Source organism: Gymnoscopelus braueri, assembly GCF_963280865.1.
Source record: "Gymnoscopelus braueri genome assembly, chromosome: 6".
Taxonomy (NCBI): Eukaryota; Metazoa; Chordata; class Actinopteri; order Myctophiformes; family Myctophidae; genus Gymnoscopelus; species Gymnoscopelus braueri.
Window position 1 is genome coordinate 1,698,386 of NC_137607.1, and position 136,324 is coordinate 1,834,709.

The window sequence follows — 136,324 nt, forward strand, 5'->3', positions numbered from 1 at the left end:
GTTTTTAACGCCCTCATTTACTTAAACCATTTGATAACCTTGTATCCTTGTTGTTATGTTTACTGTAGACATGGAGACGAGAAACTAGAAGAGAAAGACCAACAGCTGACAGAGAGAGACAATAAACTAGAAGCGAGAGACAAGGACCTGCAGGGCCTTAACAGCCAAGTAGAGAAGCTTACAGTTCAACTGAAGAGAGGAGTGGACGAGATCAGCCAGAGACTGACAGAGAGAGACAAGAAACTAGGAGATAAAGACAGACTACTGACAGAGAGAGACAAGAAACTAGGAGAGAAAGACAGCCAAGTAGAGAAGCTCACAGTTCAGCTGAAGCGAAGAGAGAGTGAACTGGAGGAGATCATTCAGAGACTGACAGAGAGAGATGAGAAACTAGGAGAGACAGACCAACTATTGATAGAGAGAGACCAGAAACTAGAAGAGAAAGACCAATTATTGAAGGAAAGTAATAAACTAGTGACAGAAACAGACAAACAACTCAAGGAAAGAAAGAGTGAACTGGAGAAGATACACCAGACACTGATAGAGAGGGACAAGAAACTAGAAGAGAGAGAGAAGGACCTGCAGGGCCTTAACAGTCAAGTAGAGAAGCTCACAGTTCAACTGAAGCAAAGAGAGAGTGAACTGGAAGAGATCAGCCAGAGACTGATAGAGAGAGACAAGAAACTAGGAGAGAAAGTCCAACTATTGATAGAGAGAGACAATAAACTAGAAGAGAGAGACAAGGACCTGCAGGGCCTTAACAGCCAAGTAGAGAAGCTCACAGTTCAACTGAAGCAAAAAGATGGTAAACTGGAAGAGATCAGCCAGAGACTGACAGAGAGAGATGAGAAACTAGGAGAGAAAGACCAAGCATTGAAGGAAAGTAATAAACTAGTGGCAGAAAGAGACAAACAACTGAAGGAAAGAGAGAGTGAACTGGAGAAGATCAACCAGACACTGATAGAGAGAGACGAGAAACTAGAACAGAAAGACCAACTATTGAAGGAAAGTAATAAACTAGTGAGAGAAACAGACATACAAGTGAAGCAGAAAGATGAAGAGCTGAAGAAGATGAAGAAGGAGTGGGATGATGTCATCAGTGATAAGAGTCATGCTGGTGAGATTCTACTTTCTACTTTTTATACTCACACTAAAACAAATGGTGCTCTATGACACCTAAAGTGGGTCTGGTGTTTGGTGTTACTGTATAAAGCACCTTAACCATCCGAAATAACCAATAATGACCACTGAGGTGCTTTATAGCACCAACCATCCCAAAGAACCACTGAAGAACCGTTAAAGCACCAATTATTTTTAGAGTGTAATATTTCTATTGGGTAAGCATGTACAATTTCATTTGTCAGACATTTCAATTACATTCTGATTATTTAAACAAATCAGATGTATTAAGTAACTCAGTAGTATTTTCAGTAGATACGTTTTCTTTCTTACTTGGATTACTACTTTTACTTTACTCATTATTTTAAAGTAACAATACTTTTACCTGTGTACAGTTTTTAGCTACTCAAACTTTTTTGGCCCAGGGCACCCCTATAAATATTTTTTTCATCCGAGGCACCCCTACTTTATTTTCATAATTTTCACTCCCAGCACCTTATGCCATTTACTTACAGCCTATATTACATTACATTTAGCATAACAGTATGATCTAACAATTCAAGTTTTATGTTAATTATTATAAGATGATGACAACATCTGAATGAATAGTGTTGTATTGAGTAAATCAGATTGGGTTGTACATTCAAATTATTTCAAGTAATTACATATTACCCACATATATTCATCAAATGTAAACACATGTCATCAGATGTAAACACATTTCAAGTGCAAATTCACTTACATTCAAAAAAGTCCATATTTCCTTGTTTGATCAAAAATCGTTGCGTAAGTCGTTACTCTCTTTTCTACACTCTGGGGGAAACAGGCAGTAGGCGCATTTGCTATTTATTCTAACACAGATATGTTGCGAGGTAAACTTGAGATAATAGCCATTTTGGTTAGAACCGACTGAAAATAACTTTGTACTTCACTCTTTAAATGATATGAAAACAATATATAGAATATTAAAAAAAAAAAAAAAAAATATATATATAATTTTTTTTCAAATATCATAACATTTTCGGGGCACCCCTGGACTGCCGTCGCGGCACCCTCACCCACTTTGAGAACCCCTGCTCTACCCACCTCTGCCTACAGTGAATATGTCATACATCAGTCAGTGAAATTACATTAATGAAATGTATTGATGTAAAAAAGAGAGAGAAATGTTTGTTGTTGAGTGAGTGGTGGATAAAGACAGCACAGAATCATCCACACATATTAAACTTGTACTTAAAGTTTCACTAGACGTTTGTTATGGCTCTGGTTTTTCTTACACATACCTTGTACCTGTTGTTGACAAAGAGAGAAAACGGGATGATCTGAACCAACTGATGAGAGACAAAGAGAGAGAACTGCAGAGCAGCCATGAAGAAACGGAAAAGAAAGATGAAGAACTGGAGACGACAAAGCAAGAATACACACAGCTTGGTGAGAAGTGATCATTAAAAACTCTTATTAAAAAGTCTGTCTACAACGCTGCATGATGATGGTTTATCAAAATGTAAATCTTCATCCTGTCATTACAGCTCAGCAGATATGGGTAGCACTTTAAACGTCATATTAACAAACATTAATTAACAGTTAATAAACAACTTATTAAGTACTTATTAACAGTTAATAAACTACTTATAAGATAGTTATTAACCATATTATGTGTTTATAAAAGTTTAGAAAGCATTGAATGTGCTATTAACAAACATTAATTAACAGTTAAAACAACTGATTAAATACTTATTAACAGTTAATAAACTACTTAGTTAGTAACCCTTACTTAACCTTACTCTGTGTTTATAAACGTTTATAAACAAAGATTAAGGTTTATAAACATCTTATGAGTTGTTTACTTATTGTTAATAAGTGTTGTGTTAATAGTATTTATAATGCTTTATAAACGTTTATAAACACAGAATAAGGTTAATAACTATCTCATGAGTTGTTTATTAACTGTTAATAAGTATTTAATAAGTTGTCTATTATTTGTTAATTAATGTTTGTTAATAGGACGTTCAATGCTTTATAAACACAGAATAAGGTTAATAACTATCTTATAAGTAGTTTATTAACTGTTAATAAGTACTTAAAGGTAGGGTAAGTGATTTGCATTGGTTAAAATAAGTGTTAAATAGCTCTATATTCTGAGAGTACTCATTGCTATAGAGTGTTTGTTCAGTATTAGGAGTCTCCTTGTCTCTCCACCTCTTTATTAAACATAAAATGCATTTTCGTTTCAGTTTCAGTTTCATTTCAAATTTTATCCAACCAGGACAGATAACTCAATCAGGATACAGATTAAACAAGTGAATTTGGAAGTGATGACACTAAGAAATGAGCAGGCAGAATTGGAACTGGAACACTATACAAATTTAGCTTAAAAAATTGTTCTTTCTCCTGATTGGCTGAGATTTTGACACCTACCGAAAAATGTATTTTCTGTTTATTAAAGAGCTGGAGAGACAGGGAGACATCTGTTACTGAACAAACACTCTGTAGCAATGATTACTATCAGAATATAGTATTTTAACCTTTTAACAAAATACTTTTGTTTTAACCAAAAAATATCACTTACCCTACCTTTAATAAGTTGTTTATTAACTGTTAATTAATGTTTGTTAATATGACGTTCGTTTAAAGTGCTACCAATATTTTCTTTATCTGTGTTTTACACATTATTTTGTTGATACATGTCTTGTGTTTTAGAAAGTGAATATACCTCTACATCAGGTGACAAGCTACTACTAGGAGGAGATTCTACTAGGAGGAGATGTTCCTCTAGGAAGGTGTCTGGGTGATGCAGGGTTATTATTAGCTAAGTACACATGTGTATTAAGTATGTACACATGTGTAGATGAAATTTGGAATTGGCATAATGACTCAACTGTGAGAAAAATAAACCGATTTCTCCAGGATGTTAATAATCCACATTGATTCAAACAGTACAAAGTATTCCCTTTCTTTGTCTCTATTGTCAATACATCCACTGTTTATGATGTTACAGAGGATGACCAGAACACTGATGTTACAGAGGATGACCAGAACACAGACTCCACTCTTCCACTGAGGGAGACAGACAGAACTATGGACTCACCTCCACACAGTGAGTCCATGTTACTCTTTAAACAGGTTGTCATTTTTGACTATGCTTGCACCTCCTGGTACTCCAACACCTCAGTGTCACTGAAGACTAAGCTTCAAACCTCCCAAAACAAACTGATTCGGCTACTCCTCGGATTGGGGCCCATGACCCACCTTTCTCCCACCCATTTTGCCAGCCTAGGCTGGCTCAGGGTGGAAGACAGGGTTAAACAACTAAAAATGGGACTGGCCTTCAAAATTGTAAATGCAAATTTGCCCGATATGCCCCCTATTCCCGCATATCTGAGTAAATACCTCCAAAAGGTTAGCGACACCCACAGTCACAATACCAGAGGTAGCGTTAACAACAATTTGGTACCACCCACCCATAAAACAAACATGGGCAAATTCTCCTTCTACAGCACTGCCACCCAGGATTGGAATAGTCTAACTCCATCCCTCAAAAAATGCAGTTCGCTGGGCTCATTTAAAAGAGCCTTAAAAAATCACCTTTCAGGAGGCCAAAGGAGGAGGTAGAACCATTTTCCCATTAGACAGCAGACCCTTCCCCCCCTGTTCTTGTACATATATTTTTTTCCCCCTCTTTTTAATGTTTTTGTTGTACATAGTGTTATTTTTTTTGCTGTTTATTTTGTAATGATATTTGAACTGTGGTGCCACTATATATGCCTATGAATTAAATACCAAGGCCCTCATTGGAAACAAGTCCGCAAGGACTTTTATGAACGGACCTGTTAGACAAAGTATTTTAAATGTAACTGTGCTGTTTTACTTTTTTTTTTGCCTAATAAAATATTCAATCAATCAATCAATCAATCAATCAATCAATCAATTCAATCAATCAATCCTGATGTTACTACCTCTAATTATGCTGATGTGACTTAACACAGCGTGTCTAAGCGGTCAGCCCGACTGTCTTTGCTCAGGAACCTCTCAGAAGGTTCCCTTCCATGACTTGCCCTAAATATTCAATCCAAATGATCTTGTTTATGTTTCTCCATCTGAAACATTTTCTAAATATGAAATTAGGCACCTTGATACCATCCCGGATGTAAATTTTCGGCTAGATTGACTACTCTCACCCTCTCTCACCCAAGCAGGTCAGGTATTCACACCTCAGACCGCCTGGAGATGCGTCATTGTTATAGTTAATGGGATCCTTTGCATCCATGGTGCGTGGATGTGTGTAAAGTGGTGTAGTGTTTCCCTTGTGCTCGAATGCTACTGAAAGAACAGTTTATCCCGTTTTTCAGATGACAGCCAAATCAAATTTCATGCTTGTATCCAGGTTGCGCACTGTGTTTAAATTAACTCCTCATAAGCTATCTCTGTTTGGTGTGTCCGCCACTGTCTCACCTCTGCGCACGCCACACTGCACACTAAAACCCGCAGGGCCCTATTATGCACGTCTTAACTCTCTCAGTGCCAAGCCCCGAGTTATCCCGAAAATAACAACAACAAAAAACACGAAAATCGCTGGCACTGGGGGAGTACTTTATGAAAATACTCTGGCAGTCAAAGAGTTAAGTGGTGAGATGTTTGTGCAGCATTTTTGAAAAAAAGTGAAAACAAACGCACTCACTTTTAGGCTACGAGAAACTGCTGTAAAAACCTTTATTTTGTTTATTTAGATTAATGAAGGAATAAGTCTTTGAAATGCCACCTAAATTGGGAGTGAAATATGAGTCTTTAAGATCGGATGGATTGATATGGGGTGAGTAGGGCTTTCTGTCTATCAGGCATGTGTTCGCAATGTGCGCCCGCCACCGGCCGACACTTGCTTTTCGCTTGATCTCGTTTGATAGAGGGATAATAAAAACGCGATCGAATGAACAAAATGTTGCAGCAACAATGTTTTCACCCTCTTACTCAAAGGACCAACCTGTCTCCTGCACATTAAGAGGAGCTCCATGTATTCAAATACAATGAATTGTGGAATCAGGATCTGAGATACTGATCATGACACTGAACCATGGTTACACGCCGGCACCTCGGCGTGTAACCATTGATTGATTGATTGATTGATTGAATACTTAGCAGTTTGCAAAAAAAAGCACAGGAAAGTACTGTTCAATACATGGTCTGCTAAGAGGATTTAAAACCCAAGAAAGCCTATGGCTTGTTTCCATTGGGGTCTTTTGTACACAATTCATCGAAACATTTAATGACAAAAACTAAAATATGTACAGTAAACAGTTCGGGGTGGGGGAGGTCTAGGCTTTCACTTTTACAGAAGCTCTGAACATTCTGACGTTCATGAACCTGTTGGTGCTGCTCTTGATACTGCGGTAGGCCCCCATGAGCTGGGCTTTGACTACACTGTATGTCGTGTCGTCCGCATACTTTATGATGGTGTTGGAGTCCTGTGTGGCTATGCAGTCATATCTGTACAGGGAGTAGTAGGGCAGAGAGCTCAGCACGCATCCCTGGGGTGCTCCAGTGTTGAGGGTCAGGGGGTCGGGTGTGATGCTGCCCATCTTGTATCCAGTTGCACATGCCTGGGTGTAGCCCTAGGTCTCTGAGCTTTTTATCAGGTTTTGCTGGGATAATGGTGTTGAATGCTGAGCTGTAGTCCACGAACAGCATACTTGGTAGGACAACTTGCCAACTTTACTCACAATTGCCCTCTCGTTTGAAAGTGTGTGTGACATATTGTAACTTGTAATGATACAACTTGTTTTGACTGTTCAATACTCAACTTTATAACCGGAACTGGCACATTTCGACTGCAGAAAACTCAAAACTCAACTTCGCAGCAACAACAACTCTCTTGCTGTCTTACCTTCACCCGAGAGCGTCAAAGCGCAATGCTTGGTTGCTCGGAAACGCTCCAGCGCGTCTTTAAAAAAAAATGCATGGCACTGCATGGCACTGAAAAACCCTTTGTGTGGACACGATCCCTTAGTCTGTCTGTTAGCTTGTCAGTCAGACAGTTGTATATACATTTTAACTGATATCATATTTTTCCCCCAGGTGCTGGCCCAAGTCATCCAAATGTGTCGATGCCATCAGAGAAGCTGCAGGTTGGTTGTGTGTGTGTGTGTGTGTGTGTGTGTGTGTGTGTGTGTGTGTGTGTGTGTGTGTGTGTGTGTGTGTGTGTGTGTGTGTGTGTGTGTGTGTGTGTGTGTGTGTGTGTGTGTGTGTCTGTGTCTGTGTCTGTGTGTGTGTGTGTGTGTGTGTGTGTGTGTCTGTGTCTGTGTCTGTGTGTGTGTGTCTGTGTGGAGCCCTCGTTCCATGTCATTTTGATGATGCTTGAATCTCTTGGGTCTTGTCACTAAAAACTAAGCTTCAGACCTCCCAAAAGCTAATTCAGGGTAGAAGACAGGGTTAAGTTTATAGTTTGGGACGGATCAGGGTAGAAGACTTGATTGATTGATTGAATACTTTATCAATCAGAAAGGTATACAGGAGGTACAGTCAGACATTAAGGCTAAAAGGATAACACAAACTAGAAAAAGTGCTCCTCGGAGCACAGGTCTCCGCCAGGTCAGGTAAGTTATTGTGGCCTCCTGGTGGCGCTATAATAGGCCAATGTGAAAAGGGTGGCATTTCTTCCTCGGCCTAGTGGGAATGTGCGTGCAAATTTTCACGGAAATCGCACGCCGCGTTCATGATTTCAGACATTTTGTTCAAGACGGACCAATCCTGCAAACTTTGGAAGTCAACCTTAGTCAATCAGGATGGAATATGAAATATTGGACAGATGCGTCTTGATCACATGACTATAGAGATACTGTGTACCAATTTGCGTGATGTTTGGATAAAATCTGAAGGATTAATATCCAAAAATGTATTTGACATAAGTCGGCCTCCTGGTGGCGCTGTAAAAAGTAGATGTGAAAAATGCAGTGCAGATGTTTTTCCTTGGCCTCTAGGGAGTAGGCGTGTAAAGTTTCACGCAGATCGGTGCAGTTATAGTTAAAAATGCAAATCGGCCTGTTATAGCGCCACCATGAGGCTGATGTGAAAAGTTTTAAGTGCCATTTCTTCCTCGGCCTAGTGGGAATGTGCGTGTGCAATTTTATGGAAATGGCAAGCTGCGTTCATGATTTGAGGCAGTTTGTTCAAAACGGACCAATCCTTCAAACTTTGGATGGTAACCTTAGCCAATGAGGATGGAATATGGGAAATCGGACAGATCAGGGTTGATCACATGACTATAGAGATACTGTGTACCGATTTGCATGAGGTTTGGTTAAAAACTGTAGGAGTAATGGGAAAAAATGGGTTTTGCACAAATCGGCCTCCTGGTGGCGCTATAACAGGCCCATGTGAAAAATTTGAGGCAGAGGTTCTGAATTGGCATCCAAGGAGTGTGTGTGCACAGTTTCGCAGCGACCGGGCCAACGGTGCCGGAGATTTGGTGCTAACACACAGACAGGACACACGGACACACGGACGGACGGACGGACACACGGACGGACGGACAGGGGCGAAAACATACTCTCTCGCCATGCCTTTCGGCCTGGCGGAGACAATAAGTCTTGGACTTGTTTCCATTGTGGTCCTATGTATTCAATTCATCAACATAGCATAAAAATGACACAATAATAATATTGTAAAACCAGCTCCATACAGAATAATAACACTGACTGAACATCAGGAAATTCAATGATTGTTTGTTTCCTGCTTTGTGTCTTTCAGACCAGTTTTTCCCCCATCGTGCACACAGAACACACAACCAATGAATACAGGTAGGTCATCCTCAACAGAAGTAGAAGTTGTGTCTTTGAGAACATCAGCTGATCATTCACCAATTCAATTCAATTCAATTTTATTAAAGTGTCAAATCACAACAAGTTGTCTCAAGACACTTTACATGTAGAGTAGAGACCCGACATCCCACCCTGAGCAAGCAATTTTGCGACAGTGGCAACGAAAAACTCCCTCTTAACTGGAAGAAACGTCAGGCAGACCCTAGGCTCTAGGGGTCACCACAGCTGAGTCTTCCTGTTTCCACTAACATGTTGTTTCTATTCAACCAACCACTGTGATGGTAAATGAACTGGATGCAACATGAGGCAACATGACACCTACTGAAGTCAATAGATGATATCAATAAATACTGGTTTTGGGGTGGCGGTTGTCAAGTGGTTAAGGCGTGTACCACATAGACTTTGATGCCTGACATTGTGTCTCGGGTTCGATTCCAGAGCCAGACGGCGGATTTCCTGTATGTCATTAATTCCATGACTCTCTCCCTGTTTCTGTCCACTGTACTAACTAAATAAAGGCAGAAAGGCCCCCAAATTATCTTAATACAAATAAATGCTTGTTTTGTGTCACAGTTTCAAGTTCCCCGAGGCGGGGCTGTTCCAGTGCAGAAAGACAGGGTTGGCGTTTGGAACGACCGGGGAAGGAGAAGTCCTCTACAGGACTGTTCAGTGGGATGAGGACCAGCTCCAGTCAAAAGGAGGGACTCCTGCAGGTCCTCTGTTTGACATCCAGTGTCCTCAGCAGTCTGTCTGCCAGCTACACCTGCCACACTGTGACATCACACCTGGTGAGGCATCCAATCACTTTCAAGTTTCTTGTTTAAAGTCACACTGTATAACAAATCTGTTGAAATCCAACACTTCTCAATGCCTTCTGTGTTCTGAGAATGAAACTTAGTGTGTCTGACACACAGCGAGGAAGAGGCGGATCGAAGTTTAAAGCCCACAAGGGTGAGTCTGTTGACCAAATGGTGAAAAACAAAGGATAGATGAGGGGCGTGGCTCCACTGGTTCCCACAGCTCAGCTCTGATCCAGGGTAGTGGAGAGGAGAAGTTGAGTCAGCCATAATAATCACGATGATAAACAAATGAAGGAAGCACACTGCAACTGCATGAAGGTTAAGCAGACTGTAAGCACTACAACACTAGAAAGCTAAATGTAGAGTAGCTAAACTTTACCATATGTAAAGATTGGATAAGACCTGGTTGGTGTGCAGACCAGGTTCTTGTGGAGTGTGGAGGTGATTAGAGACGAAGGGGAAGTGTGATGATTGTAGATGAGAGGCAGGTGGAGCTGTCAACACCGGCTGACTGATGATGGCCGAGTCGTAACACACAGCCAGCTAATGTAAAACTATGTGGATGTAGAGGTGAGTCGTAATGTAAAACTATGTGGATGTAGAGGTGAGTCGTAATGTAAAACTATGTGGATGTAGAGGTGAGTCGTAATGTAAAACTATGTAGATGTAGAGAGTCGTAACACACAGCCAACTAATGTAAAACTATGTAGGCGAGCTCTCAGCACACAGAACACATTGGGAAGTGTTGTGTCTGCTTTTCACATCCTCCTCACAATGAAATCATAGGATTTATGTAAAATATCTGTAAAATGTGCAAAACCTTTCACAGGTGATGACCTTTGTGTGGCCAACATCACAGATGAGGGGATACAACTCTTAAAACCTCTGAAAGTGACCCAGACTCACATGATTGTAAATGTGACCCACCTGTCTCTCTGGGGTCTGGTGTGGATTCACAACTACTTGAACCCGAAACCTAAACAAATTGTTGGTCAAGTTCTGCTGTTCCTTCGACTGCCAAGCGAAAGACATGAGATGAATGTATTCCTGCTGCCATGCAATGTGCCTCCCGAAGAGGTAAAATGTAATGTAGTAATGCTAAGTAGCTTCATCCCTTAAAGTTTGATTATCTTCAAACGTATTGTACTTCAACATAAAATGGATTGTGATGCTAGTCTGTAGGTTTGAGCACATTGACAGCCAATATCAGGCCAAAGTCCATAAAGAGCCATGTCAAAATAGACAAAATAGTTTATCAACAGTGACAAATAATGGTCTAGAGTTAGTCTATACCAGGCATTATGATGGAACCATGTGGTAAAGTGTGTGTCATTGCAGGTGAAAGTACAATATCAGCAGGATGTACGGATCATGAATGCACCTACATGTCGGCTCACCGCAGACACATCGTACAGTCTGCACTGTCCTACACATGAAGCACAACCAAAGGTATCACACACGTGTTGGTATAGTCCTACTACTACTACTGCTGCTGCTGCTGCTGCTACTACTACTACTACTACTACTACTACTACTACTACTACTACTACTACTACTACTACTACTACTACTACTACTACTGCACACAGGCAGTGCACACAGAGACGCGCACACACAACCCGAGCACGGTTTCATAGTAAGCTCCACTTGGGCTCCTTCCGCGTTCGCAACTACTGCTATTACTTCTACTGCTACTGCTACTATTACTACTACTACTGTAAAACGACTGCCACTACTACAGTAATCCAATGTAATAGTAATACATGTATGTGTGTCTTCAGGCTGGGCTTTATCATCTGGAGTTTGGGAAGAATTACCAGCCAACATTTGAGGTGTTCATGGATCTGAAGACAGAATACTTCTCATTGGCGGTACGAGGACCTGAGGATGAGCCGGTGTGGGAGGGACACAAGCTGAGAGTTAAAGGTACAGTTCTTAAGCCAAGTAGATTTGCACATACCTGTAATTGTCTCCGCCAGGCCGAAAGGCATGGCGAGAGAGTATGTTTTACCCCCCCCGTCCGTCCGTGTGTGTGTGTGTGTCCTGTCCGTGTGTTACCAGCGAATCTCCGGCACCGTTGGCCCGCTCGCTGCGAAACTGTGCACACACACTCCCTGGATGCCAATTCAGAACCACTTTTTCACATGGGCCTGTTATAGCGCCACCAGGAGGCCGATTTGTGCAAAACAAATTCTTTGACATTACTCCTACAGATTTTATCCAAACGTCATGCAAATTGGTACACAGTATTTCTAAAGTCATTTGATCAACTCCGATCTGTCCGATTTCCCATATTCCATCCTGATTGGCTAAGGTTGGCTTCCAAAGTTTGTAGGATTGGTCCGTTTCGAACAAAATGCCTCAAATCATGAACGCAGCTTGCAATTTCCGTGAAATTTCACATGCACATTCCCACTAGGCCTGTTGTAGCGCCACCAGCAGGTCTAATTTAGCAAAACACATTTTTGGAACAAAATGCCTCAAATCATGAATGCAGTGTCCGATTGCCGTGAAAGGCCTAGGAAGAAATGGCACCTTTTTCACATTGGCCTGTTATAGCGCCACCAGGAGGCAGTGGGGCGGCAGTGGCTCAGGGGTTGAGTGGCCGGGTAGAGTGAACTGGAAAACCCCAAGGTTCCCAGTTCGATCCCGGGCTGGGGCGCTCCCCTAGAGTTAGTGTCGAAGTGTCCTTGAGCAAGACGCTGAACCCCTAATTGCTCCCGATGAGCAGGTTGGTGCCTTGCATCGTTTCCTCCACCATCGGTGTATGAATGTGTGTGTGAATGGGTTAATGGCACAATCAATGTAAAGCGCTTCGGATAGAAGCGCTATATAAATGCACCATTTACAATAACGTACCTGACCTGGCGGAGACCTGTGCTCCGAGGAGCACTTTTTCTAGTTGTGTCTGGGTTTCTCCTGTGTATTTAGGAGCATCTACTGAACAGCACACAGTGATCAGTTAGTAGTTCAGTGTCATGGTCAGTGTCTCAGATCCTGATTCCACAATGAATTGTATTTGAATACATGGAGCTCCTCTTAATGTGCAGGAGACAGGTTGGTCCTTTGAGTAAGAGGTGAAAACATTGTTGCTGCAACATTTAAATATCTACCTATAGAAGTCGGACAATATGAAATGTGAAATGCACACATTTGGTTTGACGATGAATGAATCCTCTTTTAGGTACTCTGTGGGAGCAAGTTACTTTTCCCCTACCAATAGTGGCCTTCCGAATCCCCCCATCTTTTACCTTTAAATGCACTAAATCTCTGTCTGTGAGTTATGCAGTTTCCACTGCAAAACTCCAGAACTGTATCAGCATTATGATAGTGGGTATGGAGGGTGATCAGCTGTTTCTAGAAGGGCAGCAGCAGCATGTGATAACAAAGCAACAAAGCTAAAGTTAACCTTTTAAATGGGTCACTGTATAAGTGAAGTGTGTATGTGATTGGTTGAGAATAGAAGCGTGAAGATGAGACAGACCAATGGTCAGCCACCAGAACCTGCACTGAGTTTCCTGACTGAACTTGCTCTACACATTAAATGAACTGCACTCCATCTCCCATATCCTCACACAACTCAACTTTTAGACATCGATAAAAACACCATTTCAAAGACCCAACTGACTTTAACTTGATTTAATGGTTAATTTATTTACATTTATACATGACATAAAAAGTGATTTTTTGAAAGATGTTATATTTATGGTTTATTTTTGTATTTTCAAGCATATTTGATTATGTGTGACTGGTGGGTAAAAAGTAAACTAACACTACAGTGAAATATCCCTCACTCTTTAACATGTGCTCAGCCCCCGGCCATGTGCTCATGAACGCATTAAAAGAGCTTTCATTGAATACTTTTTGGTGAACGGTGAGCTGTACACATCTTTTTGCAACTAATGAACGCAAACATGAGCATCATGTTTCAGTCAACAGTTGTACATCTGAGTTCAGTATTCAGGATTATCATCTTATCCATAATAGTGCATTCAGCTACTACTTTGATGACTAAAATAATGTTGTATAATTAGAGGATATTATTCAGATTAATATAATATTAATCATGTGTGTAAACCCTGCAGTAAAGGCTTTCACTTCATGTCATCCACAGGACAAACCAAACCAACGAGAATGAACCCCATCAGCCGTTCTGTTTCAGGTACACACCCATTATCTTCATATGTGTTTTTCTTTCTTTCAACTTAACAATCTTTTTCACAGTATGTTATCCATTGATTTGCATAAAGGCAAACAGGATTTCTTGAGGGAAAATCGGGAGGCTTTAGTCAGTAAAGTGAAGAATGTGGGTCCCATCGTTGATTAACTGAAATAAAAATAGAGACCAGGCATAAAACAATAATGGGACGCGCGTTTGCGTGTGCTCCAAACAAATTCAGAGAACAAACTAAGATAAACGGAGACAAACAAATCGAAATGACATATAAGTGTTATCAAATTGAAGAGTATTAAATATGAGTGAAGGAGGTGATAAGATATCGCTCAGAAGTGCTAAAAAAGACACGGCTCTAAACGATATGTCGGTCATGGAAGAGCTGAAGAAACTAAATGAGAAAATGGACGAGACACGCTGCTCGCTGGAGAAGACATTTAAAGACAAAATTGAACAAATGGGCTCCTCTCTGGAGAAACAACTTGATGGTAAAATCAACAGTCTGCGTGACTCGATGGTTACACTGGTAAAGCAGAACCAAGTCGACATGAGAGCAGAACTGCAAAAAAAACAAAGCGAGATTCAAGCCAATGTGGATATGGAAATCGGGCACGTAATTGCGAGAATCGACCAGGTGGAAGTCAACTTTAACAAGAAAGTTAAACGTGCAGAATTCGACCCCGATGTTTCCATCGTTATCTCGGGCCTGCTGTTTGAAGATGGTGAGGATCTTATGCAGAGAATGAACGCGCTGCTGGCTGAGGGGCTGCGGTGCGACCCGGTACCGGTGATTGTTGCCGTGGAACGGCTGGTACCGAGAGGACGGGGCCCGGGGCTGATTAAGATGGAACTGAACACAACTGGAGATAAAGTGGCAGTGCTGAGACAAAAAAGGGAGCTTAAGGACAACACGACATTTGGCAAGGTCTATATTAGATCAGCCAAATCACACACTGAACGTCTGATCGATCTCAACTTCAGAACTATCCTTGAAGAGATGCCATCGGGAAAGGACTTCTTCATCACCGGGAATGGCCGAGTAATGAGACGGGACACTGAACGTGGACGTGAACCTGACCGCTCCGGAGTTGGCAGGGTCGTGACGTCAGAGAAAAAAGGAGAGAAGTGAGCCGCGTCTACAACCACACAGATTGATGCCAAAAATCTCTCTTTAATCCACTGGAATGTAAACGGATGGACAGACAAGAACCGTGAGTTAAGAACTGTGATTTTAAATCACCTACGACCAGACATAATCTCATTAAATGAAACTCATCTAACGGGAGAGGCTTCTATTGACTTGGATGGGTATGTCTGGTATGGGAATAATAGAGAAAAGCATGTTAAGGCACCAAGGGGTTCAGGGGGGGTTGGTATTTGTGTTAAATGTGACTTATTAAGTTCATATAAAATTAAAGTGATCAGTAAAGAGGTGGATGGAATTCTTGGTTTACATTTTATTAGCTTGAGCTCACAATATTGTTTTGTTGTTTTTTCATGCTACCTTCCCCCTGAGACATCCCCATGGGGAAGAGATGCATCCGGTTTTTTTGGTCATTTACTGAGTCACATGTATTTATATTCCGATGTGGATGCCATTTATGTTTGTGGTGATGTAAATGGTAGAACTGGTAACCTAGAGGACTATGTGAGGGAAATTGATGATGTGCCAATGAGAGTTGTTCTAGATGAGGGGGTAAATAAACACGGAGAATCATTGATAGAATTTCTTAAAGACTCCAAAATGTGTATTGTAAATGGCAGAATATGTCCACTAAATGACAACTACACCTCAATATCTATAAAAGGAAAAGCAGTTGTAGATTATATAGTAACTCCTTATGAGTGTTTGAAAACATGTACACTGTTCAAAGTGATAACTTCTAATCAAATGGTAGAATTAACTGGTTGCATGCATCTCATTGGAGAACGTAGTAAAGTGCCTGATCATTCCCTGTTAGTAATGGATTTTACAGTAGGTTATGGAACTAAGATAGATGTAGATTTAGCGAGGGAAAGTGACCAACAATTTAAACCTTATAAAAGAAGTGTAAGCAGAAAACTACCAAATGATTTTTTGTGTTCTAATATGAGATGCAAAGCATTGATAGACCTGGTGGATAGACAGCAGGCTTGTTTTACTACACAGGAGATGTTAGATAGTTGGTATGGTGATCTATGTAAATTAGTCCATGATGAAATGGGAAAATACTCTCAGGACAAGCCATATACTACTAAAACAAAGAGAATTAAGCAAAGCAAACCATACTGGAATAAAGAGTTGCAGGATCTGTGGTACTCTATGCATAGTTCAGAACGATTGTTTTTAAGATGTAAAGGAGCTATAGGGGACAGGCAGCAACTGTTAGATAATTTCAGACAATGTCAGCATGCATTTGATAAGAGATACCGTTTCTTTAAACGGAGATACCAAAGAGGTCAGCTATTGTATCTGGAAGAAATCCAATCATCAAGCCCTCAGCACTTCTGGAGTGAAATTAATAAGTTAGGACCAAGACGTAAAAAATTAATTCCAATGGAAGTATGGGGAGAAGGGGGAAATCTGATAAGAGAGACTTCACAAGTGTTGTCTAAATGGGAAAAAGATTTTGCCACTCTATTTGAAAATGATGCAATAGGCTTTGATGATGATTTCTTTCAGGAAATGTGTCGATTAAAAAACAACTGGGAAAAAGAAATGCAAGAAGCAACATTTCAAAGTAATGGGGACCTTAATAGGGAGATTTCTATGGGGGAAGTGCAAAAGGTTATTGACAAAGCTAAAATAGGAAAAGCTACAGGTATAGAAGACCTACCAAATGAAATTCTAAAATCACCTAAGCTTGCCCAAATTTTGTTTAATTTGTTTTACAATTGTTTTGAACACAGTAGAATACCATCAATATGGTCTAAGTCCATCATAAGCCCCATACCAAAATCACAGAAAAATGATCCTAGAGTTCCCCTTAATTATAGGGGAATTAGTTTGATGAGCACAGTTTATAAATTATATTCATCTTTACTTAATGAGAGATTGATGGAATTTTTAGAGAAAGAACAGCTTCTGGTAGAGGAGCAGAATGGCTTTCGTAAAGCCAGGGCTTGTATTGACCACATTTATACAGTATGTGCCATAGTAAGAAATAGACTGAAGGTAAACAAATCAACATACGCGTGCTTTATTGACTTCCAAAAAGCCTTTGATTTTGTCAATAGAGACCTTCTTGCCTATAGATTGATTAAGACTGGTGTAGATGGAAAGTTTTATCAGGCAATTAGCTCACTTTATAGTGCACCACAAGCATGTGTAAAGGTAAATGATGCTTGTACCAACTGGTTTCCCACACCATCAGGAGTGAAACAGGGGGACGCTTTGTCCCCTACCTTGTTCGCTGTATTTATTAATGATTTAGCTAATCAAATCAAACCACTAAATTGTGGAGTCAAATATGGAAGTGAATATGTCAGCATTTTAATGTATGCTGATGATATTATCTTAATAGCAGAGACAGAAGTTGACTTACAAAGAATGCTAACATGTGCAAGTAACTGGTGTAAAAAATGGAGACTTTTGATAAATGAAAAGAAAACTGAAATCATGCATTTTAAAAACCCTGCCATGCGCACAAGTGACTTCCAATTCCAATTTGGGGGATCAAAGTTGAATTATACAAAGTTCTATAAATATCTGGGCTTTTATTTGGATGAGCATATGCATTTTATAAAAGGAACCACTTTATTGACAGAATCAGCAAATAGAGCACTAGGAGGAGTCATAGCTAAAACAAAGATCCTGAGGGATATGGGTTTCTCAACCTACTCCAAACTATACCAGGCTTGTGTGTGTCCAGTGTTGGATTACGTAGCAGGAGTGTGGGGATTTAAACAATATCCTAAAAGTGAGGCTGTCCACAATAGAGCTATGCGGTACTTCTTGGGAGTACACAAATTTACGCCAACCCTGGCCATCATGGGAGATATGGGGTGGGAACCCAATGAGGTTCGGTGGAGTGAGCACATGTTACGTTTGTGGAATAGAATACTGGGGCTGAACACCAATAGAATTGTAAGAAAGGTCTTCGAGTGGGACATTTTGATCAAAGGCGCTTGGGCTACGGACATGTATGATATTCTTTTGAGATCAGGGTATGAAGACCATTTTTATAATAAAGAAAAAGTAGAGACTATGGTAATAAAAGAAACTATTTTTCAACAAATAAAGGACAGATGGGCTCTGGATATATGGTGTAAACCAAAGCTCCGTACTTATTGTGAGATAAAGCATGTCTATTGTCCAGAAAATTATGTATTGTATCATTTGTCAAAAAAGAAACGAAGCCTATGTGCTCAAATCAGGGCTGGCATACTTGGTCTTCATATTGAGACGGGTAGATATGTAGGCACGGTGGAGGAGGATAGATTATGTGGTTTGTGTGATCTTAATGAAATTGAAAATGAAATGCATTTTGTTTTGTATTGTCCATTCTACAACTCTATCAGGCAGAGACTTTTTAAAAAGGTAGATCCTAAATATGAACTTGTGTGGTTGGAGGATTCAGAGAAACTGAAATGTCTCTTTCAACATGATATTTTTTCATTTGCTTCATTTCTTGACAAGGCCTGGTCAATGAGGAGGAGGGCCATTTATATGTAAAATGGGATTTTCTTTTTTTTGTTCTTATTTTGTTCATATAAGTACTATACGCATGTTTTATTTAAGTGGTATGTTATAATGAAGGACGTAATATGAACAGGAAGGACTGTTAATGGACTGTTAATGTCTTGTTTTCTTTTTGTGTAATGTGTCATATAATCCCATATGGGATGGGCCAAAAAGGTGGCATGACACGAAAATAAAAATTTCATTCATTCATTCATTCATTCATTCATTCATTCATTCATTCATTCGGTACTAATAACTAACTGTAACTGTATTGTGTCCTGTTGTTGTTTTTGTCAATGAACTGAAAATACATGTTCAGGTGGGTTGCCAATTTCATACAATTGGGGGCTGAGTACCCATTTATCAGCTTAAATGTTACAGTGTTCAACAGTTGCAATTTTGTCTGCTCATTTTAGTCAGATTGCTTGGTTAGAACGACCTTGTATAATTAGTGATATGTTGTTGAACCGGCTGGCTCTCTCACTGATCCACTCCTTCCTGTAACCTCTTTGCCTAAAGCGGTCTTTGTTCATCAAAGTCCTGCCTCATCAGAGCTACAAATCAAAGCTGCATAATTTATATCATGTTTATCATGTGACATATTAGAAATACGGCCACCTGCATATATGTCTCTACATACATGTACATATGTACACATATATGTGGCATATATGTGTACATATATAAGCTATATATGAGACATATATTTTCTATATATCCACATACATGCACATATATGAACCTGAATATGGCATTATTATGTATATTATATACAATATATGTATATAATATACATCCATATACACCTAATATATAAACACCTAACTGGACCTCCATATACAATATATATTATTATGGCATTATTATGTAATATGTACTGACCTCTATGTGTCTCTATGTGAATCAGTTTAATATACATGTTATGTTTTTTTTTTTCGTTCTTTTTTTACCAGACTTGGAGCGTATCAATACAATTCTGGATGATCTGGAAGACGATGATTTCAAGAAGTTCCAGAGGCTCCTGCGAGAACCTGCTAACCTTGACGGCCAAGACCCGATTGGAAGAGCCCTTCTGCAGAACAAAAACAGGATGGAAACGGCTGATGTGATTCTGAAGACATACCCCGATAATGTACATCAGATCATGGTTAAAGTTCTGGGGAAGGTTGGCAGGAATGATCTACAGAAGCAGTTTTAGGCAGGTGAAGAGAGGGTAGATGTGTTCACAAGTTGATGCAAAAACTATAGATTGCATCCATATAATCCATCAACGATCCTTGACAGTGTGACCACGCTGAAGCAGCAGAGACCTTGATCAAAGCTCTTGCCATAAATGAGAAGTTGGTCATGATGGAGTTACTGGGTCTGGAATAATACCAGGGAGGGATCCACGGTGGGTGGACCTGCATGGAGAGGCACAGGCCCACCCAGATTGACTCTGCATGGGCCTACCCAGAGTTACACATTTGTCCTAATGTCAATCAAATGAACTGAAGCATACATAATGTGATAATGTACAATGTTGTTGGAACATAAACACAGACAGGGTGACGCTGAGCCTTTCTCACATTTGTTTATATGTTTCATGTGAAGAACCTTTAAACTGTTTACCAATATCTAGGTAGGTTTATATGGGAAGATATTTTGTAATAAATAAAACTAACCCTTGGATAAGACTTATTTTTTAAATGAAATGATTTAGTCTACAGTTCAGACATGTACATTGTAACCTATTCATTATGCCAGGATCAATTAGACTGTAAAAAAGAAACTAAACAAAGAGTAATATCCTACAAAATATTATTGTTTATGTTTACCAATATCTGCTGTGTTTCATTATTCATCAGGCTGTAGGTTTATATGGGAAAACATCATCAGGCTGTAGGTTTATATGGGAAAACATGTAATAAATGAAACTAACTCTTGGATAAGATGTGACTTCTGTTTGTAATGAAATGATTTGGTCTACAAACTATAACTGTAACCTATTCATTATGCCAGGATCAATTAGACTGTAAAAAAAATAACTAAACAAAAAGTAATATCCTACTAAATATTATTCGGCGTCTATCCTACTGAACGTTTTACCAGAGAAAGAAAGGCAGGGGTTAAAGTAGGCTTAATTTGGCCAATATTAAGATTGTTCAGTAGGCTTGAAGGGAACTCTGAAATGTAATTGTTTTTTAGTAATGTACACGTTTTGATTAGAAGCTAATTAATTAAGTGCATAGAATTCGTTGTTGACCAGGTATGTGAAATATGTGAAAAATAAATCCAAAGATACAACACAACTGTCCTTAGACTAGAGTATGTACTTTTTAACGAATAATAATACAATTTCATGTTTAGTTTTTGTAGAAATAGTAGAATGGATGTCTACCAAAATGTGATTTGTACTCATAGTATCTTCATTTTAAGGTTGTTTTATCAACCTTAAAATCATCAACACTGATGATACGTCCCAGGTGCATCCATGTGATGTTTTTTCGTTATAGTTATTCTATTTATAGTGGCTCATAGGAATTTATAGACTACGTGACAACCAGGAATAGATTGGTGACCACCGGAGAGACGGGTGACAGCCGGAATGTAGATGGCATCCGGGAGCAGTTTGGGTTGGCGCCCCCAGTCTGTGTCTTCCGTGAGGAAGGAGCCCAACAAATCCACGGTGAGGCCTTTAGGAGGGCCATTCAAGCAAGACGCAAAGGGAGCCTGCAGTACCACCACGGGCCAAGACACCATCACACCAGAATGAAATGTTTGGAGCGGGGGAGTCTGGTGCAACGCTCAGGTCCTGGACCTGGTGAGACGGAGGAGGAGCGCAGCCAGGAGGCCATCCACAGAGCCTAGTCCCTCCACGTGCCAGAGCCTCTCCTCTCCCCCCATTCCTGGCAGAGTAGTTTTGGACAAGCGTATTGAGTGGCCCTGTCTTTCCCTATTTAGGACTGACCGTGGGTAGCTACCTGGGACGTAAGTCGGGGCTTGATCAACCCTGGCTGGGTCACCTGGGCGAGGGTGTATGTTGCGAGACCCGAAACATCCTATGACCCCAGGCTACAACACTGATGATACGTCCCAGGTGCATCTCGCATCCATGTGATGTTTTTTCGTTATATCATAGAGTCATATTCCCACAAAATCTGTCTTTCATGTCTTTCAACTCCATAGAGAAGGTTAACATCACAGGTTGAATCTCCTCACTGGCCTTCTGGCATGTGCACTAAAACCTCTCCAAATGGTCCAGAATGCAGCAGCATGCCAAAATATTCACATATCCCCCCTTCTCCGCTCCCTCCATTGGCTCCCAGTTACTGCCCTCACAGAGTACAAAACACTGATGTTGTCCTACAAAGCAACCAAAGCTATGACACCCCCATGTCTTCAAAGCCTGATAAAACCCTACAACCCATCCCACTCACTCAGATCATCTAACACAGGGAAGCTGTCAGACCATTTTGTTTAATGAATCCAGAACACAAGCAGATTGCTGTACTTTAAAGTTCTCTATAAGCAGCAATGTGTGAGTGATCATTCTGTGTATCAAATATAATTGTATTCCAAGACAACGTTGCTCTTCCATGGGCAGAGAGAGAGAGAGAGAGCATAAGATTGCATTGTGGATAATGGCTTGTGCTGTCTTCTCTTAACCCATTAAGACCGGGAACGCATCTCTGTCATTTTTAGATTTCTTTGGGCTTTTCAAAAATAGCAGATCTACAAGCAACAAGCTGTAGATCTGCTATTTTTGAAAAATCGTGAACATTTGTACAAGTCTTTGAATATATATATTTTTTAAAGCCACCGTTTTTAACTCAAATCTTTGCTTCTGGGGGGTCCCTGAAACTAAATATTTTGAGATGGGAGTCTGCAGTCAAATACATTTTGGGGGTCCTAGACATGAAAAAGAATCTCTGATTATAGCAACATAAGTTTTTTTTCTCCAAAAACTGTTAGGATTTAGAAGACATTTGTAGAATCCCCCAGAAGCAAAGATTTGAGTTACAAATGTTGAAAAAAATAACAGATCTGCAAGCTCATATGAGCTTGTAGATCTGATCGGTTTAATTATTGTAACGCTCAAACCACACCTATGCATAATGTAACGGGTAGTGCAGGTATTTAAGGGATAAGGATGGTGTCCCACACGAGCCGCCATAGTCTGCTAAACAGACCAATGGCGTATATACAGCTGTTATGTGTTTTGCTAAGTCCTGGAAAAGACGTGTCGTATCTGAGCCCGTTTGAAAGACGGAAGAAGAGATGTTCTCTTGGTGGAAATAATCACAAGCTTTCGAGTCCGGAGGAGTCGTTTCGACAAACACTTTATTGTCAAAAAGGCGAACAAATACAGGATTCAAATGTTGTACTGCGCCCTGAACTGAGCAGGGCTATTGCATATATACCGTTTCACATGTTACTGTATCCGGGGTTGATCTCAACACCCGCCTCCTAGTGACATAACTTTCGGCCAATCACAGAGGCTCTGTCTTTCTGTAGCAGCGGTTGTGTGATGAATTAGTATGCAAATGCAACTGTATTTAGTCCTTAGCATGTATCATGATCAGTACATTTGTTCCTTGATTTCATTAGTTAAACATATCTTCATTCAATTATCTACATTCAATATCTCACACACATTAAAATGAGACCAAAAGTTATTTCATTAAATCATTGCAAACCAAAGTTACACTCATACAGTCCTATTTAAAATACAGGTTCATTTCAGAGTTTTCGTGTGCTGGCATGTAGTTGCTATGAAAAGGAACTTAAAGAGAGTTAGGTGGTTACTATTTAGTATGTGAACTTCATTGATTATTTGATCTGTGAATCTTTAATCCAGTTTTATTAAAGCAGTATGAGTAGAAATCCTTGGTACAATGTATCCTGTGTGTATTTGTCGTATTATTTGCTATATTTTATATGACAGTGTGCAAGTAAAAGCAGATTATTAGTAGAACAAATATGCTAAAGTCAGAAGAGCAATCATGAGTGTGTGTGACTGAATGCCTGGTGAATGTGTGAATGGGCTAGTTCTAATGCAGCAACAGCTGTCAATCTAAAACAGCTGAGCCAAATGGTCATTGTGTTGCTCTTATTTTAGTACATACCTTATATGGCTATTTAGAATGGCATCTGTGGTAAAATGGTCTACTGACTCTACTATAAGAACGGTGTAAGATGTTTGTTTGGGATGATGGTTGTGCCCAGAGGGGGCTGCTGCAGGAGGGCTCTCTGCCCTGGGTTCTATGATGCTGTACTTGGATGAATCTGAATAAATGACCATGGAAACCTGGAAACCCTGACGTCTTCTCTTCTATTCTCCTCCATATTATTACCACCAACAAGCCTGCTAACCTGCAGTTAATGCCTCAAATACACGACATATTTGGCGAACCAGCGGCTATTGTTGCTTTCCTTTCCGAAGGCGCTTTAGAGAAGAACCTGTGTATTTTGAGGTGGCCGCAGCTGCGGGCCTGTGCGGAGGATCGGGGCCGTGGATGTCTTCCTACGGCGAGGAGGACCACCGCGGGGCAACCATGGAGGCGTCAGCGCGACCTGGGTTTCTACTATGATGACGACCTCGCAGCGGCGGCGACGCTGTGATGACTACCGCTCGTGACCGGATCTCGGATGGCTGCGGGTGACATCTACTCTTCTCATGGTGGTTGCGAGCGGAGCGCCTGGCTGTGTGGACGGCGGGGCGAAGAACTTGCTGGTCGAAGTTCTCCGTGGGGGGATGAGTTGGTGAGGAGCGGCTATCTTTTTGGCTGGAACAATGATACCATCTGGCCCTGCGCTCAGCTATTCTGTTGACGTGCGTGGACATTGAGTTAGAGGCGACGAAAGCAGCATTATCAGAGGGAACACTGAACAATGCAGGAGAGAGGTTGTATTTTAGTGATAAAATGGTTTAAACTACGGAGTGTTATTTTTGTTGCCGTGCGTAAGAGTGTTATGCGAGGACTTTGTTTCACTTTCTGGTCGCTGGGGTTTAATGTGGAGTTTTTTTATTTTCGTTGTATGCGCTGAAAGACTGAGATTGATGATGATCGATGCGCTGATGCTAGTCCGGAAAGCACAGGGTTGCATCCGGCACCTGAAAAGTGTGAACTCACATTCAGTGTATAGATATAGGTAACATTTTATCCTAGGGTTTAAAAACAACAGAGAAACCTGCGCACTGATTAGGGAATGAGAATGCATTTTGACTGGTGTTTTTATTTTCGAGATGCGAAATGAGAAAGTTCAGCACCGTATTGATGTATTTTCTTTTTATTTTGAAATTTAAGGTGAATCACTGTATGACTATTGTGTAATTCCTATTCCTGTATCTGAGTTGTTCTGTCTGAGGTGATGTTTGATGTTAATTCTTCCTAAATGTCCTTTGTTTAGGTTTCAGCCATTGATTGGTCATGGGCGGTGTAGGTGGGAGAATGTTGTTTTTTTATGTTTTTCTTGCAAACTGTTTTATTTAATATACGTGGTTGCGAAAGACGTTAAAGTCTTTCGTGGGGGGAATGTCGTATTATTTGCTATATTTTATATGACAGTGTGCAAGTAAAAGCAGATTATTAGTAGAACAAATATGCTAAAGTCAGAAGAGCAATCATGAGTGTGTGTGACTGAATGCCTGGTGAATGTGTGAATGGGCTAGTTCTAATGCAGCAACAGCTGTCAATCTAAAACAGCTGAGCCAAATGGTCATTGTGTTGCTCTTATTTTAGTACATACCTTATATGGCTATTTAGAATGGCATCTGTGGTAAAATGGTCTACTGACTCTACTATAAGAACGGTGTAAGATGTTTGTTTGGGATGATGGTTGTGCCCAGAGGGGGCTGCTGCAGGAGGGCTCTCTGCCCTGGGTTCTATGATGCTGTACTTGGATGAATCTGAATAAATGACCATGGAAACCTGGAAACCCTGACGTCTTCTCTTCTATTCTCCTCCATATTATTACCACCAACAAGCCTGCTAACCTGCAGTTAATGCCTCAAATACACGACATATTCAACAGGTTCTAGGTTTCATATCAGAATATCATTGTATTTTCACATTAGGTTCAATTATTGGTACTGTATAACTTTAGCAAATTAGCTGGAGGCTTAAAATACTTTGAACAGGTGAGCTTCATGTCAAATGGTTCTGCTCCCCCACCTCAGCTGTCTACTGATTCTGGAGATTCAGACAAAGGACTTTATCTGCCTTACATTCCAGAGCCGATAATTGCCGTCAGTGGTCCCTGCGAAGGGGTCTCTCACTGGGACATCTGTTCACAACAAAAGGCCTCACTATCTCTATTTCCATATATTTAAATTGATTCTAGCTGTCTTTTATTGTCTTACCATAGAAAGTGTAAAACCGGGTGGGTGTCCCACCCAAACCGGGTGGGTGTCCCACCCGGTCATTGATGTAGCAGGCTACGTAACTCCAGTATCTTCCCGGCCTGCACATTATTTTAGTAAAACAATGTACTTAAATCATAATTTCATATTTCTTGTAGCCTTCAGTCTTGAATTACACCACAGACGCGCTTTGATTGGCCAGTAGTCTCTTTGATTGGCAGTTGTGCCGAAACGCTCACCCCAAAACATGATTTATGACACTGTGGCGGCTCGTGTGGGACGACCAAGGCATGATGTAATGACACAGATTCATGAAAAAAAGCCTCAGTCTCTGCTAACTACTTATCTGGATGAGTCGTTAAAACGTCACATAGTTTAAATGGCAATATATTAACAATAGATTAATATACAGGCAGTATTGAAATGGACAGTTGAGGGGAAAAAACGGATGGCAAATCAACAGAGCAAAGCCAACACCTTCACCTGTTTCCCGTTCAAATCTTCTGCCCAGCCAATCAAACCAAAGTGATGCGATGTGAGTATACGTTCTAGCTAATACCACTCCTGAATCTCTGTCCTCCAGTGCCCTGCCAGCCTTATCCTTCTGTCTCTGACTTTGTCTATGACCCATGGTCAGAGATGGATTATAGCATGTGCACATTGTGAACGTGCACTGGGGCGCTGGACCCAAGGGGGCCCTGGACTCAAAGGGGGTGTTATGACCCGTGTGTGTGTGACCCAAACGCACAGCAAGGAGGAGGCAATAAAGGGTTAAAGCCCACCCGGGCGAGTTTATTAACAGGAGGTTAAAGAACAAGGTGGGGGGAAGAGGGGTGTGGGCTCCGTAGGTTGGCACGACTCAGCTAAGAATCCCAGACACATAGACTGGTGAAGATCTGGCACCGAGCTGCATGCAAGCCAGGCTTTTGTAGCCTCTGGAGGTGATTGCAGATGACGACCAGGTGAGGAGATTGGGAACGGGACACAGGTGTGCTGAGGTGTGCTGTGGTGTGCTATGGAGCCCTCAGGTGGTGCTGCCGGGTACAGAGAGACCACAGCACCAGGATGTGGAGGCGAGGAAGACGTAACAGGGGGCCTGGCACTCCCACCTGAAAATCAACATTTCCATTAGTCAGTGGGAGACTTGTGCTCAGAACTACTGAACTCAATCTGCACACAGTCTGTTGCATTGTCGTCAATTAGAACAAATTGTTTGCTGTTGTGTACTTGTCTTCATGGATGATACTGATTTTAAATGCTCAAGCAATATTCATATGCACTTGACAATGCAATGTGAAATCCTTGCACATGTAGGCTATATTTTGTCATAGAGACAAGACATTGAAATCCCAAATCTGATTCGACCTATTACATTCTGACTGGGGTACAGCACTAACTAGGGTTGATTTTGACAGCAAATTTTGATTTAGTTTTAGTCATAGTGTTTTGAATCAAATTCCATTTAGTTTTTGTCATATTTTAGTCAACTGAAATGTTTTACTGTTAAGTCTAGTTTTAGTCGACTAATATCATAAGATTATAGTCGGCTAAATCTACAGTTGATTTAGTCGACTAAAATGGCGGTGCCTTGATGGCGTCGTAATGGCTGATTTTACACTAGCGCGACGCGTTGTGAGCTTGTCAATCCAGGAGATTGTCAGGAGACATGGTTGAAATCCAGGAGACTCCTGCAGGATCCAGGAGTCTTGGCAGCTCTGTGTGAGTATCCTCCAACATTTATTTTATTGCTGCCAGATGAACATAATCAACATGATCAGAGATGTGCCGCAGACCCTTTGATTCTGGTGCCTCTGTTTTAATTCTATGGTCTGTGTCGCCCTCAAGTGGACAGACTCTACATAGCAGGCTGACAACATTTTCAAAAGGAATTGTTCTGCATCCACCTTGGTCTCTAGCCTGGTAGACTGGAGGAGCCAGCCCTATCGAAGGTCTTGAAGGGCGGATCCAAAGCCTTGTGCTCGGTACCAGCGCCGCTTCCTATTGCTTCACCAATCTATGTCCCCGCCTCTCCTCCCCCTCCCCAAAAAAAGGCATGGGTTTCCGAGGCTACTAGCCTGGTAAACCCCTCCCTCCGAAAATCTCATTTGTATTCGATTTCAGTAGTGAGTATGGCTGCATGCCATACTCACTACTTTTTGCCTTTTTTTCTGTGGCCGGCAGCTGGGTGGGATTTGTACCGTTGACTGACAACCCCTAAAGCCAATCAGCAGCTGGTTCCTCTTCAGCCAATCACAGTTTGTTCCACCACCACCAGAGCAAAGTGACACAAGGGGACTTTTGAAAGGGCCATGCCGAAAAATAGGTTGCTTTATTCGGATACATGCGTGTCACTACCCGCCCCTGCCGGTTCTCTGAATTTGTATTTTTAAATAGGCTCTGTCATGATTAATTGACCACATATATGAAGTTAAACAACTTAATGCTATCCGAACGATATCTTAAAAGTAAATTCTGTGCCACAAAAAATACGTTTGAGAGGTTTTTTAAAACCAAAACCAAAACAGCGGACACAATTTCAATCGCCACCGTAACATTTTGGTCGGCTGAACTCGGCTCCATTCGGGTTCACTCGGGTTCCAACTGATTGGCCAACCTCCGCTGTCAATCACAGAACAATGAGCGAGGACGGTGATAGGCCAGTCCATTTTGTGGACGACGGAGAAACGCCCAAACAGGCCAGACTCCTTCCTGAAATCAAATACAAAGGAGATATCTGGAGGGAGGGGTTTACTAGACTACTTGATCTCTGGTGCAGGAGGACAAGACACATCAGGGGTCTTCAACGTTTTTTCAGGTCAAGGACCCCTTATCTGAGAGAGAGAGATGAAGCAGGGACCCCTTATCTGAGAGAGAGAGATGAAGCAGGGACCCCTTATCTGAGAGAGAGAGATGAAGCAGGGACCCCTTAGCTGAGAGAGAGAGATGAAGCAGGGACCCCTTAGCTGAGAGAGAGATGAAGCAGGGACCCCTTAGCTGAGAGAGAGATGATGAAGCAGGCACAAGAAACATTCAGGATACGTTTTCTCTGCCTTAAAAGTATCTTTAAATAACAACTTCAACCCAGTGAGCAGTAAGGGCAGGTACACACTGTAGGACTTTTAAAGTGGTCGGGGGTCGTCTGATCGTTAAGCATTTCACACTACAGGAGTCTATAGGACTACTAGGATGCTATCCAGACCCGATACATACATTTGTTTTTATTCCAATTCATTTTAACCGACGTCTCATGAAAACGTGCACAGCTCCCGTGATATGCGCGAGACCGAGACAGGACGCTATTGATTGTTGAAATCAAATCATTAATTCTCTATTTCTCTGTATGTATCTCTCTCTCTCTCTCTCTCTCTCTCTCTGAAACAAGTCAACCAGCTTAAAAGTGCGCAATGAAACTCAGTAACAGCGTTGCCATGTCCGCTTATTATAAGCGACTTTGGGCTTGTTTTTCTGTAGAGTTGCTTGTAAATATTGGTTGTTGCGGGGTGCGTTTTTGGGGCTTATTTGTGTAGTTGCTTATTTGGCCTTGTTTCCCAATGTTGTTTAAACCAGTTGTTTAAACAACACGTAATATGTATTTGTCCACAGACCCCCCCGTCTGAAAATATGTTGTGCCATCATAGACCCCCATACAAGATTTGTGTGGATTTGGAAAATATTCCACAATTTTCTCAAGATTTTTCTTTGAAAATAGCTGCGACGTGTTGTGAGCTTGTAGATCGGCTATTTTCAAATATCCAATGTATTTGTAAATAGGTTTAAAGTGCTTAAGTGGCCTTTTCTTGGGCTTGTTTTCATAGACCTGGTTGCTTATTTCTCTCGCAACATCTGGCAACGCTGTTCAGACACAGCGCATGCTGCACTCACACTCTCACACACACACACACACACACACACACACACACACACACACACACACACACACACACACACACACACACACACACACACACACACACACACACACACAGAGCTCGCTCTCGCTCTCTGTCTCTCTCTCTCTCTCTCTCTCTCGCTCTCTGTCTCTGTGTCTCTCTCTCTCTCTGTACAATTCCTCTAAAAGCCCACCAGGCTCGCTCACTCTCTCATTTTGTTTTATAATGTTAACTTAATACAGGACTGGACGGTAATATTGCGGTAGGGACTGTTTGTTGTGGTCAGATCCAGCGACGCTCCCCTAGCCACGGTGGCTGTAATGTGCTCTCATTGGCTGTAGCGTGCATCTCCTCGCAGACCCTTTCATACTGTATGATACTGTCCGATCTCCTGTCTGCGACAGGGCCGAATAACTAACCAGATAGATATTTGAAAACGGTCGCAAAGCCATCCCAGAGCGGATGATCTTGGCCAGATCGCCTCGCTGAGCCTTTCACACACAGCGAGCATTATCTCGCCGATCACAGGCCGATCTGCGTCAGATCGGGAGGTTTTGTCGGCGAGCGCCAAAAAAGGTTGCAGACAGCATTATCGGACCAAATATCCTGCAGTGTGTACCTGCCTTTAGTCTCTGTACAGAGCTCTTAATGTTCAGGTTTTGTTCCCAGGTGCTGAAGAGGCATAATTCTCTGCACCGTTTGCTTCAGTATAAAAAGCATCCTTCGTATTAAAGTGTTCATGAATATTCCTTCAACGGTATGTGAACCTGTTGTTTGTTGTGTAGAAATCTTACAGCTCAGTTGAACAATGGTGAGATAATATTTAATCTGAGTCATATTCACAAGTTAATCATTAATCACGTCACTGTCATTATAGTACCTCACAGAAGCATTGTATTATATTGTGATATTGTGACTTATTTATGTACATTATAGTTGTATATACATTTTTGTTAGGTAAGATCTATGTATTTTTGTTAAAGGTAGGCATAGATTTGTCTTTCTTGATTAGTATTTTATGTCCAGGGGCCCACCCTGAGGTAATTTATCTAGGTCTGTTCAAAGTAGACAATCAGCCACGGTATTTTGGATTTTAAACTGGTGTTGGTTGTGTTTGGGGACTGGGAAGGAGGGAGTCCATTTTTATGTTGCACCTGGTGATCCCTAGGCCGGATCGTAACAGACACCTGGAATCATCTTTAAGAGTAAAGTTCAAAGTGTTCCACCTAGCTATAAAGACATTAAAAGGAGCACTTCACCCATTTTCAACCCTATATTTTCATATAATTGGTCCTCACTAATGCTCATGATTAGATTCTGTCTACTCACTCTGTTGGAGGGTTCAGAAACCCGCCTACCAGTGACATCATCGGTAGGCAGGTTTGGCCATTTCAAGGCAAGGCAGTTTTATTTGTACAGCACATTTCAACAACAAGGCAATTCAATGTGCTTTACACAGCACATCAAGCAAAGGAAACACAATTATAAAATGACATTAGGATGCATAAAACAAAATAACTGATACAGTTACAGTGCAGAAGAGAAAATAAAAGAGAACAAATAAAAGTAACTAGATCAAAGGCAGCATCAAACAGAAAGGTCTTTAGTTGTGTTTTAAAATAAATAAGAGTGTCAGCAGAACCTAGAGTTTTCTGGGACTTTGTTCCAGATATGTGGAGCATACAAACTACATGCTGCTTCCTCACGTTTATGTGTGGTTTTAGGGACAGAAAGCAGATCCTTCACCAAATGAGCTGAAAGATCTGGATGATTCATGATATCCTACAAGATCAGAAATGTATTTTGGCCCCTAAACAATTTGAAGCTTTATAGACCAACAGTAGTATTTTTGATAAATTCTTTGACACACAGAGAGCCAGTGTAAGGATTTAAGAACTGCAGTGATATGCTCCACTTTCTTGGTATTAGTAAGGAGTGGAGCAGCAGTGTTCTGGATCAACTGCAATCGTCTGATTTTTTTAGGGAGACCTTTAAATATGAATGTATAGATATATGTAAAGACACCGTTACAGTAGTCAAGTCTACTGATGAATATATAATTACATGTAAAGACATTGTTACAGTAGTCTACTGAAGATGAATGCATGGACAGGTTTTTCTAGATCCTGCTGAGACATTATACATGTACATGTCTATGAAATTAATTCAAGGACTCCAACGGAAACAAGTCTGCAAGGACTTTTTTGGTCGGACCTTTTAGACAAAAGTATTATAAATGTAACTGTGTTGTTTTACATTCTTTTGCCTGATAACATTTTCAATCAATCAATCAATCAACCAAACATAAGTCCTTCAACCAGTGCTAGATTTTGAGGTGATAGTAGGCTGACTTTGTGATTGTGTTTACATTGAGGTCTGGTTTTATTTTGTATTGATGCAAAAACAATGGCTTCTATTTATAGCATGCTAACTTTCTAGGAATAGAAAGCCTGTGATTTGTATTAGCTAGCAATCCCCATTGATGATGTCACTGGTAGGCAGGTTTCTAAACTGTCCACAGCCCTCCTCTGAGACACAGAGTGAGTAACAGACATGATGTCATATTATAATGAGCATTAGATATAATATAATATATAATGAGCATTAGTGAGGACCAATGATATGAAGATAATAAGAGTTCAATTTTTTTTTTTATCTGGAAATGTAGGACCACTAATTATGTATTTGGCAGCAGACTTAATTCAGAGACCCCTGTACAAGTTTTGTGTTGTTAAATGTTTCAAACAATATCAAGATATTTTGAAAATAGCTGATCTACAAGCTCACAAGTGATCTTGTAGATCGGCTACTTTCAAATGGCCAATGTAGAGGGTGAAAGTGGTTTAACTGATTTTGTTGCTATTTTAATTCATTTTGCTGGGGACCCCCTGGAACCCCCTCAAGGTCCCCTGGGGTCCCCGAACCACACTTTGAGAACCACTGATATAGTCAATTTAATGTTTAGAAACTATAGATGCCTAAAACTAATTGTTTCACTTGTGGCCGGGTGGGTGTATTGTGGGTGTGGCTCTGGCATCAGCGTGTATTTCAGCCTGACCGGGTGGCGGCTGGAGCAAACACTTCCTAGTACTAGGGAGCGGGCGACGGCAGCAGCAAACATTTCCCCACGCAGTTCCCCTGTTACACGACGAGAGAGAGCGTGTAGATACTCAGTGACAAAGGGTCCTGGTGAGTAACTTAACTGTAGTATAAAGCGGAGCTTGCTTGTATTATCATGTCGCTAGATTTATGTGCACTGTTTAGTTGTTTATACCGTGTATGGTCTTCCCTAGGGAACGACAGGCAGTGAACACTGAACAGTGAAGAGGCGAGGTGTTGTGCCTACGTCTGGCGATACAAAGGTATCGCTCGCTTCTTTTGTTGATGGTTTACACACATGCATACACACAGACTGTTTAGTATAAGTAGTAATACAGACGACCTGTCCTGATTTCCTTCAGGTTGGGGAAATAGACGTACCATTGCGGTCCGGGTGTGTGCTGTGTGTGTGGCGTTTGCTACGCCGGGTGTTTCATTAATTCATTTAAAGTGTAAGTCTAGCTCTCTCTCGTTCGTTGTTATTACCGTGCATTCCTTTGTATCATGTGACTGTGTGTGAGTGTTTATAATAGATATCGTGAAGCTAAATGATAACTGTAAATGTTTGTCTTATAGCAACAGTCAGCATTGTGTGTGGGGACTCACGTCTGTCCAGAGAATAGGGGCAAACAGTCTGGTGTCTGCGGTGAGTCTTAGAGCTCATATATATATATATATATATATAGGCTATGCACTTTGATGATATAATAAGGTTCATGAAATACTGTTATGCCTTGATATTCATTATGTTTCATTTCCATGTCATCATAACAGGTGGTGATCAACAGGTGGTCACTGCTTTAGCCTACCTTGTATGATAGGGGTTCAGTTGGTTAGGGTGAGCTGTTATATGAACTTCAGTAACTTCAGTCTGTCTCTCTTTTTAGTAGATCAATTGTTATTCATGTATTTGTAATCAAGACAATCTCTTTTTATTAGATCAAATGTTATCCATGTATTTGTAATAAAGACAATCTATTTTTATATTGCAATAATAAATAAAGATTATATATTTTAAATATAATTCTTTTGTCCGTCTATTATGTACCCCAAGCCTCCTGGTTACACACTGATGTGTGTTCACTGACAAAATATATAAAATGAATCCCTTTGCTAACTGCAACACTACTTTTGTGGTCTATCGTCTTCCATGTCCATGTGGTTGTTTCTATAGGTAGAACAAAAAGACGGTTTAGAGACCGATTGGGTGAGCACAAAACTGCCATCCGAGTAAATAACCCAGATTACCCTATGGCTGTTCACTATAATGGAGAAGGACATGGGAGCCCCTCCTCTCTCAAAGCTGTTGTCTTAGAAGTGATCCCTAATGATATTAGAGGTGGTGACAGACTAAAGAAACTGCTTTAAAGGGAGACTTTCTGGATTGTCACTCTACCAGCCTCTATATTTCCAGGCCTAAATGATGAAGTTGGCTTTTTGCCGTTATTATAGCTGATTTCTCCCCAGTTAACCTTTAACTTTTGGTGTTGGTTTTGTCACTTATGGTGTGCATAAGTATTATGTATGTTTTTGCATATTATGTATTATCATTTATTTTGCATATGATGACGTCATCTGTATGTGTAATGCTTCATTGGTCGGAGTCACTTGCTTGCCACCCACAACCTGTACTTAAAGAGTGACTAATCACCCTGATCGTTAAGACCCTGTTGAAGACCTAAGTGTCGAAACGCGTCGGTCAGCTGTTGCCTTGCTCATCTGCTAAAATAAATCCATATTTTTTTCCCTTGAAGACGGAAGTATGTTTTCCTTAGTCTGCCTCACCACAAGCAGAACTTTAGTTTCCTTTGCTTCTATTCCTACACCTGTTCCACTGAAGAACACCTGTTTTGAGCCACTGTGATTGAACCCAGGCAGCGCTTCCTTTTCTTTTGTGTTAGAAACTATAGATGTTCCATTTATTTGAATCTAATCTGCTTTGTCCATACTATTACTACTAGTATAATACTACAGTATTTGTGGAAAAACTGTTCTCAATCTTTCTAAAATCTTAATCATGTCATTTTCTACGGTTCATTTGGTGTTTGTCTGTTGGTCATGTTTTTACAACTGTTTTTACAACTGTCTGAGAGCAAAGTACACATCTACACTAATAGATAACTATATTACTTCTAATCTGTGGTGGACCATAACAGAGTACATTTATTGAGTATTGCACTTTACTTGAGTATTATTACAGACTATTTTTTTTCTCTTTAATTCTTTCTTTCTCTCTTTCTTTCTTTTATTATTATTATTATTATTATTATTACCTTTGCTGCTGCATTGTCTGAAGTAAGACAACTTTTTACTCGTTTGTACCAACTGTACACAATAAAGAGCAAACTTGAACCTTGCACCTTGAAAGGCTGTTATAGCTGTTATAAAATAGGGTCAAAAGCACGTCAGATGTTTTTCCACAGTTAGTAATTGAGTTTGAGGAAGTGTGGCCGTTTCTTTCAACGTCTCCTCTGCACATGACGGTAAAATGTCTCTGATTCTATCTGGATGGTAATTCAGCAGGTTCCTAGCAGGATATATTACAAATGATTGAGTCATTTATGTGACTGTTGACATTTCTGAGATAACGGTTTTATTCTTTTAAAATGCATATTTAATATTTACAAACCAGATTAACAAGTTAAATTAAAGTAGCTTACATTCAGTCCTGCATGTGCCACATGGGTTGTGCATGTGTGTTGCTGTATTAGGTGTGTAAGTTTTGTGATGTGTGTGTGTGTGTGTCTGTTTGATTTCCCCCTGCCCCATCCATCCCCGTAACAAATGCAGAAATAATGTAACAAGAGTCGGGGGCAGAAAAGAAGCGTATTTGTACGAAGATAATCATATTATAGTGCTCAGAGGGGGAGCAGTTAGGGGTTAAGTGCTTTGCTCAGGGATACTTCAACGCATATCCAGGGCTAGGATGTGAACCAGGGACCTTCTGTTTACCAGACAGCCTCTCTACCACATTCAGATATTAATCTTTCTCATTAATTGGCTGTTTTTGGTGTTATTTCAAGCACATTCCTTATTTGTTTAATGTTAAAGAATATTAAATATTGCACTTAACTTGTATCCATTACATGGCCTTGTTGAACTCTGAAACATTACATGTGGAGTTACCTGATTTTGCCCCCTAAAAGGTATTCATTTATTTAGTTGTGAAGGTAAGGGGGTGTAGGGTTGGACCATGTTGTGAAGGTAAGGGGGTGTAGGGTTGGACCATGTTGTGAAGGTAAGGGGTGTAGGGTTGGACCATGTTGTGAAGGTAAGGGGGTGTAGGGTTGGACCATGTTGTGAAGGTAAGGGGGTGTAGGGTTGGACCATGTTGTGAAGGTAAGGGGGTGTAGGGTTGGACCATGTTGTGAAGGTAAGGGGGTGTAGGGTTGGACCATGTTGTGAAGGTAAGGGGGTGTAGGGTTGGACCATGTTGTGAAGGTAAGGGGGTGTAGGGTTGGACCATGTTGTGAAGGTAAGGGGGTGTAGGGTTGGACCATGTTGTGAAGGTAAGGGGGTGTAGGGTTGGACCATGTAAAGGTAAGGGGTGTCATGCCCCTGTTTGCCTTGCAGGTCACCAGTGTTTAGGGAAAAAAACATGGACTCCCTTGCACTTCAGTCAGGGTATTTTATCTTAATTCCTCACCTCAAAATGTATTTGCAAGTCAACTGAAATCTCAGGAATGAAAATTGGATTATAAATTCATATGGCTTTTTGACAATAATTGGTGGACATCTTGGATTGATGCCAATGTGACCCACCCATAATGTGTCACATTTTTGTGTTGATTTATTTATTTTATTTAGTGATTTGAAAATCGTTTTGGAAGCTGTCATTGTTAATTTATCAGTATTCAGCTTGGTCAGTAGGGGGCAGTATCAGAGCGTTTTCTTCCTCATGGAATGCTATTACCTGCAGACAGGAAGCTACTGTCATTCTGATGAGAGCAACCAGTCTGAAAACAACTAAAACATTCTGTGTGCTTTTCTTTCTCCATTATTATCTGCATGCTTGTCCTGGCTACCTGGGACCTGCAACACCAATTAAAAATAATTCCGCTACTAGGATTTCTTTGGACTTGTATATGTATGTTTATTATGTATATTGTTCTGGACACCTCATAGAAATGATGTATGGTGGAAAACATTCTGTTACAATTACTTTGATGTGAAACGCTAGTTTGCTAGACTTTGGTAATAACATCCTGTAGTTCTGCTGTATTGGTTCAAAAATGTCTAAAAAGTTTTTCTGATATCTTATCTGAATTCCTCACTAAAAACATTATTTGGAAGTAAATTGAAATCTCAGATGAATGAAAGTTGGACTCACCATCATTGTATATGGCTTTTTGACAATAATTGGTGGCCATTTGGATTGATCCCAATTACACATATTTCCGCAACTAGGATTTCTTAGGACTTTTAGTATGTTGTTCAGGTGACTTCATAGAAATGGTCCGTGAAGAAAAACATTCCGTTACAATTACTTTGATTTTGACGTCCAAAATGAGCTGGTTTGCCTGGGCCCTATTCCTCGAAAGGTGAATTAAATAAGCCTGGCCTTAAGTCAAATCCAGGCTTGACAAAGTCGGGTCCGTATAGCCTGGTTTATTCGGTTCCTGGAACGCCAAGCCAGGCTGAAAAGGAGCGACTTTGTCGAGCTAGACCTTGTCAAGCCAGGCTGTGTCGAGCCAGGATAATGAAGCCAGGCTTCACGTATTTCTATAAAAGACCATGAAAGTCGATAGCAGAATCCTTGAACTTGACCAATCATGGAGTCCAAAACCAGAGCGGTGTTCTTCTCTGTGGCTGAACAGCAGCACTGCAGCGGCTCATTGAATCATACAAGGAAGTAAAATGTATTTAAGCAAGAAAGGAAACGCGACCGCAATAAATAGATCCAGGGAGAAAGCGTGGCAAAGTATTGCAAGCACACACAGGTGGACAAGAAATAAAAAATAATTTCTCCATTCACTAGAAATTGATAATTTAAAATATGCTCCTTATTGACTTACAAAGAGGCTCCTTTAAACCTGTAACTAATAATTTATATATATATATATATATATATATATATATATATATATATATATATATATATATGTGTGTATGTATGTGTGTGTATATATATATATATATATATGTGTGTGTGTGTGTGTGTGTGTGTGTGTGTGTGTGTGTGTGTGTGTGTGTGTGTGTGTGTGTGTGTGTGTGTGTGTGTGTGTGTGTGTGTGTGTGTGTGTGTGTGTGTGTGTGTGTGTGTGTGTGTGTGTGTGTGTGTGTATATATATGTATGTGTGTGTATGTGTGTGTGTATATATATATATACACACACAGGGGTGCACATAACTGGTGCGCAGGTGCGCATGCGCACCCAAAATAAATAATGCGCACCACATCAGACGACGCGAGGCGCTTTTGCGTACCAACAGCTGGGACAGGAATTTCCAAGCTTTTATTTTTTAGCAAAACTAAAAAATAAAAGCTTGGAGATCGAGGCTAGGAATTTACTTCCTGAAGCCACACTCACACAATCACGCTAAAGCACGCGTCGGCCCCATGTACAGCCATAGGCGCAGGGGGACGCATGCTGTGATTGTGTGAGCCTCGCATCCTGACACACAGACAGGCTGCGACTCGCAGCTCGCTGCTCGCTGCACGCAGCGGCTGTTAGAGGCACTCGTCACCGATGATGAACGCACCGTAATGGTGCAAAATATGCCTATTAACTCATTAAAACCAGGAAAGCATCTGTGTCATTTCAGAGTTTTGCGTTGGCTTTTCAAAAATTTCTTTTTTAAATCTTGAAAGTGTGAAAACTAGTGATTTAGAAGACATTTTTAGAATTGGCCTCAGGTCTTAATGTGTTAAATATGTGAAATATTCATGTTAATTCATGATTGATTGATTGATTGAATACTTTATTAGAAGTGTGCAGAAAAAAGCACATACAGTACAGTTCAATACAAGGTCTGCTAATAGGAATTAAAACCCAAGAAAGCAATTAGCTTGTTTCCATTGGGGTCCTTTGTACTCAATTCATAGAGGAACATGACATTTAAGCACTCAAACCCTCTATACTTAGTAAACTTGACCAGTGGCTCTGTACTTTCCCTTTTGACATTGTAGTTTTTCCCCTCTACACCAAACCTCTTATAAAAAAATAGCCGATCTACAAGTTACAAGCATTTAGATTGTTTCTTTCTTTCTCCCAGAATAGGGGATGCTAGGATTAAAGTAGGTGGCGCCCCCCCTGTAGTAACTCTGTGGACCCCCTAGGGGTACCAGACCCCCTGTTTCCAGACCCCCTGCTATAGAACCTCAGTGCTTGGAGTCAGTGAACCACTTGTCTGTTTCTGGATGCTATCTGCTATTCAGGGACCAGCCCCCTCGCTTTTGTATGTAGGCCTACAATTAAACTTGTGAAGCTGCCATTTCACCAACTATAAGTCTTATCTCTCACAATTCAATTCAATCTCACACTGCTATACTTTACGTGTGTGTGTGTGTGTGTGTGTGTGTGTGTGTGTTGAATTCTTTGAGGTGTTCTTTTGCTGTGTACACACACACACACACACACACACACACACACAGGTGTCAGACAAAAGAACACTTGAAGAATCGTGTTTTCATGGAGTATATTGACAACAGTGGATGTTTATGAATCAGTAAGTCTGTAGAGGTGCAGTTTGGACATTTCTATCTGATGAAGAGAACTGTGAATGAGATGAATTGTAATTTAGAGGTAATCTCTGAGTTACAGTGTTATAGGTCATAAGGTTATTATACAGAATATACAGAGGCTTTTCAGAGGACAGGAGGAGATTACCTGCTAAACTAGTTTATTGTTTGTCATGGTAGCTTCCTTGTGGTTTCATTCATGTGAATTCTATGATGATGAGAAAGTCTTAAGTCATGCGTAGGTGTGATGGATGGTGTGTCAGTAGAACAATAGAAACAGATGCATATCTGATGACAGATTAATGAAGGTATGTACGACATTTAAAGGAATGCAGAGTCACTAGGTTGATGCCAGGACTCCTAACCTTTGATCAGAGGTGAATACATATTTACCCTCTGTGAGTTTTCTCCTGTTTATTGTTTATTGTTTTAGTCTTAGTATTTTTAGTATATATTTGTTTACTGGGTGTACAGCACTTTGGTTCAACATTAGAGTTGAAAGGTCAGGGAGGCCCCACTAGACAATTATGTCAACTGAGAAGAATTTCAGAGGCTGAACCTAAGTAACCAAAAAATAATCAGTTGTATTTGTTTCATCAGTCTTTATGAACAGGCAAAGTAGACAACTACCTGTCCAGGGACCCAGAACAATCAGAATCCTCTCAGGGCCCATGGAAGAATCACCTCTGCTCATCAAAGGTTAAATATTTAGTTTTCTGGTTGACCCCAGACCCTCTGTATGCTGTACAACAGTGCTTATCCCTGCTGACCCCTACTTATGTCTGACAAGAGGTGAGACCCCCCTACACACACACACACACACACACACACACACACAATTGTGACGCACCGTGGGTGGAGAAGTATAAATCAAATTGAGCGTTGCTGCTCACTAACCACGCAGCTATGACCGCCCCCGTTGTTGAAGCACTCCTGAGCAAGACACTAACCCCTAACTAACCCCCCCCCCCCACTCTGAGCGCAAGCCATAACCATCTGAGCAGCCATCAGCTGGGTGAAGCTTTCCGTCATAAACATTAAGATCATATCTTTGAAAATCCTGGCAGATAAAAAAACACCTGAGCAGGTCTGAACCTGTGATTTTGCTTGTGAGGCAAGTTAGAGCCCTGCCACACACACAACCAAGCACACACACACACACACACACACACACACACACACACACACACACGTTTACATTTTACAAAGTTATTATTGTACTTTACAATAACGTTATATATGGTTGTTAACTATGTATGTTAAAGTTACACAGTGCACATGTTTAGAAATGATCAGGAAGATTACATGTGATTTAATGGCATCAAAGTATGATATTCTGAGGTATTTCTTGTCATAAGGTCAGCAGCATCATGTGTGTTTTAATATTATTATGAGTGACGGCCGATCTACGCCAGACGTGCTGGCCACTGGGAAATTTGGGACAATTCCAGAACGGCCGTGACATTCCAGGTCGACCAGGCCGGCCGTTAAAAAAACTAAACATATATATATATATATATATATATTTAAAAAAATCTCATCTGAAATGGCCAATCCTTGAGTAGCACCGGCTCACATTACCTCCAGTATTTTATCATTATTGTAAATTTTTCATTGTATATTTTTATTATAATTAATACAATTGTTTATTTTTATTATATAAATACAAATATACTGCTCATCGGTTAGTAGTATTTGGGACCTCGCGCTGCGCGCGCGTGTGTGTGTGTGTGTGTGTGTGTGTGTGTGTGTGTGTGTGTGCGCGCACACTTGTGTGGTTGTGTCTAGGTCTGAGATTAATTCATATTTTGCCGTTTCCAAAGAATTGAATGTGAACTCAAATTATTTCAGACTTTATGATGAACAAAGTGTAAAGTAACTAAGTACGCTACATCTCAGAGGCAAATATTGTACTTTTACTCCACTAAAATGATTTGAAAACTTTTGTTACTAATTACTTTGCAGATATAGATTATTACATTATGAAACATACATTAACCAATTTAGCCCAATTTTATACATAGGATATTTTCAAACATTTTAGTACTTTTACTTTTGGTACTTTAAGTACATTTTGATACCAATACTTTTGTACTTTAACTCAAGTACATTTTGAATTCCAGACTTTTACTTTTACTAGAGTACTTCTACATTGCAGTATTGATACTTTTACTTAAGTAAAACATTTGAGTACTTTTTCCACCACTGGTTAGGGCAGATTAGCCGACACCACCTCAGGACCGCTGGATAAGAGGGTCTGAATCTATGTGATCTAACAGAGATCTAGAACCACGTTGGTGTCGGCTGAAAAATTAACTCCTCTAATCTTGTTAGAAATACAAACTTTGGCTTTGTGGAGCGTCTACTATACGAACACAATGGGCCCGTGTTGGTGGGAGGGAAGCCGTGCGGGGAGGAGGGGGATATCTGTCACCATAGACATATATAAAGGTAGACGCTTCCTCTGGCTCTGAGGCGTCTGTCTGTATCTCGGGCGCCACATTGGAGGGGGCAAGCTTCCGCGTGCGTCACAGAAGGGGACGTTCGATAGGCCAATCAGAGGCAGGTGGGGGCGGGTCTTTTTTTAAGAGGCAGCCACGCAGCAATTACTGAGTTAGACGCGCTGTGATTGGCCAGTAGTCAACGCGTTGTGATTGGCCAGTATAGTCACTTTGAGTGGCAGCGTGCCCGCTCTAAAATGGCAGCCGCGATACAGGTCGCTCCAAAGAACTGCAGCGGCCAATGAGGTGTCTAGGTTTCTATATCTATGTCTGTCACTGTATGTACCTACGCAACAGTATGGTTACAATTCTTGTGACGCTATGTTAACTTAATTATTCAAATCATGAACTGGAATCATGTGTTTTGTTTTGTTTAAGCCAACAGGATAAAATATTCATATCTGTATAAAGTCATACATTGTACAAAACAAAACCGTTACTACTAAAGGGCTAATGAACACAAATGGACATTTGAGACAATTAGGCCTACATAAGACACAATGTAGTAACACAGAGGTTCTCACAGTGTGGTCCAGGGACCCTCAGGGTTCCATGAAGGTGGTCTAAATGGACCCTTACTGGTCTGTAACTCTGACAGGTACAGACTCATTTCACTGTGTATGCAAATATACAGAGACAAATACCACTAAGGAGTGTGAACAATTAAAAAAAAAATATTGATATATAAATATATATATAGATGTCTTCTAATTGTATATATATGTACTATTATTATATCTCCAACCAACCAACCAACCAACCAACCAACCAACCAACCAACCAACCTACCTACCTACCACAATCATGGGGTAAAAACACAACATTGATGTAAATCATTAAACTAATACAGTGATAAATGTTTACAGACTGTCAACATGTATGGTTAACAGCGTGTTATCTGACTCCGTTCATCTGTTTGTATTGAACAGCCTTTGTCGCCCTCATGTGGACAAAATGAATCACTACACGTGGAAGTTAATAAATCTACTTTTCACTCTGTTCATAAAATAACGAGATGACGCAATATGGAGCTACTTTCTACTATATAAGATGTTAAGATCTACAAGCTCTCAATCAATGAGACGCGTTGTGAGCTTGTAGATCTGCTATTTTCGGTGAGGGACACCGTCATAGAACAGAGCATTGATTGATTGATGTAGTTTATTTAGTAAGACATGAGAATAGTACATGACAGTACATAACAGTACATGGAAGTACAAATTCACAATACAAGGTCTACTAAACTGGAACTTTCATTAAGCACTAAGCTTGTTTAAGATGAGAACCCCATGCACACAAATCATGATGAAATATAAGAGGCAGATAGATATACACACTACTATACAGAATGTCATACAATCAGCTTTCAGGTTACTGGTATGAAGAGAGAAAAAAGAAAAGAAGAGAGAAAAAAAGAGGAAAATGAAGGAGGGGGGGGGGGGTAGGGGGGGTAGGTTAAGACTTAGACAGGGGCCATTTTCGAATTGCAGCCTCCTGAAGGTGTATCTTTAGGGCAGTTTTGAAAGTGAGTAGGGTTTTACACTCCTTTACTCCTTTTGGTAGGGCATTCCACATTTTTGATGAATAGCATGAGAACGAGTTCATTCCCTTAGTTGAGCCAAATCTGGGTTGAACATGATTTGTGGAGCTGCCTCTGGTGTTATGATCATGGACTGCATTAACATTTTGGAAGTATTTTGACAAATACAGGGGGATCCCAATGTTGTGGTGTATCTTGAAGACCAGGCCCATAGCAAGTTGCTGTACTCTGTCCTCAACCCTAAGCCGTCCAATCCTAGCAAAATGAGCAGGGGTTAGATGGGTTTTGTGATTGAGGCCAAGAAGTAGCCTTACAAGTTTGTTTTGGGATGTTTGGAGCCTTGTTTTTAAGGCCTTGGAGGTGTTGTGATACCATGAAGTGCATGCATAATCATAATGACCTTGAATGAGGGCCCCTGCAAGAATTTTCAGAGTATTCTTACTGACTAGACGATCAATCCTCCACAAATAGCGTGTTGTTTGGTTGACATTTTTGATCACTTTTTCGGCGTTTTTGTTACCAGAGAGGTTTGCCTCCAAGATGAAGCCCAGGTAGGTAATTTCATCCTTTCTTTTGATGACATCATCACCCACTTTGATCGTGAAACTCTCTGCCTTGCTAAGGTTAGGACTGGACCCAAAGAGGATGGATTCAGTTTTACCCAGCATCATGTTGACACGCTGACTGGCTGCGTCATGTCACATGTTAGCAACCACGTGACCACTTCCGTTTTCTCTTCAAAATAAAATGGTTTAGTGTCAAGCTTCACATGGAACGCTACGTGAGCACTTCTGCTTTTTCTTCAAAACAAAGCAGTGTCTCTCTAGAAGAACTACATTTCAAGGACTACATTTCCCATACACCATGGTAACGTAGGTGTTCTGGTAAGGATCATAGATATAGAAACCACTATGGCTTGTTTCCATTAACCCTGTAAGACCCGGATATATTTGTACTTGCAAATTGTCTTTTTTTAACCTCTCAGATGGTCTTGTAGGAGTACTTAGGAGAGGAAAATATTATGTTTTTTTATTTTTTATGTTTTGGTAAGTTTTTATGCAAATGTTTCCATATGGCAACGTTGGGTCCGTCAGGTAGCAAAATTTCCTATAGGCCATTTTTATGGATAACATGGCAAATGTGTAATTACTTCACTAAAACAACTTAAGGATTCATTTATATGGTTTATTATTTGGCCTCAGATCAATTATGAATAATATTTGGCCTCAGAACAGTATACATTATGAATAATAACACCAATAAGCCATATCTTTAAATCAATTTTATTAAAAGAACAACAAAATAAAAATCAGTACAATATATGTAGTAAAGAAACCTAATAACCTAAACCATTGTCAGTGGTCACACAATACTGTCTGGCCAACTCACTGATTTGCATTGATAACAGGATGCAAACGGATCTCCACCCAATATGACCCTGCACATTCCTGACAATTCACACCTGCTCTGCAAAATGACACAGGCACACCCAATCACTTTCTTTTCAGTTGTGATAGTCCCAGAAACAGTTTTTCTCTCCTGCAATGCACAGGCGGACATCACACTTGTTGCAGCTCATACTGGTGTAACTTGAACAACCAGTATTCCTGCAGCGCCCTTTCTGTGTCTTCATTGGGAAGTGTCCAACTTGGTCTTTGCAAACATCTGATGGCTGATGCGGTCGTGCCACCTTGTATGGAGTGTGGCTCGGACTCTCTTCCAGTTGTCTCTTCTGAGCTGAAGATGGCCGTCCCCTCTTTGGCGTTCTGACAGTGTCCACCTGATTAGAACAGAATAAATTAATATACACATCAAAGATTCATCAGGATACAAGTCTGAGATAATGCAAACAGTGAAATATTAAAATGACAGATGGTAAACAGAACTTGATTCTTACCAGAATGAGAGAGGATGCAAGTTGTGCCTGGAAGAGTTTGAGTTTCAGGACGTCTTTCCGTGGGACCTTGAGAGCTTGGCACTCCCGTTCGTAGATCAGCCAGGCGTTGACCACAGCAAGGTAGATGGTGTGCCAGAAGATGTACATGTACCAGCGACGGGCTTTCAGAGGGAACTTGTACAAGGCTGTGAGGGAGTCCAGCAAATCCACACCGCCCATGTTCTTGTTGTAGAGTCCCACGATGTATGGCCTTTGAACATCGATGTAGGTCTTTCTGGCCTTGTCCCAGCGTAACATCCACGGGTTTTTGTGAACAAAGGAACCAGTTGAGGACTCCTAACATAAAATTGTATGGTTCTGACTGTTAAAACAATGGTTACAAATATCATTGGAAATTAGAAATTAAAGTAAAAATGCACATATAGCCTACTCTCTCTCACTGTTTCTCTCTCTCATATATATATATATATATATATATATATATATATATATATATATATATATATATATATATATATATATATATATATATATATATAGTAATGCAAAGTGGGGGAAATACACATATAACTGTTTAAATCTATTGTGAAAACTATATATAAGGCTGAACAGTAGCAGGTGAACATTAGGCCTGCCCTTGTATTTTTTGCAACCAAGAGGGCCCAACGTTTCCAAAAAGTATGAATCATGCTCTAATTTAAATTTGGGACATATATTTCACAATAATAACATATGTACATGTTCTAGACATTGTAATGTTCACCAAAACAAATATTACAGCATATTACTTACGTTTTTGTGAGGAATATCTTCCAGAGAAAAAATAGATGCTGTTCCAACAGAGATTGTCCTTTAAACAATCAAACAATCATCAGAAACAGCATCAGGTGTTGTATCTGCAGCTGAAAGCAGGATTGTAATCATAGACAGAAAGACATCCTGTCTTCATTCACTGTGACTCCACATGGAAGTGATTTTACATCTGATCTGTATATTAGGATACAGTTTATCCTACATGAATCATAACAACTTTACCTTTTAATTTAGATAGTTTATGAGGATGATGATGATGAAGATCAGCTGAAAGAAGCATTCTAATATTTATACATATGGATACATGGACTCTACAACAACTTTAATATAATCATATTTAAAATAGTTTATGAGGAGAAAGAAAGACTGAACAACATCAACGTCATCATGACGTCACCATGACGTCATCAGGACGTCACCACCATACTGTGAGTATCCTCCTACATCAGAGACTTATTTTATTGCTGTCAGATGAACATAATCAACATGATCAGAGATTCAGGAGAATTGTGTGTAAATGATTGTGTACACAGAACACCATCCTATCACAGGACAGTTTGTTTAATGCTGCAATGTCTGAGTGGACAAAATAATAAATAATATAATAATAAGTTTTAGCTGCTGCTTTGAATAAAGGCCAACAAATCACCTGAGGAAGGCCCAAACGTTGTGTTTACACATTAAACTGTATTTTATCTGTAATTATAACATAATGATCATGTTTGTCCTCCTGCAGCAGAGACCAAGGTGGATGTTATCAGCCTGCTATGTAGAGTCTGTCCACATGAGGGCGACACAGAGACTCCTGAATCTCTGATCATGTTGATTATGTTCATCTGGCAGCAATAAAATAAGTGTGTTGTCTATATGGTTATGTGTTGTTTTGTGCTATATGGGTATGTGTTGTTTTGTGCTATATGGTTATGTGTTGTTTTGTGCTATATGGTTATGTGTTGTTTTGTGCTATATGGTTATGTGTTGTTTTGTGCTATATGGTTATGTGTTGTTTTTTGTTGTTGTTTTTAAACAGACTTGTGAAGTCCTTCAGGGACAATAAATTATTGTCATCACTGGACGTGTAACATAATGCAGTCTGAAGTTTCTCTAAGTGGAAAATCTGCAAGAGCAAGTCTGTTGCCTGTTTATAATGATATATATATATATAGTATATATATATATATATATATATATATATATATATATATATATATATATATATATATATATATATCTTTTTTTTTTTTTTTTTAAAGTGAAAATAGCTGATCTACAAGCTCACAGTACATTGTGAGCTTGTAGATCTGCTATTTTCACTACTTTTTTGCAACGCTCTTTCTTGTAAGATGAATTAGGGCTTTAATTTAGCGATACATGTCATCCTATAGGGTGTCATGATGCCAGTCCAGGGGTTCCATGAATACCTTGATAATATATGAAATGGATCAATATGAGTTTAAACATCAAACACAAACTTATATTCTATAACATCTCTCAGCCAACCAGGATACAAGTACAGAGAGACAGTGTGAATATTAAATATGAAGTGATTTAAATCAGGAAAAGAAATACATTCATTAGAACTCACCATCAGCATGTAATAATAATAATTATTATAATTATAATTATAATAATCATCATAATGATACAAATAGTTATGTGTAGGACCTATCACAGCTGTTATGTAACATTATATTCATAATAAATGTAAGGTTCTAGAGTGAAAGGTAATAATGTCATTTAGGGCAATGGTTCTCAAACTTTTTCATGTCAAGGACCCCCAAATTGACACTTATTAGCCCACGGACCCCCATTTGAAAAGATATGCCAAGGACCCCCATAAGATAAGATTTTTACGGCTCTATAGCAGTGATTTTCAACCATTTTAATTTCAAGGACCCCCAGTTTGACATGCATTAGTCCGTAGCCCTAACATGCTTTAGGCTACGGACCCCTTCTAATGGCATTTCTATCTCTTGGACCCCAATTTATATCGTAAAATCAATGTTAATTTAACTCTGAGAGCTCCATTTGGTTCCTAACTACCATTTAGCTGGGGATCCCCTGGAACTCCCTCAAGGACCCCTGGGGGTCCCCGGACCCCACTTTGAGAACCAATGATTTAGGGTTACAGTAGCCATGGATGAAAATAGTGTGTATATTGTTATAGAGCCCTGAGCTCTGTAACAATTTATGATCCACTGATAGAGATCAGGGGTCTTCAGTGTTTCTCATTCCAAGGACCCCTTAGCTGATAGAGAGATGAAACAGGGACCCCTTAGCTGAGAGAGAGATGAAACAGGGACCCCCTAGCTGAGAGAGAGATGAAGCAGGGACCCCTTAGCTGAGAGAAAGATGCAGGGACCCCTTAGCTGAGCGAGAGATGAAACAGGGACCCCTTAGCTGAGAGAGAGATGAAACAGGGACCCCTTAGCTGATAGAGAGATGAAGCAGGGACCCCTTAGCTGAGAGAGAGATGAAGCAGGGACCCCTTAGCTGAGAGAAAGATGCAGGGACCCCTTAGCTGAGCGAGAGATGAAACAGGGACCCCTTAGCTGAGAGAGAGATGAAACAGGGACCCCTTAGCTGATAGAGAGATGAAGCAGGGACCCCTTAGCTGAGAGAGAGATGAAGCAGGGACCCCTTAGCTGAGAGAGAGATGAAACAGGGACCCCTTAGCTGAGAGAGAGATGAAGCAGGGACCCCTTAGCTGAGAGAGAGATGAAGCAGGGACCCTTAGCTGAGAGACAGATGAAGCAGGGACCCCTTAGCTGATAGAGAGATGAAGCAGGGACTTCTTACTGAGAGAGAAATGAAGCAGGGACCCCTTAGCTGACAGAGAGATGAAGCAGGGACCCCTTACTGAGAGACAGATTAAGCAGGGACCCCTTAGCTGACAGAGAGGTGAAGCAGGGACCCCTTACTGACAGAGAGGTGAAGCAGGGACCCCTTACTGACAGAGAGACGAAGCAGGGACCCCTTACTGAGAGAGAGATGAAGCAGGGACCCCTTAGCTGACAGAGAAATTAAGCAGGGACCCCTTAGCTGAGAGAGAGAGATGAAGCAGGGACCCCTTAGCTGAGAGAGAGATGAAGCAGGGACCCCTTAGCTGAGAGAGAGATGAAGCAGGGACCCCTTAGCTGAGAGAGAGATGAAGCAGGGACCCCTTAGCTGAGAGAGAGATGAAGCAGGGACCCCTTAGCTGAGAGAGAGATGAAGCAGGGACCCCTTAGCTGAGAGAGAGATGAAGCAGGGAACCCTTAGCTGAGAGAGAGAGATGAAGCAGGGACCCCTTAGCTGAGAGACAGATGAAGCAGGGACCCCTTAGCTGAGAGACAGATGAAGCAGGGACCCCTTAGCTGAGAGACAGATGAAGCAGGGACCCCTTAGCTGAGAGACAGATGAAGCAGGGACCCCTTAGCTGAGAGACAGATGAAGCAGGGACCCCTTAGCTGACAGAGAGATGAAGCAGGGACTTCTTACTGAGAGAGAGATGAAGCAGGGACCCCTTACTGAGAGAGAGATGAAGCAGGGACCCCTTAGCTGAGAGAGAGATGAAGCAGGGACCCCTTAGCTGAGAGAGAGATGAAGCAGGGACCCCTTAGCTGAGAGAGAGATGAAGCAGGGACCCCTTAGCTGAGAGAGAGATGAAGCAGGGAACCCTTAGCTGAGAGAGAGAGATGAAGCAGGGACCCCTTAGCTGAGAGACAGATGAAGCAGGGACCCCTTAGCTGAGAGACAGATGAAGCAGGGACCCCTTAGCTGAGAGACAGATGAAGCAGGGACCCCTTAGCTGAGAGACAGATGAAGCAGGGACCCCTTAGCTGACAGAGAGATGAAGCAGGGACTTCTTACTGAGAGAGAGATGAAGCAGGGACCCCTTACTGAGAGACAGATGATGCAGGGACCCCTTAGCTGACAGAGAAGGCAGAGTAAGGCTAGGCTTGTGGTGCGAAGACAAGGATTTAACTTTATTTTGTGAGTGTGAGTGTGAGATCTGGTCGATCGACACGGTCACGACTTTTTTCTGTTCTGGCCCCACAGTGGTGGAATGAACTTCCCACTGATGTTAGGACAGCAGAGTCACTGCCCATCTTTCGCCGCAGGCTGAAAACCCACCTCTTCAGGAAACACTACCCATCCTCTTTGCCTGGCCTACTTGTTGTTAACTAGTTGTACGAACTCTTGTTTTATTTTTGTATTGTTTTATTGGATCTTGTTTAGTCTATACACTTATTTGTTTTAGCTCATGCTCATTTGATTTTGCTATTTTGTCTCATCTGTTTAAGAAAGTAGGTAGCTGATATATTGCACTTTTACCTTAGCGCTAGGTATACTCTTGGTTGCTTGTTTTTGCAGGAAATGCACTTCAGACTTCTGGTGATTAGTAGTTTCGTTCCCTACCTATGTTGAATACACTTACTGTAAGTCGCTTTGGATAAAAGCGTCTGCTAAATGACTGTTTGTGTGTGTGTGTGTGTGTGTGTGTGTGTGTGTGTCCTGTACATCACCTGCTTCAACACTGTCTGCAGCAGGACGTTCAGTGATTTGAAACCACTACACACACACACACACACACACACACACACACACACAGGCAGAAAAAAGAACACTTGAAGAATCATGTTTTCATGGAGCTTATTGACAACAGTGGATGTTTATGAATCAAAGTCTGTAGAGGTGCAGTTTGGACATTTCTATCTCATGAAGAGAACTGTGAATGAAATGAATTGTAACTTATAGAGATAATCTCTGAGTTACAGTATTATAGGTCATGAGGTTATTATACAGATTATACAGAGGCTTTTCAGAGGACAGGAGGAGATTACCTGATAAACTAGTTTATTGTTTGTCACGGTAGCTTCCATAGCTGTGGTTTCATTCATGTGAACATGTATTCTATGATGATGAGAAAGTCTTAAGTCATGCGTAGGTGTGATGGATGATGTGTCAGTAGAACAATAGAAACAGATGCGTATCTGATGACAGATTAATGAAGGTATGTACAGCATTTAAAGGAATGCAGAGTCACTAGGTTGATGCCAGGACTCCCTAACCTTTGATCAGAGGTGAATACATTTTTACCCTCTGTGTGTTTTCCCCTGTTTATTGTTTTACTCTTATTTTTATTTGTTTACTGGTTGTACAGTACAGCACTTTGGTTCAACATTAGAGTCGAAAGGTCTAGAGGGGAGACCCCTCTAGAAAATTATGTCAACTGAGAAGAAGAGGCTGAACCTAAGTAAGTAGTAACCGAAAATAATCAGTTGTATTTGTATCAGTCTTACAGGTGTAAAGCAGTATGTGAGTTTAGTTGTGTAGTTTTCCATGAGAAGAGAGAGGATGGTAGAGAGAGAACACAGATATATACTGTATAGGGCTCGGGCAAAAGGCGTGGCTTAGGTTAGGCTGACGTAGGTCCGGTGGCCATCTTGGGTGGGCTCCATAACAACAGCTCGTATTAACAACATTGACAGTTACTCATGACGTATCCTGACTCAACACAACACACCACACATTTTCATGAAAAGATTTGAGAACCACTGGTTTAAATGTATTCTTATTTTTTTGGAAGCAAGCCTAAATAAGCAAGTAGCCTACACTTTATAAATAAGCCACACACAAAAAACGCAACCCGCAGCTACCAATTTTACAAGCAACTTTACAGAAGAAGAAGAAGCCCAAAGTCGCTTATAATAAGCCGACATGGCAACGCTGATGCTCGCCTCGGCGAGACTCCGTCTGAGGAACACAACAGATGTTTATATTTTTGATTTTGTGCTGTCATGCTCGTTTGAGCTTATATGTGTTTGGGAATGTTGTTGAAGGTGATGTTATTTCGTCAGATGCACTTGTTTAGAAATTATCAGGAAGATTACATGTGATTTAATAGGCAGACAGCTTGGCATGAAAGTATGATATTCTGAGGTATTTCTTAAATATAGATTCATGTGTCATAAGGTCAGCAGCATCAGGTGTGTTTTAATGTTCTTATGAGTTACTGTGTAAGAGTTATGTGAGATGGCAATGAGATCAAGAACTATGTTGATCCTTGGGGGGGAGGGGTGGGGGGGGTGTGTGTGTGTGTGTGTGTGTGTGTGTGTGTGTGTGTGTGTGTGTGTGTGTGTGTGTGTGTGTGTGTGTGTGTGTGTGTGTGTGTGTGTGTGTGTGTGTGTGGTCATTAGCTGAGAGAGAGATGAAGCAGGGACCCCTTACTGAGAGACAGATGAAGCAGGGACCCCTTACTGAGAGACAGATGAAGCAGGGACCCCTTACTGAGAGACAGATGATGCAGGGACCCCTTTGCTGAGAGAGAGATGAAACAGGGACCCCTTACTGAGAGACAGATGAAGCAGGGACCCCTTAGCTGAGAGACAGATGAAGCAGGGACCCCTTAGCTGAGAGACAGATGAAGCAGGGACCCCTTAGCTGAGAGACAGATGAAGCAGGGACCCCTTTGCTGAGAGAGAGATGAAGCAGGGACCCCTTTGCTGAGAGAGAGATGAAGCAGGGACCCCTTACTGAGAGACAGATGAAGCAGGGACCCCTTAGCTGAGAGACAGATGAAGCAGGGACCCCTTAGCTGAGAGACAGATGAAGCAGGGACCCCTTACTGAGAGACAGATGAAGCAGGGACCCCTTACTGAGAGACAGATGAAGCAGGGACCCCTTACTGAGAGACAGATGAAGCAGGGACCCCTTAGCTGAGAGACAGATGAGGCAGGGACCCCTTACTGAGAGACAGATGAAGCAGGGACCCCTTAGCTGAGAGACAGATGAAGCAGGGACCCCTTTGCTGAGAGACAGATGAAGCAGGGACCCGTTACTGAGAGACAGATGAAGCAGGGACCCCTTACTGAGAGACAGATGAAGCAGGGACCCCTTACTGAGAGACAGATGAAGCAGGGACCCCTTACTGAGAGACAGATGAAGCAGGGACCCCTTACTGAGAGACAGATGAAGCAGGGACCCCTTACTGACAGAGAGATGAAGCAGGGACCCCTTAGCTGACAGAGAAGGCAGAGAGCAGATTATGTGAATTTCATCTCATATGATGATAGAGCATATAAAAAAATAAAATAAAGAAAATAGCAAAAAAAAAGCAGGATTCCAATTCAAAAATAGCAGAAATAGCAGATCTAGATTGGCTATTTTTGCTACTTTTGTGTGACATAGAATGGCGAAGTACGGCATTAATTTACGAAAAGAGTTAAACTACGGAGATAAGAGGTGTCTGTACAGTATATGTGTTCCTCTGGAGTGAGAGTGGAAATATAATGGTCCTCTACATCATCAAAGTTGCATCACCCCTGTTCCACACCATCCTCTCACACCTAGAGAGACTGTGAGAATGTTGTTCATAGACTTTATTCAGCATTCAACACCATTATCCCCACAAGCTCAAGAGCCTTAAGTTCTCAACCTGATATAAAACAGCATTAAAAGCAGCCACGCACATCCAAATATACAGTGTAACCTGACACCAGACTTACAGGTTAGACCAGAGTGACGTCAGATGTTTTTCAGATGGTATAGTGGAGTTGGAGGAAGTTAAACCACATCCTCACATGAACTCAGTTCATTGTTGAAGGCGGATCAGCTGCATCGTTTCTTTCAACGTCTGTTCTGAACATGAAGGTAAAATGTCTTTACTTTATATCTGCATGTAGATTCAATACGATACTAGTATGAGATAATATCTCCTGACATGTCCTGAGTCACATACATGAAATATTTGTAATAGTATTATATATATTTTGAGTCATTTTATAAATACCTAAACAGTTATATTCTTATACAATTTTCCAATTCTCCATGATGATCTGTACAAGCACAGGTTCAGGTGCTCAGGTGTTTTTTTTATCTGCCAGGATTTTCCAAGATGTGATCTTAATGTTTATGACAGAAAGGGTGGTGTGGTATTAGTGAGGGGTTAGTGTCTTGCTCAGGGACACTTCGCCTTTGGCAGTGACGTCACTGACACATCCTTGGTATTTTAGCAGCGACGTCACAGACTAATCCTTGGTATCTTTATCCCAGCGGCAGCGCTCGCTACACATGTGTTTTTTGTTTGTTTTTTCACGGCTCGTGCTACTCAAACACTAATGGGATTATTATTATTATTATCAACATTCAAGTAGAACTATAACCCAGCTAAAATAATGTGTCATTATAAAAATATATAAATGATATATGACTAACAGTTCACTTCCTTCTGTTGGTACGGATGGCTTCACTTTGCTGCGTTCCGAGTCAGTTGTGTAAAGTAACTAAGTACATTTACTCAAGTACTGTACTTAATTACAATTTTGAGGTACTTTTACTTTACTGGAGTATTTCCAATTGTCTATACTTTTACTTCTACTCCACTACATCTCAGAGGCAAATATAGTACTTTTACTCCACCACAATTATTTGAAAACTTTAGTTACTAGTTACTTTGCAGATATAAATGATTACATTATGAAACATACATTAACCACTTTAGCCCTATTTTATACCTAGGCTATTTGAAAATAGCAGATCTACAAGCTCACAACGCATCGCATTGTGAGCTTGTAGATCTGTGGATTTAAAACATTTTAGTACTTTTACTGTTTGGTACATTTTGATACCAATGCTTTTGTACTTTTACTCAAGTACATTTTTAATTCCGGACTTTTACTTGTAACGAGTACTTCTACATTGTAGTATTGATACTTTTACTTAAGTAAAACATTTGAGTACTTTTCCCACCACTGACCAGAGTACCCATCAACCCCAGACCACCTCCCCATGCGGTCCCGGGTGGGCCTACGGTACGGTGATCTATTCAGGGGAACGGTACGCAGCGTTCACACACCGTAGTTCGCACCCGAGACCATGGTCTGAATCCGCCCTATGTTTCCCAGACATACCACACAACATGTCATTCTCCTGATTACCTTGCAGATCACCAGTGTTTTTAAGGGCAGGTACACACTGTAGGACTTTTAAAGTGGTCGGGGGTCGTCTGATCGTTGAGCATTTCACACTACAGGAGTTTATTTCTTGAAATGGGCTGTCATATATCGTTGTGGTTTTCACCCTATAGATTGATCCCCGACCAGGGATTACACACTGTAGGATAGTTCACTAGGATGCTGTCCAGAGTCAGACCCAATACATACATTTGTTTTTATTCCAAGTCATTTTAATCGACGTCTCCCGTGATAAATCTCCCTCTCCCTCTCTCTCTCTCTCTCGTCAGAAGCAGTCAGTGTTGCCATGTCCGCTTATTATAAGCGACTTTGGGATTGTTTTTCTGTTGCTTGAAAGCAGGGCCGGATACAGAAATTATTAACTGGGGGGGCATTAATAAATGCTGGGGGGGCGGCGAAAAATGTTTGCGTTTTTTTTCCCATTTTTTTCGGCTGTTTGTGTATTACTGCTTCCTATTGTTCTTTTGGGCTTGTTTTCCTAGGCTTCTTTCTCTCGCAATATCTGGCAACACTGCCCATGGAAAATCAAGGCAGAGGATTATTTGAATTGTGCAATGATACATGATGGAATATGATTAAGGATTATTTTGATTATTATGGTAAGCTCACATTTCATATCATGACATAAATGTAACTTTTTTTTTTTTTTTTTAAAGATTGTTTTGGGGGGGCAGTCAGGGCATTTGGGGGGGCATTGCCCCCCCTTGCCCATGCCTAGATCCGGCCCTGACTTGAAAGTGTAGTTGCTTATTTGGTCTTGTTTCCATGTTGTTTGAGCCAGTTGTTCTTAAACATTTTCATGGCAAGGACCCCCAATTTAATATTTGTCCGCAGACCTCCCCCCTTCTGAAGATATGTTGTGCCATAGACCCCCATACAAGATCTGTGTGGATTTGGAAAATATTCCACAATTTTCTCAAGATTTTTCTTTGAAAATAGCTGCGATGCTTGTGAGCTTGTAGATCGGCTATTTTAAAATATGCAATGTATTTGTATATAGGGTGCTGATGTGGCCTGCCCTATAGTCGCTTTTGTTGGGCTTGTTTTCATAGATCTGGTTGCTTATTTCTCTTGCAAAATCTGGCAACGACAAACCAAAAAGGCATGTGAGGCTAGGCAGACACGCTGCTCACGCAGACACACACACACACACACACACACACACACACACACACACACACACACACACACACACACACACACACACACACACACACACACAGCTCACGTTCTCTCTCATTCAGTTTTATAATGTTTAACTTAAAACAGGACTGGACGGTAATATTGCGGGGGAGGGTCTGTTTGTTGCTGTTTGGTCAGGTCCAGTGATCCTCTCCTAGCCACGGTGGCTGCTGTAATGTGCTCTCATTGGCTGTGGCGCTGATCTGCTCGCAGACTTATCTCAGACCCTTTCACATTGTAAGATTTTCAGTCTGGGACACACAGCTGAATATCTAACGAGATAGATATTTGAAAACGGTCGGAAAGCCATCGCAGAGCGGATGATCGCGGCCAGATCGTCTCGCAGAGCCTTTCACACACAGCGAGCATTATCTCGCCGATCAAAGGCCGATCTGCGTCAGATCGGGAGGTTTTGTCGGCGAGCGCCAAAAAAAACGCGGACAGCATAATCGGACCAAATATCCTGCAGTGTGTACCTCCTGCTTTTAGTTGATTTTTTTTTTAAATAAATCTCTGTTATTCATGTCTTCACTGTTTTCCTTGATTCACTGCATTAAGGCCATATCCCAAGCCTCCATACACACACACACACACACACACACACACACACACACACGTAACATAACCTGCACCACACGCCTTCGCGTCCCTGCTCCTCTCCCCCCTCCCCCCCTCCCCCCCTCCCCCCCCTGGGCTCCTTTTTTTTTCGCTCCTCCCACGCTCTGCCCCCCTCTGGGGGCAGAGCGTGAGAGTAGTGCTTTTTTTGCCCGTTCCATTCCATTCCATCCCACCCGCCCCCCCCCCCCACCCAATTCTTGATATGAGGGATCGTTTAGCGCCGTATGTATGGCTGCTGTGGTGTTGTTTTTTTAAGCTGCACTAAAATGAATTTCACCCACTTTTTTACCTTGTAAACCTGTGATGTGACAATAAAACTGATTCTGATTCTGATTTTTGTTTTGGCCATTATTTTAATGCCATTATTTTAAATGATATGTTGTTTTAGCTTTTGCTGCGTTATTGTTAAAGGACGACTTCACCACTTTTCAACATATCTTCATATAATAGGTCCTCACTAATGCTCATGATAAAATGGTAAAAAAAATAATCTAATCAGTCTGTGTCTCAGAGGAGGGCTGTGGACAGTTCAGAAACCCGTCTACCAGTGACATCATCGATGGGGAATCCAAGCTAATAGAAACTGCAGGCTTTGTATTCCTGGAAAGTTGCAATGCAATAATAGATCCCATTGTTCTCGCCTTAATACAAATCTGAATAAAAAAAAAATCTTTTTGGGGGAAGAAATCCTGCCTAACGATGATGTCACTGGTAGACGGGTTTCTGGACTGTCCACAGCCCTCTATGAGACACAGACCAAGTAGAAAAAAATGGTATCATTTTATCATGAGCATTAGTGAGGACCTATTATATGAAGATATGTTGAAAAGTGGTGAAGTCGTACTTACATTTACATCATTAAGAGAACTAAACATCTGTTTGTAGTGTGTGTTTCTTATTTAATGTGGTGAATGTGCACCACCTAGTGGACTCATCGTAAAACTACACCTGATCTCTGATTTGTGACAAACAGCATCCCAATAAAGACAGTGAATTAATTAGTAATATTTTATAACCAGATAAGATTATAACCTGTAAAATGTATCTTTCTTTTTTGTATTATGGTTACTTTAATGATCAATCATTGTAATGTAAATGTGACTCAACAGGTGACAGAGTGAAGGTGTGAGCAGGAGGGAGCTGTGTAGGAGGACTGGGTAAGGAAGACAACATTATTATTACCAGCAGCTCAGATTATGAATTATCATTTACAGTGTATTGTTGAGCAGAAGAGGATTAGTATGTTTATAACAGGGACAGTGAGTGACCACACACCACTACCAAACACATGATTGTGTCAAATTGATACATTGGATATTCATAAATTATTCTGTATTATAAACAGAAAAGCAACAACAGAAGCTCATCTTGTTGATTGATACATGAATAGACTAGTGACAACAATGTGACATAAACCTCCTGGAGGTAGGAGTAAACATATAGTTTTACCTCATCTCTAAGGTCTTTCATACATGAAATGGATTCTTGTATTAAAATATCATGTCTTCCTCACCTCAAAGTAAACGTTGGATTATTTCTTTAAATGACTGGCGCACAGGCAGCGGGCAGTACGAGGTGACATGGGCGATAAAAATATATATTTAATAGTATAACCGAATATCATTTTGAAAATGGTTAGTCAGCCCTGTTTAACTGAATATCCACGCACACCCCTACCTAATTGTATATATTTATAAATAGACTAGGCAGGATTTCAGAAAATGTGCTTATTTAAAGTGCTGAAGGCAAATCGTGTTAATTTATGACACACATGTTTTTTAGGGGTATTAAGGTGTGCTGAATCCAAATCTGCTGTGTGTCAAGCTCAAAAATGTCCGCTAAGCCCTCAAGATGGACCATTTAAAGATGGCGGCCGCCACTATGCTGTAATATATTACAAAGCATCTTTTTGACTAAACAAGGTAGAAACTTATTTTTTTTAATCTATTTTTAAATGGGGAATCCAATTAAATATTTTGATTTGAAATCAATTGTGAGGAAACTGCTTAAAACTCATATATATTGTGAAAATTGTCATTTATTGGTGAATATTGTTCCAACCAACTTTATCCGCTCCAAAGAGAAACGACTGTTCACAATACAATTGTACACACACACACACACACACACACACACACACACACACACACACACACACACACACACACACACACGTTTGGTGGTGTGATGGCAGCTGACTGCTTCACACAATCACCTGAAGAATGTCCTGCAGCACAGAAAGCACATGCTGCTGACATGGCCTTCATCGTATCTAGGACATCTCACGAACCTATGCCATCCTGGACATTTTACAACCAACAGGCAAGCACAGTTAACCCTGAGAAAACTACTGTTGGGTACCTACCTATCATACAGGCTCCTGCATCTGAACTCGATACACTGAACACAGTCGTAAAGCGAGTGATCCATGTTGCCAACAGCAGCATGTTGTTCTGACTGTGGATGAGGCACTGTATTCAAAATTGATGGAGCTGAAGTGGTCAGTAGAGGAATACAAGGAGGTGCTTATACCTTGCCTTGGAGGCCTTCATATTGCCATGAACTTTCTTGGTATAATAGAACGACACATGGCTGATTCTGGCCTGAGTGAGCTATGGGTAGGGTGTGATCTCTTGGGAGCTAATGCTGCACATCATGTCATGGCAGGAAAGGGGTATGCACGTGTATATACTTATCTGGATGAGATTGATGTTACACTGAGAGCCGAACTGTCAGATGTCTGTACATCCATAGATGCCGACCACATTGCACAGATGATCGACAAACTGAATAGCAACAGATTTCAGCAGCCCTTGAAAGATTTTGTTGCAGCTCTTGTAGTTGATGACCCAAATGCTGAGTTCTGGTAGAACTATATGACTATGGTCAGCATCCTACTCTGCTTCATAAGAGCACAACATGATGGATTATGGGATCTCCACCTACTGTATATGCATTCAAACGTATGCTGCCATTCTTCTTCAGGTATGGTCATGTTAACTATGCCAGATGGGGTACTGTATACCTGGCTGAGATGTCAGTTCTTCCACCAGAGGTCCTCCTTGAGTTCCAGGAAGGCAACTTTGTGGTAAAACGCACTGATCGACACTTCAATCAGGTATCAGCGGACCAAAGTACAGAATGGCTAAATGCTACAGGAAAGAAGAGTGGAGGCTTAGTAGGTATTACCAGAATAGCGTCTGCACGGAGTAGATGGACATTGTCATATAATCTGAGGACAAACTAGGAATGACATCAGGCAATGAAGATTCTGATGAAGGCAGAATAGTTGTGTCATTGAAACAGCATGGTGTGTTTCTAGATGGTGGAGACACATTGAAAAACATGATCAACAAGGATGTAGTCACATCTGAGATTCAGGAATCTCTGCTTAATGCAGAAGAACTTGGACAAGCACAAATGAAAGTCTTTGTCGAGAAACGTCTATGTGAGCCTCCAGATAGTGACCAGCACCTGGCTCTGAAATCACCTATTCGAAAAAATAAGGCCAAGACATTTGCCTCTTTATATGAAGTTGAGAAACTTTCCAAGGGCAAGCAAAACACTATCAAAGTGTATAGGAACATACTACAAAGGCTCATTACAGCTTACTGAGCAGGGCGCCAGGTAAACCTTGAAAACATCCTTACACATGAACTCATGACATCCCACTATCTTTGGCGACAACTAATGGTAGTCTACATTCCACAAACAAATCTGTGCTAGTAAACATACTGACAGAACAAGTCCAAACCCCTGCAAAAGTTACACTTGATGATTCCAGCTGCCTGCTCATTGATGGCCAAGCACTCGTGATGGCACTAGGAAAGCAACCTGGCATTAAAACATTTGGCAACATGTTTGCTGGAGCTGTTTTTAAAATGGGAGAAAACTGCCAGCGGATTGATGTAGTCTTTGACAGGTATCAAGAGCTAACGATCAAAGCAGGCACAAGGATTAAACGCAAGCAGCGCCACCGACCAATACGTCGTAAAATAGAGAACGAGTCCGTTCCTCTTCCACCAGACTGGTCTAGCTTCATGGCATTTGAGGAAAATAAAGCAGACCTTGCTCTATTGCTTTCAAACCATCTGATTAAACACAGCCCAAATAATCTAACCATCATTGTATCAGGGGGGTTTGCCGAAGTGACCACTGTCAAGTCATCGGATCCAGATCTTGAAGTCTCTTCTCTAAGTGCTGACCACAAGGAAGCTGACACACGTCTGATTTTGCATTGCATCCATGCTCAAATGGAAACACTAGTTGTGTCAGCACGAGATACAGATGTGCTTCTTCTACTTCTGGCACACTATGACAGAATGCAATGTAAGCGTCTACATGAAAGCTGGGACATCAAAGGCTCCGAAGTATCTTCCAGTACATGAAATTCGCATGTTGCTTTCTGCTGATCAAGTTGACACACTACTTGCCTTCCATGCTGTCACTGGCTGTGACAGCGTGTCTCAGTTCAGTGGCCACAGTAAGAAAACAGCCTGGCAGGTGTTCCAGCAACATCACACAGATCTCATTGGGCTTGGAAAAGGCCCTCTCACAGTAGACATAGCGAGGTCAACAGAGAAATTCATCTGTAAGATATACAGTGTGCCTGAAGTTGATACATGCAATGAAGCAAGAGTCAAGTTGTTTTGTATAGATCGTGCAGAAGAGACTCTGCCACCAACCTCAGATGCCCACTATCAAGCTCTTGTCTGGAACCAAGCTCACTTGCCACATCCTGATCTTCCTCCAGTGACCGAAATGGGATGGATGCACCTGAATGGTCAGTTGGTGCCACGGCTGCTTTCTCTGCCACCTATGCCAAAAGCAAGCAGGGAGATCACGTCATGCAGTTGCACAAAGGGATGTCTCAGCCAACGCTGTGGAGGAAAATACGTATGGAGTGCATTGAAGCGTGTAATTGCAAGAAACTTGGCAACACCTGCCAGAACACTGAGGATGACTGGGACTAAGTCCTGTGTCTGCTGCCTGCAAATACAAGTCAGAAACACAAATTAAGGCAATTATACATCTTAAAGAAATTATTAATTAACAACCCAAAAAAAAAGGAAAAGAAAAAAACATTATTCATTACCAAAGAGGCCAATTTTCACAATATAAATTATATAAAAGTGGTTCCTTCACAATTGATCTTATATCAGAATATTTCATTGTATTCCCCATATATGTAAACATAAAAAAGGACATTTCAGTCTATTTTCTACCTTGTTTAATCAAACATACAGTGTTTTATTATGTTTCAGCATAGTGGTGGCCGCCATCTTTAAATTGTCCATTTTGAGGGCTTAGCGGCAATTTTTGAGCTTGACACACAGCAGATTTGGATTCAGCACACCTTAATACCCCTAAAAAACATGTGTGTCATAAATTAACACGATTTGCCTTCGGGGTTAAGATTTTTGGAAAACTGACCTAGTCTAAAAGCCCTATTTGCTTTTTTTAAAATATAGACAGTTGGAAAAGGGTAGAATGACTCCTGTTCTTAACGTATTACCAAGATTTAATGAGAAAAAAGGCTGCATGCAGCAATACTTGTTTAGAAAAATGATGGGTTTGGGGCTGGGCTGGGCCCAATTTGTCAATTATGTATCGGGCTTTGGGTCGGGCTGGGCTTGACGTTCTGTCAGGCTGGGTTGAGCCGGGCTCAAATATTTAGGCCCGATTAAAGCTCTTAAAACGCTGGTGATGTTTGCTTTAATGCAATATTACAAACGTTACTTAGACAGGCAAGCCCATTTCGAAAGTATAAAGGAATCCATTTTGCTTTCAGCTCGTTGTCTACACAGAACCAGGTTGAGACGAAGGAGCAGAAATCATGGCGGATCACGGTGTCTCACATCGTTCCTTCTCAGTCAGTGTTTGTGCTGTAAAATCAACCATGTGTATTTATTTATACATGTTCCTGGTGATGATGTGGAGCAACTACACAGCTGTGACAGGTAACGGTCACTTTTTGTTATAATAATACGACTTATTAAATTTATTTACAGTGGATTCACGGACAAGGAGGGGCTGATAAAGTTTTGTAACACATGAAGAAAACATGAACACATAATTATTACCGCATAAGAACAAAGTGGGGCTCGCAACTCACTTGTTGAATGCTCCAATTTCTTTTTCATTTGTGACTGCATAGTACATGGAAAATAACGAAAATCACAAAAAAATATATATGTTCCGCTACTCTGTGTTTAAAGGACTCTGGTTAGCAATACTCGGTGTTTAAAGGACTCTGGTTAACAGTACTCTGTGTTTAAAGGACTCTGGTTAACAGTACTCTGTGTTTAAAGGACTCTGGTTAACAGTACTCTGTGTTTAAAGGACTCTGGTTAACAGTACTCTGTGTTTAAAGGACTCTGGTTAGCAGGACAGTACTCTGTGTTTAAAGGACTCTGGTTAGCAGGACAGTACTCTGTGTTTAAAGGACTCTGGTTAACAGTACTCTGTGTTTAAAGGACTCTGGTTAACAGTACTCTGTGTTTAAAGGACTCTGGTTAGCAGTACTCTGTGTTTAAAGGACTCTGGTTAACAGTACTCTGTGTTTAAAGGACTCTGGTTAACAGTACTCTGTGTTTAAAGGACTCTGGTTAGCAGTACTCTGTGTTTAAAGGACTCTGGTTAGCAGGACAGTACTCTGTGTTTAAAGGACTCTGGTTAACAGTACTCTGTGTTTAAAGGACTCTGGTTAGCAGTACTCTGTGTTTAAAGGACTCTGGTTAACAGTACTCTGTGTTTAAAGGACTCTGGTTAGCAGTACTCTGTGTTTAAAGGACTCTGGTTAGCAGTACTCTGTGTTTAAAGGACTCTGGTTAGCAGGACAGTACTCTGTGTTTAAAGGACTCTGGTTAACAGTACTCTGTGTTTAAAGGACTCTGGTTAGCAGTACTCTGTGTTTAAAGGACTCTGGTTAACAGTACTCTGTGTTTAAAGGACTCTGGTTAGCAGTACTCTGTGTTTAAAGGACTCTGGTTAGCAGTACTCTGTGTTTAAAGGACTCTGGTTAGCAGGACAGTACTCTGTGTTTAAAGGACTCTGGTTAGCAGTACTCTGTGTTTAAAGGACTCTGGTTAGCAGGACAGTACTCTGTGTTTAAAGGACTCTGGTTAACAGTACTCTGTGTTTAACGGACTCTGGTTAACAGTACTCTGTGTTTAAAGGACTCTGGTTAGCAGTACTCTGTGTTTAAAGGACTCTGGTTAGCAGGACAGTACTCTGTGTTTAAATGACTCTGGTTAACAGTACTCTGTGTCAGGCCCGGATTGGACGGTGTGGCACTTCTGGCAGATGCCAGAAGGGCCGGGCAGTCTGGGGGCGCGGCCACGCCAAGAATTTTTAAGAGAAATTGGCCGGCCCGGTCCATTCACTACATTGTCATAGGGGGGTTGAAGTGACACTTTGGTGGAGGTGAGGTGGAGACTCTGTTCCCCCCGGCCCCCGCTCAAGTGGTTTGCTCCGTACGTTTGATGTAAACCACTTAAAAAAAAGCCGGCGGGAATACGTCAATAGAATGCAAGCAGGTGGATTCTACTGGCAGGTGAAATGGAGAGAAAACAAAACAAAAAAGTAAAGGGTGATGCAGAGAAAGTACGAGCTAAAAAACTAAAATGTCTGGAGGCTGATGCAGGGAAATGTTTGAAAATAACAAAGATGTTTGCCCAGCAGCAGTCTGCTGAAAATAGTGTTAATGTCGGTCCATAGTGCTGCTGTCAGTGCGAGCACTAGTAGCACCGTCCACTGCTACGGAAGATGTGACTCAAGTTGCATGTGAGTGAAGCTTTTCCACATTAAAATTAATCAAAGGGCCTTTCTGTGTGGAGTTTGCATGTTCTCCCCGTGTCTCCTAGGGTAGGTACCCTCACAAAAACATGCAGTTATCCTGGTCACTATACTGCCTCCCCCTGGCCAGCCGGGGCGCCTGATGGAGGGGAAGGGAACTGGTTGGAATAACGTGTTCCTTCCACGCGCTACGTCCTACCAGGGAAACTCTCCCCTGTCAGGTGATAAGAAGGTCAGTTGGCTCTCATGCATTGAAGGAGGCATGAGCTCGGCCCTGGCCTCCCTAGGTTGGCAGAGGGAAGGTAGTGCCCAGGATTAGATAGACAATTGGCACTGGGTGTAAAAAATAGGGTTACAAAATCATGGGATAAAAATTTAGTTAAAAAAATAAATTAATCAAAAACCGTGTGAGGAGCACAGCATCACAGGAACACCTCGAGGCCTTTATGATGATGGCAATTGAAAAAGAGACTTGTGTCTTTGGACAAGGACTGCATCATCGACCGAAAGCGCACTTAGGACAGCTGCTCATTCAATAAGGTAGAACATAGCCTACAGTACTTGTTTATTATTCTATTCTATGCTTTGGTCAATTAATTGGGCAGCTGCTGCTATGCGTCTTTAGGCAGTGCAATGTTGGTGTGTGCGTTACAGTTCTTGTGTTTTTGGCCACCGTGCTCTTTGTCTCAGGGTGAATTTGGTTGTAATAGACTAAAGAGTTTAACTATTCGGTGTGGCCTTATTTGATGATGCTGCAGCTTGATATGAGTTATGGTGCCTGTGCAGCCAGTGTTGTCAAGTCGGCTTATTATAAGTTTCCCCCAAGATTTTATTTGAAAATAGCAGATGTAATAGCTCACAACGCGTCGCATCGTGATTCGTGGTGCGTTGTGAGCTTGTAGAACTGCTATTTTCAAATAGCCGATGTATACGGTAGGTTTAAAGGGCTCATGTGGCCCATAGTCGCTTATTTTTGGCTTGTTTTCCTATACCTGGTTGTTTGTTTCTCTCATAGAACCTGGCAACACTACCCGCAGCGGGCAGTTGTTGGTGGCTGGTTTAGCGTGTTTCTCTGTGGAGTGTGAAGCTGTAAATTAAGTGTAACAAATAATCGTATGCATATAGGCAATGTGTAGATGATTTGATAGACAAGTGAGCGCTATGATATTAAACTTCTTGGACTGTGACTAGATCGCCGTAAAATGGAGCTACTGACGTGACCTATAAATGGAGTAATAGTAAAGAATAGGTTCCTATGTATATTCGTGAAATATGAACATCTACAATGGTTCAATAATAATTAGCATGGATTATTACAAACGAAAAACATCTATCATTTTAAATTGGTCTAGTAACTAATCAGGATGCAAAAGCAGCAACCATGCAGAGCTAATTAACAATCAGATTAAAAAGGCTAGCTAAAACGTTTGACAAGCAATAATCATCCCCGATGGGATCACCACCTTATCGTGGTGGGGTGGTTTGCGCGTCTCCATGACCCATAGAGCTATGTCGGCAGGAGTATTGTACTCCTGGCCAGGTCACCCATGCCGAACAGGTCGAAGGGTAGAGACCAGACAAAGAGTGATCCCACTGGCCCTCCAGGTTGGGGGTTGGGCTGTGGGCTGATAACCCGCTCCCGGAAAAATAAAATTATTACAGAAACCAGAAGCAGAGCAAAACCACTAAATCTGGGGAATGCTGTAGCCAGTCCTCACAACAGGAGAGACACCATGACGCACAGGGGCGAAAGCCAACAGGACGCCCTTGGGTTGAATAGGCCACTGCTGCACCCGAAAAATACCTTGAAGATCGGAAACTGGAATGTACGAACACTTTACGCAAGCGGCAACATTACACTAGCAGCAAGAGAAATGACTAACAGAGGAATGGGCAGCAGCGAAACACACTGGACAGGACAAGGAAAAATGGAACTGGCAGAAGGAGAAACCATCATCTACTCGGGAAGAGACGATGTCAAGGTGTGGGCATGCTGATGTCAAAAACAGCAGCAAGAGCCCTGATTGATTGGACTCCAGTCAATGAAAGAATCATTCAAGCCAGGTACCACTCCCAACACATTAAGCTGACGATTATACACATCTACGCACCCACAGAAGATGCAGAAGAACAAGTAAAGGACGAATTCTACATGAGACTGCAAGATGTACTAGACAGTAGGGACAAACACGACATGTTGATTGTAACAGGAGACATGAATGCTAAAGTAGGAGATAAACACCAAGATTATGAAAGGGTCATGGGCAAGCACGGGCTCGGAAATCAGAATGATAATGGAGAAAGGCTGTGTGAAATGTGTGACATGAACGAGCTAGTCATAACAGGAACTTTGTTCCCACATAAAAACATACACAAAGCAACGTGGATATCCCCAGATGGGAAGACCAGGAATCAGATAGATCACACACTAATCAATAAACGATTTAGGAATTCAGTGAAAGACACAAGAGTACACAGGTCTGCAGACATTGGAAGTGACCACTATCTCGTATGCACAACAATCAAGCTAAGACTAAAGAGACGACAAAAGGAAAAGAAAAGCACCAGAGTCAAGTATGATACAGCAAAGCTGAAGAATAAAAACATCTTAAAGACCTTTTGCATCAGTCTAAGAAACAGGTACCAGATACTGGAAGATGAAGAGCAAGGAGTAGAAGATGAAGAGGTAGAGCGTGACTTCCAAGTAATGGAGAAGGTGTACATAGAAGTAGCTGAGGCAGTCTTAGGTAGACCACGGAAAAATAAGAAGCCATGGATCAGTGAAGAATCATGGAGCCTCATAGAACAAAGAGAAGGAATGAAAAAGAAGATCCTGGGCACACGTTCCGAAAGAATCAAGAAGCAGCTAAAAGAGAAGTATGCAGAGAAGAACAAAGAGGTGAAGAGAAGTATAAAAGCGGACAAAAGGAAATGGATGGAGAACATTGCAAGTGAAGCCGAAGATGCTGCAAGAAAACAACACATGAAGACACGATATGGACTCACAAAGATACTGTGCAACGAGAGACCCAGACAGAGTACAGCAGTACTGGACAAGGATGGGAACCTCATTAGTGGAAGAGAGGAAATTAAGTTTAGATGGACAGAACACTTCAAGGAAGTGTTTAATTGCGTAGAACCAGAAAACCCAATAACCGAAGATGAGGAATGCGATTTCAACAATAGAATTGAAGAGATCACAGTAAACGAACCAACACTAGGCGAAGTCAAAGATGCAATAAAAAGACTACAGAATGGCAAGGCACCAGGAATCGACTCCATCACAGCTGAATTACTAAAAGCAGATGCAGAGTTCTCAGCAATGAAGGTACATCAACTGTTGGGGAAAATATGGAAACATGAGAAGATCCCAACAAACTGGAAGAAAGGGCTTATCAAACTAGCAAAGAAAGGAAATCTCAAAGAATGCAAGAACTCGAGAGGCATAACCCTACTCCCTGTAGTGGGAAAGATACTTGGCAGGATTATTGTAGATCGCATAAGAAATGGAATCGACTGCAGGCTGAGAAAGGAACAAGCAGGTTATAGGACGGGTAGGGGAACAACAGAACAAGTCTTCGTACTGCGAAACATCATTGAACAGGTTAATGAGTGGCAAGCAACACTATACATGAACTTTGTAGACTTCGAAAAGGCTTCCGACTCCGTCCATCACAAAAGCCTGTGGATGATTATGAAGAAATACGGAATCCCAGAGAAGATAGTGAGAATGGTCAGAACGTTTTATGAAGACTTCCAGTGTGCAGTAGAAGACCAAGGAGAAATATGTGAGTGGTTCGACATAAAAACCGGTGTCAAACAAGGATGCAATATGTCCGGATTCTTGTTCTTGATCGTGATGGATTGAGTTATGAGAAGAACAGTTAAAGAGGGAGAGAATGGAATTCGATGGAAGCTGACATCAAAACTTGACGACCTGGACTTCACAGACGACATAGCGCTACTCTCCTCTACAAAACAGCAGATACAGAACAAAACAACACAAATGGATGAAGAAGCCAGGCGAGTAGGACTCAGGATCAACATACAAAAGACAAAAACAATGAGGATTAACGCAAGAAACCAGGAAAAAATTCACATCAATGGACAAGATATTGAAGAGGTAGACCAGTTCACTTACTTGGGAGCCACACCTTTTAAAGAGGGAGGCGGTATGAAGGACCTAAAGAATAGACTGTCAAAAGCAAGAGGTGCATTCATCAGACATTTTATTTTATATATACTTAGAACACACTATTATTACTGTTACAATGTTATTTAAACAGTAAACCTATATGGCCTAAAATAAAATATAAAGTAGAACAAATAAAGTAAAATCAGGCAAAAATATGAATGAAATAACATAACCCTAACCTAACCCTAATCCTAACCCTAAAACCGAAATAAAGTCACCAACAAAACGAAAAGAAACTAACAAAACCGCCAATTAACCGCTATGGGCCGGTGCTTGACCATTAATGTGGAGATAGTTGTTTTGTCCATCATTGATGAGAATGACCAAGTCAGAGAGAAAAAAAAACCTTAGTTGGACGTTTGACTGACAGTTTGAGGATCCAATGGAGTTAGGAGGTTTAGTCAGAAGAGCTTTTTGATACTTTTCATTGGTTCAATATTTATAAAACCCACACACAGACATAAAGGGTGTTCAATAGCCCTGATTTATTAACATTGAGTGCCAGAATTATTTCTGACTACGTGGTCCCAGTGCCACAGATTTTTCAATTTATCTTAGATTTTCAAGTAGTCACAGACTTTTTATCTCCAGTATAATCGATCCTCTGATGGGTGCTAATCACTGAGGGTTGCACTGTGTGGTTTCACAAATGTCAACGAGGTCATCGCGACCTTGTTGACATTAATTGTCTGATGTTGAAAATAGCATGTCTGGGCCAAAAAAATCATAGTAAAAAAAAAGTGCTTAGGAGCCGAGATACAGCCTTTTCAGTAATAAGTTAAACAAGGAGTGAATGGAGCAGCAAATCAGTTCAGATAATGATATCTTCGGTTCTGAACATTAAAAAAAAATAAAAAAATAAAAAGTTTTTTAATTATGTTTTCAAAAACACGTCAAACACGTCATTGGAACGTTGCGCCATTGCGGTAAAACACGTGAAACACGTCAATGGCACTCAATGAGTTAAAAGGATCTCTGGCTAATAAGCCAAATATGCCTTAATACATTATAATTGCCCTCTATAACAAAAATAAAACACCTTAAATATTTTATTTATTTTAGAAACATATTTTACTCAAGAGGGGGCAATGCCCGTCGCAAGTTTATGTTCATTAATGTTAATGAATATGTTAATAAAGTTCATTTGTCCATGTGTGGTCTAGCCCTATGGAATGCATGTGAAAAAACAATCATATTTAAAATATTGATTTGATGCTCATATTAACCTTAGGAAGTATTAAGTTGTTTTTTATTTTCACATGCATTCCATAAATTCCACTAGGCTACGTGTATACCTATAGGGCTGTCAGAAAGAATTTCGCTATTTGAAAATAATTTGAATGTGAAAAAATTACTTTCGAATGCTAAAATTGCCATTCGAATGTGATTTAAAAAAAAAATATATATATATATATATATATATATATATGTATATATATATTTTTTAAAATGTTTAATTTATTTTTCTCCTGACCTACCAATGCGAAAACAAATGCTTTCATCATGTCACGCATGATCAACAATAAAGTTTGAGTGCATGCACTGCACGTGTGTGTGTGTGTGTGTGTGTGTGTGTGTGTGTGTGTGTGTGTGTGTGTGTGTGTGTGTGTGTGTGTGTGTGTGTGTGTGTGTGTGTGTGTGTGTGTGTGTGTGTGTGTGTGTGTGTGTGTGTGTGTGTGTGTCTGGAGCCGACTTAATAGCCACTCCAATCTGTATGTTATGTTAAGGAAGCTCAGCTCTGCTTCTCTCTGTCTGTCGCACTTGTCTCGCACAGCTGTCCTTCCTTCAACATCAAATGGAAGAAGCTTGCGAAACACATTTTGTTTCACAGCCTACTTCCATCTGACACTTCGGTCGCAGAATCGATGACAGACGGCGTTTAATTTTTTCAAGCTACTAGGCAGGTGATTGGATGATCCCGCCCCTAGCAGCCGCTGATTGGTTCTAACACACAGCGGACCGGGCAGCTTTACTCCCTGAGCAATCCCAGACTCCTTCCTGAAATCAAATGCAAATGAGATTTCCGGAGGGAGGGGGGTTTACCAGGCTAGATATGCAACACCACAACGCTTGGCTGATGCAACGCGGTGTGGGCTTGCAGATCAGCTGTGTTCTCTGCGTGACACCGTTGTACACTGAAACAAAATCAGGCACTAGTAGGCAGGAACGCACAGACATTATTACGCCTAATATTTCTCTCTTCCTGAAAATAAACATAAATTAAAGCCATAACCCTTAACTAGGGTTACGTATGTAACTCCGGTTCTTTTAGTTCAGGAGTGAGGCACTCACTATGGGAAACAGCGCCATCTGGTGATGCAACAGAGCTACACACAATACGCTCCCGGGGCCCATTCATTGGGCAAGAGGGTATGTCACGTCACCGGCCGTCCCTTCCCCTTTCCGGAAGGACATATAAGGCCCGGTCGTGACGTAGTACCTCCAACACAGTTCCTCTGTTCGCAGTGGTGGAACAAAGGGGTGTTTGGTGAGTGCCTCACTCCTGAACTAAAAGAACCGGAGTTACATACGTAACCTCTAGTTCTTTGTCGTTCTGAGTCGTGAGGCACTCACTATGGGATCTATAAACCCCCCGGAAGCGTTAAAAACGTTCAATCCCCGGAAAGAACGCGCATGCCCCCTCCGGTCCTGAGGCCCGCACACGGCGGGCCCTGACCTCCGGTGCGCCCGGACCCTCCGGGCCCGGACGCGGCATAAGGGATAAGAAAATAAGCAGTCTGCCTTATCCTCCCACTATAATTGACAAGCAAACTCGTGGAGACGAAATGATTGCATGTGGAGGGTATCCAAGCAGACCCATGGCCCAACTAACTCCAAACCTTTCACAAAAATTCCTCAATATTCTGCCTCCCAGCATACCTGCTTCCCATACCGTTACTGTACTTGCAGGATGTACAATTATATGAAACGCATTATGCCCCAATACTTATGCAAATCACTTCGCCAGCTCGCAATTTACTTCCGGATGGTTCGTTTCACCAAACTGAGCACCTTTGCCACATCAGTCAAACGGGAAAGAAACAAGCGCTGCCGTGGTCTATGCAAACGAGCCCAAATGCGCCCCCAAATAAGACCAAAATCGATTATACAAAAGGCAGACCTGGCAACGCAGGCTACGCCAATCATGTGACAGAGATCCACAAGCTATGGGCCAGAGACCCATGTGCCAGACACCGTATCTTAGCAACAACGAAAGCGCTCACTCTCATTGGTCGTGTCATCCTGAGGCCAGTTTCCAGACAATGGCATTGGCATCGCAGAGAGCTTGCTGTCGCCATTACAGGCAGATGCAACAACAACAGGGCTCCGTGAGAGTAGGGCGAGCTGAGCTGGCTATGTTAAACATCTTATCAACAACCTGTATGAACGTTAGTCTGGTCAATGTCATCAATGCAATCTAATTAGCCCGTTGAACGGTGTTATTTTGGTGTATTTTGTGACACAATGTCACGTCCAAATGATCACTAGCTCCATAAAGAACCTCTCACTCCGCTATACAGCTCCGAGATGAGGTTCTATGTCGTTCTCATCCAGGATCGGTGGAACGTCCGCCAAGGCTCCGCTGTTTACCCTTTTGTATACATCGTATCCCAAAACTAATGGTAGATTCCAAACCGCACGGATGTTTAAGGTTTGGTCGGCTGCATAATATTTTAGGTCGGCAGCGAAATTACCCGTTTAAATCGCTTATTTAGTCAGCCTGTGGCCATGTTTCCCATTGTAGCCAAACCGGGAGCAGTACTGGCAGCGGACGTAGGGGGGTTTTCCGGGTTGAGAGGAGTGAGAGGTTCTTTATGGAGATAAATGATCACCAGCCTTGGAGAGACACAGTGCGGCTGCAGAGTTCATGTGCAACCTCTAATAAGTCAACATGTTGAAAAATCTTTAGAAAACAGCTGATCTACAAGCTCACAACAACTCGCAAAGCCACGCGTTGTGAGCGTGTACACTGGCTATTTTAAAATAGCCAAAGTATATAGGGATACAGTGGTTAATGCAGGTTGTGTAATAATTATATACATCTACAGTTTACAAAAGGACAATATTTGCCTCTGAGATGTAGTCGAGTACAAGTACAAGTACTGAAAATTGAAGATAATCCAGTAAAGTTAAAACCCCTCACATTTGTACAGTACTTGAGTACAAACAAATGTACATTATCTATCTATCTATCTATCCATCAGCATAAAACGAATATTCTATCTATCTATCTATCTAACTATATATCTATCTATATCTAGCCTGTCTGTCTCTCTGTGAACACATTACTTAATAAGATGTATGATGATTCATTATATTATATATGATTATTAGATAATGATTATACCTGCCCCATGATTATTATAAGATCATATATCTTAATCAAATATAATAATCATATGATATAGAGCTGAGGCCGCGCGCAGCGCGGCCGAAGTTCTAGTTCAGCTAATAGACAAACAAGGTCTGTCATCTACTAACCCTACAACAAGGGAACAGGGCCCCCTGCTCCCGAGACCAACTGATTGTTAGCCCCCAGGATCATGTCAGGAGGAGAAAAGCACCTCAAGTAGATGAGGCTGCCACACCCAGGACTGCGTGCGCCACTGAGGAAGCCGCCACATCCAGGCTGTAAAAGGCTGGAAAGGTCGAAGGTGACGACCAGTTAGCGGCCGTGCAAATCTCCTGGACCGAAGCCCCCCTAGAGAGGGCCCAGGATGCAGCCACACCCCTAGTTGAGTGAGCCCTCAGTCCACCAGGCCTCAACTATCCACCTGGAGAGCGTCGCCTTGGCGATCGCTTTCTGCTGGTCACCGCGGCCATAGGAGACAAACAGCTGCGTAGACGACCTGCTGGCCGCCGTCCTTTGACAGTAGAGCCTCAAGGCCCTCACTGGACAGAGACCTCCGCCGAAGCAAAAGGAGGCGGATGGAAAGCGACCAACTCAACCGGAGCCGGTGCCACCACCCCGGTCTTGGTAACAAACGCCAGGTTCGGTTTCAACAGAACCCTCCTGTCGTCACCAGAGAACCTCAAGCACTCCGAACTCACCGAGAGTGCATGTAGGTCACTAACTCTCTTAGCCGTAGACAGGGCTACCAAGAGGACCGTCTTAAGACTAACTATTTTCAGGTCCGCAGCCTCGAGAGGCTCAAAGGGAGAAAGGCAAAGTGCATTCAGCACCACAGCCAAATCCCAGGCCGGGAACAAAGGCGTGTTAGTTGGCCTAGCCCGTCTGGCGCCACCCATGAACCGCCGCACCAGGGGATGCTTGCCAACCGTCCCGCCATCGAAACCTTCGTGGCAGGCGGAGATGGCCCCCAGGTACACTTTGACCGTCGAGAAGGCCAAGCCCTGATTTAACCTGCTCTGCAGGAAAATAAGAACACTGCGCACTGGAGCTCGAAAAGCCACCACCACGGGTGACTGCTCCCGGCACCATGACACAAAAATATTCCATTTAATGTCATAGGCAGCCCTCGTAGATCCGGCCCTGGGTGGAATGGTAGCCACCACATCAGGGGGCAAGCCGCACGAGTCTAAGGTGGCCCTTTCACGGGCCAGACCCACAGGTCCAGTTCCCGGGGGCGGGGGTGGTTGATTTCGTTCCCTGCTTGCTGCAGCAGGTCCGCGATCGGAGGGAGGGGCCACGGCTTGGCGTAGAGGAGAGGAGTTATCTCTGATCTCCACACGCCCCATGCTGGTGCCACCAGCAGCACAGACAGACCGTGGAGTCTGACCCTCTCCAATGTTGGGCGGATCAGCTCCAGCGGCGAGAATGTATACAGCAGTTTCCTCGGCCAGCTGTGAGCTAGCGCGTCCAGGCTCAACGAGAGGTCTGTCGCCCTCACTGAGAAAAAGCGAGAGCACTTCCGTTCTCTGCTGAGGCAAATAAATCGATCTGTGGTCGGCCAAACCTGGTCCAGATCATGTTCACCACTTTCGGATTGAGTGACCAATACGTGTACCAATACCTGCCCCTGGACAGCAGATCCGCCCGCTGTTCTGAAGGCCCGGGACATGGAGCGCACAAATTGACAACAGGCGCGAGTCGCACCACATTGTCAGCTCGCGGGCCAGGTCGTCCAACACTCGGGAGCCTAAGCCTCCCTGCTTGTTGACGTAGCACATGGTCGTGTTGTCCGTCCTGACCAGGACATGGCAACCGCTGATGCGCGCCTCGAAATGTTTGAGTGCGAGAAACACCGCCATCAGCTCCAGGTAGTTGATGTGGGCCGACTGTAGACTGGGGTCCCACACCCCCCTGGCTGCACGGCCCTCGTGAACGGCGCCCCAGCCTGTAAGACTGGCGTCCGTCGTAACGACCTTCCGCAAAATCACCGCACCTATACTGACACCCTCTGATAGAAACAGTGCGCGTGACCACGGTCTGAGTGCATCCATGCAACGTGGAGACACCAGAACCCGTCGAGACCCCATGGTAGGCGGGATGTTGAGAGCCCGCATCCACCTCTGAAATGGTCTCATAAAGAGTCTGCCTAGGCGGATCAGGTGTATGGCCGAAGCCATGAGACCCGCCGCCTGCATGCACAACCTGTACGTGACTTTCTTTCCTACTTGAAAAGACCTCACACAGGCTAGGAAACTGTCTATCCTCTCCTTGGATAGACGTGCCACGAGCGTGGTTGAATCCAGTGAAATCCCTATGAAAGAGGTTAGTTGACGTGGAATCAGCACGCTCTTCTGAAAATTGACGGTGAAACCCAACGACGTCAGGTGGGAGATAGCTATCTCTGTGTGTCTCGCCACCTCTCGACCGGAGTCCCCGGCCAAGAGCCAGTCGTCGATGTAAGTCGACAGACAGATCCCCTGTCTCCTCAACGGAGCTATAGCTGCCTGTGTGCACTTCACGAACACACAGGGGCTCAGGGACATTCCAAATGGGAGGACCGTGGACTTGTACACCCGTCCCTCGAAACCGAAGCGCAGGAATTTCCTGTGCGGTGGGTAAATAGGAATGTGGAAATAAGCGTCCTTCAGATCTATGCTGGTCCACCAGTCGCCCTGAGGCACCGTGCGTAATAACGTCGCGGTTGTCAGCATATGAAACTTGAATTTCGTTAGAAACTTGTTGAGACCTCTTAGATCCAGGATGGGTCGCACACCCCCCCTGCTTCTTGACCAGAAAATATTTCGAGTTGAAACCCAGGCGTTTCTGATCCGGAGATAATTCTCTGATAGCACCTTGCTTAGGAGAGAGAGAACCTCCTCTCTCAAAGTCAGCGCCGCTCCGCCCGTCGCATGGGAGAACAATACCTTGTCAGACATGGGAGGCTTCGCGGAGAATTGTATCTTGTAACCCTTCTGTATGGTGCGGAGCAAGCTTTCCACTGTGTTAAACAGCGAGCTAGAGTGTTGGGGGGGGCTGCTGGCGTCATTCGTCCCACAAACCGTTCGGTCGTTACCATGGAAACTAGTGACGTGGTCGGTTGATCTGGTGGGGCCACATGTGTGGTGCCCACTACAGACAGTATAGGCGTTATATGACTGACTGGGAAATTCAAGGAAGTCACGTGACCCCACACGTGATGCCTCCTCGATGTCAACATCCGGTCTGATCTGGTTGTCGCCATCTTGCCTACCTTCCGTGCGGCCATCTTGTGAGACTCCCTTACTACAGTGGCGTTTTGGCGCCCCCTGTCGGACGGGAGATAAAACCGGCGAGGGCCATACGCTGCTTCTTGGCTTCCTGGCCGGCTTTGCTGGGGAAATTAACGAGGTCCAGCCATCTGGTCCATTCCTGCATGGCGCAGAGGTCCAGGGACCTCCCGGTCCAGTGAGTGGCGTGCAGGTTCAGTTGTATGATGAACTGCATCACCAACTCGACCTCCTCAGCGTGGTCGCCCAGGGCGGGTTTCAGGTCCTGAGGCAGCACGCTCAGGGAGCCCTGTAACAAGGTGCTGGTATTGAGAGTCTTGGCGACGAGGGCTGTTGCTTTATAAGACCTCTCTGTGGCCGCTGAGGCAGCTTTATCTTTTTGGTTGGTGAAGGTAGGCTTGGGAGTGAGGGAGACGCGCCCCCTACTCATCGCCCCCAGACTGGTGGCCAGGACAGAGTCCATGGGGGGGAGACTGAGTCCCAGTCCCACTCCCCCTGCCACGTTGGTTTCGAAGCTGAGCTTCGCGGGGTCAGCGTGGCCCTTCCAGGATGCCTGGAGATTCTTCTTGAACCCCCTGGCCACTGGAAGTTTCCTTATTCGCGGACGGCAAGGCTCCGGGGCAACCATGTCCGGGAACGAAGGCGTAGCTGCAGAGGAGGAGGCCTGTGGTTCCTCCACTTGAAGCTGCTGGCCGCATCTAATCACCGCCCGCTCGAACGCAGTGGAGACAGAGAGCTTGGGGACGCTCTGGGCCTCGTCCGCGTCGTCCGCAGGGGCCTGGAGAGAGAGTTGACCAGGGAGAGAGGAGGGGGGGAGGGGGGTGTTGGTGGACGTGGCCCGTCCGTCGTCTCCCGGCAGTGGGCTGAGCATGGCGACGTCCGAGGAGTCCTGATGACACAGGAGCTCCTCATCCTCGTCGTCCTCCTCGTACTCGCCCTCCTCATCGTACTCCTCCTGCATAGAGTAGTGTTCCTCCTCCTGCTGGTAGCTGCCGCTGGAGAGGAACGACTGGGGCGGGGGGGAGGAGGGGGAGATGGCCTGGCTACCCTGGTGCTGTGGGGGCTGAGGGCCGGCACCCACAGCGGCGGTGGCTGGCTGTTGTTCACCGCGGCCCTGTGGGAGGCTAGCTCCACTCTCCACAGGGCCCAAGGCGGGAGGTGGTAGTGGGGGTTCCAAACTCGCCAGGGGCGGAGCACTATTCACAACAAAACAGACCTAGGAACAATAACCTCTTACCTACACACGAAAGAAAACAAAATACAACTGCTGACCTCCTTATCGGAAAAACAAAGCTCAAACAATATAATCAAAACAGTCCCCCCCCCCCTTTCTTAGCTGAGAACAATAGAGAACGAGAGATGGCAACATCGAGTACTACATGTCTGTTCGGCTTCACATGCACAATGGCTTTAGATCACAGAGGAATGGCGGGCGGGTTGGGAGTCGAGAAGGAACGGGTTCGCTGTAGCTGGCTCACTGACAGCCTTTTAAAGTTGAAGCAGTCCTCTGGTCACCAATCAGGAACGGATGCGTCTGCTGCTGCACTCCCCCTCCTATAATCATCCAATCACACCACGACACTCTCCCACACACACCCAAGCAAACACACACCCAAGCCAATCCACACACACACACACACACACACACACACACACACACACACACACACACACACACACACACACACACACACACACACACACACACACACACACACACACACACACACACACACACACACACGCGCGCAAGCAAACATACACCCACCCACGCAAACACACACACACACACACACACACACACACACACACACACACACACACACACACACACACACACACACACACACACACACACACACACACACACACACACACATACACACACAAAGAGAAACCTAGCCTACACCAAGCCTCTTCATAACCGTCATAATCATAACAGTGTGTGTTTATTATTGTACTACTATGCATTATTTAATATAATTACATATTATATAAAATATTCAAATATTAAAAATAATAAAGCATTGAAATTCGAATGGGATTATAGAGGAGAACTGACAGCCCTAGACCACACATGGACAAATGACATCATCAATCTGCGACGGGCATTGCCCCTATTGAGTGAAAGATTTACTATTTCTAAAATAAAGAAACTATGTAAGGTGTTGTAATTTTACATTTTAGTTATAGATGACAATTATAATGTATAATGCAATGTATTAAGGCATATTTGGCAGGGATCCTTTTAAAGAAAATAAAGCCCTATTTAAAGAGACCACCCTGTTCAGAGCATGAATGTAAACAACCAGCTGACTGACAGCTGATTACAGTATGAGTCCAGTGTGCATCATGAACTAACACCATGCTTCATTTGGTTTTGTTTTAAGGACAATATCAGGTGATCGGGTCTCAGGACATCCTGGTCAAAGTGGGAGATGAGGTGATCCTTCCATGTCGTATTGAACCACCAGTCAACATGGGCAGGAATACAGTGGAGTGGTCCAGACCTGACCTGAAGCCGTACCTCATTAATCTCCTCCAAGATGGAGATTACAAACATGGCGAAGAACTGAACCCGTTGTACAAAGATAGAACGTCTCTGTTTCCTGAGAAGCTTCCTAATGGTAACATCTCACTGAAACTGTCCAGGGTGAAGCTCTCAGACGAGGGTACCTACAGATGTTTTGCTCCACGACTGAACATCTACACTTTGATCCAGCTCCTTGTTGGTAAGTGTTATTGTCCTAGTGATGCTGTGACCAAAGATCTTAGGCCTGAGTCACACTTCAACACAACATTGTACACTTCACATCAAAGACAACACTGCACTCCATAGAGCAAGGAAACAACCATTCATAAACCTCCCTCTCACAACACTGTGACCTGTGTGGTGTTATGAGGACCCAAAGATTGGTAACTTCCTACCTGCCTGTTAAGAAAACCCTTAAATACCTGTATTACTCATAGCATCACTTTATCTCTGCCTTCCTCTAGGGGCGACAGACAGACAGACAGACAGACAGACAGACAGACAGACAGACAGACAGACAGACAGACAGACAGACAGACAGGCAGGCAGGCAGACTATTTCCCAATCTTAATCTTCCGTTAAAAACCTAGGTGTCACCTTTGACCTCAACCCAAGACATGAATCGTCCATAGGCCTACTGATAGCACAAAATAATATAACTTTAGTTTATAAAGATGTTCTCTCTTGTTGTAGCGTCTATAGCTTTAGATTTTCGATGTGTAAATATTTTCAGCAATGTAGATAGATAGATGGATGGATATATTGATTGATTATCATATTTATATGTTTTTTTTTGCAGGGAATGTGTCTCAGCCAGTGATCTCTTCAAATGGACCAACAGACGGTGGTTTATCTTTGTCATGTGCTTCTGGGTGCTGGTTTCCACAACCTGAGATGTCTTGGCTGGACAGAGATGAAAACAACATCTCTGCTGAACCCTCAGTGACACACAGACCTTCTCAACACTGTTACATTGTCCAGAGGAATGTGACAGTGAGGGAAGCAAAGAACGTGACCTGTAGAGTTCACCTGACACACATCAACTACACTGTTGAGACACAACGTTACATCTCAGGTAATGTTTATGTTAATATGTATTAAAGGTTCCCCATTATAGACACATGAATGAGCCTCTAGTCTTCCTGGGCTCCTGAACAAAGCAAATACAATACAGACATACAACTAAAAACACTAATTAAAGTTAAAAATAATATATCTATCTATATCTATCTATCTATCTATCTATCTATCTATCTATCTATCTATCTATTCCAGCGTACTATTGACCTTAGTATAGAGGTATACCGTATATACCAGTGCTATTGACCTATAGGATATACCAGTGAGTTTGATGCACTGGCTGCGGTTACATGGACAGGGATATTCCGCTTATATTCTGAATGACTGCTCATTCAGAATAAAAATGCTCATGTAAACACCTCAATTGGAATACAATATTCCATTCCGGTCTGATCGGAATGACTTTTCATTCGGGTTTGGAGGGGTGGTATATACCGTTTGAATCGGGATATACCAATCGGAATTGACCATATAAACACTTTATTCCGAATGCTCCTCTCTGTTTGGAATACAAGCATTCTTTTGCACATGTCCGCGCTTACAGTGCTGTCAGAATTGGCCAAAAATGACCTATCAAATCTCGATTTATTTTTATTTTTAATATACAATATTATATGCAGTAAAACTTTAATTCAAATACTGCATAAGTCCATTTATGTCTCTGTATGCGTTGGCCACGGTTGGTGTTGAGAAGCGCTCGCTCCTGCGGGAAAAATGTATGATTATATATTCTATAGTCAAATAGTGTTTAATAAGCTTATATACTGTAATGTTTGAGCCCAGACTTGTCCAGGAGAACGGACACTCCGAGGATCTGAGCCTGTGATGGAGGAGCAGTATTTACCTGTCCTTCACATGAAACGGGAACTTATAATCAAAATAATCTATTCAGGCAGATGAAACGTTTTTTGTTTAAATAAAATTAAGGTAGCCTACATGAAAAATGTGACGTAGTAGTTTTACCGTGTCTGGTTCCAATACAAAAAAATAAACTGGTCTGAACTTGTCTGCTACTTTCGCATTAAAACGGCGATAACAAAGAAAACGCAGGCTCGCACCGCATACAGCGTTGTCTGACAGGAGTCGGTGCGTTGCTTCCTGGCCTGCCTACGGCCGACAAACCTCCACCGCGGAGGCACAAGGAGGCTATTGCCTCCTCCCCATGCCCACCAGGGGAAGTTCCGCCCCGGGTAGTGGAGCCGGGCGGCCCCTGGTCCATGCCCGGGCGTAGGCCCGGGCATGGACCCGCCGGAGACAATACATATTGCAGCCAATGTGTTCTTGGTGCTGGGAGTTCTGTGTTACCAGAAGCTGCTCCTCTAGTGTTGTAACCCTGTTCAGAAGACTGATGTCACTGGTGAGCCAGGCTGGATGACTTATTGGTGATAATAATGTTCCTCATTAGCTTTAGAAAGAAATTGACTTATTGGTGCTAATAATGTTCATCAGCAGCTTTAGAAAGAAATAGACGTATTGGTGCTAATAATGTTCATCAGCAGCTTTAGAAAAAAAATTACTTATTGGTGCTAATAATGTTCATCAGCAGCTTTACAAAGAAATTGACTTATTGGTGCTAATAATGTTCATCAGCAGCTTTAGAAAGAAATAGACTTATTGGTGATAATAATGTTCATCAGCAGCTTTAGAAAGAAAAAGACTTATTGGTGCTAATAATGTTCATCAGAAGCTTTAGAAAGAAATAGACTTATTGGTGCTAATAATGTTCATCAGCAGCTTTAGAAAGAAATAGACGTATTGGTGCTAATAATGTTCATCAGTAGCTTTAGAAAGAAATAGACTTATTGGTGCTAATAATGTTCATCAGTAGCTTTAGAAAGAAATAGACGTATTGGTGCTAATAATGTTCATCAGTAGCTTTAGAAAGAAATAGACTTATTGGTGCTAATAATGTTCATCAGTAGCTTTAGAAAGAAATAGACGTATTGGTGCTAATAATGTTCATCGGTAGCTTTAGAAAGAAATAGACGTATTGGTGCTAATAATGTTCATCAGTAGCTTTAGAAAGAAATGGACAACCATGTGCAAAGCAGCTAGAATGTGTGTTAACTCATTGAGTGCCATTGACGTGTTTCCGTTACCGCTATGGCGCAACGTGCCAATGACGTGTTTGACGTGTTTCTGAAAAAAAATGTTTAAAAAAACCCAAGATATCATTATCTGAAGATTTGCAGCTCCATCCACTCCTTGTTTAACTTATAACTGAAAAAGGCTGTATCTCGCTTCCTAAGCACTTTTTTTTACTTTGAAAAAAATATGATCAGACTCTCTGGAGCCAGTTAAAAGATGTGCAGCTGTATTCTGAACCATCTGCATTCTGAACCATCTGCATTCTGAACCATCTGCATTCTGAACCATCTGCATTCTGAACCATCTGCATTCTGAACCATCTGCATTCTGAACCGTCTGCATTCTGAACCATCTGCATTCTGAACCATCTGCATTCTGAACCATCTGCATTCTGAACCATCTGCATTCTAAACCGTCTGTATTCTGAACCATCTGCATTCTGAACCATCTGCATTCTGAACCATCTGCATTCTGAACCATCTGCATTCTGAACCATCTGCATTCTAAACCGTCTGTATTCTGAACCATCTGCATTCTGAACCATCTGTATTCTGAACCATCTGCATTCTAAACCATCTGTATTCTGAACCATCTGCATTCTGAACCATCTGCATTCTAAACCATCTGCATTCTGAACCATCTGTATTCTGAACCATCTGCATTCTGAACCATCTGTATTCTGAACCATCTGCATTCTGAACCATCTGTATTCTGAACCATCTGCATTCTGAACCATCTGCATTCTGAACCATCTGCATTCTAAACCATCTGTATTCTGAACCATCTGCATTCTGAACCATCTGTATTCTAAACCATCTGCATTCTGAACCATCTGCATTCTGAACCATCTGTATTCTAAACCATCTGCATTCTGAACCATCTGCAGTCTGAAACATCTGCATTCTAAACCATCTGCATTCTGAACCATCTGCATTCTGAACCATCTGTATTCTGAACCATCTGCATTCTGTACCATCTGTATTCTGAACCATCTGCATTCTGAACCATCTGTATTCTGAACCATCTGCATTCTGAACCATCTGTATTCTGAACCATCTGCATTCTGAACCATCTGCATTCTGAACCATCTGCATTCTGAACCATCTGCATTCTGAACCATCTGCATTCTGAACCATCTGCATTCTGAACCATCTGCATTCTAAACCGTCTGTATTCTGAACCATCTGCATTCTGAACCATCTGTATTCTGAACCATCTGCATTCTAAACCATCTGTATTCTGAACCATCTGCATTCTGAACCATCTGCATTCTAAACCATCTGTATTCTGAACCATCTGCATTCTGAGCCATCTGCATTCTGAACCATCTGCATTCTGAACCATCTGCATTCTAAACCATCTGTCAAGGCAGACAGTGAGTGAACCCAGATGCAGAACACAAACAAAGGAGACGTAATTTAAGTAAACTAAAGTGTCTTTTATTCAAAAGAACCAAGGTACAGGCTCCAAGAGCCGAGTAATAACTTAGGTATGTTTTCACCACAAAGGAGATTAAGCAGGGGGTCCAAAGTAGCATAGAGCAAAGGCAGTCCTTGTAGATCTGCGGTCTTCTGTCCAGGTTGGAGCTGCGTGGGAGGCTGTCAGGCTGACTGTGGGAGAGATCCGGAGTTACTAATGGTCAAGAAAGAATCTGGTCTAAAAGCTAACGAGCAGCAGAACTGACCTAGTACTAGCTGCACCAGTGTGTGCACTAGCTGGATAATATCACTGAGCACTGCGTGCCGTCACAGCCAGGTATAAGTAGCCAGCCAGGTAATTACAGGATGGAAGACAGCCACGTAATTGCCAGTACACACCTCCCCACAAGCAGAGTGCAGCTCCAACCTAATGGACAAACAAGCAGACATTAAAGAGACAGTACAGACCTCCAAGCTGCCATGACAGTACCTCCCCTTTAACGGGCGCCTCCAGGCGTCCTACCCGGCCTATCAGGGTACCGCTGATGGAACTCCAGGACGAGAGCAGCGTCACAAATGTGGCGCCGAGGGACCCAGCAGCGCTCCTCCGGCCCATAACCCTCCCAGTCCACCAGGTACTATAGCCCCCGACCACGGGGCCGGACATCGAGCAGACGGCGGACAGTGTAGACTGGGCCACCATCCAGCATCCTGGGAGGAGGAGGGGGCGAAATAGGGGGGGGACAGAGCACTAGTGACCACTGGCTTAATACGTGACACGTGGAAGGTAGGATGAACACGAAGGGTCCGGGGCAGCTTCAGGCGGACTGCAGCCGGATTTATGATCTTGATGATGGGAAAAGGTCCAATGAATCTAGGAGACAGCTTACGAGACTCCGTCCGAAGAGGCAAATCAGTAGTCGACAACCACACCTTCTGTCCAGGTCGATAAACTGGAGCTGGAACCCTCCGTTTATTTGTATGTCTCTGATTCTGCCGGGATGTCCGCAAAAGGGCAGCACGAGCAGTCTTCCAGGCTCGTCGGCAGCGACGGAGGTGGGCCTGAACCGAGGGGACGGCAATGTCCCCCTCCTCGACTGGGAATAGAGGGGGTTGATAGCCCAGGGAACACTGGAAGGGAGACAAGCTGGTAGCCGTGCTAGTCGCCGAGTTGTGAGCATACTCTGCCCACACAAGCTGAGACGCCCAGGTAGACTGATGGGAGGAGGCTAGGCAACGCAACGTGGTCTCCAGCTCTTGGTTCCATCGCTCAACTTGACCATTGGTTTGGGGATGAAAACCTGAGGACAGACTAACCGTGGCACCCAGTGCAGTGCAAAAAGCTCTCCACACCTGAGAGGTGAACTGAGGGCCACGGTCTGAAACAATGTCAGCAGGAATACCATGAATACGGAACACATGTTGAACTAAGAGGTTGCCTGTCTCAGTGGCAGAGGGGAGCTTAGGGAGAGCAACACAGTGAGCAGCCTTAGAGAAACGATCTATGATGGTAAAAATAACTGTTTTACCTTCGGAAGGCGGCAGACAAAATCCACAGCAACGTGGGACCAAGTGCGCTGAGGAATAGGTAGAGGGAGAAGGAGACCAGAGCTGGGTCGGTTAGAGGTCTTGTTCTGGGCACACACTGAACACGCAGCCACGTAACCTCTGGCATCCACCTCCATGGAAGGCCACCAGAAGTGACGCCGAAGGACCTCAATGGTGCGATTCCTTCCAGGATGACAGTTGATCCGGGAGGCGTGCGCCCACTGGAGAACATTAGAGCGTATAGAGTCGGGACGAATAAATGACCTGGAGGGCCCGTGCCTGGATCTGGCTGGGTGCGTTGGGCCTCCAGAATGGTCGACTCAATGTCCCAGGTGAGTGCAGCGACAACACAGGAGGGAGACAGGACGGTCTCAGGAGGTGCAGTTGCCTCATCAGCAGCATACTGGCGTGACAGGGCATCAGCCTTAGTGTTCTTGGAGCCTGGCCGGTAGGTCAGGGTGAACTGAAAACGTCCCAAGAACAGGGCCCATCTGGCCTGACGAGAGTTGAGCCGTTTAGCTGTCTTGAGGTAGGCTAGGTTCTTGTGGTCCGTCCAAACCACAAAAGGGTGTTCGGTTCCCTCCAGCCAGTGTCGCCACTCCACTAAGGCAAGGACTACAGCCAGAAGTTCATGATTCCCTACATCGTAATTCCTCTCAGCCGCATCGAGCTTGTGGGAGAGGAAGGCGCAAGGATGGAGCTTCTGGTCTGAGGCTGACCGCTGAGAGAGAACAGCTCCGACCCCGACATCAGAGGCGTCCACCTCCATAACGAACTGCCGGGAGCGGTCAGGCTGAACCAAGATGGGAGCAGTGGTGAAGAGTCCTTTCAGCAGTTGGAAGGCAGCAGCAGCCTCAGGAGTCCACTTGAACCTGGTCGTGGTTGAGGTGAGGGCCGTCAAAGGGGCTGCAACGCGGCTGTAGTTCCTGATGAAGCGGCGATAGAAATTTGCGAACCCCAGGAACTGCTGAAGCTGTTTGCGGGAGGTAGGCTGTGGCCACTCAGAGACCGCCGTCACCTTGGAAGGATCCATGCTCATCTGCCCCTCTGAGATGATGTAGCCCAGGTAGGAGGTGGTTGGCACATGAAACTCACACTTCTCGGCCTTCATGAAAAGCTGGTTCTCGAGAAGCCTCTGCAGGACCAGGCGGACATGCTCGACGTGTTCAGCCAAAGACTCAGAAAAAACAAGGATGTCATCTAGGTAAACAAAAACAAAACGGTTAAGCATGTCCCTCAAAACATCATTTACCATGGCCTGGAATACTGCAGGGGCGTTAGTGAGTCCAAATGGCATCACCAGGTATTCGAAGTGCCCTAGAGGAGTGTTGAATGCCGTCTTCCACTCATCACCGTTGCGGATCCGTACCAGGTGGTAGGCATTGCGCAGATCCAATTTAGAAAAGACGGTAGCTCCCTCAAGGGGTTCGAACGCTGAGCCAATGAGTGGAAGGGGGTAACGGTTCTTGACTGTGATATTGTTCAAGCCTCTATAATCTATGCAGGGCCTCAGACTGCCATCCTTCTTCCCAACAAAGAAAAAACCTGCTCCCACAGGTGACGAGGAGGGACGAATAAGGCCAGCAGCCAGGGACGTCTGAATATAATTCTCCATAGACTCACGTTCAGGGCGAGAGAGGTTGTACAGGCGGCTTCCAGGCAGCGGCGCGTCAGGCAGCAGCTCAATGGGGCAGTCATAGGGCCGGTGAGGTGGGAGAGAGAGAGCCCGTTGTTTACTAAAAACCTCTCCCAAATCATGGTATTTAGAAGGCACAGTGGTCAGGTCTGGAGGAGTAACTGAGGGAGATGAATTGAGGGAGTTAGGGCCCAGGGCAGACTTGAGACAACATGAATGACAAAAAACACTCCAACTACGAATAGTGCTAGACCTCCAGTCTACATGGGGATTGTGTAACATTAGCCAAGGAATTCCAAGTACCAGAGGAACATCAGGAGAGCGCATTACATAGAAACTGATATGCTCTTGGTGTTTACCAGAAAGGTGAAGCATAAAGGGTCTTCTTGGTGACAATGGCTAACAGCTCCACTCAAGGTATTGGTCTTTAGCGGCACCTCTAGGTCAACAAGGGGAATATTCAGTCTTTCACATACAGAGGAATCAATGAAACTTTCATCAGCGCCAGAATCTATTAATGCAGAAAAAGAGTGAACAGTACCTCCAAAGACCAGCTGCGCTTGAACAGGAGTTCTTGTGGTGGAGGTGTGACACGTAGTCTGGCCCATCAGTCCCCTCCTGACTGAGAGCCCCTGTCGTTTCCTGACAACAGAGGGCAGTCCTGTTTGAAGTGGCCAGGCTGGCCGCAGTAGAAGCAAATGTTGTTGCGCTGACGACGACGTCGCTCCTCTGTTGTCAGCGGGGCACGAGCTCGCCCGACCTGCATCGGCTCAGGCTCGAGCGTAGTCAGAGGCTCTCGGGTGTTTCCGGAGGAGGCCGAAGATGCAGGTGTTGGAGAGTGTCGAGGAGAAAACACACGGGAGAAACGCCCACCTCTCTCCCTCTGTCGTTCACGGAGCCGGTTATCGAGACGAATGGATAGGGAAATGAGCGAATCAAGATCCTCTGCTTCCTCACGAGCGGCTAGTTCATCTTTGAGAACGTCAGACAGACCATGTTGAAAAAACTCTTGTAAGGCGATGTCATCCCACATACTTTCAGCAGCAAGAGAGCGGAATTCAACTGCGTATCTTGCGACACTTCTGGATCCTTGTCTTAATGTCAACAGCCGTTTGGATGACTTCCTTTCACTGGATGATCGAACACAGACCTCATGGCCTGGGTGAAAGCCTGGTAAGAGTGACAAACAGGAGACATGCTCTCCCATACGGGCCTAGCCCAAGCCAACGCCTCGCCCTTTAAGCAGCTGAGAAGGTAAGCAATACGAGATCGTTCAGTGGAATATGCCTGTGGCTGAAGATCAAAGACGATAGAGCACTGGAGAAGGAAATCACTGCAGGTACCAAGGTCGCCGCCGTATCGCTCTGGCATCGGCACATTAGGCTCCCGAGAGGGACCCGGTCGCACAGCAGGCAACTCTTCTTCATCATCAGGAGGCAGGGGTCAAATCTGAGCAGTGGTGTTACTAAGGTCCTTACGTAGACTGGCCATGTTACTGGAGAGGTCCCGCATACCATCCATAATCTCTCTTAAGGCCTGATCATGAGTTCCTAGCAAGGCGGCCTGACCAGCCAGGGCCTGGTGTACAGTGTTTGTGTCTGCTGGGTTCATAATGGCTCAGTGATAATGTCAAGGCAGACAGTGAGTGAACCCAGATGCAGAACACAAACAAAGGAGACGTAATTTAAGTAAACTAAAGTGTCTCTTATTCAAAAGAACCAAGGTACAGGCTCCAAGATGGTCAAGAAAGAATCTGGTCTAAAAGCTAACGAGCAGCAGAACTGACCTAGTACTAGCTGCACCAGTGTGTGCACTAGCTGGATAATATCACTGAGCACTGCGTGCCGTCACAGCCAGGTATAAGTAGCCAGCCAGGTAATTGCAGGATGGAAGACAGCCACGTAATTGCCTGGACACACCTCCCCACAAGCAGAGTGCAGCTCCAACCTAATGGACAAACAAGTAGACATTAAAGAGACAGTACAGACCTCCAAGCTGCCATGACAACATCTGTATTATGAACCATCTGCATTCTGAACCATCTGTATTCTGAACCATCTGCATTCTGAACCATCTGTATTCTGAACCATCTGTATTCTGAACCATCTGCATTCTGAACCATCTTGCATTCTGAACCATCTGTATTCTGAACCATCTGCATTCTGAACCATCTGCATTCTGAACCATCTGCATTCTGAACCATCTGTATTCTGAACCATCTGCATTCTGAACCATCTGCATTCTGAACCATCTGTATTCTGAACCATCTGTATTCTGAACCATCTGTATTCTGAACCATCTGCATTCTGAACCATCTGCATTCTGAACCATCTGTATTCTGAACCATCTGCATTCTGAACCATCTGCATTCTGAACCATCTGTATTCTGAACCATCTGCATTCTGAACCATCTGCATTCTGACTCATAACAAACATTACATGTACATGAATTAATGTATCAATACATGTATTAATGTGTTAATACATGTGTATTCTTTAATGTATTAATAATGTAAATGTACATACAGTATATTAGCATAGCTGTTAATGGAGACCAGGCAGGAATCAAACCTTTGAGCTTTGGACCACAGGACTGTAACCATGTAACACCACTGTTGATTTGATTGATTTGATTGTATAATGTTTAGAGTTGTGTTATAACTATGTGTTTCAGAGGTTATGATTCACACAGAGATATAATATTTATAGTTGTGTCATAACTATGTGTTTCAGATGATATGATTCACACAGAGGGAGGATCAACTGTAGCAGTGAATAGATGGATTATTAAAGTGATCATCATCATCTTAGTGGCAGCAGTACTGGGATATTTATACTGGAAGAAGAACCCTGGTGAGTCTTTTTTAATCTATGTTTGATATATCATCCATCTATGCATCTATAATGACATGTCAAAGACTGTTAATATATTTGTAAAGTTGACCGGAGGTCGAGACTCCAAAAACAGTCAGAAATGCTCTCTTTTGTGGTCTTTATTTCTTCCACTTCTCCTCCACCAAGTCAGTGCAGCTTTTTACAGTGCATGTATCGAATAACAAAAATAATGCTGGCCAAAAAATACGAAGATAACGAACTCAGGAAATTAATGCAAAACTTAACAAAAAGGTAACAGAACAAAACAAAGCGCACTTAGGCTACACCCCTATGAGGGGGCCCTGGCAGCTCTGACTGGGCTCTCTGCCTGCCCAAACATAACTGAAGCTCTGACTCTGCTGTCTCCTTTTTATAGGAGAGGATCCTACCACAACAGAGGCAGCAATTAACCTTCAAAAATAGCTTATCTACAAGCTGACAAATATAACATGAATAACCCAACACATAAATAGATATGGTACTTTCAGACTGAACCCCATTTTGTGTTTGAATTCATTTCCATAGATAATATAATACTTTGCCCATAAACATTGTGAAACACCCCTCCTCCTCTACAGTACATGGCACCTTCCACTGGGACCTCCCCTACTTAAGCTACATGGTTTGGTCCATGCTCTGTTTAGCAGTTCACCCCACAGTGCCAGTACTGCAGAGGAGTTACAGGTGACAAACAATGAGCAACTCCTTTTACCACAGGTTACACAATAAACTGAATGTTTTATCCCTGTAAAGTCTGTGTGAATTACTTGTGAATTTGTGAATGCATTCAACAGTATTGACATTATAGTATTGACATTTGGTTAGGACATATCTGCCACACTCCCCACAGTCACTGCTTCCAAACCGGCCGGTGGTCTTGATTATGAATCGGACGCAGCTGTGTGGTGTGTGTGTGCGTGAACTGCCCTTAACCCCTGTGTCTTTATGTATAGGGCACGGGTTGCCCCGTGACATTTCCCCCTCCTTCTGAAGACGCCCCCTGTGGCGTCCTAGACAGGAAGTCAGCGGTGCAATTCTCGGACCCCTTCCTGTAAAGAACCACAAAGTCATACGGCTGCATAGCCAGGAACCACCTAGTGATTCGGGAGTTAGTGTCTTTCATGTCCTTCAACCAGGTCAATGCCCGGTGGTCTGTCTCTTAGGTGAACTCTCTCCCCAAAAGATAGTACTTCAGGGAGTCAAGTGCCCATTTTATGGCAAGGCACTCCTTTTCCACCACAGAGTATGGCACCTCATGCTTGAGGAGCTTCCTGCTGATGTAGACGATGGGACAGAGGTTACCTGCTTCCCCTTGCAGCAACGCCGCCCCAATGCCCACGTCTGAGGCATCCGTCTGGACCACGAACGGCTGTTCGAAGTCAGGGCTTTTCAGAATGGGTTCCTTGCATAAAAAGTCTTTCAGGGTATTGAAGGCCACCTCGCAGTCCTCGGTCCATCTCACCTTGTTGGGCAAGTTCTTTTTAGTGAGATCGGTGAGGGGAGCTGAGATAGTGGATAAACGGGGAATGAAACGGCCATACCAGCCTATCAGGCCAATGAATGATTTGACCTGAGACTTGGTCGTGGGTCTCTCAGCCAATCTGACAGCCTCGAGTTTCCCCACCTGTGGACGAATGACCCCATTACCCAGCACATACCCCAAGTACTCAGTCTCATGTTTGGCCAGGGAGCACTTGTCAGGACGGATGGTCAGGCCCGCCCTCTTGAGTCTCTGCAACACTGCCTGTAGATGGGTCAGATGTTCTTCCCAGGAACTGCTGTACACCACCACGTCATCCAGGTATGCCGCTGCAAAGGACTCTGTGCCGACCAGAACTTTGTCCATTAACCGCTGGAAAGTTGCGGGGGCCCCATGGAGACCAAAGGGCAGGACAGTAAACTGGAAATGTCCAAACGGTGTTCTAAAAGCGGTTATTTCTTTGCTCTCTGGGTTGAGGGGAACCTGCCAGTAACCCTTACACAGGTCGAGGGTAGTGATGTAGCGTGACCTGCCAACCCTCTCCAAGAGGTCGTCAATTCTTGGCATTGGATACAAGTCCCTCTTACTGACCCTATTCACCTTCCTAAAATCCAGACAGAACCTCAGGGTTCCATCTTTCTTGGGGACCAAGATGATTGGGCTGCTCCATTCACTGGACGATGGCTCGATGACACCCATTTCCTTCATCGCCTCGATCTCCTTCTTCAGGACTGGCAGCAGGCGTTCTGGAACCCTGTAGACAGCCTGGCGAAGAGGCTCTGGCTCCTTCAAGGTGATGCGGTGGTGGGTGACGTCGGTGCGGCCTGGAGTTAACCCAAACAGGTGTCTGGGCAGGATCTGAAGAAGCTCCTTCCTCTTCTCCCCCTCGAGGTGGCTCAGCTCCAGCTGTGGCTCACCCTCTGGCACTGGTAGGTACTGCTCCGGTGTCTCCTCTTCCTCCCTCACAGCCTTGATGTACAGAGCGTGGATAGCTGGTGGCGGTGGGGTGGGACGAGGATTCCATTTCTTGAGCATGTTGATATGGAACGTCTGCAACGGCTGTCTGCGTTCTGGCATGTGGATCTGGTACGTCACCGGACCCATCTTCTGCTTGACCTTGTAGGGACCCTGCCACTTTGCCAACAGCTTATGCTCTGATGTCGGCAACAGCAACAAGACGTCGTCCCCCGGCTGGAGACTTCGCTGCCTGGCTGACCGGTCATACCAGTCTTTCTGCTTTGCCTGGGCCTGGAGTAGATGTTCTCTGGCGATGGTTGTGGACCTCATGAGCTGCTCTCGCATATTCAGGACGTAGGAAATGATGTTCATGTCCTGTGCGAGAGCTGGACCCTCCCAGGTCTCACGGAGCACATCGAGAGGACCTCTGACCTGGTGGGCGTAAAGCAGCTCAAAAGGTGAAAAGCCCGTCGAGGCCTGAGGGACCTCGCGGTAGGCAAACAGAATATATGGCAGCCATTTGTCCCAGTCTTTACCAGTCTCTGATACAAACTTCTTGAGTATGCCTTTCAAAGTCTGGTTGAAACGCTCTACCAGCCCATCAGTCTGAGGGTGGTAGGGGGTAGTCCTTACTCTCTTAATCCCTAACAGCTGATAGGCCTGTGAGAGCGTACGGCTCATAAAGTTGGGACCCTGGTCTGTCAAAACCTCCCTAGGAATCCCTACTTGAGAGAAGAACTTCAGCAAAGCTGATGCTACCTGCCTAGCCGTCACCTCTCTCATGGGGATAGCCTCGGGGTATCTGGTGGCATAGTCACTGATAACAAGAATGAACCTGTTTCCTGATTTGCTTCTCTCCAGGGGGCCCACTACATCTACTCCTATTCTCTCAAATGGGGTACCAATGACAGGGAGTGGAATTAGGGGTACAGGGGCTGTCTTTTTCCCTGCGGTTAACTGGCATTCTGGACAGGTTTTACAATAGTCCTTAACCTGGCTATACATCCCTGGCCAACAAAACCTCTTAGAAATGCGCAACAGGGTTTTCATAAAGCCTAGGTGACCTGCCCAAGGGATTGTGTGACCCACCCTCAGAACTTCCTCTCTACAGGGTTTGGGAAGTACCAGCTGTCTGCCATCTTCACTGAGTCTATACAGAAGGTCATTTTCTATCTCATAGCGCTCATGGTGGGGCAAATTTATTGAGTGTTCCTTCTCTGCCTCTTTAAAACAGTGCACAAGAGTGGAGTCCTCACGCTGACACTTAGCAAGATCACAGGGTAACCCGTCTACATGCAGCTCTGGAGCTGGAACCTCTGGCTCTGCCTGCTCTGTGAACTGTGGTATAAGTTCCCCCACTTGCTGTCTGCGCCTCTCCAATCGGTCCTCCTGTGTAACTGTGGGCTCCCCTACCACCTCCCCATGAAATGGCATTAGCTGCAATGTGTCTGCCTGCGTGTCGGGTGTGATAGGTAGGGGGTCTCTAACTGACACTGCCTCAGGTGTAACAGGTGGCCCTGCCTGCTGGATTACAGAGGAAACTGGTGGCTGTACCTCCGGAAATGGAGCCTGCCTGGCTCTGGCACGTGTCACAACACCACAAAACCTTTCCCTGCTTTCATAGATTAGGTCATACAGGACTGGTAAATCTGTACCTAGCAGGATGGGGTAGGGCAATTCTGGGACAACACCAACTTTCATGAGGTACACCTGACCTTTAACCTCAAGGTAAATGTCTGCAGTAGGGCTCTGTTCTTCATGGCCATGGACACAAATGACTGACACTGAGTCTCCCTCATTCCACATCTCTCTAGCAACCAGGTGAGACTGAACTAGAGACTGTGCACAGCCTGTGTCTAACAGGGCAGTGTAAGGCTTTCCATTTAGCTGAACAGTGGTCAAAGGGGAGTCTGGCTGTTCTTCAGGGCGTACAGTGAATTCAGGCCTAGGGACATAGCAAAGACTGGTGGATTTGTGCTTTTTGAGGGGGCAAACTGGGCGTGTATGGCCTACCTCACCACAATTATAACACACAATCTGTGACTTATCACCTGGCTGTGACCTGGGGTTAGTGTGCTCCTGAACCACTGGCCTGCCTGATCTAGGTTGGGAATGAGAGCTACCCTGAGGACTACCCCCCTTGAACCAACCCTCAGACTTACCCTTCGCCTGGCGCTGTCCGGTGTAGAGGTAGGAGCCTGGACCTTTGTGTGCTGAGACGTAGGTGTCGACGAGGTCCGCCGCGTCTTCCGCCGTCTCCGGATCCCGTTCTTTGACCCAGACCTTCACTTCTGGGTAGAGGACCCTCAGGTATTGCTCTAGGACCACCATCTCCATGATGTCCTTCTTGGACGCAACAGAGAAGTCCACCCACTTGTTGAATAGGTCTCTGAGGCGGGTATACAGCTCATGAGGTGACTCGCCTGGTGGCACCTCAAGGCTCCGGAATCGTTGTCGGTAAGAGTCTCTGTTCACCTCATACTTTCTCAACACTGCCGCTTTCAGCCGGTCGTAGTCTTGTGTGTAGGCCGAGTCCATTGCTACAAACGCACCTCTTGCTTTGCCCGTCAGCAAGGGAATCAGCCGGATGGCCCACTGCTGTCGTGGCCATCTGTACACCACCGCCAGCCTCAAATGTTGTGAGAAAATGTTCAATGTCATCCGAGTCTTCTAACCTCACCAGCCTCGGGTCCCCCATTGGCACTGGTACCGATGATGGTCCTGCTGCTGCAGATCCCGTCTCTGGTCCCGCTGCTGGCGACCTCATCGCTGGCTCCGTTGCCACTGGTGGCGCCCTCGGCCTGGCTGCCTCCATGTCCAACTGGAGCTGGGTTAAATGATGGTTGATCACGTCGAGTTTCCGCTCCTGTCGCTCCCTCTCCCTGTCTTGCTTCCTATCCTTCTCCATTTGCGACTGAATATATGTGTCGAACATTTTTGCCAGGTTGGAGAATGTTGCCTCCTGGGACGAGGTGGTGCTCACCGTGGGTTGGACTTGTTCCTCCATTTCTCCCCCTGCGGCACCGTCTTCCTCCTCGGAGAGTGCTACTTGCTGCTGGTTGCTTCTTAATTGTGGCTTTGGAGGCATCCTGACTGTTGTTTCCTTTCTTCTGACACCACATGTAAAGTTGACCGGAGGTCGAGACTCCAAAAACAGTCAGAAATGCTCTCTTTTGTGGTCTTTATTTCTTCCACTTCTCCTCCACCAAGTCAGTGCAGCTTTTTACAGTGCATGTATCGAATAACAAAAATAATGCTGGCCAAAAAATACGAAGATAACGAACTCAGGAAATTAATGCAAAACTTAACAAAAAGGTAACAGAACAAAACAAAGCGCACTTAGGCTACACCCCTATGAGGGGGCCCTGGCAGCTCTGACTGGGCTCTCTGCCTGCCCAAACATAACTGAAGCTCTGACTCTGCTGTCTCCTTTTTATAGGAGAGGATCCTACCACAACAGAGGCAGCAATTAACCTTCAAAAATAGCTTATCTACAAGCTGACAAATATAACATGAATAACCCAACACATAAATAGATATGGTACTTTCAGACTGAACCCCATTTTGTGTTTGAATTCATTTCCATAGATAATATAATACTTTGCCCATAAACATTGTGAAACACCCCTCCTCCTCTACAGTACATGGCACCTTCCACTGGGACCTCCCCTACTTAAGCTACATGGTTTGGTCCATGCTCTGTTTAGCAGTTCAACCCACAGTGCCAGTACTGCAGAGGAGTTACAGGTGACAAACAATGAGCAACTCCTTTTACCACAGGTTACACAATAAACTGAATGTTTTATCCCTGTAAAGTCTGTGTGAATTACTTGTGAATTTGTGAATGCATTCAACAGTATTGACATTATAGTATTGACATTTGGTTAGGACATATCTGCCACACTCCCCACAGTCACTGCTTCCAAACCGGCCGGTGGTCTTGATTATGAATCGGACGCAGCTGTGTGGTGTGTGTGTGCGTGAACTGCCCTTAACCCCTGTGTCTTTATGTATAGGGCACGGGTTGCCCCGTGACAATATTGATTATATTGATCCAACATGTGTTCATGTAGTAAATGTATATAGTGTTTGTAAGAGTTAACATTATGTATTATACCTGTAATCTTTCTCTCATGAATAAGCAACTAGGCCACATGAGCACTTTAAACCTAGTATAGGATATTTGAAAATAGCAGATCTACAAGTTCACAACGAGTCGTGATGTGACGTGTTGTGAACTTGTAGATCTGCCATTTAAAAAGAAAAGTTGAAAAAAAAGTGACACATGTGGAATGTTTTTTAACCTGGTACGGGGATCCCTGGCACAAAATATTTACAGATGCGGGTCCGCGAACAAACACATTAATTTTGAGGTCCTTGACATGACAATTTGTGAGAACCACTGGTTTAAACAACATTTAGGAAGGAAGCCCAAATAAGCAACTACACTTTAGAAACATGCCCCAAAAAAATTGAACCCGCAATAAAACAGAAAAACAAGCCGAAAGTCGCTTATAATAAGCAGACATGGAAACGCTGCTGCCGCTTCTTGCACGCCAGCTGTGTAAAGTAGAAACAACCAGTAGAATGAATCACCTCAGAATACATAGAGAAGTATGAAAACAAGTACTTGTTTTCATAGACCTGGTTGCTTATTTCTCTCGCAAAATCTGGCAACACTGGCCAGCAGCAGCAGGCAGGCAGGCCATGACGTGAATGTACAGTTACAGTGCCTATTAATGCTTGTAAGCCCCGCAGTTAGTGTTTGTGCATGATGTGTATGGATACAAAATATTTAAAGGAGACTGCTTCCACACACGCGCGCGCGTGTGCGTGTGCGTGTGTGCGTGCGTGCGTGCGTGTGTGTGCGCACGCACACATGCATGGGCACGCCGCGCTGTTTCTTCATTCATTTCCACAATTCCGCTCCTATTATTTATTCATTTAATTGTTAATTTGATTGGTTCAGGCAATGTCACAACGCCATGGCCAACGCTCATCAGATCGCCTGTTTGGTGGCAGGTTGGAGGCTGTTCAGTGCAACTCGACAGTGTTTTATGATCACTAGGGGTCCCGACCCATAGTTTGAGAACCTCTGTTTTACATGAAATGGCATCAATGTAAACCTTGACCATCAAATAAGAGGTAGAATCACCTATCAAGAACGAGCTCAGCATTCAAAGTAATAATATAACATGGCAGCCTCATCCATTGAATTTCAATGTGACGCCATGTTATATTCAGTTCCTCAAGCTTGATTATTGTCATGTTTAGTTCAGGAGAAATTATGCTAAATACATTATTTGGTTATGGCCAAAATAATGTATGGGGGGGGGGGGGGGGTAGTGATGACTCCATATCTGCAAATGTTCAGGAACCCAAACTGTACAAGTGTAGCAAGTTATATGAGAAAGGTCCAGAAAGATTTCTGGACCTATTATTATTATTATTATTATTATTTGTCAAGGCAGACAGAGAACGAACCATGGTTATGTGAGCGATTGGATCACCCCAATATGATATATCCCTCTGCGGCAGGCCCGGAGGTAGACTTACAGATTGATCTGTGTACGGGAGTGTGCCGCGGCTAGGGGCGCCGCCCTCTGCACTGCCCAAATTCCTACGCAGCACCTCCTTCTCGAGGCACCCTAGAACACCGCAAGATGATTGGAGTGATCCAATCGCTCACATAACCATGGTTACATACTTAACCTTCATTATGTAGCGCTATATTGGATCACTCCAATATGATATACACACTATCAGATTACTCTGTAAGCTAGGAAAAGAAAAAGCTCAAACTCACCTATCAGAAAGGGTTGAGCTGAAGTCCTTACAACAGGGAGCAGACGTCCGTCTCCACAGAAGCGTCGGCAACCCCCAAAACGGCTTGTTCCACCCGGTTAGAAGGGACCACATTAATGTGGTGCGTCTACACCTTCAGTGTAGACGCCGCTCGGCCTGCATCCAGCAATGACTGCAAAAACTGCAGTACAGTCTGGACAGTACAGGTCTCTGGAACGGCATCATGACTGTCACACCACGCACTGAACACGCGCCATCTGGTCTGATAAGCCGTGTTAATTGCAGGGGTCCAAGGGACGTCTCGGCCAGCACGGGGCTATCTAAAGCCACCGATGGCTCCACATCTTGACCCTGTAAATCAGCGCTACTCAACCCGCGGCCCGCGGGCCGCATGCGGCCCCAACGCAGCGTCTTGGCGGCCCCTCATGGTCAAACCAAAACAAAATAAATTTTAAATTTGTTTAAGCACAGGATAAAAATATACATTTCCGTTCAAATATATGGGTTGCTAATTTTTTTTTCAAAAACAAACATCAATTGTTAATAGTTTTCTATGCATTTCGGGTTTTTTGGGGGGTTTGACCCCCATTTTTTTTCGGCCAGGGTAGGTGTCCCTTATTTCAATCTCTGGGAGTTGGCAACCCTAACCTTGCCATACCTTAGCTTTTGCTGAACTGATGCCACTGGACATGTACACAAAATAAACAGGTACAGTGAAAAGAATATGATGTCAAAATGTACATTTTATTATAACAATAACAATGCGTAGTGTGTGTTACAAAATCGAAAAATCCAAAATAGGACCGTCATTTTTAGCTTGGACTTTTGGTATTTTGCTGAGTGGCCCCTGAGCCATCTTAAGTTGAGTAGCCCTGCTGTACATCATCGAGTCGATCATGGGAAAAGGGGGTAAAACAGATAGCACTGCTATCGAGAACCAACTGGGGTAGCCTCTGTGAAACCAAGGCCTGCATGTTTCTGTACTGAGCCAATCGCATACGGTCGTTCCCCTAGTATGCCACCATGCGCGCAGCCCGCATGGGTCCTCATATGCCAAACGTGCATGGTCTAGCCCCAGCAAAGCATACAGGAGTCATGCGAGTCCTCTGCGGACATGCAGACATCACAAGACAGGCAGAGAAAAGCCATTGCGATACAATACACACCAAGTGATTTATCAACGTCTAAGGCTTGCAAAAGTGTGGAAAAAACAATGTAAAAACCTCTTGTACATTTCCTACCCCCGCTGCACATACTGTCACTCGCCTGTGTATTAGCCCGTGGCCTTATACAGGGAGGATAAAAAAGGACTGTATAGTGTGCTTGTGACTTGAATGTGTACGCCCGCTTGCTAGGTCGAGAAGGCTCAGACCCGTTCACTGTGAAACGCAAAAGGGTAACACAAAAAGCAAGCCTGTGGTCGGTTCACTCGCTGGGGTTAGAGGGATCTCATGACCTGCTCACCCTGGAAGAACAAAGAACTTGCACGTGTGTGTTTCAACTGTCGCATAAGCCAACTATACACAGCTTCCCGCAATCTTGTTACAGGGTAGACGCAGTCCCCAAGTCCGAGGCAAACGGGAGAGTTTCAACGAAAAGGACAAGAAACCCTCCGTGCCGCAATACAGGTTGACCAGACCGTGTATCGCCTGTACGTACACATGTCGAAAATCTGCAAACAAACAACAAACTCCTGATCGAGATGACACAAGCCAAACCGAGCGGAGCAAAGTAGAAGCACTCAATAGCTCCTCCAAGTTATAGATAGCTTACTATCTGCACACAGAGCTTACCTATGTGGAGCTCCAAATGTCCACCTCTTCGCCAGGCCGAATGATCAAACTTACTAACTAACTAATTAACACACTTCAAATGATTAATTCATACATTATTGATGTCTTTCTGTCTTCCTTTCTTTCTTCATTCATCAGATCTCATAACAAATGATGAAGAACTTCGTATTGTGATGGTGGGGAAGACTGGAGCTGGAAAGAGTGCCACAACAAACACCATCCTGGGTTCTGAAGCATTTAAATCCACGTTTTCACCCGATTCTGTGACATTGAGCTGTAATAAGGCCAGTGGTGTAGTGGATGGTAGAAAGGTTTCTGTTATTGACACTCCAGGCTTGTTTGACACTGGGTTCAGTAATACTGAAACCATTAAAGAGGTCAGAAACTGTATTTCTTATGCTGCTCCTGGTCCTCATGCGTTCCTGGCTGTGATCAAACTAGGGAGATTCACAGAAGAGGAGAAAAACGTTGTGGCAAAGATTCAGAAAGAATTTGGACAAAGTTCAGATAAATACACCATGATTCTCTTCACTCATGGTGACAAGCTTGAAGGTCCAATTGAAGAGTTTTTGAATGATTCTCCAGAACTACAAGAATTAATCAGCAAATATAGTGGTGTTTATCATGTCTTTCACAACGAAAGAAAGGATCCCTCTCAGGTCACTGAGCTGCTGGATAAAATCAACCAGATGGTGAAGAAGAACGGTGGAAGCCACTACACCAACCAGATGTTCCAAGAAGAAGGAAGGAGACAAGGTGAGAGAAACTAGTCTTTACTCATTAAAGGAGATGTACCAAACAGCAAATCAGTGACCATTCTCTGGCTGATGTTTTGATGATTTATTTGTATAGGCTAATCACTCTCCTTCAAACATTAATATCTTAACATTAAATTAAAATTTTAACCAAAATAAATAAATGGTATAGGCCTAGCCTACCAAGTGTAAAAATGTTAATCTCAAGAACAAAACATAAGTCCTTATGTGGTTCATATACAACTTTACAAGTGTGCTGTCTTTACAATAATGTACTCAAATAACAGCTCCAGGACTATGAGGGGCCGTTTAGGCCAAAAATAATGAAACACTTTCACACACGCTAACGAGACAGTCTTATACTTACTACTGAAATGCTTTTACATTCAATTTTGAGACACTTTCACACACACTGATGAGACACTCTTACATATACTACTGAAATGCTATACGTTCAATATTGAAACACTTGCACACTCACTACTGAAACACTCTCACATACATACATACTTTGTAAATCGATGCACGTTCATATATGAAACTTTATACATACTCATCTGAACACTTACGCATACATATGAGAAACACATACACATACATATATACTTCTGTGCCATATACACATGCATACGAAATGCTTGCACGCATACAAGTTAAACATTTATACATTTATATCTGAAACACTCACACATACACATATGAAAAGGCTGCATGTATATCGCTGAACACTTGTACATTTACAACTGAATTTCTTGTATATTATTACAAACTAAAATGAAAACTTTAGATGCATGTGCAAGCCTTTCACATGTATTCATACGAGTCATTTCAGTAGTATGTATAAATAAATTCAATAATATATATACACATAATTTCAGTGATATGTATAAGTGAGTTCAGTATAATGTATAAAAGAGTTTCACATGTATTCATACAAGTGATCTAAGTAGTATGTATAAATGATTTCAATAGTGTATATATAAACAATTTTAAAAGCATGTACAGATCATTTCACATGTATTCATACAAGTAATATCAGTGATGTATATAAGTAATTTTGATAGTATATATAAATCATTACAATAGCATGTATAGATCATTTAACTATAATGTATACAATAATTTCACATGTATGCATACAAGAAATCTCAGTAGCATACGGAAGTGGTTTCAGTAACACCGGAAGGCACAGGCAGGTGCGCGCGCACACCAGGAAGAAACTTCCAGAGAGAAGGAGAAGATAAGAAGGAGAAGACAAAGGCAGCATGGAGGGGACCCAATTTAATTAATTCGATATCGAATACTAATATATCACCTACGCAGCAGTGTAAGGTCCTTACACACCGGGCGAATTCTTCATGCAAATAAATAAGTTTTTTTTCGCCTGTTTTTTAAAACCTTATAAAGTCAATGCAAGCTTCCACATCAAAGACGAAATTTCGCGGAGCGAAAATGCGTCTTTTATTTATTCGGACAGCATATTCTTCACGACCATAACCTCAGATTTGGTTGAAAAACTTCCCCCTCACTCTGGGTGCTATGGTGAAGAACATGTTGACTCATTTTACAAAAAACAGGGTGTACGGAAAGATGATTTTAAACTCTCCCCTGTGAAAACAGAAGAGGTGTTTAAAAAATTGAGTGCTCTTCATCAACACAAAGCCACAGGCCTCGACAATATCCCCGCCAAATTTCTAAAAGACTCGGCCGCCTCCATTGCTCCAATCATTACCCACATAATAAACCTCTCCATCATACAGGGACGGGTCCCTAACGATTTCAAAAAAGCAAGGGTGACCCCTCTGTACAAAAAAGGAAACAAATTAGACCCTGGCAACTACCGCCCTATTTCTATTCTTAGCTCCATCTCGAAAGTCATGGAAAAAATAGTCTATGAACAGGTCGATAAGTATCTTGCCGAAAAAAATCTAATTTACAAATTCCAATCTGGTTTCAGAACAAACCACTCCACTGACACATGCCTTCTCTATTTGAACGACTCTATCAAACAAGATGTCGACAAGGGCAAATATTGCGGCATGGTCATGCTGGACCTCCAAAAGGCCTTTGACACCGTCAATCACCCAATTATGATCAATAAGCTCAAAGCAATAGGTTTTGATGATACGTCAGTGAACTGGATGAGATCCTACCTGGAAGGGAGGGAGCAAGTGGTGGAAGTAAACGGCACCCAGTCCCCCCCCCTCCCTGTGACTTGTGGTGTCCCACAAGGAAGTATACTAGGACCTTTACTGTTCCTGATATATGTGAATGACATGTCATCGGCCTGCGACTGCAAGCTGTTCCTGTTCGCAGATGACTCGGCCCTGCTAGTCTCGGACAGGGACAGGCTGCAGGTTGAGAAAACTCTCAGCTCCGAACTCAACAAGATCTGCATCTGGCTCTCTGACAACAAACTTTCATTACACCTGGGTAAAACTGAATCCATCCTCTTTGGGTCCAGTCCTAACCTTAGCAAGGCAGAGAGTTTCACGATCAAAGTGGGTGATAATGTCATCAAAAGAAAGGATGAAATTACCTACCTGGGCTCCATCTTGGAGGCAAACCTCTCCGGTAACAAAAACGCCGAAAAAGTGATCAAAAATGTCAACCGAACAACACGCTATTTGTGGAGGATTGATCGCCTAGTCAGTAAGAATACTCTGAAGATTCTTGCAGGGGCCCTCATTCAAGGTCATTATGATTATGCATGCACTTCATGGTATCACAACACCTCCAAGGCCTTAAAAACAAGGCTCCAAACATCCCAAAACAAACTTGTAAGGCTACTTCTTGGCCTCAATCACAGAACCCATCTAACCCCTGCTCATTTTGCTAGGATTGGATGGCTTAGGGTTGAGGACAGAGTACAGCAACTTGCTATGGGCCTGGTCTTCAAGATACACCACAACATTGGGATCCCCCTGTATTTGTCAAAATACTTCAAAAATGTTAATGAAGTCCATGATCATAACACCAGAGGCAGCTCCACTGATCATGTTCAACCCAGATTTGGCTCAACTAAGGGTATGAACTCATTCTCATGCTATTCATCAAAAATGTGGAATGCCCTACCAAAAGGAGTAAAGGAGTGTAAAACCCTACTCACTTTCAAAACTGCCCTAAAGATACACCTTCAGGAGGCTGCAATTCGAAAATGGCCCCTGTCTAAGTCTTAACCTACCCCTCCCTACCCCCCCCCCCCCCTCTTTCATTTTCCTCTTTTGTATATATATATATATATTTTTTTTTTTTTTTCTCTCGTCATACCAGTAACCTGAAAGCTGATTGTATGACATTCTGTATAGTAGTGTGTATATCTGCCTGCCTCTTATATTTCATCATGATTTGTGTGCATGGGGTCCTCATCTTAAACAAGCGTAATGCTTAATGAGGGTTTCCAGTTTAGTAGACCTTGTATTGTGAATTTGTACTTCCATGTACTGTTATGTACTGTCATGTACTATTCTCATGTCTTTCTAAATAAACTACATCAATCAATCAATCAATCAGTCATATTTTGTGGAAATTCGCTGGTGACTGCTACACCTCTGACCAATCAAAATGCATTTATGTAGGCCTATTAATTTTATTAAACAATCTAGTATAGGCCATCCCATTGGATGAGTGCACTGGTGCTCAAAATGGGCTCCGGGGAGTGGGGACCCCCATGGGGGGTGATGCGCGGGTCAGGTTTTTTTCATAACCCGCCCCGCCACGGAGCACAAGTTCAACAAAACAATATATAAATCGACGGCCTGAGAGAGAGAGAGAGAGAGAGAGAGCGAGAGAGCGAGAGAGAGAGAGCGCGCGTGCGATCGAGAGAGAGAGAGAGAGAGAGAGAGAGAGAGAGAGAGAGCGCGCGTGCGATCGAGAGAGAGAGAGAGAGAGAGAGAGAGAGAGAGAGAGAGAGAGAGAGAGAGAGAGAGAGAGAGAGAGAGAGAGAGAGAGAGAGAGAGAGAGAGAGAGAGAGAGAGAGAGAGACCCTCGCATCACTACCAGGGTCCTTGGGACTCGGGAGTGTTCTGGGGGTCCCCAGCAGTATAACCACTTTAACCATATATAGCCTATATCAGCTATTTGAAAATATCCAATCTACAATCTCACAATGCGATGCATTGTGAGCTTGTAGATCTGCTATTTTCAAAAATATTTGACAAATTGTGAAAAACACCATAAATATTATATGGTGGTCCCTGGCACTAACCTCGTGGTTGGACTGGACATGGATACAGTCAGTGGAGAAAAAAAAGTACTCACATTTTTACTTTAAGTATCAATACTGCAATGTAGAAATACTCTGTTACAAAGTAACAGTTAAAGGTAGGGTAAGTGATATTTTTTGGTTAAAACAAAAAGTATTTTGTTAAAAGGTTAAAACACTATATTCTGATAGTAATCATTGTTATAGAGTGTTTGTTCAGTAACAGATGTCTCCCTGTCTCTCCAGCTCTTTAATAAACAGAAAATACATTTTTCGGTAGGTGTCAAAATCTCAGCCAATCAGGAGAAAGTACCAATTTTTAAGCTTAATTTGTATAGTGTTCCAGTTCCAATTTTGCATGCTCATTTCTTAGTGTCATTACTTCCAATTTCACTTGTTTAATCTGTATCCTGATTGAGTTCTCTGTCCTGGTTGGATAAAATTGGAAATGAAACTGAAACTGAAACGAAAATGCATTTTCTGTTTAATAAAGAGGTGGAGAGACAAGGAGACTCCTAATACTGAACAAACACTCTATAGCAATGAGTACTATCAGAATATAGAGCTATTTAACAATTATTTTAACCAACGCAAATCACTTACCCTACCTTTAAGTATAAAGTCCGGAATAAAAAATGTAGCCTACTTGAGTAAATGTAGCCTACAAAAAATAAAATAGGCCTACCAAAAGTAGAAAGTATACTACTCAGTATGCAGAATGTCCCATTTCACAAGTTTTCTGTATGACATATACAAATCTTTTGAAAATAGCAGATCTACAGATCTGTGAGCTTGTAGATCTGCTATTTTCAAATGGTAGAAATGTATGATGATACAGACTTGGGCTGGATATAGACCAATCGACAGTGTAAAGTAACTAAGTACATTTACTCAAGGACCGCCTGCCGCTCCAAGCCGCTCCGGCCGGGGCCGCGAACCATACGTCGCACAGACTGACACAAAGAGAACCATAAATGCGTAGCTCCCCGATCAAAACTTCATTAAAATTTCTCCGTAGGCTAATCCACACGAGTTTGCTAGACTTTTGACCAATCAAAATGTATCTATGTATTCATTTGATTAAACACGCTAGGCCATCCCATCCAACTCCTGTTGAAGATGCGCGCATCGGTGCTCACAGTGGGGTCCGGGGACTCCCCTGGGGGGTGATGCGTGGTCAGGTTTTTTTTTCTTCATTTAGAGACAGACAGACAGACAGAGACAGAGACAGAGACAGACAGACAGACAGACAGACAGACAGACAGACAGACAGACAGACAGACAGACAGAGACCCGCCCATCCCGCGCTGCCGCGCATCACTACCAGGGGGGTCCTTGGAAGTGTTCTGGGGGTCCCCAGCAGTTTAACCACCCATATAGCCTATACATCAGCTATTTGGGGTCAGTGCGGACCCGTTCGGTGCCCCCCGGGACGGTTTTGTCAACGGGGGGTTTTGTGTTGCCCTCAGAATCTTTTTGGTGCCACTAACATTAATCTTTTATTTTTATTTATTGTATATCTGCTATTATTGAATAGCCAACATATACAATATGGATAAAGGGGTGAAAATGTATTAAAACCTTTTGCTGGGGACCCCCTCAAGGACCACTGGTTGAGAACCACTGATTTAAAGGAAATGGCTGTAATGACAATACAGGGGCAGTTCCATAACTTATCCATTCATTTAGATTAAATAGAGTAGAGCAGGGGGCTTCAACAGGGGGTCCTCAGAGTTACTACAGGGGGTCCGCCAAATCATTGTGTGATATGATTTTTTATTTTTTTTTACATTAACCACTTGAACCCTAGCAGCCGAAAATAGTCACGTTTCAACTGCGCGGACTACGCGTTACCTAAAGAATTCGGTCTGAGCATGCGCAAAATGGCGGCTCCCATGGATTATTATTGTCTCCGCCAGGCCGAAAGGCATGGCGAGAGAGTATGTTTTCGCCCCTGTCCGTCCGTCCGTCCGTGTGTCCGTCCGTGTGTCCTGTCTGTGTGTTACCACCAAATCTCCGGCACCGTTGGCCCGGTCGCAGCGAAACTGTGCACACACACTCCCTGGATGCCAATTCAGAACCTCTGCCTCAAATTTTTCACATGGGCCTGTTATAGCGCCACCAGGAGGCCGATTTGTGCAAAACCCATTTTTTCCCATTACTCCTACAGTTTTTAACCAAACCTCATGCAAATCGGTACACAGTATCTCTATAGTCATGTGATCAACCCTGATCTGTCCGATTTCCCATATTCCATCCTCATTGGCTAAGGTTACCATCCAAAGTTTGCAGGATTGGTCCGTTTTGAACAAACTGCCTCAAATCATGAACGCAGCTTGCCATTTGCATAAAATTGCACACGCACATTCCCACTAGGCCGAGGAAGAAATAGCACTTAAAACTTTTCACATCAGCCTCATGGTGGCGCTATAACAGGCCGATTTGCATTTTTAACTATAACTGCACCGATCTGCGTGAAACTTTGCACGCCTACTCCCTAGAGGCCAAGGAAAAACATCTGCACTGCATTTTTCACATCTGCTTTTTACAGCGCCACCAGGAGGCCGACTTATGTCAAATACATTTTTGGATATTAATCCTTCAGATTTTATCCAAACATCACACAAATCGGTACACAGTATCTCTATAGTCATGTGATCAAGACGCATCTGTCCGATATTTCATATTCCATCCTGATTGGCTAAGGTTGACTTCCAAAGTTTGCAGGATTGGTCCGTTTTGAACAAAATGTCTGAAATCATGAACGCGGCGTGTGATTTCCGTGAAAATTTGCACGCACATTCCCACTAGGCCGAGGAAGAAATGCCACCCTTTTCACATTGGCCTATTATAGCGCCACCAGGAGGCCACAATAACTTACCTGACCTGGCGGAGACCTGTGCTCCGAGGAGCACTTTTTCTAGTTGATATTTGTATCGTCTTTCTAAGACGATTTCTAAGTGGATTTTATTGTTTATAAAGTAGGATAAAGTAGGACGTGGCCATGCAAAATGGTGGTGTCCCGTGGATTTGTAAAATATTTTACCGCGAATTATTTTTATATTTTTCTCTGTTGTTGGTGACAACTCTAGTGCGTCCCATGGACGCCATGACGGTGTCATGAATGCGTCCCTTCGCAATATTGTGCGTCAGAGACGCAAGCCTATGAGCATCTCTGCATGCTGCCTTTGTCTTCTCCTTCTTATCTTCTCCTTCTCTCTGGAAGTTTCTTCCTAGTGTGCGCGCGCACCTGCCTGTGCCTTCCGGTGTTACTGAAACCACTTCCGTTTGCTACTGAGATTTCTTGTATGCATACATGTGAAATTATTGTATACATTATAGTTAAATGATCTATACATGCTATTGTAATGATTTATATATACTATCAAAATTACTTATATACATCACTGATATTACTTGTATGAATACATGTGAAATGATCTGTACATGCTTTAAAAATTGTGTATATATACACTATTGAAATCATTTATACATACTACTTAGATCACTTGTATGAATACATGTGAAATTATTTTATACATTATACTGAACTCACTTATACATATCACTGAAATGATGTGTATATATATTATTGAATTTATTTATACATACTACTGAAATGACTCGTATGAATACATGTGAAAGGCTTGCACATGCATCTAAAGTTTTCATTTTAGTTTGTAATAATATACAAGAAATTCAGTTGTAAATGTACAAGTGTTCAGCGATATACATGCAGCCTTTTCATATGTGTATGTGTGAGTGTTTCAGATATAAATGTATAAATGTTTAACTTGTATGCGTGCAAGCATTTCGTATGCATGTGTATATGGCACAGAAGTATATATGTATGTGTATGTGTTTCGCATATGTATGCGTAAGTGTTCAGATGAGTATGTATAAAGTTTCATATATGAACGTGCATCGATTTACAAAGTATGTATGTATGTGAGAGTGTTTCAGTAGTGAGTGTGCAAGTGTTTCAATATTGAACGTTTAGCATTTCAGTAGTATATGTAAGAGTGTCTCATCAGTGTGTGTGAAAGTGTCTCAAAATTGAATGTAAAAGCATTTCAGTAGTAAGTATAAGACTGTCTCGTTAGCGTGTGTGAAAGTGTTTCATTATTTTTGGCCTAAACGGCCCCTCATACTGGACACTAAAACCTCAGTTTAACCAAATGGGCCCATAACAGCAGACTTAACAAACTTATAACGTGTCACATCGCGGTGCATTGTGAGCTTGTAGATCTGTTGAGTGTTTGTACATCTGTTGTGTGCTTGTAGATCTGCTACATGTGCTCTACTGTAAGGTGGAGTCTGAAGAGGTGAGTGCTAGGGGGTGAGGGGGAGTTTGTTCCAAAGTCTAGGGGGTGTAGAGCGTTGTCCAGAGTGTTTTAGAGAAGAGAGAAGAGTCTAGGACGTGTGGAGCGTTGTCCAGAGTGTTTTAGAGAAGAGAGAAGAGTCTAGGACGTGTGGAGCGTTGTCCAGGGTGTTTTAGAGAAGAGAGAAGAGTCTAGGATGTGTGGAGCGTTGTCCAGAGTGTTTTAGAGAAGAGAGAAGAGTCTAGGACGTGTGGAGTGTTGTCCAGAGTGTTTTAGAGAAGAGAGAAGAGTCTAGGACGTGTGGAGCGTTGTCCAGGGTGTTTTAGAGAAGAGAGAAGAGTCTAGGACGTGTGGAGCGTTGTCCAGAGTGTTTTAGAGAAGAGAGAAGAGTCTAGGACGTGTGGAGGGTTGTCCAGAGTGTTTTAGAGAAGAGAGAAGAGTCTAGGACGTGTGGAGCGTTGTCCAGAGTGTTTTAGAGAAGAGAGAAGAGTCTAGGACGTGTGGAGCGTTGTCCAGAGTGTTTTAGAGAAGAGAGAAGAGTCTAGGACGTGTGGAGCATTGTCCAGGGTGTTTTAGAGAAGAGAGAAGAGTCTAGGACGTGTGGAGCGTTGTCCAGGGTGTTTTAGAGAAGAGAGAAGAGTCTAGGACGTGTGGAGCGTTGTCCAGGGTGTTTTAGAGAAGAGAGAAGAGTCTAAGACGTGTAGAGTGTTGTCCAGAGTGTTTTAGAGAAGAGAGAAGAGTCTAGGACGTGTGGAGCGTTGTCCAGGGTGTTTTAGAGAAGAGAGAAGAGTCTAGGACGTGTGGAGGGTTGTCCAGGGTGTTTTAGAGAAGAGAGAAGAGTCTAGGACGTGTGGAGCTTTGTCCAGGGTGTTTTAGAGAAGAGAGAAGAGTCTAAGACGTGTAGAGTGTTGTCCAGAGTGTTTTAGAGAAGAGAGAAGAGTCTGGGACGTGTGACCAGTGGTTCTCATACTTTAGTCATTTCAAGGACCCTCCATTTTCTAGCCTATGCATTAGACAACGGACCCCCCAAACCTAGTACTCAGAGTGTGTATAAATGTAACCAACATTTATTACATGTCCATTTGGTTACATTTATACACTCCCACAGTTACAGACCTTTAAGGGTCTAGAAAACAAACATGTTGATAGCATATTAACCACATGTTACCCTGGTGTATTTTTAGCCTTCTGATCTTTCTTTCTAAGCAAAATTATAATGCTACAGTTGATATAGCCTGGGATCAATACCATTTTCGGGTTTCTGATCCGGTCTGGAGCGTAAATAACTTTACGTCATCAGGCGACCGGAACACATGACCGGAACCACCGGTGCCTTGCACCTCCAAACGGATTCCCCTCATTTAAAATATATATATATATATTTTGACACATTCTGGCGGAGAGACGGTCTTCTCGGCTCGGGGCTGCCCATTGTTCAGCAAAGCAGGCTCTTTACATAGTAATATGTCTGACATAAATGTCAGAGTTAAAATTGACATGTAAATATGAAATAAAAGCTTAAACATGTAGGTACGAGATAAGAATAGAGCTAGCAATCGCTAGCATTGCTAACGTTCCTAAGTTCCATCCATAATGTTGCAAAATCACGGTAAAATTTTACCCGATTGTTTTGAAAGGTATCATTAGTCTGTTTGCTTGTGTCAATGTAAATCTCAAAGAAAGATATAGTAACAATGATATTTTTTTAAACGGTTATGTAAAAGTAGCTATTAGCTGAGAGGGAATTCGTCAAAAATCATCATGATTGTGCACTTGGTAACTACAACTAATTTAAGAAAATCAAACTTCTGAAAAGGCATCATTTTCAAGATGGCGACCACGATGGCTGCCGGGAGCTTAAAATGCCTAGCTTATAGTATAAGCTGGGAGGGAATATGTAAAAATCATACAAATTGTGCACTTGGTAACTAGTTTTTGGATTTTGGCATGGTGTTAGGTATGGCCATAAGGTTTTTAAAAAACATCACAAACGAGATGGGTTCGCCCCCTAGTGGTCTGTTTGCAATTCTGTTTGGATTCTGTTACTATTGGGTATAACATAAATAACATACCAAAAAATTAGGAACATTTTTGAGAGCCTAAACTTACTCAAAAAGTAACACAACTTTGCACACATCACAAGTGGCGAAGAATTACGTATTTTAAAGGTCTCAAAAAGGGGTGTGACCTAATAGCTCAATAGCGCCCCCTACCAAATGTCAATTTTGTAGGGGGCAAAATTAAATGATTTTAATAGCAGGTTTCTTATTCAAGTCTGTTGTCTTTTCAGACAAAATAGTAACATCAGACCAGCATGAAGCTACAGACGCTGACCCACCAATTTCAAGTTCAACATCAACAACAGGAGTCTCTAAAGATGAAGGTGAGCTGACTATGAATAGACGTCTTCAATAAACTGATTAACTACTTGAACCCCAGCATCCATATTCTGGGGGAACATTATCCAAAAATAGCAGATTTACAAGCTCACAATGCGTTGCAATGCATCACATTGTGATCTTGTAGATCAGCTATTTTTGATGAAGAGATTTGGTGTACACGGAAAACAATCTGTCCAAGTACAGAGCCAACTGAGGTCCAGTTTACTAAGAATAGAGGGTTTAATTAAATTAAGTTTAATAAAAAAAATCCATGTCCTTCATTGATGTTACTTAGCCCAGCCCCTTTTTCTGATTGGTTGATGTTTGATGGTTTTTATCTTTTGCTATAACTTTTGAATGGTTTGTCGTACAGACTTGTGAGTCGCGTCATTTGATTTGGTTGAGAGTCCTCGTCCTTCGTTGGTGTAACTTAGCCCCGCCCCTTTTTCTGATTGGTCGATATTTCATAGTTAATATCTTTAGCAATAACTTTTGACATGCTTTTCGTAGCCACTTTTGGACTCGGTTTAAAGTCCTTGTCCTTCGTTAGTGTTACTGAGCTCTGCTCCCTGTTCTGACATGTAGGTTTCACCTACATGTATAACAATTGGTACACACCGGTATCATGTCCCGATTTACAAAAGGTATTTTGGAGCCGTGACATAAACCTAACAGGAAGTCAGCTATTTTGAATTTATTGTGGCATTTTAGCAAATCTTTGCCATTTTCACGGGTCTTAGAATTGTAGATCCGGCTCTGCCTGGAGGTCCCCAGGACCAAGCACCTAACCTGGTGCAATAGAGCTTTTTCTGTTGCTGCCCCCTCCCTGTGGAAAGCACTCCCCAACTATATCAAAAGCCCCCCCACCCTCCCATCCTTCAAAACCGCTCTCAAAACCCACCTCTTCAATATTGCTTTCCCCAGCTAAATGTTTTTATAGTCTTTTTTTTCTTTCTCCTCCCCTCATATTAAGTCTTTGGGTACTTGGAAAAGCGCTATATAAATCTGATAGATTATTATTATTATTATTATTATTATTATTATTATTATTATTATTATTATATTTACCTTCTTGGTTTTGCCTTCGGTAACAATGTTCTTGATTTTGACATCTTAATTGATAACAAAACATAATGTAAAATACATACATTCACACCATTACGGTCCGTATGTACAGTATGTGCAAATGATGTTGTGTAACATGATGTGATGTAACAATACAACAACACAAACAAAACAATATAAAAAGCTAAACAATGTACAACTACAACTATGTAAGACACCAGGCTAAGAAAAGAACCATGCATTTCAATACATCTAGACCCAGACTCTGCTCCACCTTAACCATCCCTTTAGGGAAGATTTAAAGGAACTGTTACTCTTAAGGTCTGTAGGTTAACCCATTCCATGCCACAGTTGCTGTGTGCTTCAATGCACAATGGCCAATGTTTCTATTGAATTAGACAGGAACCAGGTCAGTGGGTCTCCCCCTTGTAGTGTGGTCGTGAACATCATTGACCTTTTCTAAGTATCTACTGAGGTACTTCAGAGCTACAATATTCAAGATCCTATGTACCATGCACATCTTAGTCTGGGTCACTCTCTCATCTAATCTGAGCCTTTTCAGGATGTCAAAATGTGCTGGGAGGAGGTGAGCTCTGGGATCAAGCTTGAGTATTAATCTGACTCATTTATTCAGGGCGGTCTGGAGCCTATTTTTTGAGTTTTGGGGGTGCTGTTGTACCAAGAGGAACAGACGTAGTCAAAATGACATTGAACCAGAGCCCCTGACAAAATCTCTAGAGTTCTTTTGTTAAGAAATGTGAACATTCTCCCAAGGAATCTGACTCTCTGGTTGACCTTAGAGATCACTTTTTTGGTCATACTCTCTCCAGATAGCCTGTCAGCTAATAAGCAGCCCAAGTAGGTCTCCTCCTCCTTAGTCCCCCACCACCACCTTGAACCCCAGGGATCTCCCTAGACTTGACTGTTCTGTGAACAGGACCACAATGGAAATAAGCCTTATAAAGCTGACACCCTTCTAGATTTCGCAGAGTACAGCAGGCAGGTTCCAGAAAACAGTACAGGAAAACGTTGCACTTTATTTGTTAACACAAATGCAATTAATTTAATATCAGTTAATGTCAGGTAATACCAGGTTTCTTATACAAGTCTGTTGTCTTTTCTAACTCAACAATAGTTGTAACATTAAACCAGCATGAAGCTACAGACACTGACCCACCAACGTCAATTCCAACGTCAACAGGAGTAAAAAGTACAGGAGTCTCTAAAGCTAAAGGTAAGCTGACACTATGAATAGATGTGCTATGAGCTGTTCACATTCTTTACCTGTAGTCTGTAGTATTCCTTTAAGTGCTTCATATAGTGTGTTAAAACAGGGTCACATACATCATAATGAAACAGATCTAACATTCCATTCACATGATCACTTTACATCCATATATTTTTATACTGGAAGGCTTGTTGGCTAATCCAATGATTGATGAGCCCATTTAAATTCCCCCCAAAACAGATATAAGTGTATACAAACATTTGCTAATATTCCATTAACAGAGGGATGGAAAGTCTTTGCATTTTAAAATGTAGAATGTTCAGAAACGTGTTTAAATGGGTTTGGCACATCGTATCACCAAGAGCTACATTTTCATTCCACTTATCTTCAGATAATCACTTTGTCGATGAATACCGGCCTGTCCTGGTTCAGAGAGTGTCCATGGTCGCCCCCATCCTGGATATGCTCCTTCAGGAGCGTGTTATCATCCAGGAGGGCTACAACAATGTGATGGGCAATATCACCCCTCAGGATCAGATGAGGGAGCTATACAATCTCCTTAACAGCAGAAAAGCCAAAGACATTTTCTACAAAGGTCTTGAAACAAATGAGAAGGGTCTTCTTGATGAGCTGTAAGTAATACTCATTTAGGTTCATCTTTAGGCCAAACATTGTATTAGTACAAGACAATACCTTTTCAGGCCATGATGCTTTCACTATCATGTGTCATTCTCATTTATCCTCTTTATATTTCCAAGAGATTCACACTTTAATGCCAGTATATTCATAAGTCTTACAATATTAACTATAATTGTTTACCCAATATTGTCATATATAGTTAATCTTATGTTTGTCACTGTGGTTTAACTTTGCATTAGGTGATCTTCAAGAGACAAAATATGTCTTAGTTATAATCTATGAATATGATAATTAAGTTACTGACAATGTTTGGTTCTATAATGTAATGTAGGATTTGTATAGGATGGTAGATTTACTGAATACAGTATAGTTAGAAAAAAATGAATTTCACAACAGGAACGCTCAGCCCAGTGCAACACAACCAAAAGGAACAGCTGCTTCTGCCTCAGGTCAGTGCTGTTTAAAGTCATTTTTTTCCAAATAATGATGGGTCATTCCTACTATTCTGTACCATTTCAGCCTAGTAACGTTCTTCAAAAAATATTATTTTTTTTAGTTCTGTTTGATTTTGTTTTCATTGGACATTAAACTTACATTACACTTACACTCAATTACATTACATTGCATTGTATAACAGTTAACATGTTTCTGATAACGGTAGCATGTAGCATTGTTGCATCAGACATGTCAGATCATGCTGGGATAACATGGGTCCTCAGGTTTGTACTTTGGTGTTACTTAGCTCCGCCCCCTCTTCTAACTGGTCAATATTTGATAGTTCCTATTTTTTGGTATAACTTTTCAACGGTTTGTACAGTCGTATAGTAATTAGATCCACCTCAAACTCGCTCAGTGTTCACAATAGACCTTCATGATGAAAAGTTATCAAAAGCGAGAGTTTTCGGAAAACGTTGTGACCGTGGCGAAGTATCAAACTTTGATGTTTCACCGCCAAACAGAAAGTGAAAATAGCCATGCATGTCAATACATCCAGACCCAGACTCTGCTCCGCCTTAACCATCCCTTTAGGGAAGATTTAAAGGAATCATAGTAACTGTTACTGTTAAGGTCTGTAGGTTAACCCATTCCATGCCACAGTTGCTGTGTGCTTGAATGTACATTGGCCAATGTTTCTATTGAATTAGAATTAGAATTAGAATTAGAATTAGAACCAGGTCAGTAGGTCTCCTCATTGTAGCGTGGTCGTGAACGACACTGACCTTTTCTAAGTATCTACAGAGGTACTTCAGAGCTACATTATTCAGAATCCTATGTACCATGCACATCTTAGTCTGGGTCACTCTCTCATCTAGTCTGAGCCTTTTCAGGATGTCAAAATGTGCTGGGAGGAGGTGAGTTCTGGGATCAAGCTTGAGAATTAATCTGGGTGGTCTGGAGCCTATTTGTTTTAGTTTTGGGGGTGTTGTTGTACCAAGAGGAACAGACGTAGTCAAAATGACATTGAACCAGAGCCCCTGACAACATCTACAGAGTTCTTCTGTTAAGAAATGTTGACATTCTCCCAAGGAATCTGACTCTCTGGTTGACCTTAGAGATCACTGTTTGGTCATACTCTCTCCAGATAGCCTTTCATCTATAATATGCAAGTAGGTCACCTCCTCCTTAGTCCTCCACCACCACCTTGAACCCCAGGGATCTCCCTAGACTTGACTGTTCTGTGAACAGGATCACAATGGACCTTATAGGGCTTTATTGTGCTTTTATCCTCTGTGATATTGTGTCTGCTGTATGTGTTGAAGCGCTGATAATAATTCATTCAATTATATATATATTAAAACATTTATTTCCATTTCACATCAGGAACGCAGAAGCTCCATCTGTCTCAGGTGAGTGCTGTTTACAGTTTATTTACTTAAAATGGAGACATTTCATTTAATCTTAGTTCTAATAATAATAATAATAATGATTATAATAATGATAATGAATGTATTTGTATAGTGCTTTTCTAAATAGTGTTACAAAGTGCGTTACAGAACATGTTAAAAACAGCAAACAACAGCAAATCAGAAAGCAGCATTAATAGAGCAATATATACAACTAGAAAAGTGTGCTCCTCGGAGCACATGTCTCCGCCAGGCCGGGTTGCCTACTCAGGGCCCGCAAACTTTGGAAGGCAGGGACGTGCAGAAGGATTTGGAGAGGCAGGGGCTGGAATTTCTCAAGGGCACCTATTGGACTTTACGAACAATGGCCCCGATTCATAACGAGGGTCGTAAATATGGGGTAAATAAAGTTCGTAAAGGCCAGTCGTATTTTGGTAGTCACAAACGGACGTGCAATTCCCAAAGGGGTTCGTATATCACAGAGACGTGCGTACGACCAGCTCTATATTATAATGACAGCCAGCTGGGCGTGAAAGTCCCGAGAGGTTCATTTACATTGCTCCACGCCCCATTTTGCTCCATAAAAGGCATGAACCGTGACTCAGCAGTTTCTCTCTGATCAAATCTGTCACTTTACGGCACAGTGTTGCCATGTCCGCTTATTATAAGCGAATTTGGGCTTATTTTTCTGTAAAGTTGCTTGTAAATATTGGTAGCTTTGGGGACCGCGGTTTTTTGGGCTTGTTTCTAAAGTGTAGTTGGTTATTTGGGCTTGCTTCACAATTGTTCAATTGTTTTAACCGGTGGTTCTCAAATATTTTTATGACATGGACCCCCAAGTTAATATGTAGGCTAATTTATCCCTATAAGCCCCATCTGAAATGTTTTGTGCCAGCTGGAGGCAGATTTGTGTTGTTAGAATGTTTAAAAAATCTTCCAAATATTGCACATTTTATTACAAGATTTATTTTAAATATAGCAGATCTACAAGCTCACAACGGTTTAATTAAAGTGCTTATAATGGCCTAAGTGCCAGTTGCTTCTTTTGGGCTTGTTTTCCTAGACCTGGTTGCTTATTTCTCTCACAACATCTGGCAACGCTGATGAAAGTTTGAAGTTCAACTCCGCCTCGTCTAAAGATAACAGATGCGGCTTCGCATCGCCTTGACAGCTTACTGTTCTGTCTGGAAGCGGATCACGTAATAAATGCTCTCATGTGTAATGAGAATAAATAAGTTTACAAGGTTTAACCCCATTACCAAATAAAAGGCTAATAAAACGTGGAAAGGATATATATAACATAAGCCTTTTCTAATGAACATTGCGGACTTTTACCAAGGTAAAAAGATGATGAAATCCAGCATACAAGTGGAACGCTGCTATCCGATTATGGACCAGAGCTTATTGATTACTTATTGATTAAATTAGTGCATTTTTGATTAATATATCACTGTCCTACGTCGGAATGGGGAATATTAGATCTGTTGTGTGTGGTGTTCATGTGATCAAAATACAGTAGAGTAGCCTACAGTAGACTATTAGCCTACAAATTAATACTGCAGCACGGACAGAGGTGCGTCAGTCCCTCCGCAGTTTCATTAAGGCATCATAGCCTATTTTCATTTTTACATGTACTTTGGCTGAGCCTGAGATGGCCCGCTGGCAAACACACTGAGGGACGGGGACCTAATAATTCAACTCTAAATGCAACTGATAGCCTAGAAAATAAATTAAAAGCGGTGGAATCTACATCATGTCTATACGATGCATACTGTAGGCTACAAGCAATATATAGTTTGACATTTATTTTTTTATTTTTTATATATATGTGTTGACAAATGTTGGGCATATATATATTTTATTTGAGGTTTGCCACTGTTGTAATTGATTTTGGCATGAAGAATAAAGCATTCTAAAGACATACGCACATTTCAGCCCTGGTAAGACAGCCTCGGGGCTGACCTGAGAACGTGCGCACCTGACGCACAAAACACAGACCAAAAAACTTTTATGAATCCGACTGCAGGTGTAGGATTTGCCCTAAATGCCGGTACGTACAAAATATGGTCGTAAATCCCTTTATGAATCCGGGCCAATTACCATACTTGTAGGCCCAAAAACCCGAAACAGTATCATAACGTGCTTAATGTCCTCAAAGTCACGCACTCAACAAGCTTTGAACTGAGCAGATTGGACCTTCTGTTCCAGAGATAATGGCCAAAACAACTTGAAAACGGCCACTTTCGCCGGTTTTCGATCGCGATTTTCGATTGAGTTTTGGTCATTTGTCGCCCGTTTTTCTTTAATAACACAGACTAGGAAGGTCGTACGGCGACAAACTAGATACCTGAGGAAAGTTCACTTTGAGCTGCATCCAACACATCCACTGACATTTCCGTCAGCTTTACCGATAGGCCGCAAGTAGCCTGGCGTAGACAGACTATATCACTGCGTGGATATGAGTCTGGTGCTTCTATGAGGACTTTTTTTTTTCCAAGGGGGCGGGATCAAAACAATGACTCGCGACGCAATTGGTTAGACCTACAAACCAACTACCAATTACAGTCTCCCATATTCGAATACTGGGCCCTGATTGGTTACCCACGTCTTCTGGAGCAGGAAATGGATTCTCTATGGAGCGGTGCCAGACCCAAATCCCAGAGTGCAATTTTTTTTTGCACTCGCAGATTCGTCTGGTCCCAGGCTAGGCCGCAAGGGGCAGTTGAAATATATTTTTGGGTAAAAAAAAAAAAAAAAAAAGAATTGTCTGGAGAGGGCACTTTTTTGCCGACGGGTAAAAGGGCAGGGGCTGAAGCCCCCTTTCATGTCTATGTGTGCACGTGCATGTTGGAAGGCAGTCATAGCCAATTGGAATGGGATCTGTAGAATCTGAATCATACATCTGGATCACATTACCCCAGAGATAATGTGTACCGATTTGTGTGAGTTTTGGACAAAGTCTGTAGGAGTACTGGTAAAAAGTGTGTTTTGCAGAAAACGCACTATATGGCAGACAATGAAATCTCGCTCAAACAGGGTTTGCTGCCATCTTGAATTCCAACATGGCCGCCATGACCAAACTTAAGATGTTTTTGGGTTGTGAATCCTATAGAAAAAATGTATTCCCCCCGAAATGATATGTCTTTGGCCGCAGACCCCCTTCTAAAAACGATTTTGTTCCAGGGACCCAAGAAGCAAAGATTTGAGTAAAAAAAAAATATATATGTAATATATTTTGACTAATTCTGGCAGTAATGCTGGGAATCTTCTCAGGGCAGCCCATTGTTCAGAAAAGCAGGCTCTTCACATAGTAGAGTATGTCTGACATAAATGTCAGAGCTAAAATCGACATTTTTAATTAAACATGTAGGTAAGAGATAGGAATAGAGCTAGCAATCGCTAGAATTGCTAACATTCCTAAGTTCCATCCATAATGTTGCAAAATTGTGGTAAAATCTGTGATTTTTACCCGATTGTTTTGAAAGGTATAGGGTATAATAAGGGAGGGTATAATTTTACTATGTCACTAAAGGGCTGTTTTTCTATTGGCACGTTTGACCCTCAAGGTTTCAGCCTCCAGGTAGAAACTCAAAATAGTCAGAGAAGACATAAAACACCATAAAAACACCACCAGGGGGCTTAATGAAGTTCTATCAACCTCATAGACACATGAAAAACAGAAAAAGTGCAAAACCATGGCACCACCTCTTTAACTTAATTTTGAACACTTGAGTAACCTCTACTGAAACAAAAGTATATGTAGTGAATAACTGACTGCATTAACTGCAGAGAAAGCTCACTAAAGTACAGTAAACTGACTGTGCCATTTTTATTTCTCCCCAGTAGTCCTTATTAATGTTATAGCGTGGAAGACAATGATAAACTAAACAATGATTGTGCATCCTACACACACACACACACACACACACAAACACACACACGCACACGCACACGCACACACACACTGTAATGCAGAAATGTGCATTTGTGGATATGCCCTTGTATAAATAAGTTGAACTAAAGCTTCAAAGCATTAAGAGACGTTAACATCATGTGTTTGCAGCAGGAATCAACCATGGAGGATCTTATCTTGAACACTCTGGAAGAGCTGGATGTCGAGGAGTTCAACAGGTTCAAGTGGTGGCTGCAACAGCCTGGCCATGTTGAAGGTCTCAAACCGCTGAGGAAGAGAGCTCTGGAGAATGCTGGGCGCACGGACGTTGTGGACCAGATCACACAGAACTATCCCGGTAAAGAAATTGACATCATGTTGAATATCCTGAAGAAGGTCCAGAGGGAAGATCTACTGGAGAGATTTGAAATCGCAGCCAAAGGTAAGTGAAGAGAGGAGAGAAGAACTATGTCATTGTTGGTAGATATGAATGAATGGACCAATTCCAATAATGTTTACACCCACCCTATCAGAACAATTGTAACTAAAGATCTTCTCTTTGTCACTCCACCCTCTGTTTCTTGTCTCCTCTCATTCATCTGTGATCTCAATTTCTCCTCTTCTCTCCTTTCCTTATTATTCTCCCTCATCTGCCCTCTTCCTCCTTTCTCCTCTTTGATTCATTCCATCTCTCCCCCTCTCTATTTTACTCTACTTATCTTAGACTCCTTTCCCCCTCTCCTACCATCTCCTCTCCTCCATCCATCCATGCATCCATCCATCCATCCGAGTCTTCCAGAAGACACACAAGACAGACTGTTTTACATACGGAGAAGCTTCATCGACAGAGTTCCGCATCCTGTACTCAACCATCTCTTGGACAAACTCTTTGAGAGGGGGGTGTTAACCAATGCTGAGCGGGAGATGGCCGACGGTATGCAGGTGAGAGATGACAAGGCACGTTTTGTCATCGATACAGTGAGGGGAAAAGGAACTGATGCAAGTTCAAGCATGATACTCATTCTCTGTGATCTCGACCCATTACTCTCTAAACATCTTGGGTTGATGTAAAACTCTACTGAAGTAATGAAAATACCTTCAGTATGCAGGCAACTTCCTGCTGCTTTTTTCTTTCTTTCTGAAGATGAAAAGACAAAGTTGGACACATTGACGTTGCGTCATTATACTTAATTTTTTTTTTTTTTTATGACACTGTCATCAGGCCAACTTTAAAGTAAATGATCAATGACAGGTGCAATGCCTTGCTCAAGGACACTGTTTTATGGACACACATTGGCTGGTTCAGGGATTACAGTTTGACATCAAAGCATTCTTGTTACTTTTTAATACTGTATTTTTGTCTTTTATTCTGCATTTAGCTGACTGTTCTCTGTATTGTTCAGGGAGCTCAGATTATATTTGTATACATTGTGGACAGGTATTTTGTATGGGGCATGGGCACTTGATGTCTCTGGGTATGTGTATGTGTGTATATATGTTTTCCTGATGCATGATTGCTATAGAAACAATACTGGCTTGTGTATCTGCTCACTCTGACACAGACTGTATTAGTGACTAATTGTCTGATTTGATGGCTCCATTTCCACCCCCTCCACCCAAGTCCACACCCTTGGTGTCATCCTGGACCGACCCCATCCTCTCCTTCCAATCCCATGCCAACCAGATCACAAAAAAATGTATTTTTCCACCTTTTTGCAACATTGTCCTCCTTCGTCCCAGCCAATCACACACTGCTGCTGAGACACTCACAGACTCCACTACAGTAACAGCCTCCTATACAGCGTCACCACCAAGGTTCTCATGAAACTACAGTATGTGCCCCTGTTCTTGTACATAGTCTTTTATTTTATTTTCCCCCTTTTTTATTTGTTTTGATGTACATAATGTTATCTTTTACCTGTTTTTTTTTAACTGTGTTGCCACTATATAAGTCTATGAATTGAATAACAAGGACCTCATTGGAAACAAGGCCGCAAGGACTTTGTTGGACGGACCTTTTAGACAAAGTATTTTAAATGTAACTGCTGCCCGCCTGCTCACCAGAACCACATCACCCTGGTCCTCCATGACCTTCACTGGCTCCCAGTAAAACACAGAATAGATTTCAAAACACCTCTCACCACCTACAAGACCCTCATCAACCAGGCTCCCCCTACCTCTCTGAACTCCTCCAACCCCCTCCTGCTCCCTCAGGTCTGGTGATGCCAACCTCCTGGACGTCACCAAGACAAATAACATAAACCTGGGGTGACGGCCAGGGCTTTCTCAGTTCTTCTCCCTCACTGCCAGCTCACATCAAAGCTGCCCCCACCCTCACCACGTTTAAAACAGCCTTTAACCTTATAACTAGTTTTTCCTAATACACAAAAAAAATGTGTTTCTCTTGTGTAAAGTGACTTTGAGTACTTAGAAAAGCGCTATATAAATTGTATGTATTATTATTATTATTACAAATTGGGGCGTTGTCCTGGGTGTCTTTAGTTCATGAACTGATGTGAGCTCTATCTGTCCTTTACATGCTGTTCAGTAAACCTGATGAAGGGTTTTATTTTTTTCCCCGCTTTATAATAAAATATATTTGGGAGCATTAAGACAATGTGCAGATCTTCTCCTTTCTCCAGTGTTCCTCCTGTATGTCAGTGGTTCTCAAACTTTTTCATGTCAAGGACCCCCACATTGATTGATCTGTATTTGGCTGTGGACCCCCATCTAAAAAATATGTTGTGCCAGAGAGACCCCTAGAAGCAAAAATTTGAGTTAAAAATGTTTGTTTAAAAAACTGTGTGTGTGTGTGTGTGTGTGTGTGTGTGTGTGTGTGTGTGTGTGTGTGTGTTCAAAGATTTGCACAAAGGTTTGCGATTTTTCAAAAAATAGCAGTTCTACAAGCTAATATGGTGGCACTCGTGCCACGCTATGAGCTTGTAGATCTACTATTTTTGAATAACCAAAGAATAAAATATGGTTAATTCTTGTGACGCTATGTTAACTTAATTATTCAAATCATGAACTGGAATCATGTGTTTTGTTTTGTTTAAGCCAGCAGGATCTACTTTTAAATTGTTTTAAATTGTCTGAAATTGTTAGATTCAAAATAAAATCACCTCTGACATGATGCCAGGTTGAAAATAGATGAAACATTATTGCTGTAGCCTACAAAAACTATTTACATTACATTACATTATTTGCCTACAGAAATGGTCTGTTGAACAATGGAAAATATCATAAAGATGCTTACTACTACAGTATAAATATATTATATCTTTGAATAAATCAAAGCAGAAATTAGTAACACATTTGTTTTGTTTATTAAAAAGCTTTTAGTCATGGCTTCATATTTACAATTTGATCCTGTTCTAAATGTAAATATAAGAAATAACTGCACATAATCTATCTATCATACATCATGGGGTAAAAACACAACATTGATGTAAAAAAAAACTAATACAGTGATAAATATAACAATGTGTTCATGTTTACAACACTTTGTTCATCTGTTTGTATTGAACGGTCTTTGTCACCCTCATGTGGACAAAATGAATCACTACAAGTGTAAGTCATCAATAAATCTACTTTTCACTCAGTTCATAAAATAATGAGATGACACAATATGGATCTACTTTCTACTATATAAGATGTTAAGATCTACAAGCTCACATTGAGACACGTTGTGAGCTTGTAGATCTGCTATTTTCAGCGCGCGACACCGTCATAGAACAGAGCATCATGTTGACGCCAGCTTTGGGAGTGTGCTGCGTTTGTGTAGAGCTGGTTAAGTCCCGGGAAAGACGCACTGTGATTGGCCAGTAGTCACTTTGAGTGGCAGTTGGGGCAAACGCAGTCAGTGGGGCAAACGCAGTCCCCACCAATATTATTTACGATTCTGTGCCTATCGGTACATAACTCGGACGGCGCTTAGTCGACTAGCAGACCATCGGCCGGTCGTCGCGGGCCCGGGTCTGCTGAGTCGGCGCGCCTCCGTCATGGTCCAAAACTATACTTTATAGGCGAAAAAAAGTAGTTGAGGATTGAAAAAGTTTTCTCCCAAGCGGGAGTCGATCCCAGACTCCCAATGGTAATGAATTGAGAGTTTAATGATTAGCGAGGTGCGCCACTGAGGCCGGTGCTGAGATTGGGTATTTGGGCTATATTAGAATGTGACGTCCTAACTCCTCTATTGTAGAAGAAAGAAGTCCCCGCCCACGCCCCCGCCCAAAAGGGGGAGCCTCGCCCCTTCGGGGCGAGGCACCCCAAAGACCGTGCACTTACATATATCGCACATGGCCATATATCGCACATATAAAAGTCGTAGGGTGTCAAGCTTCACATTGAACGCCACGTGAGCATTTCCGCTGTTTCTTCAAAACAAAAGCGAGTGTCGCTAGAAGAACTACATTTCAAGGACTACATTTCCCATACACCATGGTAATGTACGTGTTCTGGTAAGGTTGCTACAGGTCTGCTTTGATTGAATGAATACTTTATTAACAGTTTGCAAAAGAAAAGCACAGAAAGTATAGATCAATACAAGGTCTGTTAAGAGGATTAAACCCAATAAAACACTATTAGAGGCTTGTTTCCATTAAGGTCCTTTAAACAATCAAACAATCATCATCATCATCATCATCATCAGTTGTGGATTGTAATCATAGACAGAAAGACATCCTGTCTCTGGTTCATTCACTGTGACTCCACATGGAAGTGATTTTACATCTGATCTGTATATTAGGCTACAGTTTATCCTACATGAATCATAACAACAACTTTACCTTTTAATGTAAATAGTTTATGAGGATGATGATGATGATGAAGCAGACTGAACTAAAACATCATTTCATTGCCTTTTATGCTGTGCTATGACGCACATACGCGAATACTAATGAAGCACTCTAATCACTGCCTGATTAGAGTACTTCATTAGTATTCGCGTCGTTGTTAATGTGTGAATTCCGTCGCAGCCATTACTTCACCTCAAGGACAATAGCTTCACACATGATAAGCCATCAACTCAGAGTTAGCCCACACATTCTTGCTGCCCCCCAGCCTTGGGCAGTTAGCGTATCAGAGCGTATCAGCGTATCAGCGTCTCCGTTTTTGAAGGTGTACGGTGGCGACGAAAAAAAAACTGAAGGTGTACGGCGTACACAGCATCTGACGGTAGAACCCACCACTGGACTGAGACCTTTGTAAAGTAATTGCTTCTGGAAAATAAAAGAAGACATATCACACATTGTTTTCTGCTGTGTTGCTTTTCGATGTGTCCACTGTATAAGTTTATTGAGCTATCTAAAGAGCACAAAGTAAGCGATACTGCCGAGACAGAAACCAGTGTTGCCATGTCCACTTATTATAAGCGACTTTGGGCTTATTTTTCTGTGAAGTTGCTTGTAAATATTGGTAGTTGCGGGTTGCGGTTTTATGGTATTTTTATGATTATTTGGACTTGGGCTTCACAATTTTTAAATTATTTTAACCAGTGGTTCTCCATGTTTTATCATGGACCCTCAAATTAATATGTATTTGTCCCTAACCCCCATCTGAAAAGGTTTTGTGCCAGGAGCCCCGTACCAGATTTGTGTTAGTGTTTCACAAATCCTCAATATTTCACATTTTACTATTTTTTTTAATAAATTGCAGATCTACAAGCTCACAACGCGTTGTGAGATTGTAGATCGGCTATTTTCAATGTATACAGTAAAGGTTTAAAGTGCTCATAATGGCCTAGTTATAGTTATAGTTATTATTGTGCAATTGACAGATTGTTGTTCTCAGTTAATAAGGTATGTTTATAAATGGCAGTGCTGCCACCCTACTCACTGTACCCTGTACATGTATGTTTAAAATAAAAGCATGAATATATTAATCTTTCTATTTTTAATAGCTTAGTATTGATGCACAATAACATGTATGTTTATGAAACACAATTGTATACATAATTATACAATATATGTTGCCCCCCCCCCCCCCTACGAGGTAAGGGGTCGATGTAGGGTAGGGGGTCCCTGCTCCATCTCCCCATCAGTTTGGGAAAACGTTCTGCTTCTTTTGGGCTTGTTTTCCTAGACCTGGTTGCTTATTTCTCTCACACAATCTGGCAACACTGCCAGAGACGATTTTTATACAGTCTATGGACGATACATGCCGCTGTTTAGATGCCTCAATAAAATTATACAGTGTGCTAAAAAAATCTGAATTGATTGGATAAAAACCTGTGATATGTCTTCTTTTATATTCCTGAACCGATTAGCTGACAAAGGACACAATCGTTCAGAAATAGTGTTTGTTCACAAGCTGGTACAGCTGGCTGGCATAGACTTCATTGTATTTCACCAAACTTCCTGGTCCAGTTTTGGCTCCCATGCGCATCAATGGCGTCTGCCTGCCCCCTAGGCCGTCCCTGAATTCCTTCTTTTCTAATTTCCTTGATTAGTCCATGAGCCAGAGCCCCAAAATTGAGCAATGATTATCGAAAGAGTGGGCAAAACCATACCTATATTAAATTGTTCATAGAGTCAATACGAGTAAATAAATATATGATAACCTTTCCACAGGAGCAGCTTTTTCATGGTTATCACACATTTTGTTATTTTCCCCATACTTACATGACAGGTGAAAAATGACAACATTTAAAAAAGAGTTATCATAATGAAACTTCCTGAGTTGATTACTTACATGAAGACAATGATTGATTGTATTACAAATTTTCTGAAATTGTATATTTAAATATGCAAATTAGGCATTAGGAAAATATGCCCAAATTTGCATAACTTTCCAGAATCAACATTGGAACATTGGACAAAGCCAGAGTCAACATACTTATTTCATTTTGTTAAGATGTTGGAGTCAAAGGTTTTTAACGAGGGAATATTCAATATCTGGCTCAATTTTGGGGCTCTGGCTCATGGACTAAATGCCTAATTTGCATATTTAAATATACAATTTCAGAAAACTTGTAATACGATAAATCATTGTCTTCATGTAAGTAATCAACTCAGGAAGTTTCATTATGATAACTCTTTTTAAAATGTTGTCATTTTTTCACCTGTCGTGTACGTATGGGGAAAATAACAAAATGTGTGATAACCATGAAAAAGCTGCTCCTGTGGAGAGGTTATCATATATTTATTTACTCGTATTGACCCTATGAACAATTTAATATAGGTATGGTTTTGCCCACTCTTTCGATAATGAAATCTTGTCTGGCTCATGGACTAGATACCGAGCAAGGTAATTAGAAAACAAGGTAGGGGGCGGGCCGACGCCATTGCTTGCATGGGAATACAAGAAGACTCACTCCAAAACCAACTCACCCCAACTCAAAAAGGAAAACTCACCCCGGAGCTAGGAACACTCACCCCAGGGGGTGGGTAAACTCACCCCAGGACCTGAGAAAACTCACTCCGGAACACTCACCCCGGGGGTAGGAAAACTCACCCCGGGGGTAGGAAAACTCACCCCAGAAAAACTCAATGGTGTAAAGTACAGTGAGTTTTTGTTTTGTGGGTGGGTTTAACTTTTCCCCTCTACACCAAGTCTGTATGTTTAAAAAAGGCACATCTACCGGCTTGTGAGCTTTCCTTTTTCACAGAATGCTTTCATAATGAGACATGTTTAATCCATACTGGATTAAATTCTTTCTTTGAAGGTATAGAATTACCAAATTATGTCGTTCAATGATATTTTTGGGTTTAAAATATTGTCATCATTGTCCATGTAGACAGGAGGCAAGATTATATTGATTTCAGCAGAAAGCCCAAAACTTGTAGAAACACTGCTCTAAATATCAGGTTTACACATAAGCTACAAGTTGCTGTTCACCATAACACAACACAAGAGGTCAAATGTAGGAATAGATCAGTTTATTTGACAAAAGAGGCAGTGTAAAACAACAGGTCAGAACACAGTTACTACGACATAACTGCATAGAAAAAAATGGCCAAAAGTGCCTATCTGAGCTGTTAAAATAATAGAGGAAAAAAAGCTTGTCAAAAATAGTACAAAAGTTGCAGTGTGCTACTGTCCTTCAGACTATTCTTCAGGTGTCGGGTCGACCTGGCGGGGCGTGACAGGAATCACAGAGTTGAGGTGGGATAACTTCCTCAGCAACTGGCTGATGGAAATCGTCTGGTTTTCATAGTCCTTCCATAACTGGAACAGGTTGCGCTGTGTCTTCTTCGTCGTTCGTCGTTGATAGCGTCGTAGCTGATTCGCTGAGAGAAGATGCAGCTCGATCCTGATCCAATCAGCTTGAGCGTACAACAATGCCACAAGCGTGTACAATGGCAGATGTGCTCGTCCTCCTGCTGCTTTATTGAGTTTATTGTGCCAGCCTTCTACGTCATTGTTGGTTCTGATGGCGCGGTTGTAGACACACCAGCTGGTTGGCTTTGGCCACCCTGGCCAGATTCCTTGGGTTGACAATACAAAGCGAATCAGTGGGCATGTCCTCTCTCAAAACAGTCTCCACGATGACTGCAGCTGACTGGTGGACATTCTCCAGCCCAATCTTCTTAACTTTCATGTAGATCTGCACCTAGAGAATAGAATTATATACAAATTAGTACAGAAATGAGACAATTTGATGCTAATTTACATTAACCCCATAACACAAAATGCATAAGATACATCAAATAATATACTAGTGCTGCTCATACTTTTTTTTAAAGCCATCCTCTCCATTGTGATTGTGATCGTGAGGTCCTGGTGTGTAGTCATTCCCTGTTTGCTTCACTGTTGCAAGACATGTCAGATCCTTTCTTTTTACAGCGCAGCGATAATGCGTATGAGTAGGTCCGGATCTCTTCACAATGTAGCTGTAACCATCACTATCAACTAAGAGGGTGCCACCACGTTGCGTGCCTCCCTCAATTGTTGTATAACGGACTTCAGTTGGCATCACCATGGCTGGAACAACTTCAGGTCCCGCTTCAGTTGGCATCACCATGGCTGGAACAACTTCAGGTCCCGCTTGAGGTAGGACTACTTCTTCTGCTGCATCAGATACTGGTGGAATGGATGGATCTGCAGTGTCTGGAGGTGGAACCATAGCATCCTCAGTTATTTCGGTAGCTGTTCGTGGTCTTTTCGCCTTCGGAGCCCTCTCTCTCTGCAAGTGGCCAGCGAAACATTCCAGTGCAAGCGGTGCAGGGGAGAAGTCGCACAGGTAGATGCAGCCGAGCAAAAGGGGCTTGTAGTAGACGGGGAGACGTATGAGGTGGTGGACAGTTTCTGCTACCTGGGAGACATGCTTAACGCTGATGGGGGGGTGGACCTAGCGGTGACCACAAGGGTGAGAAGTGGATGGAAGAAGTTCAGGGAACTCATGCCCTTCCTAACATCCAAGGCCCCATCCCTGAAGATGAAAGGGCAAGTGTACTCAGCCTGCGTCAGAAGTGGCATGACATATGGAAGTGAGACATGGGCCATGAGGGTGGAGCATGAAGAGAAGCTGAACAGAGCATAAGATGAGGATGATCAGATGGATGTGCGGTGTATCACTGAGGGAGAGAAAGACCAGTGCAGAGCTGAGACAGAAGATGGGAGTGGAGGCCATAGTGGATGTGGTGAGGAGAGGCAGACTGTGATGGTACGGACACGTTGTAAGGAAGGAGGAGAATGATTGGGTGAAGAAAGTAATGTCGATCAACTTGGAGGGGACAAGACCCAGTGGCCGGCCTAAGAAGACCTGGCAGATGACCGTATTAGCTGACATGAAAGCACTCGGCATCAATCACGAGATGGCCATGGACCGTTCCCGGTGGAAGAAAGCCATAGCGAGAACCCAGTCCAACCCAGCGGAGCCTGGAAAGCGGACTTTAAACAGATGATGATGAAAGTAAATTGTCATGAGTCAGTGTGAAGGAGGTAGAGCCATTGAAAGGCTAGCCCAGTCTATTGTTCTAAAAACCTGTGTTGTGAGTGGTCAGAAGGAGGTCCTAGGTAACATATCTGTTTGCTTATAACATGATGCTATTGTGAGAAACAGGACGTTCTGTGTTTTTCGGCTACACACAGTTGTCACGTTCAACAGGACAAAGCAGGTCCTATGAACAAAGATGCGCGGTACACCATTGGAACCCTGTATTGTTCGCCTTTTTGACAATAAAGAGATTGTTGAAAATGACTCCTCCGGACTCTAAAGATTGTGATTATTCCCACCCAGAGAAACATGTCTGCTTCCGTCTTCCAAACGGGCTCAGGATACGACACTGTACTAAACCTTTACTGTCTGTGGCTGACCTTTTAAGGACATCTCATGGCCCCACCCACACCTTGCCCCATTTAGCTAGGTGTGGGACAATGAATGGGCTATTAATGGGCAATTATCAGTGTTTGATTTGCATACTGGTGTGGTGGTTACCTCAAAACATCAGTTGAGTATCCTCAGGTCAGTTTATCTGTTGTGGCCATATAGCTAGGAAATAAGCTAATTAAAGTATTTTAAATACATTTCATCAGAAAAGTGAACATTCCAATGTGTTTATAATGCAAACAAATACTAACTTTAAAAAAATGGAGAAAAACTCCAGTGTGAAGGTAAAACACAGGTATAATGTTTTTTTTTTTCTCTCTCTCTTCTCTCTCTCTCTCTCTCTCTCTCTCTCTCTCTCTCTCTCTCTCTCTCTCTGTATGTGTCTGTGTATGTAATCCAGGGGTTCTCAAACTTGTTCATACCGCGACCCCATATAATAAGCGAGATTCTTTGGCGACCCCAGCACCCGCAACCCCCCCCCAACCCCTTCTCTCTCTCTCTCTCTCTCTCTCTCTCTCTCTCTCTCTCTCTCTCTCTCTCTCTCTCTCTCTCTCTCGCACACGCACACGCACACACACAAACCACTTTACAGTAACCCTATTTTATACTGTGGCTATTTGAAAATAGCTGATCTACAAGGATCTTGTGGGTTTGCTATTTTCAAACATTTAGTACTTTTTTTGTACATTACTATACATTTAAGTACATTTTGATGCCAAGACTTTCATACATTTACCCAAGTGGAGGTTTGTACTTTTATTTGTAACAGAGTATTTCTACATTGCAGTATTGATACTTACTTATTGTAAGTAAAATATGTGAGCCCTTTGATGGCAAGGAGTCATCTTGCAAAGGGAGTGTCAGGTTTAGCATTTTGTGTGTACAGTTTTGTGTGTACACTTTACTAATTCATGCCTTTATTTCTAGTCGATTGGATTATTGTAATGCTCTCTATACTGGACTGACAAAGCAGTGTTTACATAAACTCCAGTTTGTTCAGAATGCTGCTGCTAGAATTTTAACTAGAACTAAGAAACCTGAACACATTACTTTTAAAGTACTTCTCATTGTTTTTAAATCTATCAGGGGTCTAGCTCCCTCATATGTCTATGACATGATTAAACCCTATGAACCTACCAGAACCCTTAGATCATCTGTCACGACGGGCAGCAGCCACCATGAGAATACCAGGAGTAGCTGATTAAAGTAATATTTCTAAAAACTAAAGTTCTCAAACAATGCATGTGTGCAATGCAATGTTCTATAATGTTATCATTTATACCAGCAAAGTAGTAGGTAACTAAATATCCTAGGTAAAAATAGGGAAAAGTGTTTAATGCATGTTTTACAATAGTGAAATGTATATCTAATAGTAACTAAAGTTCAATAATGCTTACAATAGTGAAATGTATATCTAATAGTAACTAAAGTTCAATAATGCTTACAATAGTGAAATGTATATCTAATAGTAACTAAAGTTCAATAATGCTTACCAAAAGCTTTTCTCACAAATGTGTTCACACAGAAAACAAAACATTATACCTGTGTTTTACCTTCACTGGAGTTTTTCTTAATTTTTCTTTGTTAAGGGCGCGCTCCCACCAATAGTTGGCTGGCCGCTGTTTGCAGACTCTGCCAATGCATTGTCAATGCAAATGCGTTGATTCACGCAAGAGCAGATTTTTCCGCTTGTCGCGCAGACCTTGCGTTTATCTGCTCTCCGCGACTAAGCATAAAACTGCTGGAGGCAGGCGCTGATTTTCTCCCTCTGTCCAATCGGGTGAGTCGAAGGCGGACCGTCCCAAGACTCAGGAAGCACAAGGCAGCAAGCGGTGCGGGCTACGGGGACGGTCCTGAAAGTGAGTGACAAGTGCGTCACAGCGTTTTTTTAGAATCCGCTGGCTGCAAAAAACTGTGGCCGCGCACAACCTGCGTTTAACAGCGGCCAGCCAACTCTTGGTGGGAGCGCGCCCTAAGTTAGTATGTTTGCATTATAAACACATTGATTATAAACACATTGGAATGTTCACTTTTCTGATGAAATCTACCTTGTATTTAAAGCACTTTAATTAGCTAAATATAATTGAACAACATAATTTGGTAATTCTATACCTTCAAAGATTTTTTTTTTCTTTTTTCTTTTTTTTAAAACCATTTTTCACCATCACATTATGAAAGCATTCTGTGAAAATGGAAAGCTCACAAAGTTAAAAACCATTGGGGTGAGTTTTCCACAAAGTTAAAAACCACTGGGGTGAGTTTTCCTACCCCCGAAAATCTTGGGGGTGAGTTTTCCTACCCTGTGGGGTGAGTTTTCCGGAGTGAGTTTTCCTAGCAATGGGGTGAGTTGGTTTTGGAGTGAGTCTTCTTGATACCCTTGCATGGCAGACGCCATTGATGCGCATGGGAGCCAAAACTGGAACAGGAAGTTTGGTGAAATACAATGAAGTCTATGCCAGCCAGCTGGACCAGCTTGTGAACAAACACTATTTCTGAACTATTGTGTCCTTTGTCAGATAATCGGTTCAGGAATATAAAAGAAGACATATCACAGGTTTTTATCCAATCAATTCGGATTTTTTTAGCACACTGTATGATTTTATTGAGGCATCTAAACAGCGGCATGTATCGTCCATAGACTGTATAGGGGCCGGGCAAAAGGCGTGGCCAAGCTTAGGCGGAAGTAGTTCCGGTGGCCATATTAGGTGAGCTCCATAACAACAGCTCGTATCAACAACATTGACAGTTACTCACGAGTCACGACGTGTCCTGAACTACAGCTAATTTATTGGTAAAGGACAGAAGATGGACCGGGCAATGCGTGACAGAGAGATACCACAGAGAGAAGCTGAACGCAGACGCAAAGGCACGCTACCTGGAAAAAAGTCATTACATCTGTGCCCTAGATCAGACGTAATGACCAGTCAGTCACAATCATTCATTTTACCTGAAAAGAACAACGTTTTGTTTGCGTAGTTGTGTAACCGAAATAAAATATAGTCATCTTGAGTAGCCTACTGATTATTTATATATATATTTATAATATTATTATAGCGAAGTATTATTATTAATTTTATATTGTTCATTGATCATTGAGAAAGTGCACAACGGACCTGTTGCGATCAGTGTTGCCATATTCTGCGAGAGAAATAAGCAACCAGGTCTATGAAAACAAGCCCAAAAGAAGTGGCTTAGTGACATCGGCTACTTGAAAATAGCCGATCTACAAGCTCACGTGAGCTTGTAGATCGGCTATTAAAAAAAACTCTTGCAATAAAATAAAGAATATTTTGAATATTTTTTAAAACATTCTAACAACACTCCCTGGCACAAAACATTTTCATGAAAAGATTTGAGAACCACTGGTTTAATTTTTATGTATTTATTTTTAAAGCCTAAATAAGCAAGTAGCCTACCTAAATAAGCCTAAATAAGCAAGTACACTTTATAAATAAGCCACACAAAACTACTAATTTTACAAGCAACTTTACAGAAAAAGAAGCCCAAAGTCGCATAATAAGCCGACATGGCAACGCTGATGCTCGCCTCGCCCTCGCCTCCAACAGATGTTTATATGTTTGATTGTGTGCTGTCATGCTCGTTTGAGCTTATATGTGTTTGGGAATGTTGTTGAAGGTTTTGTTATTTCGTCAGCTGACACCTAAGCCATACTACATTTATTTGATATCTCCGACGTCTGAACACTTGCTGACAGACAGACAAGCGTCCCTGGCTGTTTACTCAGCCACCGTGACCGTGAGCCACCCACGTTAGACAACGTTTCTCAGACTGGACACATAGAGAAACACAATGTAGCTGTTAGCTCAATCTCATTGTATTTAAGATACCCAAGCCAAGCCATACGACGTTTCTTTGATATCTCCGACATCTGATCTCCAAAGCTTTTCTTCCAGGTTGGAAATGTGTGCAATTTAACTTTTTTAATTTAACGTCTGAAACCTTGGCATTGCATCAGATAATGCAGCACTGTCGTACCATTGCTAAATTAGAGCAACAGACAAGTTAGAGATAGATAATAATGTACACCGTCTACTTGCTGGACAACAAACACAGGACTACAGACTACACTACACTACTCTACACTTGTGGCAGATGTCAATCTACTCACTCAAGATGGCGGCGAAAGTGGGCTGATTTAACGGCGTCTCGATCCTGTGACTTTTTTATGTCCAATGTATTTGTATTTAAGTTCATAAAGTTAAAAAAAAATATTCTGGATTCCAATTCAAATGTAGCAAAAAATAGCAGATCTACAAGCTCAAAACGCGTCGCAGTAGATCTGCTATTTTTGCTACATTTGTGTGACATAGAATGGCATAGAATCTCTATCATCAAAGTTTTAGGCATATGACCACGCCCACCTGGGCGAAACACCAAAGAAAGAGGGAGTCCCCCCCTCCCTCTTCCCTCCCTCCTGCGTCGCCAACATGGGCGTCACCACCCCCGCCCCTCCTCTTCTGGTCTCCAGTTGATGACGTCATGGCCCCTCCCCTCCTCTATTGGTCTCCAGTTGATGACGTCAGTCCTGAACGACCAGCGGTAGGATCCAACATGGCGGCCTCAGCAGCAGAACATCAAAGAGAAGAAGGACTAAGGTTTAACTTTAATAACAATAAGTTCAGTCTGCTGGTGTTAGTGGGTCAGCTAGACACCACGGGGCTGCTGGAACTTGTAGTCCACCAGGTGAACAGAGGTACGTTTGTAGTTCTTTATAATGTCTCTTCTCTTTTCTCCACGAGACGTTTTGTTTGTTTGTTTGTTTCAGACTTTTTTTTTTAGGCAATTAAGCCACGAAAATAGCAGATCTACAAGCTCACAAGGCGTTGCTGCAGCAACGCCTTGTGAGCTTGTAGATCTGCTATTTTCGTGTTGGGTGGAATAAGAGAAGGAAGCTGTTTGAAGGAATTCTAACGGCTGGTTACTTTGTAACTGCTGCTGCTGGGGGGTGTTGTGGCGAGGTGTGTGTCCCTGTCACAATGTGTTCCCTCTCATGCTGGTTGTGGGTCTATAATAGGTGTGGCACATTATGTTTCCCTGTCAAAATGTGTTCCCTCTCTCTACACTGTAAAGTGTAAATGCATTATAATATGGTCTGTTAGAATATGTTTCCCTGTCAGAATGTGTTCCCTCTCCATCCAGTCCAGTGTTAATACATAGAGCTGTGGTGTTCAGGTACATTTTGTTTCCCTGTCAGAATGTGTTCCCTCTCCATCCAGTCCAGTGTTAATACATAGAGCTGTGGTGTTCAGGTACATTTTGATTCCCTGTCAGAATGTGTTCCCTCTCTCCACTGTAAATGCGTCATGATGTGTACTGGCACATGTTGTTTCCCTGTTAGAATATGTTCCCTCTCCACCAGTGGTGTAAAGTAACTAAGTACATTTACTCAAGTACTGTACTTATAAGTCAACTTTTGAGGTCATTTTTTATTCTACTAGAGTTTTTCTAATGTTCAGTACTTTTACTTCTACTCCACTACATCTCAGAGGCAAATATTGTACTTTTACTCCACTACAATTATTTGAAAACTTTAGTTACTTTAACCATACATTAATACACTAATAACTTCAACCCTATACATTTCGTCCATTTCAAAATAGCAGATCTACAAGTTCACTATTGTAGATTTGTAGGGCTTGTAGATCTGCTGTTTTCAAAAGATTTTTATATATATATTTTATACATTTGAAAACTTGAAATGGGACATTCTGCATAATGAGTACTTTTGGTGCTTTAAGTACATTTTGATGCCAATACTTTTGTACTTTTACTCAAGTAAGAGATGCGTA

The 136,324-nt window shown here is 42.5% G+C and overlaps 4 protein-coding genes across 5 annotated transcripts in view; all 4 read left to right on the forward strand.

The window, feature by feature from the left end:
* Positions 1-10,522: 10,522 nt before the first annotated feature.
* LOC308086393 (uncharacterized protein) lies at positions 10,523-14,057 on the forward strand (the record flags this gene model as incomplete). Its single annotated transcript, XM_080429913.1, has 5 exons — positions 10,523-10,807; positions 11,069-11,179; positions 11,512-11,656; positions 13,845-13,892; positions 13,981-14,057. The coding sequence occupies exons 1-5, from the start codon at positions 10,637-10,639 to the stop codon at positions 14,055-14,057; spliced, it is 552 nt and encodes a 183-aa protein (XP_080286039.1). The 5' UTR covers positions 10,523-10,636.
* A 39,863-nt stretch (positions 14,058-53,920) lies between these two features.
* On the forward strand, positions 53,921-114,505 carry LOC308086394 (uncharacterized protein; the record flags this gene model as incomplete). Its single annotated transcript, XM_080429914.1, has 10 exons — positions 53,921-53,968; positions 58,200-58,247; positions 62,882-63,050; positions 79,093-79,434; positions 80,035-80,310; positions 89,739-89,858; positions 100,053-100,670; positions 111,486-111,578; positions 113,777-113,875; positions 114,261-114,505. The coding sequence occupies exons 3-10, from the start codon at positions 62,927-62,929 to the stop codon at positions 114,503-114,505; spliced, it is 1,917 nt and encodes a 638-aa protein (XP_080286040.1). The 5' UTR covers positions 53,921-53,968; positions 58,200-58,247; positions 62,882-62,926.
* Positions 114,506-114,938: 433 nt separating this feature from the next.
* On the forward strand, positions 114,939-121,673 carry LOC308087514 (uncharacterized protein). The gene is made up of 4 exons (XM_080431436.1): positions 114,939-114,957; positions 116,330-116,355; positions 120,419-120,686; positions 120,969-121,673. Exons 3-4 carry the CDS (start codon positions 120,428-120,430, stop codon positions 121,313-121,315), a joined length of 606 nt encoding a protein of 201 aa, XP_080287562.1. The 5' UTR covers positions 114,939-114,957; positions 116,330-116,355; positions 120,419-120,427; the 3' UTR covers positions 121,316-121,673.
* Positions 121,674-135,078: 13,405 nt separating this feature from the next.
* The window catches only part of map1sa (microtubule-associated protein 1Sa), a 45,279-nt gene continuing 44,033 nt past the window's right edge, over positions 135,079-136,324 (forward strand). For both annotated transcript variants that reach the window (XM_080431418.1, XM_080431419.1), the window contains exon 1: positions 135,079-135,228. In XM_080431418.1, coding sequence (XP_080287544.1) covers positions 135,087-135,228 — 142 coding nt within the window. In that variant the 5' untranslated portion in view covers positions 135,079-135,086. The remainder of the gene's footprint in view (positions 135,229-136,324) is intronic.

Excerpts from the sequence above, each read along its gene's own strand:
- LOC308087514 (XM_080431436.1), top strand. The coding sequence starts at position 120,428 with ATGGAGGATCTTATCTTGAACACTCTGGAAGAGCTGGATGTCGAGGAG. Across the intron at positions 120,687-120,968 it reads ATTTGAAATCGCAGCCAAAG|ACTCCTTTCCCCCTCTCCTA; the intron begins GTAAGTGAAGAG and ends TACTTATCTTAG.